This window comes from Delphinapterus leucas, chromosome 3 (genome assembly GCF_059928025.1).
Source record: "Delphinapterus leucas isolate spDelLeu-1000000601 "Yukka" chromosome 3, BTC_Dleu_Yukka2, whole genome shotgun sequence".
Taxonomy (NCBI): Eukaryota; Metazoa; Chordata; class Mammalia; order Artiodactyla; family Monodontidae; genus Delphinapterus; species Delphinapterus leucas.
This window is the reverse complement of record NC_143131.1, coordinates 153,756,539-153,900,717: the sequence shown is the minus strand read 5'-3', so window position 1 is coordinate 153,900,717 and position 144,179 is coordinate 153,756,539. Positions and strand designations below refer to the sequence as shown.

At 36.6% G+C, this 144,179-nt stretch overlaps 1 long non-coding RNA gene and 1 pseudogene across 3 annotated transcripts; both read left to right on the top strand.

Moving 5' to 3' along the window:
- The first annotated feature begins 76,710 nt into the window (after nucleotides 1–76,710).
- On the top strand, nucleotides 76,711–101,570 carry LOC149749801 (uncharacterized). Of its 3 annotated transcripts, none has more exons than XR_016392864.1 (5): nucleotides 76,711–78,980; nucleotides 80,438–80,625; nucleotides 84,459–84,869; nucleotides 85,263–85,384; nucleotides 100,719–101,570. It is a non-coding gene; the product is annotated as an uncharacterized LOC149749801 (long non-coding RNA). The 3 variants fall into 3 exon arrangements; XR_016392863.1 differs by lacking the exon at nucleotides 100,719–101,570 and adding an exon at nucleotides 90,350–94,311; XR_016392862.1 differs by lacking the exon at nucleotides 100,719–101,570 and having other exon boundaries at nucleotides 85,263–88,271.
- Nucleotides 101,571–108,345: 6,775 nt separating this feature from the next.
- LOC149749800 (calmodulin pseudogene) lies at nucleotides 108,346–117,150 on the top strand (annotated as a pseudogene).
- Nucleotides 117,151–144,179: the final 27,029 nt, after the last annotated feature.

The window sequence follows — 144,179 nt, the reverse complement described above, 5'->3', positions numbered from 1 at the left end:
TGTATGTGTCCCTAGGTCGGAAGTGGGTCTCTTGCAGACAGAATATACAGGTCTTGTTTTTGTATCCATTTAGCTAGTCTGTGTCTTTTGGTTGGAGCATTTAATCCATTCACATTTAAGGTAATTATCTATATGTATGTTCCTATTACCATTTTCTTAATTGTTTTGGGTTTGTTTTTGTAGGTCCTTTTCTTCTCTCATGTTTCCCGCTTAGAGAAGTTCCTTTAGCGTTTGTTGTAGAACTGGTTTGATGGGGCTGAATTCTCTTAGCTTCTGTTTCTCCGTAAAGGTTTTAATTTCTCCATTGAATCTGAATGAGATCCTTGCTGGTTAGTGTAATCTTGGTTGTAGGTTTTTCTCTTTTGTCATTTAAAATATATCCTGCCATCCCATCTGGCCTGCAGAGTTTCTGCTGCAAAATCAGCTGATAACCTTATGGGGATTCCTTTGTATGTTATTAATTGCTTTTCCCTTGCTGCTTTTAATGTTTTTTCTTTGCATTTAATTTTGGACAGTTTGATTAGTATGTGTCTTGGTGTGCTTCTCCTTGTCTTTACCATGTACAGGAATGTGTGCTTCTTGGACTTGGGTGGCTATTTCCTTTTCATGTTAGGGAAGTTTTTGACTATAAGCTCTTCAAATATTTTCTCAGACCCTTGCTTTTTCTCTTCTTCTGGGACCCCTATAATTCAGATGTGGGTGCATTTAATGTTATCTCAGAGGTCTCTGAGGCTGTCCTCAATTCTTTCTTTTTTTTAATTGGAGTAAAATTGCTTTACAATTTTGTGTTAGTTTCTGCTGTACAATGAAGTGAATCAGCTATATGTATACCTATATCCACTCCCTCTTGGACCACCCTTCTCCCCTACCCCCACCCATCTAGGCCATCACAGAGCACTGATCTGAGCTCCCTGTGCTCTACAGCAGGTTTCCACTAGCTATCTATTTTACACATGGCCGTGTATTTATGTCAAACCTAATCTCCCAGTTCGTCCCATCCTCTCCTTCCCCTACTGTGTCTACATGTCCATTCTCTTCCTCTACATCCCTATTCCTGCCCTACAAATAGGTTCATCTGTACCCAGCAATCCCATTACTGGGCATATACCCTGAGAAAACCATAATTCAAAAGGACACATGTACCCCAGTGTTCATTGCAGCACTATTTACAATAGCCAGGACATGGAAACAACCTAAATGTCCAATGATAGATGTCCTCAATTCTTTTCATTCTTTTTTCTTTATTCAGCTTCACAGCAGTTATTTCCACCATTCTATCTTTCAGCTCACTTATCCGTTCTTCTGCCTCAGTTAGTCTCCCATTGATTCCTTCTAGAGACTTTTTAATTTCATTTATTGTGTTGTTCAACAGTGTTTGTTTGTTCTTTAGATTTTCTAGGTCCTTGTTAAATGTCTCTTGTATTTTCTCCATTCTCTTTCCGAGATTTTGGATCATCTTTATTATCATTACTCTGGATTCTTTTTCAGGTAGACTGCCTGTCTCCTCTTCATTTGTTTGGTCTGGTGGGTTTTTACCTTGCTCTTTCATCTGCTGCATATTTCTCTGTCTTCTCATTTTGTTTAATTTACTGTGTTTGGGGTCTCCTTTCTGCAGGCTGCAGGGTCGTAGTGACTTTTACTTCTGTTGTCTGTCCCCACTGGCTTGTGTGGGCTTCCTGGTTGGGGGCACTGGTGCCTGCGTTCTGTGAGTGGAGGTAGATCTTGTTCTTCTGATGGGCAGGGCTGCTTCTAGTGGTGTGCTCTATGGTGTCTGTGAGCTTAGTATTACTTTAGGCAGGCTATCTGGTAATGGGTGGGGTTGTGTTCCTGTCTTGCTTGTCATGAGGCATCCAGCACTGGAGCTTGCTGGTCATTGGGTGGAGCCAGGTCTTTGTGTTAAGATGGAGACCGCTGGGCGAGCTCTCACCGATTCATATTCCATGGGGCTGGGAGTTCTCTGGTGGTCCAAAATCCTGAACTCAGCTCTCCCTCCTTGGAGGCTCAGGCCCGCCCCCCAGCTGGAGCACCAAGACCCTACAAGCCACACGGTGTGGAAGAAAAGGAAGAAGAAAACAAATAAATGAACAAACAAAAAACCCAAACCAACGAACACACAAAACCCCAAGACAAGTGGTAAAAGCAAAACTAAACAGACAAATTACACAAAGAAACATACACACACGCACTCACAAAAAGAAAAGAAAGAAAAAAAGCAAAAACAAAGAAGAGAGCAACCAAATCAATAAACAAACCCAAAAATGAAAACAAACACTAAAAACTACAAAACACATAAAACTAGAAACACATCAAATGCAGAAAGCAAACTAAAAAAAGGCAATGAAAGCATAAAACTAACCCACAAAAATCAAAAAAATGCAAAGATGAAAGATGAAAACAAAAGGAAAAAATATCAAACAACAAAGTAGTAAAGTAAAAATAGAAAAATGTAAAATATAGTTAAAAATAAAATGAAAACAAAGCAAAAGAAAGGAAAAAACAAACAAGGAAAAAACAGTGTAATGAAAAATTACAATAGAAATAGGAAAAAAATAGAATAAAAATATATTAAAAGTAAAGGCATAAAAAAGAAAAAGTAAAAAATTAAAAGAATATTAAAAAAAGAACAACTGAACAACAACAACAAAAAAGGTAGTGATATTTTCCTGTGGCCTTAGCTGTCAGTGTCCTTGCCCCCATAGTGAGCCACAGCCAATCCCTGCCTCCACAGGAAGTCCTGCAGTACTTGTAGGTAGGTCTCTGGACCTACTGTGGGCTCTGTGGGGCAAGCTCAGACTGATCTGACCTTACTCCCACATGTAATTGTCCCCAAAGCCCACAGCCTCAATTGTGGGAAAACTTGTTGTCTATTCAGGTATTCTACAGACGCAGGGTTTGCCAAGCCGATTGCAGGGATTTAATCCACTGCTTCTGCAGCTGCACGGGGAGATTTCCCTTTCTCTTCTTTGGTTGCACAGCCCCTGGGGTTTAGCTTTGGTTTTGGCCCCACCTCTGGGAGTGGGCCGCCCTCAGACATCTGTTCCCTGCACGGGAAAAAGGGTGCGAACGCAGCAGCTGATTAGGGCTCACTTGCTCACTCAGGCTGGGGAGAGGGAGGGATGTGGCAATCACAGTCGGGATGTGCAGGGAGTGCCTGCTGTGGCAGAGGCCAGCATGAAGCTGCAAGAGCCTGAGCCGTGCTGTGCGTTCCCCTGGGGAAGTTGGCCCCAATCGTGGCACCCTCGGCAGTGGTGGGCTCCACAGGCTGCTGGGAAGGTGTGGGCAGTGACCTACCTTGCACACAGGACTCTTGGTAGCAGCGGTGGACGGCAGCCTCTGGGGTCAGATATAACAGCCACGGCTTGTGCTTGTGCTCACATAGGTGTTGCCCTGCTGTCTGTGAGTGTGTAAAGCAGGAAGCTCCTATGGCAGGCCGCTCCTCAAGCACCCCGCAACAAAGGTCTCTTGCCTCTCTGGCAGGCCCAGGCTTTTTCCCAGACTCTCTGCCAACTAGCTCTGGTGCACTAGCCACCCACCGGCTGTCCTCATGCAGTCAACCCCAGTCCTCTCCCTGGGTTCTGACCTCTGAAGACCAAGCCTCAGCACCCAGCCCCCACCCGCCCCGGCGAGTGAGCAGACAAGCATCTCAGGCTGGTGAGTGCTGGTCTGCACCGATCCTCTGTGTGGGAATCTCTCCGCTCTGCCTCTGCACCTCTGTTGCTGCCCTCTCCTCTGAGGTTCCAGAGCTACCCCGCAGTCCCTGCCAGGGAATGGTCTTCCTAGTGTGTGGAAACTTTTCCTCCTTCACAGCTCCCTCCCAGAGGGGCAGGTCCCATCCCAATTCCTTTCCTTTTTCTTTTTTTCTTTTGCCCTACTAGTTACGTGGGGATTTTCTTGCCTTTTTGGAAGTCTGAGTTTCCCTACCAGCATTCAGTAGTTGTTCTGTAGGCGCTGTTCCACATGTAGATGTATTCTTGATGTATTTGTGGGGAGGAAGGTAGTTTCCACATCTTACTCCTCTGTCATCTTGCTGGTCCTGCAAGAGAATTTCATGAGAAGTAAGACAGCTAGCTGAAAAATGTCAGGAATTATGAGTTCAAGAGAGCTTTGACAGCATGAGGTACAAAGATGGTCAAAGAGGATCTTAAGACTATTTCTTCAGTGGCTTTTACCAGAAAGGCAGTAGCAGGTGTAGCCCTAAGGCATAAGCATAACGTTGGGTCATGGGATCTAATTGTTGGCTGTAATAACCTAGATGTTGTGGTAGCCTCCATGTTTTGAGTAAGTACTCTGAGGGTATTACCCTCTTTTTCATAAACAAAAAGGAAAAAAGGGTAGTTTATAGTTTGTATCCAAGGGCAAGAGGATTTATTAAGCTTTCCTTTAAGATTTTAAAGGCTAGATCATCTTGGTTTTTCCAGATAACAGGGTCAGGCTTAGTAGTTTTTAGTAAGATATACAAGCCTGGGCCATTAAAGAGAAGTTTGGAATCCAATTGTGACAATAACCAGCTAGCCCAAGAAAACCTGATAATTGACATTTGGTTTTAGATTTTGGGAATCTCAAGATGCCATGAAACCTATCAGCATCTAGGTGTTATCCTTGTTCTGAGATTAAATATCCTAAATATTGGATAGAGCTGTAATGGTGAAATCTGTCTTCTTGTGAGGAGGCTTGAGAGGGTGAGTAGAGAAGTAAATCATCTACATACTGTAGTATGGTAGAGCCTCCAGAAAATTTTGTATCATCGAGGTCAGCATTTAAATTTTGTGAGAAGTAAGAAGGACCTTTAGAAAAACTGTGGGCCATTTCTTTCCAGATATATTGTTGCCCTTCCAAGGTAAAAGCAAGAATATATTGGCCAGCCTCATCAACTATAATACTGAACAATGCCTTGCATAAATTGATCACAACGAAAAATTTGCTTTCAGTAGGGAATAATGCTAATAATATATGGAGATAAGGAACAACAGGATGGTGAGGAATAACAATGTTATGTATTGCATGGAGATCTTGAACAAATCTTTATTCTTGACCATTACGTTTTATTATAGGTAAAATGGGTTTTACAAGGACTACTGCAAGGGATAATAAGTTCCTGTGCTTTATAGTCATCTATGATAAGTCTTATGCCCTGTAAAGCTTCTTTGTTTATAGGGTATTGATTAATTTTGGAGAGAGGTTTTGAGGGATTGACTTGGATCTTAACATAGTGAAAAGCAATATGAATTCTGTCTATGCCTGTGGAAGATTTTGCTCATAGACTAGGAGACACTAAATTTAATAACAGAGATGTACCTGAAATTTGTTCTTCTATGGCTTGTAAAGTACATGTGAGAGAGAAAAGGTTTGGATTTTCTTGGGGCTTAGAGTCAAGGGACTTAAATTCAAGAGATTTTAACAAGATTTATTTCTCTCTTTCAAGAGAAAGAAATGGCAGCATGATATTTTTCTAGGAAATCTCATCCTAATAAATGAACAGGAGCCTAATCACTGAGGAAAAACAGGTGTTTATCTTTCAAAGGTCCCAAACAAAAGGGTATAGATTGAGAAATAAAGACACATTGTGGTTAATTTGAACTCCCCACTATTTGAAGGGACTGTTTATTTGTAGCAGGGTTGAGAACTGATAGAGTAGCTCCTGTGTCAATCGATATGTAAGGGATTTTTACCGGATCTGGAGAGTAGTTTCCCCAGTCTATTTAATGGTAGAATGGGAACAGTCTATGTGCTTCTTTGGAGTCCCATCACTGGGATGAGTTTGACCCTTGGGTCTTGGAAAGCTGTAATTGTCTAGACTTTTAAAAAAAATTTGTCTCTCTTCCAATGGCCAGGTTTTTTTTTGTTGTTGTTGTTTTTTAACCATAATGACAAAATCAGGAAGAGTCTGCTTGGGAGATTCCATCTGTTGAAGTCGGAGATGTAAAATTTTAGTTGCCCTTTTTCTGGAATCATCTTCTGGGGTGCGGGTTAACTGGTTAGCTACATTGACAAGTTCAGGGTGGACATTATTTTTCATTCTGTGTGGGTTCTCTTGACTAACAGAGATAGATCTCTGTTTTAACTAAAACATTGAATTAAAGGCCACCCTGCTAGATGCAATGTATATAGGGAGTCCATATTTTCTTTAAAAACAATTTGGATTCTGCTGTAGTAATCATGAATAGATTCAACAGGCTTTTGGGTGCATGCGTTAATTTTGTTCCCAGGTACTGGCTTATGGAAAGCCCTCAGGATGGCAAGATGTAGCCTTGGGGTATGGCAGGAGCTTGGTCATATAAAAGAGCTATTGGCTGACTGACTTGGAATTTCAAAGATTGTTTGGGGCTTTCCCAATAAGCAGTTTTCATTCAATGCTGGGCTTGACCTCCTCCAATAAGCATGTGGATTAACTGATAAAGATCGGAGAAATCAGGTTAAGTTTGAATTATAATACTGATTTGGCAAATCTATGAGGATCCCCAGTTACCTTGGGAAAATAGTTTACTATAGCTCCAAGTTCCGCTTTGGTCCGTGGAACAAAATTAATTAGTGGTTTAGCAGGATCCTCCGAAGACTTAATTCTTTTAAAGATTTATTTATTATTTATTTATTTCTATTTATTTTTGGCTGCATCAGATCTTTAGTTGCAGCACGCAGGATCTTCGTTGAGTCATGCGGAATCTTTTGTTGTAGCCTGCAGGCTTCTCTCTAGTTGCGGCATGTGGGTTTTCTCTCTCTAGTTGCGGCATGCGGGTTTTCTCGCTCTAGTTGTGGCATGCGGGTTTTCTCTCTCTAGTTGTGGCATGCAGGCTCCAGGGCACGTGGGCTCTGTAGTTGTGGTGCATGGGCTCCAGAGCACATAGGCTCTGTAGTTAGCAGCACACAGGCTCTCTAGTTGAGGTGCGAGAGCTCAGTAGTTGTGGTACACGGGCTTAGTTGTCACATGGCATGTGGGATCTTAGTTCCCTGACCGGGGATTGAACCCGCATCCCCTGCATTGTAAGGTGGATTCTTTACCACTGGACCATCAGGGAAGTCCCCAGAAGACCTAATTTTAAAAGGGAAAGTTTTAATTGTCTCAGTTGGTAAAGTTTACTCACTAGAGAAGAAGGGGAGTCTAGATAAGGAAAGGGGGTTTGAAGAAGGCAAAGGTGGATATAGAGAGGGGAGAGTAATGGGTTTAGGGGAACCTTGGCTCATGTCACCAAGGAAGAGGCCTTAGCTGCCTGTTTATCTCCTTTGTTTATTTCTTTCAGTTAACTTAGAAATAATATTTTACAAAGCGGTAATTTTAAAATCCTGAATATATTTAGAAGCCTCTAGGTACCGATTAAAATAGTTATCCCACTCAGATTGTTTAATTCTATTGCCGCAGTCTTTCTAGTCTGGAGAAAATCATGTTCGGACAGACTGAAAGTTCTTCATAACAGCCATTGGAGTTCTACGTTATCTTTAGTAAGACTGGACCATCTAGTCAAAAATGCGTGTGAGGAGAGACCATAATTTTTTAACATAAAATCAGTTAGGATCCCTGAAGAGCACTGGGATGACTGGAATCTCATATCTCAGAGGTTTTCTTGAGAGCAAAAGAAGAATTCCTAAATAGTCGAATGGGTGTGCTCAGGGTTGGGAGTTATGTTTTGTTTTACAGTGTGCCTTTCATGGGATACATACTGTCTTTCTCTTTTTTTCTCCTGGAAGACAGTGTTTGCCCTAGTTGTTCGACCTGTGACCAGTTGTCCCTTGTTACATGTAAATTGTCTTGCAGTTGGCAGATGACCTAATGTCGATCTGGCCTGACATTTGTGACCAGTGTCTGTGACCAATTTGTGCTCTCACATAAGTCTTTGCCTTAGAGACCAAAGTCTCTAAAGGGAGGTGGCAAGCACTCTAACAGCATTTACTTGCTCAACCTGTGCCCACTGATAGAATTTTTAATTTTTGCTCTCTAGCATTCCAAAGGAATTACACTGAAATTCTAGCATGTTTCCTACAAGAAAACAAACAAGGACTCACCAAAAACGATAAAACCTTTAAACAGACCCTTAACAAATTCAGAAAGCTCAACCGAATGGGGGGAGACCAGAATCTGAGAGGAGAATCACCAAGCCGAAAGTAGACAATAACTCACAGAAGCAATGAGCTCAAGGGCTTTTGTGCAGGTACTTCACACAATTCTGAGGGTCATTGTCCTTTGGGGGGTCATCTCCTTTGGATCCCACTTCCAGTGCCAAGGGATGTCTACCTAAAGAAAAAGATAAAATGAGGCAAGCTCAAAATTGTCGAAAAGCCGAGATTCATTTAGGATCAGCAGAATTGCAGTTCAGAACACATACACTGTAGCAAGCTGCAGATGAGTCGCTGAGGATTTGGGATATGCTGTATTTATGGACAGGGAGTATAAAGAAGTGAGAGTTCAGTTAGAGTCTGCTAAAATAAAAAAACAAATGGAGACCATTTCTGAAAATTTCTGAGGAGACAAAACCAGCCCAGTCCGCAAACAAAGCTCAGTTCAAGCTTAATTTATGAGACCAACTCACCCAGAGTCATTTCTTGTTCATGCCTCTGGAAACCATAAGCAAAATTTCCCAAGGTTCCCTGACCAACTTCCTATCATTTAAGAACATTCCAATACTATCAGTTTTCTGTAAATCAGACATTTACGGGAAATCAGTACTTCAGTTCTTAAGTTTTGTTTTCCTGAGGGTACGTGTAGAAGATTTTCCATTTTATATTCTCTGGTTCCATTTTAGATTGAAATTCTTTCACATGGCATATGTAGGACTTGGGGGTATTAAAAATGGAAAATAATTTTGGAAGATTATTAAAACTTCTTTTTAAGAACAATGGGGAAAAATGAGTCAAATTATAACACACATACCATAAAAATGTTTTTAAGCTCACATTTTTTTCCTGTGGTGTTGTTTTGACATTGCTTTAAAAAGGTGAAAAATATGCTCTAAAGTTTTTCAGACGGAGAGTTTTAGTCATTTATTTTAATTGCAATCACATAAAAAAAGAAAATAGACAAAATGACCTTACCATGCATTCCAGCTTTATGCTTCTTTATAGCTTCAGAACAAATATGTTTTGATTATTATCCCTTTACAAATAGCAAGTGGGAGTATGAGTATTGACATTCCATGCATAGTAATCAAGGTAATATCTATTTTATGAGGGTACAATTCTTAATTAAGGTTGGTCCAAGTGGGTCACCTTAGGAAAATAATGGAAAGCCAAAGTGCCAGTGCTCAAGGTTGTACTACCTTATAAATAGTTTCTTATTGGTTCCTGCCCTTTATATTACTAGTATAGCTATCTTTACATGATAACAAAAATTTTATTCTCATTTTCAAGTGAGGTTTTTGTTGTTGTTGTTCAACCCTTATAAAAATACCTAATTATTTAATAGATATTCAGAATAACATTGGATTCTATCAAGGAAAGAAAAGCAGTAGACAAGGCAAAAAATATGTATGATTTTCCAATATCTCCTAATTTCCACTTTTCTCTTATTAGATAATCTCAAACTGTGGACATATTCTCTTAAGAGTAGATGTATTCCTTTATGAATTATGTGTCGGGTGATAAGTTCAGTGCTTTTGCTTGGACTATGGCTTGGTTACCTTGGGACCACTTATTTTTAATGCCTATTTGTTGGAAGATAAGGAATGAAGTGAGGTGGCACACTATCACTCAACCAGTAGGCCATTCCGCCCAGTGTTAAGACTGGGGCTCAGTACTCTCCCATCATCTACTGCTTCCTAATAAATCATTGCTTTGAAGGTTAGATTTTATAGGTTTATTTGATCAGTTTCTATTTAACTATATCAGTTTATTTGATGTAGTTAAATAGAAAAGGCTATGAAAATGTTTTTTTCCAATGCCCCTCATCAGACCCTGTACCTTTAATTGGCTTAGGGTTTATCTAGTACTGAAAGCTATTAATATCTTCATTTTGTTAACAAGCGAACAACTGTTTAGGAATATTAAATAATTGCCAAATAAGTAACTAAATCAACTAGCCTAGGATTGTTTGTCTCAAAGATGTCAATGTCTACATTCAGTTAGTGAGTAAATCATGAACAGATATTAGTCAAAAATACTATTATAAGAAAGAAAGATGAGAGAGATATAAGATTAATGAACCCTCTGCAAAAGATTCAAATGCATGGATATATTAGAAGTAGTCTGGTTTCATCACTGTGTATAAGTCACTTTAGACAACCTTTATTGCTTTACCTTAAAGTGATTTAAATCTTAAAGGGTAGAAGAAAAGAAGTAGAACATTTATCTCCCTTCCCCCCATCTCTTCTTGTACCTATGGTCAGAAACTTTGACAGAAGTTTGATATGATAATATGATAGAAATAATACATAATAGTTTCACAAAACTTGCTTCACATGTCCTGTTTTGAATTCCAATTTTGATGATTATTGCAAAACAGGAAAGTTTGGATTGTGTGTTTCTACAGTAAGTCTAAAGAAAGAATGTGATGTCATTGATGTTTTATGTTTTCATCTTTATGATTTTAATTTGCTTTCAATTTTTAAGATTTTAACTTTAAAAACCTTTGCTCAAGGGGGAAATTCTATAACTGCTTTCTTGGCTCTCATGTTGTTCTACAACTTTTAGATGTGTGGAGGAAGAGCAGGGGAGTATGAGGAAACAATCAACTTGCTCACACAATCAATAGAAGGCAGATGGAAGCAGGTTATGAAGAAAGGAAATGCATTGGATATAGAGATAGTAATTGTCAGCCCAGCCATTGATGGCTAGCACTTTATGTATTTTTTGCCTGGATAGGATGAAATGTAGTTGGCATAACATTTTATATACATATCATTTATATGCATTCAGTACTTTTGCAGATAAAATTAACTTATTTGAGTCTCTTCACACACTGAATTATATATCAGTGTTTCCATTTTCTTGTTGTGGAAACAGAAGTTCAGAGAAATTTAGCTACTTAGCCTAGGAAGCATAGCTGGGAAAATATGGAGTTCACCTCATTCCAAGTATCTCTTTTTCTAATTCCTGAAGGCAACCGTTCATTCATGAACGGTACCTGAAAAGTTATTGTTTCGTAGAATAATGTTGTTGGAAAGAGGGCAAATGCTGTTGTATAATTTTATTTTATAAATACCTGGGAAGGATAGAAGAAACTATGTATCACAAATATTAAGTTCCCAAAGAAAAAGAAAGTACAATGTTTGCTTTCAAGTATAGGAATAAACACAAGAAAGACCCTATCTCCAGAAGAACCCAACTTTGTGCCAAATGTGCTTTACACTTATCAGAAACAGTTCCTCATTCACAATGTAAAAATGATGTTGTTATTTTAGTTTATATATAACAGATGACATAAGGAGTGATTTTGTGACTAATTCAGGCCTCATGGTTCTTTTTCCCACCCAAACAAATTCATATGTTAGGCCATTTAATTTCTGCAGATCTACTGTTTCAAATTTTACAGTTCATTTTCAAGTTAGAAAACATACTGTTGTGTTTCCTTTCTATTTCTTCCTGAATATATTTGTGTTAAATTTTTGTGCAATAATGAATCATTTTTTGACACATCCCAATATTTCTTTCTCACATGCCTTTCTGTTTTTCAGCTCCAAATAATGAAATCATCACTGACCCCATTGGCATTCATTTCTACTCTGATTTGTGTGAAGAACTCTTAGACTGAAGTTTTACACTGTCAACAACTAGAGGGGTTTGCTATGATCTTGTCACAGTCTATTTGTTTTGCACAGTTTCTCTTCCCTCCATACGTTCCATCAATGTAATTTCACGTGAAAATATGGTTAGTGGGATGCTTTACTTATTTTTATAGATCATCAATGGAAATATTAACTCTGACAGGAATAAATATAGGGCTCGGTACCACCCTACAAGAGACTTGCTATCTTGAGTTTATTATTTACCATCATTCATTTTCAAAATCTGCCAGTTGCTTTTATGAAGTGTGTGTGTACATTTTAGTCTAAGACCCACCCATTAAGTTTGCTATAAAAATGTAAGCTCATCTATAATTTCACACATTTATAAGAAGGGAAGAAAGTAGCTGAGTCTCTTCATAATCAGACTCAACTTCTAGGGCTGAGAAGCAGGTTTTTATTTTTACCAGGTGATACAGGTTTGGCTGGGTAATTTTAGAAAGGCACAAATAGTTGTTTCTTGTATTGAAAATGTTGTTGTATGCCTACTATAATATTCCATTTTCATGGTTAGGTATTATTGACTTTAAAGAAAACTCAAGCTTTTAAGCACTTAAAAATCTAAGATTAATATAAAACACCAGTAGATTTTTCTTTCCAAAAAGATCTTCAGAAGTCATTGTTGGCAAACTTCCAAATACATATTAAATAATGGATTTGTATGGCATTTTTATCATATTAATTATATATTTATTCTTTTGGTGCACACTGTTTTGTACATTATATGTCTGTTGCCAATGTCTGTGGATGGTATAAAGTTGCAGAAAAGTTTAAGTGCCAAGTTTTAATATGGCTCTGAAAGTTGTAGAAAATGACCATTGAGAATCATTCTCTGAATATTTACCAATTGAACAATAATAGAATGTTGGATTTGGAGATAATCATAAAGATTGAATTTAGGCCAGCGTGTTTTGTTTTTGTTTTGCGGAAGAAAGTGATCTACAACAGGGAAGTGCATAGATTAAAAAATATTTAAACACTACATCTCAGACTAGAACTCAGGTCTGTAGAACTCTGATGTGCACCATTCAACCTGTTTAATTGAAAAAGGCTTTTTATTATTTTTCTGTTGCTGTGTTACACGTGAGCACCAACTTGGTGATTTTAAACAATCTGCATTTATTATCTCTCAGTATTTGTGAGTCAGGAGTCCAAACATGGCTTCCCTGGCTACTCTGTTCAGGGTTTCAAAAGGTTACCATCAGGTTATTAGCCAGATAACATCCTCATCTGGAGGCTCAACTAGGGAAGAATCCACTTCCAAGATCATTCACGTTGTTGGCAAGAGTCATTTTCTTGTGACTGTGTAACTGAGGGCATTGGCTTTCTGCTAGTCCTAGGCTGGAGGCCACTCTTAAGTCTTAGAAGATGCTTAACATTCCTAGAGGCCATCCACAGTTCTTTGGCAAGTGGGCATCCTCTGCATGACAGCCTACTTCGTCAAGCCAGCAAGGGCAATATCTCACCTCAACGAGGTACCAGCGCTTCTTTTAAGGGTGTTCATCTGATTAATTCTAATAGAATTTATTGGCGATCTTCATTACATTGGCAAAATCTCAACTTTGTCATCATACTCTGTTAGCTAGAAGCAAGTCACAAATCCCACCCACACCTAAAAGAAATTATAAAAGGCGTGAATACTAAGGCATGGGAATCATGAGGGGCCACCCTACTATATGTCCACCACAGCTTGCATCTTGGATCCAAACCACATTAAAGCAATCTACTGAAACACTGGCACAAATATCACACACAGAAAGCATACATAAACCTTTGACTTTCCCCCAATAATTCAAGAAGCCTTCCTGTATCTATATGCATTCCCTACCTTCTCTCAAGGATCAAATCCAGGGCTTCCCTGGTGGCGCAGTGGTTGAGAGTCCACCTGCCGATGCAGGGGACACGGGTTCGTGCCCCGGTCCGGGAAGATCCCACATGCCGTGGAGCGGCTGGGCCCGTGAGCCATGGCTGCTGAGCCTGCGCGTCCGGAGCCTGTGCTCCGCAGCGGGAGAGGCCACAACAGTGAGAGGCCTGCATACCGCAAAAAAAAAAAAAAAAAAAAAAAGATCAACTCCAGTCTACCTTGTTCACAATCTCATCTTCTCTTTGTCTTGAGAATTTGAGAGAATATTTTCCTCTTCCTTTCTTCTTTCTCCTTCAACTGAGTTAGGCATTCAAATATATTATACATCAGCCCTGTCCAATAGAGATATCATGCAAGCCACATATATAACTACATTAAAAAGTAAAAACAAACATGAAAAACTAATTTTCATAATATATTTTATTTAATTCAACATATTAAAAATGTTATCACCTTGATATGCACTGAAGATATGTGTAAGAAACAATCTACTTTATTTTCTTCTTACCAAGTCTGCAAAATCTGGTATGTGTTTTACATTTATGGCACATCTCAATTTGGACTTTTTCCAGTTCTCAGGAGGCACTGTGAACAGTTTCTACCTTACTGACCAGTGTAGCTCTTTTTTATTAAAAGCATCATTATAAAAAATCTTCCTCCAGCCATGGCCATATTGATTGGCTCTCTATTACTATTCTCGAAAATGTTTTCTACAAACAACTTCTACTTCCTAATCTATCAGTTACTCTTTTACCGTTTCTCAGCTGGATTCCACCCTTACAAATCCATCATCACTACTGTTGCTAATATCTCCATGTTGATAAACCAAATGGAAAGTTTTCTAACTAGAATTCTCATCATCTTGTTGCACAGTTGATGTCTTATTTCCTTAAAATTTCTTTCTTTTTAAATAATGTGTCAGCACTCATGTCTAGTTTTATCCTGCTATCACTGATATCTTCTTAATCCTGTCCTTAGTAATACTTAAACAAGGTTCAAAATAAAACTCTTACTCTTCTCTAAAACCTGGTCCTCTTCTAATCCTAACCAACAAATGTCATAGCTATTGGCCCAGGTGTTTATATAATTTTATCATTCTCTGTCTCTCTCTTGCTATCTCTTTGTCTCTCTCTCTCTACATGTATATGTGCACTGTTTAATTCAAGAAATATTTGAGTTTGTACTTTTGTACTGTTTGTCAAACATCATTCTAAACGGTAAAAAGACAGATAAGGACTGCTAAGGATTGATTTCATGTGCATATGCTATAAAGAGCAAGAGAAAATAATTATATATGTGATATAATGATTAATATATCATAATGGTATAGACATAATATTGTAATTATATAATTTCATATAGAAAAAATAAATAAAACAAGATATCAGTATGAGAATGATTATGAATTAGAATTACAATGTATGGTTTGGTAAAATAGTCCAAATTATCTGTGTGTGTGTGTGTGTGTGTGTGTGTGTGTGTGTATACCACAGACAACATATTTGTATATAAATATTCATGTGTGAATAGACATATCTTCTCAAGTATATAAATACTCAAATGAATATTTATATTCATATATATGTGTATGTATGTACTAACTTAGTTCTCACACTAATCATACGAGAAAAAACTTCCCCACTTACAGAAAGTTAAGTAATCTCTCTCCTACAGTCATATTGTTGTAAATGATAGGGCCTGGATTTGAGTCACCCTTCTACTCAGTGGCATAATAAAGGCAAGGTAATGGGGCAAAGGTCCTATAATGGGAGTAGTACTGCTCTGGGTGCAGAAATGAAGGGAATGCATTGTCTGCATGTAAAAACAATAATAAAACCAAATAACACTAGTCTACTTTTTGTTTTCAGCACTACTGATAAATCTAAACAGAATTATTGTCAGTGATAAATTACTATCAGCTGCAAAAAGAACTTTTGGTGTCCTAATTTCTAAATGATTGTTGTCAGTAATGTTCATTTTAGTAATATACAGGCAGGTTATATTTATACATTTTACTTATTCCTTAATAAATATTATAATTTACATGAAAACTGATTTAGAGAATCCCCAGTTATAAGCCTCTCCCACACATTACCACTTTCAGCCATAGACCTTTGTTTTCAGAGCCAGTACATAATAATTTGAAACTGTTCCACTTGGTTTCAGCCAGTTGCAGTTCCTGTCCCCACACCCTATAGTCTGATATTTTAGTGTGCTTAAGCAGTAGTTTTCAAAGAAAGAATAATAGCTCAGTGTTCATAAAGATGAAGAAACAATTTGATTTGCACTAAAGCTGTCAGTATATGTGCAAATCATTCTCTGAGCTTTGTGGAGGTAATTCTTTTGGAAACACTTCTTTACATTTGTTTAAACCACATTATTAAGGTTTCATTTATATATATGAAAGCTGTTCATATTCAATGTATACAGCTTGATGCGTTTAGAGATAAATATTCATCTGTAGAACCATAACCACAATATGTGACCTAAACAAACCATTATCGCCAAAAGTTTCCTCATGATCTCTTTATTATTGCTGTCATTGTTCTGTGATAAGAACATTTAACATAAGATTTACCCTCTGAGAAATTTTGAAGTGTATAATATGTATTGTTAACTATAGGCTCTATAGTGTGCAGTGAATCTCTGTACTTATTCATATAATTGAAACTTTGTATCCTTTAACTAATGCTTCCCCATTCACCCCTACCTGTAGCGCCTGGGAACAATTATTCTACTCTCTGCTTCTGAGTTGACTATTTTAGATTCCTAATCTAAGTAGTATAAAGTAGTACTTGTCCTTCTGTTTTTGGCTTATTTCATTTAGCATAATGTCCTCCAAGATTATCCACATTGTTGTGAATGACAGGATTTCCTTCTTTGTTAAAGCTGATTAATATTCTATCATATGTACATACTCTCTTTTCTTTATACATTCATCCACATATAGGCACTTAGATTGTTTCCACATCTTGGCTATTGTGAATAATGATGAAATGATCAAGGGAGTTCATATATCTCTTCAAAATCCTGGTTTCAGTTCCTTTGGATATATAACCAAAAGTGAGATTCCTATATTAGATGGTAATTCCAATGCATGCACAGAGAATAACTTTCCATTTATTAGTGCCTACTTGAGTTTCTTTCATCAGATAGTTTGCTTTTAGTGTATAGAAATGCAATTGGATTTTCTATATTGATTTTGTATAATACAACTTTACTGAATTTGTTTATTCTAGCAGTATTTTTTGGTGGAATTCTTTAGGGTTTTCTACATATAAGATCATGCCACGTGCCAACAGAAATAATTTTACTTCTTTCCAATTTGGATATTTTTATTTCTTTTTCTCATCTAATTGCTCTGGCTAGTTATTCTAGTACTATGTTGAATAGAAGTGGTGAGAGTGGGTATAATTCTATGGTTCTAGATCTTAAAGGAAAAGGCTTCAGTTTCTCACCATTGAGTGTAATTTAGCTGTAAGCTTATTATAAATGGCCTTTATTTTGTTGAGATAAGTTCCTTCTATACCTAATTTGCTGAGAAATTTTTTTATCATAAAAGTGTGTTGAATTTTTTCAAATGTCCTTTCTGTATCTATCAAGATGATTATCTGATTTTTATCCCTCATTCTGTTAATGTGGCATATCACATGGACTGTTTTGTGTATATTGAATCATCTTTGCACCCTAGGGATAAATCCCACTTGGTTATAGTGTATGATCCTGTAGGTTTATGTGGTGTTGAATTCCGTTTGGTAGTATTCTGTTGAAAATTTTTGCCTACATGTGTATCAGAGATATTGATCTATAGTTTTGTCTTCTTGTGGTATGCATTAGTAACAGGGTGATATTGGCCTTACAGAATGAGTTTGGAAGTGTTTGCTTTTCTATATTTTGGAAGAGTTTAAGAAGAATTGGTATTAACTCTTCTTTAAATGTTTGGTAGAATTCACCTGGGAAGTCATCTTTTCCTGGGCTTTTCTTTGTTGGGAAGTTTTGATTACTAATTCCATCTCCTATGCTGCTGTTGGTCTTTTTAAACTTTTTATTTCTGCTGGATTCAGTCTTTGGTAGGTCATCCTATGCGTTGGCATATAATTATTTATAATAATTTGCCTTGATCTTTTAAAAATTTCTGTGACATCTGTTGTAATGTCTCCTCTTTCATTTCTGATTTTTTTTTTTTTTTTTTTTTGCGGTATGCAGGCTCCTCACTGCTGTGGCCTCTCCTCTTGCGGAGCACAGGCTCCGTACACAGAGGCTCAGTGGCCATGGCTCACGGGCCCAGCCGCTCCGCGGCATGTGGGATCTTCCCAGACCGGGGCACGAACCCGTGTCCCCTGCATCGGCAGGCGGACTCTCAACCACTGCACCACCAGGGAAGCCCTCATTTCTGATTTTATTTATTTGAGTCTTTTCTCTTTTTTTACGTGGTTAGTCTAGCTAAGTTTCTATTGATTATTTTTATGTTTTCAAAAGTTCAGCTCAATTTTAGCATTTTTTCTATTGCTTTTCTATTTTCTATTTCCTGTATTTCTTCTCTATTTTAAAATATTTCCTCCCTTTTGCCAACTTTGACCTTAGATTGTTCTTTTTCTAGTTTCTTTACATGTTGAGGTGCAGTTAAATTGTTTATTTGAAATTAGTCTTTTTTAAATGTATGTGTTTATTACTATAAACAATCCCTTTTAGCGCTGCTTTTGCTGTATCCCATAAGTTTTGATACATTGTATTTTCATTTGTCTCAAGGTTTATTTCTGTTTTGATTTCTTCTTTGATCCAATGGTTATTCACGAGTATACTGTTTAATTTTCATGTATTTTTGAATTTTTCTGTTTCCTCCAGTTTGATTTCTAGTTTCATTCCATTGTGGTTGGAAAAAGATATGTGAAATGTTTTCAATCTTATTCAATTTGTTAAGACTTGTTTTGTGACCTAGTATGTGATTTATCCTGGAGAATGTTTTGTGTGCTCTTGAGAAGAATGCATATTCTGCTGTTGTTGAGTGAAATATTCTGTGTACATCTATTAGGTAAATTTGGTCTATAGTATTGTTCAAGCCTGCTGTTTCCTTATTGACTTTTCTCTCTGGATGATCTATTATTGTAAGTGGGGTACTGAAGTCTACTATTGGTGTATTACTGTGTATTTCTCAATTCAGATCTTTCAATACTTGCTTTCTATATTTAGGGGCTCTGATGTTGGATGTGCAATTGACCTTTGAGCAATGTGGGGTTAAGGGCACTAACCCCCCACACAGTTGAAAATCTGCATACTGCTATCTCTGCCTCAAAAGCAAAGGTTGATAAATGGCTGACCCAAGGCCAGGAAGCTGAAGCAGTTTGGATATAATCAGGACTCAAATTCTAATTTCTTTTGATTCTGCATATTGTGATCTTTTATCAAACACAAACTATTCCCACACACTTAAAGATCTGTAAAAATAAAAATGAAGGTACTATATTTGTTGAAAAAAATCTGTGTATAAGTGAACCCACACAGTTCAAACTCATGTTGTTCAAGGGTCAACTATATATATATATATACATATATATATATGTATATGTGTTTTTTATCTTCTTGTCGATTTCACCTTTTATCATTATGTGATGACCTTCTTTGTCTCTTGGTGAGAGTTTTAAACTTAAAGTTTATTTTGTCTAATATTATTACAGTCATTGCTACTCTCTTTTGATTACCATTTACATGGAATATCTTTTTCCATCTATTTATTTTCTGCCCATTTGTGTCATTTAATCTAAATTGAGTTTCTGGTAAACAGTATACAGTTGGATCTTATTGATTTTTAGTACTTTAAGCCACTCCTTATCTTTTGTTTGAGTTTAATCCTCTTATGTTTGAAGTAATTATTGACAGATAATTGAAAGGACTTACTATTGTCATTTTGTTGTTTTCTGTCTGATTTGTAGTTCTGTTGTTCACCTCTTACTGTCTTCCTTTGTGATTCTTTTTGGTAATGATATATTTTGATTTTTTTTTTGTATCTACTGTAGGTTTTTTCTTTGTGGTTACCATGAAGTCTGAATAAAACTTCTTATAGTTATATAAATAGTTAAAATAAAGCTGGTAACAACTATAATCACATGCAAAATATCAACAATTTTACTCCTCCTCCCCCACTTTATTATTATTGTCAAAATTTACTTCTTTTTACATTGTATATTCATTAACAAATTTTTGGATTATAGGTATTCTTAATACTTTTGTCTTTTAACTGTTATACTAGGGATAAGAGGGATTTACTCACCACCATTACAATGCTAGAGTATTCTGAATTTGACTATACATTTACTTTAATAGGGAGCTTTCAAATGCTTTCTTGTTGCTGTTTAGCTTTCTTTTGTTTCAATTTGAAAAAGTCCCCTTAGCACTTCTTGTAAGTCAAGTCTAGTGACCAGTTCCCTCAGTTTTTGTTCTTTGGGCTTCATGAAGCTGGTTGCTCACCATAGATTTGGGAAAATTTCAGCCAATATTACTTTAAATAACTCTTCTGCCCCTTTCTCTTTCTCTTCTCCTGGAACTCATCTGATGAATATATTGGTTCACTTGATCATGTCCCATAAGTTCCATACACTGTCTTCCTTATTTTTTTAATTCTTTTTTCTTTTGCTTCCTCTAACTGGATAATTTTAAATGATCTGGCATCAACTTCACTGATTCTTTCTCCTGGTTGACCAAGTCTGCTCTTGAAGCCTTCTGTTGAATTTTTTATGTCAGACACTTTATTCGTCAGTTCCAGAATTTGTTTGGTTCTTTTTTTTTTATGGTTTCTATATCTTTGTTGAACTTTTCATTTGTTTATGTATTATTTTCCTGATTTCATTTAGTTTTTTATCTAATGGATGACTGAACTTCTTTAAGATGATTGTTCATTTTTTGTTTTTTTGTTTTTCAGGCAGTTCAATAACATTTCTTTGGTGCTTTATGTAATTTGCTCTTTTGGTAGAATCATGCTTTCCTAATTCTATTGATCTTTGTATCCTTTTATTGATGCTTGCACATTTGAAGAAATAGTCACCAATTCTGGTCTTTGCAGATTGGCCTTGAAAGGAAAAGCCCTTCACAGTCAGCCCAGGCCAGAGATTCTGGTGGGCCAGGTGGCAGGGACCATGGGTGGACCAGCTGCCAAGGGATCTGTGGGCAAACAGGCAGGTGTGGTGTTTCAGTCAACAGGTAATTGGTCATGATGCTGGCTTCCATGAGCATGGCTGCTGTCCTCATTTTTTTTTCTTCTTCTTTTTTCAGGAACTGCACATTTGTAACTAAAGAACGTTAATCCATTTCTTATGTTCTTTTTTATATTGAAATTATTATTTTATTATTTATTTTAAATTCTAATTTAGTACATGATTATAGATACGAAGTTTGGTAAAGAAAGTATTCACTGCCTACATTTGTTTTCTGGCCACTATCATTATTTATTTCATCCCATGATTATTACCAAAAAAATAAAGTTAAATTAAAAATGCCAAATGGAGAAAGGAGAATGTTACCAATGACCTCTAGGTGTCAAATTTATGAGACATGAGAATGGTCTGGTGGTAGACCAGTGGTCTTAGCCTTTACATTACACCCAAGCCAGATAAACAGAGACATGAAGGAAGAATGGGTCAGTCAGAAGGACAAAAGGAGCCAAGTAACTATAAACTGGCTGTATCAAGGCATAAAGAGCATGTCAGTGTGGTTAGAACGTGGTTATTGAGGGAGACTGACTCAAGGTCCAAAGAAATTAGATCATGTAGAGTTTTAAAGACCATAGTGAGCCAGTAGGTTTACTCTAATTAAAAATGAGAAGCAAGTGGTGATTGGAGATTTTTAAGAAAGAAAGTTATAGGTTCTGATTTTCATTGTCAGAAACTTTAGAATCATCCTCTAAGCCAAGTCCTGCCAGTTTTTACTTCTAAAATTCAGGTAGATGATGTGACACATTGCACAGAGATGTTTCAAAGAAGCACTGGTATTTCTGTTATCAAATGTTTACTGAACTCATGACAACAATGAAGTTTTTTTTTTTAACAAAGTTTTATTGGAACACAGCCATGCTTACTCATTTATGTGTTTTATGATGGTTTTCATGCTAAAATGGCAGATTTGAGTAGTTGCAATAAAGACTGTATGGTCAACGAAGCCCCAAACATTTCCTATCTAACCATTTACAGGAAAAGAAAAGCCAACTCTTGATATAGAAAAAAATTTTAAAGCCAAAATTTGTTTACTTGAAAGAATTGCTACAGTAACTACACCCGAGAAAGGCTGATCACAGACAAAATAGAAACACAAATTAAAAATATTAGGAATGAAAAAGTGGAGTTACCTGTAAAAATACAAATATTAGAAAATAATATGTTAATATCACTTTTTGGGAAGACAATTGACATATGGGATGAAATGAACAAATTTATCAAAAAAAAAACCTGCCAAGAAAGAAAAAATATTTCTGAATATCTATATTTCTACTTAGAAATAAGTGTTATTATTGATTACCCTGCATTAAATAAAAAGAGAACAAACAAAAAAATCAGGTCCAGATAGCTTTGGAGAATAAAAATAGAGGGTGTACTTCCAAAGTCTTTTATAAAATATAAAAATAAGATAAAAATAAAATTTTGTAGCAATTTTATTGTGTGGTAACTGAGCACAAGAACATAATGTTTGCCACATGTCTTAGTTCATCAACATCTGGGTATACTGCCTACTATTTTTCACTATCTATTTGCAAAATGCTGACTTAGGTTTTCATTAAACTGACTTGAAAAACAACCTTTCTTAAATATGATTTTAACCTCTAATCAATCTCTGTTACATTATTCAATTCTGGGCAAGGCATTGCTAACACTAGATATTCTAGAATTCTCTCCTCTGAATTAAACAAATAGTCCTTAGTTGAGAGTGGATTTATTATATGTTTATTAGCAGACTTTATTGAATGCAGCCTGCTTTTGAAAGGGGAATTATTACTTCTTAAGCTTTTCACAATATCACTTAAAGTAACTCATCCTTACTGAAAATTTATGAATCTAATGCAATATTGTCAATGGATTTAATAAATGCTCAAATTTTACATGCTTAAAAATTAACACCAAGAAACAAAGAGGATATGGTAACTCTTTTACTGTTTTGTTATTAAGAGGTTCTTGTTACTGATAGTTATACTGACCTCTCTGACAGGAATGTCATGGGAAATGTTTTATTAATGATTGAAGATCATTGTGAAAATATGAAGTGCCACATAAATACTGAATTATTCCCGACATAAGGAACTAGACTATATTAGCTGTCCTAGCAATAAATATCAGATCATGGGATTATTTCTGGAAAGTAGCTATTGCCTAATCTCTGTCCCTTTAGCCTTTTGAAGAAGCTAAGGGTACATGAGTTACTGTTAGTAAAATTGAATAAACTCTACGGGTTTTCTTTTACCTTACAGTACTTAATAGGATCACAGAAATATTAGATTAACAATCAATCAGGGAAGAAAGACCAGCAGGGTTAGAAAACAATGATGTGAAATTCCAAAAGTAGAACAAAAATGTCTGTACAATATAAACAGACCAAGGAATTCTGTTCAAAGAAATGCATACTTAATTATGAAAAGGATAAGGGGAAGATGGGCATTTTGGTTCCACATGATATGTCTCACAAGTGGATATCTCCAGAAATAAATAGGATTCTATGCAATAGGTATAATGATGAAACTTATAAACATGAGAATGTGTAAAAGGCGTACTATTCATATTTCCATTAGCAGAGAGGGCAAATAAACCTCCATAAATAACAAAAACAATCAACCAAATAAAAAATGAACATAAATCACTGCATTATAATTTAGAATGGTTTTAAGAAATTAGTTGAATGTAAGAAAAGTAAATCCACTTTTTGGAGATGCTAAAAACATTCTCTTCGAATATTCTGGAGCTACTTTTAAAATACTCATAGGGAAAGAAAGAAAACAATAGGACATGACAAAGTTACTATAAATCTGATTAAATCAGGTTTATGGTTTTCTAGTATTTTTAGGAAACTTAGAAAAGTGATAAGTATTATAATTTCAGTACAGGATATAAGTGTTAGTGTAAAGTTAAGAATGTTGCTAATTTGAGTAACATGGATGATAAGGCAAAAATGAAAGGAAATACACAAATATTGTATCATATTAAAGTTTAAAATGTTACAGGAGACATCTTCATGTCAGACAGCACTGAACCTCCACAAACTCACAAAACCTTCCTAATATACCAATTGAGTAAGTTTTAAGGACTAAATTAAAAAGGAAACAGGGGAGGAAAAATCAGGAACAATGTTCTGGAAACTGTATAGTGTGCCGAGGAGCAATCTGATTTGTGGGTTTGAACTCCCATCAGTTTCTGGAATTGGCTGTAACAAACATGTAAGTGGGGGTGGACTTGATATGAAAACAGGAAGATTGATTGACAGTATATCTAAAAGGAAATTATACCCATGTTTCACTTGCCTCATTCCATGCAGCCTGGGGATGATTCCACTTCTATATAGCAGAAACTAAGCATTATTCTCTGAAGAGGGTAATTAAAGGCCCTGGACTGACAGGTAACAGGTATGGTTGTTTAAAGGAAAGTTTACATACCAATATTATAAATGTTGGGACCCACTAATGTCTTTTCCTGCTACAATTGTACAACTTTTGAGAGCACTTAGCCAGGCATATATTCTTCCAAGCTAGAAAACCTTACTAGCTCAAAGAATGACTAAAAGTTCTGACATAGAGGATTCCCTACTGAAATGGCTCAGCTAGGTGATACCTCAGTAATGACCACAGAAAAGAAGCCCCATCTGTAAGTGCAGAATTTTCAAACAGTGTTTTTATAACTCTGCTTTTAAAGATAAGAAAACAACCAGGGATCACTAGAACTTTGCTTTAAAAAACAAACAATGAAACCAAAAAGCCTCTATTGTAATAGATTGAGACTGCAATAAACAAAAAAGGATATAATAAAAACAGTTGGTAAAGATCAGAAACTGTTCAGGAAGATAAAATGGCCAGCTTCTGGGCATTAAAAAAAAGTTACAGCATTAGTCAAGTGGATGCCATTAAAAGCAATATTCAGAGGACAAAAAATAATTTGAGACATTAAATAAAAGAACAAGAAATCTCTAATAAAATAGAAAAGATGAAATGGAAATTATTAGAAAGTAACAAAAACAAAAAAATCAAACAATCCATCTGCAAAGTATACACAGAAATAAAAGAAGTTTTAGAAGAGAGAACATTGAGAGGAGTTCACAGAGCCAAAGAAAGGAAGAGTGACAGGCCTAGAGTGCCAACAAATGAACCAATGAAGACCTACGGCAAAGCGTATCAACATAACATTTCAGAAAACTAGGAACATAATTTGATAGTTTATCACTCTCTTCATCCATACATGTCCCTCTTCTGCTTCCAAGACAGCTCACACTCCTTGAGTTTTTCTTATTCTCTGGAAACTCATTCTTAGTCTCTTTTTCTTTTTTTTAATTTTTATTTTATATTGGTGCATAGTTGATTAAAAATGTTGTATTAGTTTCAGGTGTACAGCAAAATGATTCAGTCATACATATAGTTGTATCTATTATTTTTCAAATTCTTTTCCCATTTAGGTTATTACAAAATATTGACCAGAGTTCCCTGTGCTATACATGTCCTTGTTGGTTATCTATTTTAACTATAGTAGTGTGTACATGTTAATCCCAAACTCCCAATCTTTGTACCCCTCACCCTTCTCCCCTGCTAACTATAAGTTCGTTCTCCAAGTCTGTGAGTCTGTTTCTGCTTTGTAAATAAGATCATTTGTATGTTTTTTTTTTTTTAGATTCCCCATATAAGCTATATCATGTGATATTTGCCTTTCTCTGTCTGGTTTACTTCATTTACTTTACCTGGAGTAGGATAATCCCCAGGTCCATCCATGTTGCTGCAAATGGCATTATTACATTGTTTTTAATTGCTGAGTAATATTCCATTGTATAAATGTACCACATCTTCTTTTTCCATTCCTCTGTTGATGAACATTTAGGGTGCTTCCATGTCTTGGCTATTGTAATCAGCGCTGCAATAAATATTGAGGTGCATGTATCCTTTCGAACCATGTTATTCTCTGGATATATGCCCAGGAGTGGGATTGCTGGATCATATGGTAGCTCTATTTTTAGTTTCTTAAGGAAGCTACCTACTGTTCTCCATAGTGGCTATACCAGTTTACATTACCACCAACAGTGTAGGAGGGTTCCCTTTTCTCCACACACTCTCCAGCATTTATTGTTTATAGACTTTTTGATGATGGCCATTCTGACTGGTGTGTGGTGATACCTTGTAGTTTTGATTTGCGTTTCTTTAATATTTAGCAACGTTGAGCATCTTTTCATGTGCCTCTTGGCCATCTGTATGTCTTCTTTGCAGAAATGTCTATTTAGGTCTTCTGCCCATTTTTTGCCTTGTTTGTTTGTTTTTTTGATATTGAGCAGCATGAGCTGCTTGTATATTTTGGAGATTAATCCCTTGTCGGTCACATCATTTGCAAATATTTTCTCCCATTCTGTGGGTTGTCTTTTCATTTTGTTTATGGTTTCCTTTGATGTGCAAAAGCTTTTGAGTCTAATTGGGTCCCATTTGTTTATTTTTGTTTTTATTTCTATTACTGTAGGAGACGGAAAAAGATATTGCTGCAACTTGTGTCAAGGAGCGTTCTGCCTATGTTTCTCTCTAAGGGTTTTATAATATCTGGTCTTACATTTGGATCTTTAATCCATTTTGAGTGTACTTTTGTGTATGGTGTTAAAGAATGTTCTAATTTCATTTTTTTACATGTAGCTGTCCAGTTTTCCCAGCACTATTTATTAAAGAGACTGTCTTTCCTCCATTGTATAGTCTTGCCTCCTTTGTCATAGATGAACTGACCATAGGTGCATGGGTTTATTTCTGGACTTTCTATCCTGTTCCATTGATCTATATTTCTCTTTTTGTGCCAGTACCATACTGTTTTGATGACTGTAACTTTTTAGTATTGTCTGAAGTCAGGGAGCCTGATTCCTCAAGCTCTGTTTTTCTTTCTCAAGATTGCTTTGGCTACTCAGGGTCTTTTGTGTCTCCATACAAATTTTTAATATTCTTTGTTCTAGTTCTGTGAAAAATGCCATTGGTAATTTGATAGGGATTGCACTGAATCTGTAGATTGTTTTGGGTAGGATAGTCATTTTGACACTTGGTTTTTCCAATCCAAGAACATGGTATATCTTTCCATCTGTTTGTTTCATCTTCGGTTTCTTTCATCAGCGCCTTATAGTCTTTGGAGTACAGGTCTTTTGTCTCCTTAGATAGGTTTATTCCTAGGTATTTTATTCCTTTTGATGTGATGGTAAATGGGATTGTTTCTTTAATTTCTCTTTCTGATCTTTTGTTGTCAGTGTATAGAAGTGCAACCGATTTCTGTGTGCTAATTTTGTATCCTGCAACTTTACTGAATTCACTGATGAGCTCTAGCAGTTTTCTGGTAGCATCTTTAGGATTTTCTATGTATAGTATCATGTCATCTGAAAACAGTGAGAGTTTTACTTGTTTTTTTCCAATTTGAACTCCTTTTATTTGTTTTTCTTCTCTGATTACTGTGGCTAGGACTTCCAAAAATATGTTGAATAAAAGTGGTGAGAGTGGACATCCTTGTCTTGTTCCTGATCTTAGAGGAAATGCTTTCAGCTTTTCACCATTGAGTATGATGTTAGCTGTAGGTTTGTCATCTATTGCTGATTCTTCCTTCTTTCTCCATTTTGTTTTTAATGTTGAAGTGTCCCAGGGCTTAATACTCAGAACTTTTCTTTCTATTTTCATTTCCTTGGTGTTCTCTTCCAGTCTCATGCATTTAATCTATATTCTAAGTTCCATGATTCCACTGGTAATACTGGCCTTTGTCTCAGCTTCAGCTTGCAAGTTTATCTGTCCAGCATCTCAACTCAACATGTGTAAAGATGAATTCCTAATTTTCTTTTTCACCTCAATCTGCTCCTCCTGAGGCCATGCCTCTCATTTTATGGCAACTCCATCTTTTCAAGTGTTCATCACAAAAACTGTGATGTCATGCTTGAATCCTCATTTTTTTTTTTAATGTCCAATCACGTAGAAAATCCTGTTTGCTCACATTTAAAATGCATCTAGATTCGAGCACCTCTCACCATCTCAGCTGCTATCTCTGAGTCTGTTCTACCATCATTTTTTATTTGCTGTGAGCTTATCACTGTTCTTTCCACTCCTTCAGCTGCTGCCCAGCGTTCCATTTTCAACAGAGCAGCCAGGTTGATTTTTTTTTTTTTTTAAGTATGAGCATTTACCTGCTCACAATATTGCAATGGTTTCTCATTCCCCTCATAGATAAAACCAAAGTTTGGACAATAGTTCACAAGGCCTTTCATGATCTAGCCATTTATTTTCTCCCACACCACATCCACTACTAACCTGTTAGCTAAATCCCTGGATTTAATCTAGATGTGTTCCAGCCAAAGAGGCCTTAACGCTCACCATTTTTTCTGCCTAGAATGATTTGACCAATGTATTTGCATGGGTGATCCTTTTATTTCATTCACTTCTTTGCTCAAGTGTCACTTTCACTGCGTGGCTCCCTATTTACATTGTATCCTACATTTCCTACAGGCAATTCCAGATATCCTATTTTCTGCTCCACTTTTTACTTTGGCCATAGTATTTATCACCTTCCAATACTCTCTTAAATTTACTTATTGTGTTTATTGTTTATATTCTTCTCTTTAATGTAAACTCCATAAGGTGAAGCATTTTTATTTTTACTCACCAATGTATCTTAAATGCTTAGAAGATTGTCTAGCACATAATAGGCACTTACTGAATATTGTTAAATGAAAGAATGAAGCATTGTTGGACATGTTCATGTGGTAATAACATGATAATGACTGAATAGTGATCTAACAAAATTTACAATATATCAGCTTTGAGAGGCTTGGAAGATGAAAAGTCAGAGAAATGGAAAAGGTAGAATAAACTCATGTATTTCACAGATTAATGTAATTAGTGATTAAAACATACAAAAAAGAGTAGCAAGATAAGCATGCAATTTAGAGACAGGGGAAAAAATGCCAAAAGGATCAGCTAAAATTGTTGAAAGCTATAGCTTGTAGGCAATGGAAAGTAATTTGATTCTGGGTCAGGCTGATTTTTTTTTAGAACTAAATAATTAACTCTGTGCAAAGGTAACTTAGACAGAAAAGAACATTAATTTTAAGATATTTCCATTAAACACAAGAATGGAAATTAATATTATAACTTTCAAACATATTTGAGGTCAGCAATGGAGAGATGCCAAGTGAGTTAGAATTTCCATCTTCCATAGTAGGGATCAATACTCTCTTATAAAATAAAAAAGTAGTGGTATTATACCATATAAAGGTATGGAGCTAATTCTCAAACAAACTAAAGTAGAAATTTAAAAAGAAAATATACCTTGAGAAATATGTGGAGAACTGGGTTGTCACATGTGCTATTGATTGTTATTCCTAAACTGCTCTATACTATTTGATACTAATATATTAAAAAATATGGACTCTGTTAAAATAGAAGTGTCTTTATATGTCACTTCATCATTTTTTCAGCCATTTTATATCAAGTCACCCTTCTTATATCTTAATTTTCAAGTATAAGAAAAATCTTATTTTCATTATTCATATTCAACAGAGTCATAGGAAAAGTCAAAGGACTCACCACTCCAATGATTTCCCTTTATCAGTGAATTCCAGTCTTCTGATTATATAGATTATCCAGTCTCTTCTGATTATATAGATAGGATGGGGTGAAGGAAGTGATGTTAAGGAGTTAGTGTATTTCTCAGCAAGGCTTGAGGGTGAGTGACACTGTCAGCTTCTGGGTTACTCTTTTTCAAGAGTTCCTATTGTCCTCAAATTTCAGAGTTGAGTCAAAAATCTCAGAAAAAAAAAGAAATTTCTATGACTTCTACTATACATGTGTAATACATGTAACATACATTAAGAGGGACAGAATAAAGAGATATTGTGACCCACATCCTTTACTCTGGGTTCTAATATGTATCTTTTTACCTATGCACATTTAGGGGAAAAAGGTGAGAAGTGCTAATAAAAATTGACCAGTATCATGAGTTTATATTCTAGGACACACCTTCTATACCATTTATTTCAGTTTTACAGAAGCTGCTCCCATAAAATTCCTCCTTTTATGAAAATGTATGCTTTCAAAAATTTTCCTAGCTCTGGAGATGACTTTGAAGTCCTGTCCAGTATACTCTTATGCTTTGATGGAGCAACTTGATATCTATATACTATGATTTTTTGAAGCAGACCTAGATTTCCTAATCTATATGCTTTGCTTTTTTTCATGTATTTCATAAATCTCATGATATCTATGAAAACTGTTAGAGATTTCAAATGCTTATCAAGCATTCATATTCTAAAGGGATATAGGTGTGCAGTAGGTCCAAATTATTTAACCTCTGTGGGATAATAATAGTACCTACCTAATAAAAATATTGTGATGATTAAATGAGTAAAAATATGAAGGATGTTTAGAACAGTATCTGTCATCGTTAATATTACCTGAGGATTTCTTCTTACTATTTTTTTAATGTGGCTTTATTCCTGCAAAGACATGTATTGGCTCTCTGAATCTTAGTTAATCCCGAAGTCTGAACCTTCAGAGATCTGTCCAGTGCAACTTTTACCCGGCATCTTACAGATTGAGGGAAAAAAATGTTTTCTACAATGAATCAACTAAGTGTAGTAATGGCGTTATTATGTTTTGCTTCCGGAAAAACAATCCAAGGAACTATGTAGAAGGTAAATTGGTAAGTGGAAAATTGGACAGAGAAACTCTGGATATGAAACGCTTTATTCAATATATGGGAATAGAAAGAGGTCAGATTCCAAAAACGTTTCAAGCAAAAAGTAACGAATTTCAGAGTCACATATCCTCTAAAGATCTATTTCCATTAACCTGAGAAAGTAATATAGGAAGAAATAGACATGGTGAAGGAAGGTAAAATTTACTTAAGTTTGAACTGCCTGCAGAAGTTCTTCATAGAGAAATCCAAAATAGTTGAGGCACATCAAGATACTGATTGAGGGTCAAGTTATGACAGGATCCTGGGTAACAAATTTTAAACAGATGCCAGAGTTGGGCCATGCCAGGTGCAGGTATATTTTAGCTGGTATAAAGCAGTACACTTGCTGTGATGGATAGATAACTGGGTATATGATAACCTGCTCCAGTTGTCTCTTGCTATTTGAGACAGCACAAAATGTAATGGCTTAAAGCAAAACAATGTATTATTTTCTATCATGTTTCTCTGAGTTGGCTAGGATCAGCTGGGCAGTTCTTGGTTGATGCCTTTCATTGTGAATACAGTTGAAGAGTAGTTGGGAACAGAGCCATGTTAAGTCCAACGTGGCAGGATATCCAAGATGTCTCACTCACATTGCTGAGAACCGCTCCTGGTTGTTGGTTGTGAGCTCAGCTACAGTTGCAGAATGCACTGTCCCTGCATGGATCCTAGTGTATCTTGGGCTTCCCACTGCATGATAGTTGGGTTCTAAAGATGTGTGTCGTAAGAGACAGAAAGTGAAAGCAGCCTGGGCCCAGAAGATGGAACTACATCATTTTCTCCATATTCAATGGGTGAAAGCAGTCACACAGTTTGCCCATATTCAAGGGGAGAGATCTCTTCACTGTAAGTGTGTCAAATAATTCATAATATTTTAATTCATCAGCCAACTTTAGAATTAAAATGATTACAAAACACTTAGCTTGGGCTTACCTTCTTTTCCCATGTTTTCAAAGTTTTTTTTTCATAGATTCACTGTTACCTTCTTTTTTCCTTGTGTAAATAAAGATAGCTAAGATGGCTTTGACTATTGTGGATGGAGCAGGGAGTGATCCCATGGCCTCTCTAGTAGGCACCAGAGTGAATGGCCCTGGCCAGTAAGAGATAAAGAGAGTTAGGTCACTTCTGGGAAAGGTAGAAAGTGGAATATTTGAGATGACTTATTCATTTTGAGTTTTCTTTACCTCCACTACTTGACCCCTAAATTATCAGTTTGGAGCAAATATAATGTTGTGTAAAAAGTTAAGCTTGTGGCTTATGTATGACATCCAATGGCCTGGTATTAAATCCTTATCCTCCCAATTACTAACTTGTACTGAATACTGTATTTCTTTAAGCCTCTTTTCCCATCTGTTAATAGTACCTAACTGGGCTTCCCTGGTGGCGCAGTGGTTGAGAGTCCGCCTGCCGATGCAGGGGACACGGGTTTGTGCCCCGGTCCGGGAAGATCCCACATGCCGCAGAGCGACTGGGCCCGTGAGCCATGGCCGGAGCCTGTGCTCCACAACGGGAGAGGCCACAACAGTGAGAGGCCCGCGTACCGCAAAAAAAAAAAATAGTACCTAACTATATTTGCATTTTATAGTAGGTCCTATGCTTTCTTATTTCATGTTAAATCAAAATCTCTGTAAATAAATTCTGGAAGGTAAATGTATTTCTCCCCAAAGTTTCAAAGTATGGAACATGGCCTAGTTCTGGGTCTTCTGATTCCTAGGTTGGGTCACTGCCTACACTTGCATTTATTCAGACTTTTAAAAAATTCATATTGTCACCTTTAATTTGCTAATTCACCTGCAAAAGCTGTGGCTTAAAGACATTGTCTCCAACCAAGTTCTTTTGGTGATCAGTATCAAGACTCAAGTTAAAGCCTTGGCTTTCACTAACACTCCCCTGACCGACACCACTGAAATTCATAAGTAAATGCTGTGACTTTGGCAAAAGCTCTGCATGTATTTAGATATGAGGCAGTATGTTTACTACTTCAAGGCAGTATAATCAGGTTACCATGGAGCTGGAAGAGGACAGTAGCATTAAATCACTGAAAGATTTCAAACTTACAGGCCTATAATCCTGGGTGTAGTGTATTGCCATCTTGGATAAATGGCTAAATAAAATTTTATAATCATTCTCATTTTCAACAGAAAGAGCAATTCATTGCAAATTATAAACTCTTTCCTCACGGCTTCCACAGTTTATGAAATTACTAGCAATGACACATGGCAAAAAAACAGGAAGAACAATTGTCAGATAAGTTTTAATTAAATTAACATACCAGTCTTCCAAAGGTTAATTATTTAAATTCCTAACAGCACACTATGGAGGTGACAAAACAGTGTCTGAGACCTCAAGTAAAACAGAATGGTTTAATGGCAGTTATTTTGCCTTTTAAAATGCATTCTCAGTGAATATTTAAATGGAGAATCTAATTATTTGAGGAGGTCAATAGGTGACATTTTAATAATCAATGCCTAGCCTTGTAAACTGACCTTGAGTTTATCCTAATTAAGTCAGTTTTCTCTGTTGTTTGACAGCTGCATGGAAGTACATAATGTTTATCTTTTTTTTTCAAAAGCAAAACACTTATTGACTCAGGGTTTTTTTTTCTCTTTTTTCCCTCTATTGCATTGGGCTACATTATAGCAAAGAAATCTTACAATCACAGGTAAGAGTGAGGGTCCCTTGTGTTTACTAGTATGTCCCAATTTAATAAACGTGAGTTACTTTTTTTTCTTAATTCATTTTACAAGCATGTGAGATTAGAGAATGTAGGGTCTGTATAACTGAAACAGGAAAGTAATGAGCATAAAATTATGGATTTTGTGATAGTTTTACATATACCTTGGAACTAGAAGTGCACATTCATGCTTCCTTCCGGAGGGGGATCAAAGACAAACTCAGGGAATGGAATATTAAAGTAATTGTGAATAAAGGTCAATTCAAAGAAAGGTAAGCAAGATGGCAGGGAGCTCATCACCTATTTGTGCATTTGAGAAGCCAAGAAGAGAGAACTTGCAGGTTACTCTCTGGATTAGCCTTCCTTGTGCATGTATTTTGCTATTCCTGCATCTTGACAGGAGGTCAGTAAAATTTCCTTTAACCTGACAACACTTGTGTGGGACATTGCTGGGACACGTAATCCACCACCACTGCAGCATCTTTTGTTATACAAGAATATATTGGACTAAGAAAGAGATGATTGGGAAATAATCTTTCTTTTAGTTAGCTATGATCTCCTCTTCTTCCCTAACTGCAAATGATTAAAAGGCCCAGTTTTGTTCACTTAATAAATTTACTCAGGTATTTCAAGATTACTTGGCTCTTAATAGTATAATATTCATCTACCAAATATGAAAACTATGAATCCTTAATTTTTTTAGTGGAAGAAAACTAAACTAAACCAAGTTTTTTAAATGTACATTGAGTGTTTACTTAAAGCAATAATATGACACATCTCTGTACTTGAAGAGTGCAGATCACTTAATAAATGTATGAGATATCTTTAAAAATAATTTATACTTTTCCTATCTTTGCCTTTATACATTTCCCAAGGAAAAAACAGGTGAAATAAGAAAAGTAGGGACTTCCCTTGTGGCGCAGTGATTAAGAATCTGCCTGCCAATGCAGGGGATATGGGTTCGAGCCCTGGTCCAGGAAGATCCCACCTGCTGCGGAGCAACTAAGCCCATGCACCTAGATCCCATGCTTCTCAACAAGAGAAGCCACCACAGTGAGAAGCCCATGCACCACAACGAAGAGTAGCCCCTACTCACTGCAACTAAAGAAAGCCTGCGTGCAGCAACGAAGACCCAACACAGCCAAAAATATATATATATACCTATATAAATAAATAAATAAATAATTTTTCTAAAAAAAAAATAAAAGGTAAAGAAAGTAAACAACTTTCATATTCCTCCAATAATAATTCTATCTTTAAAAGAATGTTCAAGCTGAAAGCTATTCGGGAAATTAGAAAATAAACATAATAGAAATGAACACTGACCACATTCCAGCCAGACCTGTTATGAACAGAAGACTAGTCCATGCTAGTGTTTTCTCCATGACAAACTTACTTCCTTTTCCTACCATCATTTTCAATATTACTGCCTAACTCTGGGCCTGTTTTTAATATAATCATTTCTCAGATATGCTACGAAGAAGGACACGGAATAGGCAAATACACTAACTTTTTCCTGTAAAGGCTGGTGATAGTTTATTGATACTCTTCTATTTTGATGGGCTTGGTTCTTTAGATCTCTTGTAGAAAGACAAAATTAAGGCAGACAGAAATTCATGACTGAATGTACAAGAATACAATAAGAAAACGTAATTCTTGAGAAAAAAGGCTGAAAACAGTGGTAAAAAAGAGTGTGAACAAGATAGCATTATTTCTGTTATGAACGAAAGCAAAGAAAGTTTTCTTTATGTTTTCAAATTTAGTGCCAAAATATAAGATATTATTTGAGATTATACTTTTTAAGAGTAAAACTGTAGCAAACATTAATTAAAACGGACAAACCAAAATTTACACAAATGGCAAATAAGCACTTTAGAGTATCTATATTGTCCATATGTATCAAACTTCTAATAAAAATTTTCTCTAGGTTTTTGAGTTAAACAAGACACTGATTTCCTTGATCGTCCAATATTTCTCCAATAAGCTTATAAAAGTTTGGAATTCTGAAATATTATCTTTATTTAAACATATACATTTTTAGTTTTAGTAGGATATTTACACACTACTGATTTACCAAAGAGTTTGTTTCTTCCTGTCTTCAATCTACTCACATACTGATAAAAGAATATATTCATCTCTGTGGGAAACTGTTTATTCCTCATTTTTAGCTCACTCAGTTTGGATGGACTTAACCTGTTCTCAATTTCACAAACAGGCAATTTTTTTTTTCCTAAAGGAACAAAATCATCCTATCCCCTTGACCACAGTTCATCCTGTTATCATTAGTGTAAGAGAAAGACAGACTCAGGACACCTACTTATTCTTCCTACTAGATAGGAGGTTAAAGTGACATTACACTTGACATTGCTGTAGCTACCCTAGGGCTAAGGGAAGAAGCTTGCTGAAAATAAGATCGACACAAGGAAAAGAACATAAGCTATGAGATGTAAAATTGCTTAGGAATGGAGTGGCCTCACTGTTAATGAGCTACTTGAGCATATCATGGAGTAAAATGATGTGATGAAGTACTCTAAGTAGATATCAGAAGATAATTCCAGGCAGAGGAAGCAGAACTTGTGTAGGTGGGAATGGGCTTATTGTCAAATTTGGACTAATGTCCAAAAAATAAAAGTTACTGTATATCTAAAATAGCGGGAAGGTAATAGAATCATGAGGAGGTGCAGATAACATCCATGCTTGTAGACCATCGCAAGATTTTGATTTTATTCAAAAATAGGTAGTGACTAGAAGATTTTGAGTAGTGGAATGACATGATCCCATTTACATCTTTAACTTGATAGTCAGAACCCTAAATGGAGAAGAGTTCTGGGGTGGAGTAGGGAGAGTTGCAAGACAAACATGGAAGCAGGAAATCAGTTCAGAGGTTAGTGCAGCTTTCCTATTGACAGCAAGGGTGCTGTTATTGAAATAAATAAATATTCAGAATAAGATGTGAATTGTGAAGAGTCTAGAAATGTGATGGCAATTACGAGGTCTTGTTTTATTTCCCCTGCCATCACATCCAAATATTAGCTGCATTAATGTGAAAACACAGAGGTACTGTTTAGGAACTAATGAACACTTTATGTAGTATAAGCTGTGGGGGGTGCAAGATATTTAATAAAGAAAAAATGTCCATCACTGTACTCTGATTACACTTGCAACGTTTTGATTAAATTGCTTGTATTAACTATGAGCTAGAAAATTGCTGATATAATATGAAACTTGAAAGTATGATCTAAAATGCATTTAACCTGCAGAAAACTAATGAAGCAATTGATAATAAGATGGAATAATTTGGTATTTACATAGTTGCAAGTGGGCAGCTTCCAGACACTAAATTAGGAGAATTAGAACACTACGTGCTATTTTTAAAACAGATTTTCTAACATGGGAAATCTAAGCAGTGTAAAGAAATTCAGACTGAATTATTTTTTAGAAATCACATAAGGACATGGTTATTGACACTATGTCTCTCTAAAAATAACTTGTTAAATGCATGCTTATATATTTATTAGGTTATAAGCTTTATAAATTGTATCTCTGGAATGAAATCAAAACATTGTATTTGTGTAGGTGCAATACTTAAAAATTTTTTTTTAAAAATGTTTAAGGAGATGCAGTAAAATTAATTTTCCTCTAGTGGACTCGGGGAATATTTGTTTTGAGGATTAAAAGAAAAATATTCTCCTCTAATCCATTTTAATCTCAGAGAAAGATGATTAATGGGTACTTGTGCATTTTTGAACTAGGAAATTGATCTTTTATATCTTCCCTCACTTAAGAACATCACCAGCTCCAAAGCATGTACATCAACTTTGTAAGGATATAAAGCCAATCATACCTCACATCTTGACATCTCAGAATGGCAATCATTCTCATACCTATTTAGTTAACATAGAATACAGAACACAAAGATTCTCATGGTTAAGGCCATCTTCATGATGTATGATTAAGCATTAGTGGCCATTCTGGATATGCAACCTCTCTCTCAACTTTATGGAGGGGTAAAACATATCAATTATCAGTTTTAGTTTTGTTTCATATATATGTGTATATATATGAAAATATATACAGATTGTTTCATACATACTTTATTTACATATATATAAGGTGAGATGTAATTCCCATAGCATAAAATTTACCTTTTTAAAGTGTAAAATTTAATGGTTTTTAGTACCTTCACAAAGTTGTGTAACCATCACCACTATCTAATTCTCCATTTTTCACACCCCAGAAGGAATGAGGTACCCATTAGCACCTATTCCATATACCCCTCTTCTGCCTGGCAACTGATAATTTACTTTCTATCCCTATAGATTTGCCTATTCTGGACATTTTATATAAACAGAATCCTGCAATGTCTGGCCTTTCGTGTCTAGCTTCTTTCACTTACCATGATATTTTCAAGATTCATTGTTGCTGTAGCATCTATCAATAATTCCTATATTTTTATGACTGAATAACATTATTACATGGATATACCATATTTTATTTATAGATTCATCAATTGACAGATATTTGGATTGTTTCTACCTTTTGGCTATTATGAAAAGTACTGCTGTAAAAATTTGTACACAAGTTTTCGCGTGGACCTATGTGTTCAGTGTTTTTTGGTGGACTTTCTGGGAATTGCTGGACCATTCAGTAACTTTATGGTAAACATTTTGAGGAATTTTCAAACCGATTTTCTAAACAGCTGTAACATTTTATATTCCCACAAGCAATAAATGAGGGTTCCAATGTTTCCACATCCTTGCCAAAACTTTTTAATTAAAAAAATATAGCTATCCTAGTAGGTCTGAAGTGCTATCTCATTGTGGTTTACATTTGCATTTCCCTAATAACTAATGGTGTTGAATACCATTTATGTGCTTATTGGCCATTTGTATATCTTCTTTGGATAATGTTTAACCCAAGGGCTTTGTCCCTTTTTTAATAGGATTGTGTCAAGAGTTGAGTTAAACTACTCCATGGTATTACTGCTTTGGTGTCCATTTTGTTTGGCCAAGAAACCTGCAGTGACTTTAAACTGACACTAGCCCCCTCATTCAAGCACATGCCCTAAACAGCAGCCTGCAGAGTCACAAGCAAATGTAAGTTCCTTATATGATTTCCCAGCAGCCCTTGTGATTAAACAGTCTCTTCTGCCTTCCACTGCCATTTGTTTATGCTCCCCTAGGTAAGACCTCCATATAACTTACCAAAACCCTGCTCATTTAGTTTGAATTAACCAATCCAGCCCTAGCCCAGGAACCCCAAAGCACTCTATCCATGGACTCTAATAAACGCATGTGCTCCAGGTCCTTCCTCTCTCTTTCTGTACTCTGTCTTGATCTCCCCTTCAGGTCCCTCAGATTATACCAGATACTCCCTCCAGGACTTGTGAGTAATAAACTTCTCTATTTCAGTTCCTCTTGTGGTCTTTTGTTGAATGGTGACGTACCGTCTGGCACCTTCTCCTCCCCTTGATAAAGGTTAACTTGACAAATTCATAATAGGTTGCTAGTCTTACAACTTCTGTCTGTTTTCATATCTAAAACAGAGTTTCTTATAGACAGTATATAGAGGGATCTTATTTTTTAATCTATTCCTAAATCTCTTCCTTTTAATTGAAAAATTTATTACATTTACTTTTAAAGTAATTACTGTTAAGGACTTCTTTCTGCCTTAGCTATTTGATTATTGTATGTTGTATATTTTTTTGTTTCTCAATGTCTCCATCACTGTCTTTTTGTAATGGTTAATTTTTTGTTGTGTAAAATTTTGATCCCCCTCTACTTTCCTTTTATGTATGTGTGTGTTAACAACACAGTTTGAATTCTACCAACTAAATTTCAATAGTGTACAAACATTTTGTTCCTATGCATCTCCTTCTTACCTCCTTTATATTGTTATTCTCACAGATTAATGCTATATATGTGTGAATATTAATCTAGATTTATAATTATTATTTTATGTATTTGCCTTTCAGTCATATAGGAAATAAAGAGGAGTTATAAACTAAATGTAAAATAATACTAACATTCATATTTACATATACAGTAAGTCTGCTACATGAGTTCCATTCTGAGAGCACGTTCGTAAGTCCAATTTGTTCGTTAAGTCCAAAAAAGTTAGCCTAGGTACTCAACTAACACAATGAGCTATATAGTACTGAACCATGATAGGTTTATAATACTTTTCACACAGAAGTAAAGTACACAAAAGCACAACCACTTGTAGAGGTTGCACGCATGTGACAATGTACTCCAGACGTGTGAACTAACTTACGTGATTGGACATCTGAATGCACGTTCGCATCTTTGAAAGTTCACAACTTGAAGGTTCGTATGTAGGGGACTTACTGTACAGTAACCTTTATTAAAGTCCTTTATTTCTTAATATGACTTCAGATTACTGGCTAGTATCATTCCATTTCTGTGTGAAGGGCTGCCTCTAGCATTTAATATATGAGAGGTCTACTAATAATAAAATTTCTTAGCTTTTGATTATCTGAGAATGTTTTAATTTTTCTCTCATTCTTGAAGGATGGTTTTCCAGATACAGAGTACTTGTTTGTCTTTTGTTTGTTTTTGTTTTAAACTTAAAACACTTTATGTCATCCCATTTCTTCTGGTCTCCATGATTCCTGGTGATAAATCAACTTTTAATCATACTGATGGCCCCTGGATGTATGATTCACTTTTCTCTTGCTGCTTTAAAAATTCTCCTTGTTTTTGTCTTATGGTGATTTGACTATAACATGCCTATGTATCAGACTCTTTGAGTTTTTCATGTATGGAGTTCATTGAGCTTCTTGGATGTGTGTATTCATAGATTTCATCCAAGTTGGAATGTCTCCTTCCACTATTTCGTCAAATTTTTTTCTGCCACTTTTTCTCTTCTCCTTCTGGAACTCCAGTGATCCATATATTGGTGCACTGTGTGGTACCCAACAGGTTGCGTGGTTCTGTTCATTTTTTCTTAATTTCTTTGCCTGCTCTTTGGAGTGTCTTATTATCTTCAATTTTCCTGATTCTTTATTCTGCCTGCTCAAATCTGCTGTTGAATCCCTCTAGTGAACTTTTAATTTTAATTATTTTACTTTCAGTTCCAGAATTCTATACTTTAAGGCCCAGAAATTCTATTTAGCTCTTTTTACAATTTCTCTTTGTTAACATTCTCTATCTGTACATACATCTGTTCCCTAAGTTTCTTTCTTTTCCCAATTATTTTTCCTAGCACACTGAGCATATTTAAGATAGTTGATATAGGTTCTTTGACTAGTAATGTCAATGTCAGAGCTTCCTAAGGGATGGTTTGTGTCTTTTCCTGTGAGTGATTCATATTTTCCTATTTCTTTGTACACTTTGTGATTTTTAAATGATAACTGGATGTTTTGAGTATCATTAATGTGGTAACTCTGGAAATCAGATTCACCCCCTCATCAGGGACTGCTTTTTTTCCACTTGTTGAGGGATGCAGTCACGCATTTGTATAGTGGCTTTCCAAACTAATTTTGCCTAGTCTGTATATATTGTTGTGATGGATCACTGATGTTTCTGTTCCATTATCTCTTCAGTCAGGCTGTTACCTACAAGGGATGTCCTTAAATGTCTGGAACCATAAATAAATGTATAAATAATTTAATTACAAGTGTGTTGGTTTCTTTGAATCTTACAGTAGATAGTGCCGGGGAAGCTGCTGCCAGCAGAGGAGGCCAAAACAAAAGCACGAGCCTACACTGATGCATTGAAAATGACAAATTCACCAAAACACACAACCCCAATTTTGGAGGACAAGGTTTTTACTCTCCATTCTTTTCTTTCTTTAAATTGAAGCATAGTTGATTTACAATGTTGTGTTAGTTGCATGTGTACAGCAAAGTGATTCAGTTATACATATATTCATTCTTTTTCAGATTCTTTACCCATATAGGTTATTACAGAATATTGAGTAGAGCTCCCTGTTCTATAAAGTAGGTCCTTGTTGGTTATCTATTTTATATATAGTACTGTGTGTATTTTAATCCCAAGCTCCTTATTTATTCCTCCCTACTACATTTCCCCTTTGGTAACCATAAGTCTGTTTTTGAAATCAGTGAGCCTGTTTCTGTTTTGTAAATAAGTTCATTAATATCATTTTCTAAAATTAGATTTCACATATGAGTAATATATGATATTTGTCTTCCTCTGTCTTACTTATTTCACCTAGTATGATAATCTCTAGGTCTGTTCATGTTGCTGCAAATGGCATTGTTTTGTTCCTTTTTTATGGCTGAGTAATATTCCATTGTACTATGTACCACATGTTTTTTATCCATTTATCTGTCAATGGGCATTTAGTTGTTTCCATGTCTTGGCTATTGTAAATAGTGCTGCAATGAACATTGGGGTGCATGTGTCTTTTTGAATAATGCTTTTCTGCAGATATATGCCCAGGAGTGGGATTGCTGGATCATATGGTAGCTCTATTTTTAGTTTCTTAAGGAACCTCCATACTGTTCTCCATAGTGGTTGTACCAATTTACATTCCCACCAACAGTGTAGGAGGGTTCTCTTTTCTCCACACCCTTTCCAGCATTTATTGTCTGCAGACTTTTTGATGATGGCCATTCTGACCGGTGTGAGGTGATAACCTCATTGTAGTTTTGATTTGCATTTCTCTCATAATTAGTGATGTTGACATGATCTTTTCATGCGCTTTTTGGCCATCTGTATGTCATCTTTGGAGAAATGTCTATTTAGATCTTCTGCCCATTTTTGATTGGGTGCATTTCTCTAATAATTAGTGATGTTGAGCATCTTTTCAGGTGCCTGTTGGCCATCTGTGTGTCTTCTTTGGAGAAATTTTGGTCTTGAGCCCATTTTTTATTGGTTTTCTTTCTTTTTGTTTTTGATACTGAGCTGTGTGAGCTGTTTGTATATTAGTATATTTTGGGAATTAAGCTCTTGTCGGTCAAATCATTTGCAAATATTTTCTCCCAGTCTGTAGGTTATCTTTTTACTCTCCATTCTGACACCAGCCATTCTAAGAATGTAGGCCACCATCCTTATGGCCAGAGTAAACCTGAGAAATGGTGAATGGTAGCAGGTTTGCACATTCTTCTCTCTTACCAGAGTTATGCAGTCTCTCCCTTCATCAAGCACTCCCCTGGTTGCTCTAAGTGTCTGATCAGGTTCTGGAGTTCCAAAATAGTCGATTCTTATAATTTTTACAAGTTAATTGCTGTTTTGGTGTTAAGACCGACTCCTGGAACTTCCTAATCTGCCACTGTTTGTGATGTCACACCCACATTTTAGTTTTTATTTTGCTAACGACTAAAGATGTTGAGCTTTCTTTCATGTGATTATTGATCATTTATAAATTTTCCTTGGAAGAATGTCTCTTCAAACTTTTTGCTCAATTTCAATTGAATTGTCTTTTTATTGTTGATTTGTAAGATTTCTTTATATAGTTTGAACACTGGCTTCTTATCAGACATGTAATTTTCAAATATCATCTTCTATTCTGTGGATTATGTTTTTACATCCTTGATTGTGTCTTTGAAGCACACTTTAAAAATTTATTTTTAATTTTTTTTTTTTTTCCAGTACACAGGCCTCTCACTGTTTTGGCCTCTGCCATCGTGGAGCACAGGCTCCAGATGCGCAGGCTCAGCAGCCATGGCTCACAGGCCCAGCCGCTCCACGGCATGTGGGATCTTCCCGGACTGGGGCACGAACCCGTGTCCCCTGCATCGGCAGGCAGACTCTCAACCACTGTGGCACCAGGGAAGCCCTATTTTTAATTTTTTAATTGAATTATATTTGATGTACAATATTGTAACTTTCAGGTGTACAACATAGTAATTCACAGTTTTAATGGTTATATCCCATTTATAGTTATTATAAAATATTGGCTATATTCCCTGTGTTGTACTATATATCCTTGTAGCTTATTTATTTTATACATAATAGTTTGTACTTCTTAACACCCTTCTCCCATCATGCTCTTCCCACTTCCTACTACCTACTGGTAACCACTAGTTTGTTCTCTATATCTGTGGGCCTGTTTCCTTTTTGTTATATTCACTAGTTTTATTTTTTAGATCCCACACATAAGTGATATTCTACAGGTTTTGTCTTTGACTTATTTCATTTAGCATAATACCTTCCAAGTCCATCTATGTTGTTCCAAATGGCAAAATTTTATTATTTTTTATGGCTGAGTAGTAGCCCATGGTATGTATGTATATGTGTGTGTGTGTGTGTATACACACACACACACACACACACACATACACATAACACCACATTTTCATTATCCATTCATCTGTTGATGCACACTTTGGTTACTTTCATATCTTGGCTAGTGTAAATAATACTGCAGTGAACACTGGATTGCATGTATTCTTTTGAATTAGTGTTGTCATTTTGGGGCGATATATACCCAGGAGTGGAATTACTGGGTCATATGGTAGTTCTTTTCTCAGTTGTTTGAGAAACCTCTATTCTGTTTCCCATAGTGGCTGCACCAGCTTACATTCCCACCGACAGTGTATGAGGGTTCCTTTTTCTCCACATCCTCGCCGACATTTGTTATTTGTAGTCTTTTTGATGATAGCCATTCTGTCAGGCGTGAGGTGATATCTTATTGTGGTTTTGATTTGCATTCCTCTGATGTCTAATGATGTTGAGCATCTTTTCATGTACCTGTTGGCCATCTGTTTATCTTCTTTGAAAAACTGTTTATTCAGGGCTTCTGCCCATTTTAAAATCAAGCTGTTTTTTTGATGAGTTGTGTGAATGCTTTATATATTTGGATATTAATCCCTTATCAGTCATATTTGCAAATATTTTCTCCCATTCCTTAGGTTGTCTTTTTGTTTGTTCATGGCTTCCTTTGCTGTGCAAAAGCTTGTACATTTATTTTTGCTTTATTTACTTCGCTTTAAGAGACATATTTTTAAAAAATTGATTATGTCAAAGAAGGTTCTGCCTATGTGTCCTTCTAGTCCCTTTCCAGCCTTAAATTTAGATCTTTCATCCATTTTGAGTTATTATTGTATACAGTGTTAGGAATGTTGTAATTTCATTCTTTTACATGTTGCTGTCCAGTTTTCCTAACACCAGTTATTGAACTGCCTGTCTTCTCTACATAGTATATTCTTGCCTCCTCTGTTGTAGTTAACTGACCATAAGTTTGTGGATTTATTTCTGGGTCTCAATTCTGTTTCATTGTTCTATGTGTCTGTTTTGGTGCCAGTACCATACTGTTTAGACTTCTGTAGCTTTGTAGTATAGTGTAAGTTAGGGAGCATGATTCCTCTAGTTCTGTTCTTCTTTCTCAAGATTGTTTTGACCATTTGGAGTCTCTTGTGTGTCCATACAAAATTTTAAATTATTTTTTCTATTTCTGTGCAAAATACCCCTGGTATTTTGATAGGAACTGGATTGAATCTGTAGATTGCCTTGGGTGGTATGGACATTTTAACAGTATTAATTCTTCCAATCCATGAACACAGTATATCTTTCCATCTGTTTGTGTCATCTTCAATTACTTTCACCAGTGTCTTATAGTTTCCAAATACAAGTGTTTTACCTCCTTAGGTAGGTTATTCCTAGGTATTTTATTGTTTTTGATGTTATTGTAATGGGATTGTTTCCTTAATTTCTCTTTCTGATAGTTCATTGTTAGTGTATATAAAAGGAAAATAGATTTCTGTGTATTAATTTTGTATCCTGCAACTGTACCAGATTCAGTGATGAGATCTACTAGTTTTTTGGTAGCATCTTTAGGGTTTTCTCTGTATAGTATCATGACAGCTGCGAACAGTGATAGTTTTCTTTTTCTTGTCTGATTGCTATGGCTAGGACTTCTAATATTATGTTGAATAAAAGTGGTGAGAGTGGGCTTGGGCTTGTCTTGTTCCTGATCTCAGAGGAAATGCTTTCAGATATTCACCTTTGAGTATGATGTTAGCTGTGGGCTTGAATATATGGGCTTTATTATGTTGAAATATGTTCCCTCTATGCCCACTTTCTAGAGAGTTTTTATCATAAATGGATGTTGAGTTTTATCAAAAGCTTTTTCTGTATCTATTGAGATGATCATATAGCTTTTAATCTTCAACTTGTTAATGTGGTGTATCAGATGGATTGATTTGCAGATATTAGAAAGAAATTTTTTTGATGCAGCTAAGTTTATTAATTTTTCTTTTGTTGATTGTGTTTTGATGTTGCATAAAAGAAACCATCATGTAATCCAACAACAGAAAGATTCAGGTGTATATTTTCTAAGGATTTTTATAATTTTAGTTCTTATAATTTGATTCATCTAGATGTTTATTTTGTATATTGTATACGGTAAGGATTCAACATCACCATTTGCATATATACAATATGTATATCCAGTTTCTCAGAAACATTTATTAAAAACTATTATTTCCCTATTGAATTGTCTTGATACCCTAGGAAAAATTAATTAAACATAAATGAATGACTTTATTTTTACACTGTAAATTTTATTTAATTGTTGTATGTCTAACCTTATGCTAATCCATGAAGCCTTGATTTCTGTGGCTTTGTCTTAGGTTTTAAAATCAGGAAGTGAGACTTCTAAATATTTTTGTTTGGCTTTTTAATTTGTTTTTCAAGTTTGTTCTGACTATTCTGTGTATTCTGCAATTCTATATGAATTTTATTAACAGATTAGAAATTTCTGCAAAAAATCACCTGGAGTTTTGATACAGTCTGTGTTAACTCTGTAGATTAATTAAGGGATTTGCTATCTTAACAATGCTAAGTCTTCCAATCCATGAACACAATATGCCCTTACATTCATTTTAGTTTTTAATGTCTTTTAACAGTGTTCTGTAGTTTTCCACATGAAAATCATGTACTACTTTTATTCAATTTACTTCTAAATATTTTATTTTTTGATGCTATTATAGATGAAAATGTTAACTTGGTTTTATTTTCTGACAGTTTTTGCCAGTGTATATAAGTGCAATTTAGTTGTTTATTAATCTTGTATTCTGAAGTTTTGATAAATTTCTTTATAGGTCTAATTATTTTTTGAGGATCCTTATAATTTCCCATACACAATATCATGTTATCTGTGAATAGAGATAGTTTTAGTTCTTTCTTTTCAATTTAGTTGCCTTTTATTCCTATTCTTTTTAATGGCTAGAACCTATATTACAAGACTTGATAAAATAGATGCACTGAGAGCAGACATTGTTGTCTTGTTCTTGACCTTAGGGGAAACAAATCCAATCCTATTAAGTGTGATTTTAGCAATGTGTTTTTTAGAAATGTGTTTTCTTTATTTCCTTATTTTCTCCTCTCTAATTTTTTTGGTTGGAACCTACAGAATAATTTTGAATTGAAGTAGCAAGAGAGGACATTCTTGTCTCGTTCCTGATTTTAAGAAGAAAACTTTTGTTTTTTTACTGTTAATTATCAAGTTTGCTGTGAGTTTGTCAAAATGTGTTCATTGTTTATTAAGACCATTTTCATGTCTTTTGTTCTATTTTCATGGTATTTTACATTTATATATTTTCATGTGTTGAAACAATCTTGTATTTCTTGAACAAATCCCACTTGGTCATAGTGTATAATCCTTTTAATATTGTTCTGGATTTGGCTTGTACACTTTATTGAGGATTCTTACATCTATATCATAGACATACTGTTCTATAACTTTCTGTTCTTGTCATATCTTTGGTTTTGTTATCAAGGGAATAGGGAACCCATAGAATGAGATAAGAAATGTTTCTTCCTCTTCTGTTTTTTGGAAAAGATTAAGTATCAGCATTAATTCATCTTAAATATTTTGTATAGTTTTACAGTAATCTTCTTGTCTAAGTGTTTTCTTTGTAGAATACTTTTTGATTACTAATTCAATCTCATTACTTACAGGCATATTCAGATTGTCTTTTTCTTGTTGGGTTAGTTTTTGTTGTTTGTGTTCATCTAGAAATTTCCCCATTTCATTTAGATTTTCTATTATTTTTGGAATACAATTATTCATAGTGTTCCCATATAATCCCTTTTATTTCTATAATGTCAGTAGTAGTGTCCCCTCTTTCATGTCTGATTATAAAATTAGAGTCTTCACCCTTTTTATCTTGGTTAGTTCATCTAAATATTTGTCAGTTTAGATGATCTTCTCAAAGAATTAACACTTAGTTCTGTTGAATTCATCTTTTATTTATATAACACCTATTCTGTTATCTCTGCTCTTGTTTTATATCCTTTCTTCTGTTTGCTTTGGGATTAGTTTACCCTTATTTTTCTAGTTCTTAATTGAGAACATTAGGTTATTGATTTAAGAAAGAATTTTAAAAATAACATTTATAACAATAAATTTCTCATAAACAATGCTTTATTAGCATCCAATTAGTTTTGATGTGCTGTATTTTCCTTTCCATTCCTCTCAAATTATTTTATGATTTCACTTGTGATTTCTTATTTTACCCAGTAGTTATTTTGGAAAACATTATTCAGGTTCTCATAATTTCTTCTATTATTAGAAGAACATATATGATTTTAATTTATTTTAAATTTATTGAGACATTTTATGACCTGACATATAATCTAAGAGAATATTCTGTGTGCACTTGAGATGAATGTGTATTCTCCTGATGTTGCTAGAGTGTTCTGTGGATATGTGTAAGTCTATTTGGTCTGTAGTGTAGTTCAAGTCTTCCAAACCTTTATTGATCCTTTTCCTATATAATTAATCCATTATTGACAATGAGGAAGTATACGTTCAGATGTGACTTAAATTATTTCCGTTTAAGTTTATATTTCTGGTTTATGTACTATGGAAATCTATTATTAGGTGCATATATGTTTACAAGTCTTACATAATTTAATGAAATGACCCCATTAACATTAAAACCCCATGTTTCTAGGGACCCCATTTGTCCCTAGTTACAATTTCTGTGCTAAAGTCTATTTTTTTCTGATATTAGTCACTCCAGGTTTTTTTGATTACTGTTGCATGAAATAGTTTTTCTATCATTTTATTTTCATTCTGTTTGTGTCTTTGAGTCTAAAATGTGTCTCCTGAAAGCAACATATTGTTAGATTTTGTATTTTTATTCATCCTGCAGGTCTTTTCTGTTTGACTGTAAAGTTTAATCCATTAAAATTTAACATAATTACTAATGAGGTAGGATTTATGTCCTCTATTTTGTTATTTGCTTTCTACCTGTTTTATGTCCCATTTGTCCCTCTGTCCTTCAATTACTGCTTTCTCTTGTATCTCAAGGGTGTTTTTCTAGTTTACCATTTTCACTCACCTGTTATTTAATTCACTATGTTTTTTCAGATATTTTCTTAATGGTTGTCCTAGCTCTTACAATTTACATCTTAAGTTATAACAGTCTTCTTCAATTAATACTAACATTTTCCATAGTATACAAAATGTTTTTCCTTTATATTCATTGTTTCTTTCTTATTTGTGTGGCTATTGCCATACCAATTACATCTTTATACACTACAATGCAATCAACAAAGATTTATAAATATTGCTTTTTTGTAGCTGTCATTTAATTCATATAGGAGAAAAAAGAGCTGCAAAATCTATGTATATAGTTACCTTTATTGGTAACTTTGTCTTCCAGTGGATTCTATGAATTGTCTAGTGTCATTTATTTCAGTGTGAAGGATTCCTAATATTATCAATTGATATCAATTATCAATTGATAATTATCAATTATCAATGCTAGCAAATCTGCTAGCAATGAAATTCTCAGTTTTTCTTTATCTGAGAATCCCTAAATCTCTCCTCTGATGGATAGGTGTTCTGGATATAAAATTATTGAATTACAAACTTTTGTTCCATTACATTGACTATGTCATCCCACTGCCTGCTGGCTTTTATAGTTTCTGTCATTTTTCGTCAAACTTGTGAACTTTTGGTCCATTATTTCTTCAAATATTCTTTCTATGCACTTTTCTCTCTCCTTTCTTTCTGTTCATCACAATAAGTCTATGCTGGTGCATGTCATAGTTCACCACAGATCTCAGAGACTCTTATATTTTTCTTAATTTCTTTTTCTTTCCATTTTTTGAACTAAAATAATTGAGACTATCTGAGTAACATAATCTGTTATTGATTAACTGAAATAATTGAGATGATCTCAGTTGGGCTCTCATCAAGTATGCTGTTTCTTTCCTTTGCCAAGTAAAAATTACTCTGGAGGGCTTCTAATGAATTTTACATGCTAGTTATTGTGCTTTTAACTTCTTGAATTTCTATCTGGTTCTTTTTTATGATTTCTAACGCTTTATTGATATTCTATATTTGATAAACTTAATTCTTTGCTTTAGTATTAGGTATGTTTTCTGTAAGTCCTTTGAACATGTTTAACTGATTCACTATCTTTGTCTAGTAAGTCCAACATCTGGCTTCCTAAGGAACAGTTTTTATTGATTGTTTATTTTCCTTGTATGGGCCACGGTTTGTTTTTATATTTTGTGTTTTAAAATACATTTGTTAAATAATATAATATGGCAATTCTGGAAATCAGATATTTCCCCCTCTAGCATTTGTTGTTTTTTGCTGTTTGTTTAGTGACTTTTCTGAATTATGTAAATTTTTGTAATTGCATTGCCACTTAAATTTCTGCTTGTTTACCTTATTGGGCAGCTAATGATTTTATAGAGAATCCCTTAAATGTCTGTGATTAATTAGGCTTCCATTCTTTGCTGAGGATTTCTGCACATGGACTATGTCTTGCATGCAACCCTCAGCCAAGCACTCAGAACTTCACATGTGCATAGCCTTCTAAGAATATGCCAAAGCTATTCAAAGCCCTGTATGGACATATCATTTTCCCAGCTTTTCCATTTAAGTCTTTTTGTTAGTCTATTGTTTGTCCCAGTTGTTACTGCCTCAGACATCGGTAATGTTAAACAATTGCCATTGATCGTTTTCAACAAATGCCCACCAAGAAAATTTATCTTGCAATTGGTTAACTCTGACTTAGGTCAAATAAATACAAGCCTTTTAACTGCATCTTTTAGGGAATTACCAGACAGGTCAAATATTGACGAGAATGAGGCTTTGAAAGAGCTCTATCCCATTTGCAGGTTTAATGTTGTCATGCTGCTGCTTTTCACTGTAATTTTAGGCTGTTGTTTTTTTACTCTAGAACATAGAGAGAGGGATGATAGTAGGACAAGATAAAATACACAATGCTGAATGCCCGGTGCATTCATACCTAGGTTTCTTTACCTGGAGTCCTCAGCCAACGTCTTCCTCAGGCACCTCCTTATCAGGGGAGCAGGGGGATATACCTTGAAGACACGTTTCCTGAATCTGACTCAATACTCAGTACTTTTCTACTTGTAGCCCTCTCTTTTCTTCCTACTATCTTATCTCCCCCTACCCCCAGCCTCAGGGTACATAAATCTGCAAAAACTTTTTGTTTAAGGATCCCTCCACAGTGAGAGGATTCCTTCATGTCTCTGCTGAGCCATCTGACCCTTGACTGGCAAACCATTTGTTGGGGGAAAACGAAATGGGGGTGCTTGTACTTTCTCCTGTTTAGATTCTTGCTTTTTTCATGGCAGTAAGCGATTAAAGCCTTAACTTTCATATTGGCTTTTTGTTTTTAATCAATTACTCCAATATTTGGCAGCTCAGATCTTTCTCCAGCTCAACTGTGTGCCAAACAATACAATTCTATGTATGTAGAGATCTATATATATTTCTAAATGGTATTCACATCAAGTTAAGCATGAGTTGATTAGAGTCAGAGACATCAGTATTCATTACCACATGTATCATTTTAGCATCCTTCTCTATCTGTAAATTCCTATTCCCAAAGTGAGGAAACTGATTCCTACCATTCTCCACCCATTTACTTAATTCTTGAATGCTAGTATATGTGTATTTTAGTATCAGAATTATTAACCCACACCCCACTTGATAGTCATTTCTAGTTGAAAGAAATGACTATCATCTAGATACAGTTCTTATGTGCAGTTTTCTTTACCTTTAGTCTTATGGATTACACTCATTTCCAAAGTCACTTGGATTGCTAATCTCTTGTACACTTTCCAGTGAAGTTATTTAATGCATTTCTAATACAGTTATTGATTTTAATATTCTGCATTCTATCCTGGAATCCCCTGATCTTCTATAGGACTTTAACATTTTTTCATACATTAACGTTCAATTTTTATGCTCTAAAAGTCTGAGTTTTGACAAATCTGTAGTTTCATGTAATCACCATTACTGTCTTATGCACATAGTCTCACCATAGTAAAATTCTTCTGCATTTCCCCTATTCAACCTATTCTCACATACTCATGGGGACCCCATGCAGCCACTGATCTGTTTACCATCTTTATAGTTTTACCTTTTCCAGAATATCATGTAATTAGAATAATAAATAGTTCTTACTACTCCACATGCTTATCAGCAACTGGTATTGCTAGTTTTTGGATTTTAGCAGTTGTAATGGGTATCTTTGTAATAGGTACATGTGTTATATTATTGCTGTATTTTGCAAATCCCTCACGAGAAATAATTTTGAGTATAATTTCATATGATTAGTTACCATTGAATATCTTTTTTGGAGAGGTGCCTATTAACATATTTTGCATGTTTGAATTGAAGTTTTTGGTTTCTTACTGGTGAGTTTTAAGAGTTCTTTGTATATAGGTACAAGTTCTCTATCAGATACGTTTTGCAAACATTTTCTCTCAATATGTGGCTAGTCTTTTCAACTTCTTAATAGTGCCTTTGCAAAGAGTAGATTTTAAGTTAATAAAGTTAAACTTATTAATTTTTCTTCCATGTTTTATAATTTTGGTGTTGCATCTAAGAACTTATTTAAAAGAGTCAATGTCTCACAGATTTTTCTCTTTATTTTTTTCTGGAAGTTTTATAGTTTTGCATTTAACTTTTGGGTCTATGATCCATTTTGAGGTAGTTTCTGTGAATGGTGTAAAATCTGTTCCTAGATTTATTTATTTTTTTTGCTTATGGACATCCAATTTTTCTAGAATTACTTGTTGAAAAAACTATCCCTGCTCCATTGAATTGCCTTTGCTACATTTCAAAGACTAGTTCACTGTATTTGTGTGAGTCTGTTGCCATGGGTCTATGTGTCAATTCACTCATGTTGATTACTATAGCTTTATAATCACTCTTGAAACTGGAGAACGTGAGTACTCCAAATTTGTTCTTCTTGAGCATTGTGTTGACACTTCTAAACCTTTTGCCTTTTAGTGTCAACTTTAAAATCATTCTGTCTACAATAATAATTACTGGCCTATTCAGATTATCTATTCCTCCTTTTGTGTGTGTTAGTAATATATATCTTTTAAGGAATAAGTACATTTTATCTAAGTTATCAAATAAGTTTGCATACAGTGTACATAGCGTTCTATGTCTTTCCTTTTAATACCTGTGGAATCAGCAGTGACGCCCGCATTTCATTATTTTAATTTTGATACAGGTAATCTATTCTCTATCCCTGGCTAGAGGTTATCTATTAATTTTACTGAACTTTTCAAAGAGCCAAATTTTGGTTTCCTTGATTTATTGTTTTCTGTTTTCATTAATTTCTCCTTTAATTTTTATTACTGCTTTTCTTCTTCTTGATTTAGACGTAAATTTCTGTTCTTTTCCTAGCTTCCTAAGATGGTCACTAAGATTATTGATTAGTTCTTTCTTGTTTTCTAATATATGTATTTAATGGTAAAATTTTTCCTCTTAGCACCACTTTTACTACATCCCATAATTTTGATGTTCTATTTTCATTTTAATTTAGTTCCCATTTAAAAAATTTCTTTTGAGATTTCTACTTTGTAGTGTCAAGTTTTATTTAGACATGCTTTGTTTAAATCATATATATACATATAATGTTTTAAATTCACTTGTAGTACAGATATAACAGATTATTCTCTCTCCCTTATCTCCTTTACTACATTGCTGTCATTTGTTTCACATATTTTATGATATAATCACCTAATACATGATTATTATAATTACATTAAAATTATCTTTTAGATCAATTAAGAATAAGAAAAAAATAATTAATTTTCTCTTTATTTATTTTCCTTGTCCACTATTTCTGATTAATATAGATCTGAATTTCTGCTCTAATTATTTTCAATCCTGGAGAACTTTTAAAAATATTTCTTCCATATAAGTCTGCTGGCAATGAGTTTCTTCAGTAATTTATTTACTTATGCTTTTTTTAATAAAGTCTTTATTTCTCCTTCAATTTTGTAGGATAATTTTACTGGTTATAGAATTCTAGGTTTTTCTCAGTACTTTGAATATTTCATTTCATTCTTTTCTTGATTGTATGGTTTTGGGGGGAAGCCCCATGAGTTTCTTATCCATGTTACTCTAAATGTATGTATTTGTTTTGAGTGTATTTGTTTTCTCTAATTCCTTTCAAGATTTTCTTTACATCTGGTTTCCTACATTTTGAGTATGATAATCCTACATGTACTTTATTGTTATTTAATTATTTGGATTCTCCTTTTTTTTTTTTTTTTTTTAGGTTCACTGTCTTACGGTCCTTGCTTTTGGAATATTCTCAATCAGCATTAATTCAAATAATTCTATGTTCTTTTTTCTCCTTATGGTATACCAATTATGATTATGTTCCACCTTTGTAATTGTCCCACTGTTTTGGACATTGCATCCTTTTATTTAAATTTTCTTCTATTTGCATTTCAGCTTGTGAAGTTTCTATTGACCAAGCTCACTGATTATTCCTTTAACCATGTCCATCCTACGGATGAGTCCTTCAAAGTTATGGGTATGATACACTGCTTTTTATTTCTAACATTTATTTTTGATTCTTTTTTAGAGTTTTCATGTTTCTGTTTATAGTATTCATCTCTTCTTGCATTTGATCTACTTTTTCATTAGAACCTTAAACACATTGAACATTGTCATTTTATCTAGCTGATAATTTCAACATTTATATCATGTGTAAGTCTGGTCCTTAAGCTTGTTTCTCTTTGCAGACTAATTTTTCTGGCATTTTAGAATGATTTTTAATTTTTTATTGAAAGTAGGACATATATCAGGCAATAGGAACTAAGTTACATAGGCCACTAAAGTGAGGATTTATGTTAATACAGATAGAATTTGGACCCCTTAATACTTTCTGTAACTAGAGATTCCAGAGCCTTCATTTTGTGTCCTTGTTTTTATCTTAGTTTTGGGCTTCTCTAATTACTCCTCCTCAGTGAGTCTGCCTCTTGGAATGTTTCAGCTATAATCCACTGTTACTATACTAGAGCAATGTTGGTGTGGTGGTATGGTATGAGGGAAGGAACAAGTTCTATAATCTTATAATTAAATCTCAGTGTTTCCAAAAGCCTGTGTCTCTGAGCTGTGACCTTTACAGGTGTTTCTTTATTTGAATAGTTTTTTCTTCTTCCCATTTATGTGAGACAGGAAAACTAAATGGGGCTGTTTTGGGATAAATGTTCTTCCCCAGGTGGGATAAGACTATAGTTAAGTCTTTTCTTATGGATTAGCTCATTGTTATAGAGACTATTCTGTGCATATTTCAAAATGCTTAGTGTTGTAATGGAATAATGGCCTCCCAAAGATATCAGGTCTTAATTCATGGAATCTGTAAATGTTATCTTATAAGGAAAAGGGCTTTTTGCAGACATGACTAAGTTAATATATTGACATCAAGAAGATTATCATGGATTTTCCAGATGCGTCTTAAATTCAATTATATGTGTCATTATAAGAGAGGCATATAAAAGAGGAGGCAATGTGGCCACAGAAACAGAGATTGGAATGAAGTGGTCACAATTAAGGAATGTAGCAGCTACCAGAAGCTGGAAGAGGGAAGAAATGGATTCTCCTCTCCTGTCTCCTGAAGGAGCATGGCCCAGGTAACCCTTTAATTTTAGGTCAGTGAAATTGATTTTCAGCTTCAGTATTTCAGAATTGCAAGAGAGTAAATTTCTACTGTTTTAAGCCATCACATTTGTAATGATTTGTTATAGCAGCCCTAAGGACTTAACTTTTCCCACTCCCACTCCTAACACCAGGAGGAAATTTTTCCTGACTCTTTATTGTGATAACTTGTGTGTATTTCTGTAGGTTAAAGGCCACAAAATTTTGAGATTCCCTTAAAACTGTAGCACCCGGGAGTTTCTCACTCACACTGGTTCCATACTCAGTGTTTAGCAGTTCAGCAATATTATGATTAAAGGGGCCCTACCATTTTATGGCTCCCGTAACTTTTTTCTCCAGATAAGCAGATCTTTGCTGTGACTACGTGGGTTCACCTGTGTTTCTAGACTTTGGAGTGGTGATTTGCCCTGTAAGCTCTAGTCCATGTTGAGTCCAAAAAGATACATTGGTTTTCAGGGTTTTTGTTGTTGTTGTTGTGAGTATTAAAGGTTTGATTTCAATATTCTTTATGTGTTAGGACTGAAACCAGAAGTCCTGTTAGATATATATTTTAAATTGTAATTGAAGTAAGTAATGAGGTAAAAGCAAAAATGGTAACATTCATAAAATAGAAAAAATTTTAGTAATAGATTGTCTGAATTCAATCTAAAGCAAAAGGAATGGAGCTGAGAAATGATTTATTTTGTGAAAATTATTATATCATGCTTTATAATTACATACTTATTTCATTTACAAATTTTATCAAATTTTAGTCCAGTAAATTATCTTCCTTTTGCCATTTGATAATCTATTGTTTGATTTTAAAACTCTAATAGAGTTTTACATTTCTCCTGAAATTATTTTGTAAGTTTATTGATATTATTGAGTTATCTTAGCTGATACTGTATAATTAAAATGTGGGTTTGCACTCTTTAAGCATTTTATGTGTGACTGCACTGTGTGATGCTCTTCTATAAACTGTGAAGAAAATGAGCATTTAAATATTTGCAAATTTCAAGTTTTATTTCTGCAAAGAGAATATAAAACAGTTAAAAATAATTAAGAAAATAATGGAGTGAATCTGTCTTTAATGAGCTTGTTTTTATTTTGCATATTTATCTTTCACAATCAATTAATACTGAGATGCAAATTGTTAGCCAAATAGCAAACACATTTCATTTGCAAAGTGATCTCCATTAATACTAGTCAAAATGTATTATAAATTGCAGTTAGTACAAGCCTTTTCTATTTTAATGATCAAGTTAACATTAATATTTCATATTATTTTGATATGTACTTTATATCATTGCCAATGTTATTCTTGTCACAAGTAAGGACACCAGTGGACAAAAATCATTCTACTTTCACTGATAAATTATAAAGATTTGTTTCATCAAAACTATAAAATGTTTCACTCAGCCAGACAGTGTGGTATCTTGATTACATAACCCTTTGCTGAGTTTTGACATATGAATGTACCTGTTGAAGGGTACACTTCATATGTTTACAGATTGTTGCATGGTGACTGTACCGTAACCAAATAGTTATTCTCTGTAGTTTTTTTTCTTTTTTTTAACTTTGTTCTAGTGACAGGAAATTTCCTAGGTGCTACTGTTGCAAAGAGTAATAGGATACTTGTCACCTTGAGGCACACTAGAGTAAGTAGATACACTCATTAACAGGTCTTTCATGTAATATATTCAGTGCTATGAATGACAATGCAAAGGGAAAAGTGAGAAGTACTATAGAGAGGCACTTAGCTTTGTGACTATTAGAGAAGGCTCATAGAGGATATTCAATGTCAGTTGAAACCAGAGGGATGAACAGTGCATTAGTTTCCTAGAGCTGCCATAACAGTTTGCCACAAACTAGATGACTTCAAACAACAGAAGTTTGTCCTCTCACAGTTCTGGAGGCTAAAAGGCTGAAATGAGAGTGTCAGCAGCACTATATTCTTTCTGAAGTTTCCAGGGAAGAATCCTTCCTTGCCTCTTCTTAGCTTCTGGTGGTTTGCTAACAGTCCTTGTCATTCCTTGGCTCATAGCTACATCGTTACAATTTTTGCCTCCATCTTCACATGACTGTCTTTTCTCTGTATGATTCTATTCTTTGCATTCACATATCCTTCTCCTTTATCTTACAAAGACACTAGTCATTGGATTTATGGTCCATTCTTATCAAATATGACCTCATCATAACTTGATTACATCTGCAAAGATCCTATTCCAAATAATGCCACGTGTGCACATTTAGGATGGTTTGAATTTTGGGGAGAATTATTCAACCCAGTACAGTTCTTCCATTGTTCCCTCCAAATTTTCATTATTTCTATATACAAAATATATTCATACTATTCCATCGTCACCAAGTCTTAATCCATTCCAGTATCAACTCTAAGTTCAAAATACCATCTCAATATAATTAATTCAAAAGTCTCAAATTGTGTATCTTCTAAATAATTTAAGTCAGACATGGGTGAAGCTCTGATATGGTCCATTGTGGGGAAAAATTGTTTTCTACTCATGGACCTGCCAACCTAGAAAAAAGTTATCTGCTTTCAAATTATAATGGGGGATATGTATAGGGTAGATATTCCTACCTTAAAAGGGATGAATAGGAAGGAAAAAAAAGTCAAGGGTCTCAAGGAAGCCCAAGGCTCAGTATAGCAATTTCTGTTAGGTGCCAAGACCAGAGAATAACACTCTGTGGCTCAATGCTTGGTCTCCTTACCCCACTAGGGCAGTGGGTCCACCCTCTTGACCCTATCCAGTGGTAGTCCTACTTACTCAAATATTTTCATAAAGATTAATATTTTACAGGTCAGATTTATTATAATATTGATTCCTTATTTCCATTTTATATGCTAGGAATTGGCAATAGGCAGCTCTAGGAAACTTGCAAGAAGACTATTTATCTCACATTGCTTATTTCACTTTTACTTGTTTTATTTCAGGAACAGTTAGTCTACTCATGTTTTGTAATTATTTTCTCCTTTCCTGAATTAAGGTCTGTGATGTGAAATTTTGTTACATGTATTATAAGAGAAAAACATTCTATTGTCAAATAGATGTAGAAAATGTGGAATAATAATAAACTAATCTACCTTCTCTTCCCTTGGTCTTTGTGCATGATAAACAACAAATCAGTTTTACAAGAAGTATTTTCTTTATAAAGCTACTTTAAAAATCACATACATCACTGTTTTGTGAGATGTTATTTTTAACCACTTTCTTGTTTCCAACATGATTATATCTGATTTATGCTAATATATTTATCATAAAGTGGAAAATATCAAATTACAATTGTTAAACAGTACATTTTTTCTTTTTGCAAAATTGTAGTCACTAAAAATAGTTTTATCCAAAATTGTCTTCAGTCTCCTATTTTTACTAAATATGCAATGCATACTGACTTATAGATAATTTATGTGCTAAGTATTGTTAAAATAAAAAAGAGACCAAACTTGAAAACTCCCTGAAAAGACAAAACCAATTTAGCCATACAAACAAAGCTTAATTACTAGCTTGACCTCACTCATTTCTTGTTTCTGCTTCTGCAAATCATAAGCAAGACTTAAACTGCTTCTCAAGCTTGATAAGAGGTAACAACTAACCAATTCCCTATCACTTAAATTCTAATATTATAACCAATCACTGAAGAATAAGCAGTCACTGTCTTCTCACTAAACTGCTTTATAACAATTGCCTATGAGCCTCTATGTTTTGCTTTGAGTGTGCTTGGTTTGCAAACTATCTTTTTGGTGTGTGCACAACAAACTTTTACTAATTACTACTTCAGTGATTCATTGGTTTTACTTCTGTTATCTCTGAGCTTTTGACAGTATACTTATGAATTATTTTAATTCTCATAGGATCCTCTTGATAAGTCATACAAGGGAGTGTGGCGTTGTTACTCCATAACCAGCTTGTTATTGTTACTTTTAATTTTTAAGGTAAGACCTATTAACAATAATACTAAATCAGGGGTTTGGCATAGAGATATTAAAAAGGTCTACACTGGATAATATTCCTAAACTATATCTCCTTTATAAAGAAACAAAATCTCTTTTATAAAGTAAGAATAAAATAAATTATTGATTAATATGTTAAAATAGTGACTGGTTTCCTTAAATTCTCTTTCTGATCTTTTGTTGTTAGGAATGCAAGAGATTTCTGTGTATGGTTTTTATATCCTGCAACTTTACCAAATTCATTAATGAGCTCTAGTAATTTTCTGGTAGCACCTTCAGGATATTCTATGGATAGTATTATGTCATCTGCAAAGAGTGACAGTTTTACTACTTCTTTTCCAATTTGGATCATTTTATTTCTTTTTCTTCTCTGATTGCTGTGACTAAAACTTCCAAAACTATGTTGAATAATACTGGCAAGAATGGACATCCTTGTCTTCTTGTTCCTGATCTTAGAGGAAATGCTTTCAGCTTTTCACCACAGAGATTGATGTTTGCTCTGGGCTTGTTGACTATGGCTTTATTATGCTATGGTAGGTTCCCTCTATGCCCACTTTCTGGAGAACTTTTATCATAAATGGGTTTTGAATTCTGTCAAAAGCTTTTTCTGCATCTATTGAGATGATCATGTGATTTTTATTCTTCAAATTATTGATGTGATGTATCACACTCATTGATTTGTGGATAATGAAAAATCATTTCATCCCTGGGCTAAATCCCACCTGATCATAGTGTATGATCCCTTTAATGTGTTGCTGGATTCTGTTTGCTAGTATTTTGTTGAGGATTTTTGTGTCTATGTGCATCAGTGATATTGGCCTGTAATTTTCTTTTTTGTGCTATCTATCTTTGTCTGGTTTTGGTATCAGGGTGATGGTGGCCTCATAGAATGAGCTTGGGAGTCTTCCTTCCTCTGCAACTTTTTGAAAGAGTTTGAGAAGAAAAGGTTTCCTGTAATTGATTTCTAATCTCATAGCATTGTGGTCAGAAAAGATGCTTGATATGATTTCAATTTTCTTAAATTCATCAAAAGAAATTAAGAAAATAATACCATTTACCATGACATCAAAAAGAATAAAATACCTAGGAATAACCCTACCTAAGGAGGCAAAAGACCTGCACAGAGAAAACTATAAGATACTGAGATACAGATGTAGAGAACAGACTTGTAGACACAGGGGGAGGGAAGGGGAGGGTGGGATGAACTGAGAGAGTAACACTGAAATATATACACTGCCATGTGTAAAAGAGATAGATAGTAGGAAGCTGCTGTATAGCACAGAGAGCTCAGCTCGGTGCTCTGTGATGAACTAGAGGGGTGGGGTGGGGATATATGTATAAATATAGCTGATTCACTTTGTTCTAGAGCAGAAACTAACCCAATATTGTAAAACAATTATACTCCAGCAAAAAGAAAAAATATACTGATGAAAAAAAATCACAGATGACACAAACAGATGGAGAGATATACCATGTTCTTGGACTGGAAGAATCAATATTGTCCAAATGACTATACTGCCCAAAGCAATCTACAGATTCAATTCAATCCCTATCAAATTACCAGTAGCATTTTTCACAGAATTAGAACAAAATTTTTTAAAATTTGTACAGAAACACAGAAGACCCCAAATAGATAAAGCAATCTTGAGAAACAAAAAAGGAGCTGGAGGAATCAGGCTCCCTGACTTCAAACTATAGCACAAAGCTACAGTCATCAAAACAGTATGGTACTGGCACAAAAAGAGAAATATAGATCAATGGAACAGGATAGCAAGTCCAGAGATATATCCAAGCACGTATGGTTCCCTAATCTACTACAAAGGAGGCAAGAATATGCAATGGAGAAAAGACATCCTCTTTAATAAGTGGTGCTGGGAAAACAGGACAGCTACATGTAAAAGAATGAAATGAGAACACTCCCTAACACCATACACAAAATAAACTCAAAATGGATTAAAGACTTAAATGTAAGGCCGGATACTATAAAACTCTTAGAGGAAAACATAGGCAGAACACTTTCTCACATAAATTGCAGCAAGATCTTTTTTGACCCACTTCTTAGAGTAATGAAAATAAAAACAAAAATAAACAAATGGGACCTAATTAAAAGATTTTGCACGGGGACTTCGCCGATGGTCCAGCGGTTAAGACTGCACTTCCACTGCAAGAGGCACGAGTTCGATCCATGGTCAGGGAACTAAATTCCTGTATGCTGTGCAGCACAGCCAAAAATCCCAAAACCAAAACAAAAAAACTTTTGCACAGCAATGGAAACCATAAACAAAACGAAAAGACACCAAACTGGAGAAAATATTTGCAAATGAAGTGACAAAGGACTAATCTCCAAATATACAAACAAACAGCTCATGCAGCTCAATATATATTAAAAAAAAAACCCAATCAAAAAATGGGTGGAAACTCTAAATAGACATTTCTCCAAAGAACACAAACAGATGGACAAAAAGCAAATGAAAAGATACTTAACAACACTAATTATTAGAGAAATACAAATCAAAACTACAATGAGGTATCACCTCACACTGGTCAGAATGGCCATCATCAAAATATCTACAAAAAATAAATGCTAGGGAGGGTGTGGAGAAAAGGGAACCCTCCTCCACTGTTGGTGGGAATGTAAATTGGTACAGCCACTATGGAGGACAGTATGGAGTTTGCTTAAGAAACTAAAAATAGAGATACCATATGATCCAGCAATCCCACTCCTGGGCATATATCCAGAGAAAACCATAATTCAAAAAGATACATTGCACCCCAATGTTCACTGCAGCCATAAAAGTAGTATGAAATAATATCATTTGCAGTGACATGAATGGGCCTAGAAATTGTCATACTGAGTGAAGACAGAGAAAGACAAATATCATAAGATATCATGTACCTGTGGAAGCTAAAAAAATGGTATAAATGAACTTATTTACAAAACAGAGATAGAGTCACAGATGCAGAAAACAAACTCATGGTTACTGGGGTCGGGGGGGATAAATTGGGAGACTGACATATACACACTACTATATATATATATATATATAATAGATAACTAATAAGGACTTACTCTATAGCACAGGGAACTCGTCTTAATACTCTCGAATGACCTGTACAGGAAAAGATTCTAAATAGGAGTGGATATATGTATATGTACAACTGATTCACTCTGCTATACAGCAAAAACTAATACAACATTTTAAATCAACTACACTGCAATAGAAATTTTTTAAAAATCACAAGTATGATAATGGCAAAGTGTTATACTTTTAATAAATGATTAGGAACCATAAAAAATACATTATGGAACACAGTTTGAGGTCAATTTCAGTTAAAATAAACAGGGACAACACACATATTCTACTTGCAGAAAAAGATAGTGAATGGTTACATGAAGTCAAAGCAATGATATTTCCTAATTAATGCAGCTGCAGTTAAGAAATCTCCCAAACCTTCAATTCATTAATTTATTTATTTTTCCAAATAAATTTACTATTTAAAGTTTTACTCCATTTGAGTAAGAAAGGGAGGGAGTGGGGGAGAGAGGGAGAGAGACAGAAAGTTCCATTAGCTTTCAAGTCTACCAAATATTGCTTAAAAGAATCATAAAAAGTAGTACTAAAGTATCCTATTAATGCATCCCTCTGTTTTCACAACCTTGCAACTTTAGTCTAATCAAATTTTAGTGATAAGGTATAAGATATAGCCTGATCTAAGTTCTGCCTTACTTTCCTTGTTTTATTTAGTCCTGGATGAAAATTATTCTCATTTTAAAAATGTTTCTTAGTATTCTGTTTTGAAGATATTTAACCACTTTTCTTCTCATGATGGACTGACAGGTAGATTAATGCATACACTTGGTGCCCAGGGGTCTTGATTTTATATCAATTAAAGGAATTTGGGATAGAGAATCGAAAAGATAGAGGAGACACAAATCAATGGTGAAGATAAAACAGGCTAGTTGGAGGCACAAGGACGTGAGATTTCAGATGTTTCATGTTAAAGTAATAGTACTCCTCATATCTTAAGCCAAGTTGTTGTAATTTAAAATGTGTCCTCCCCCCCACAAATGTTGGAGTCCTAATCCCCAGTGCTTCAGAGTGTGACCTTATTTGGAGACAGTTTTTACAGAGGTAATTAAGTTAAAATGTGGTGGATAGGGTAAGCCCTAATCTAATATGGGTGGTATCCTTATGAAAAGGAAAAAAGTTTGGACAGAGAGACAAGTACAGAGAGAAAATAATGTGAAAAGACACAGAGAGACAATGGCTGTCTTTAATGTAAGGAGAGAGGCCCTTAGAAGTTACTAACCCTGTTGACACCTTTATCTTGAACTTCCAGGCTCCAGAACTTTGAGACAATAAACTTCAGTTGTTCAAGCCACCCATTCCTGATATTTTGTTACGGCAGCTCTAGCAAACTATTACACAAGTGATCCATCTTTCAGACAGACAAGAAAGAGAATTTCCTTTTGAGGCTACTTTACTTTTTTTCCTTTTTATAGGGACACAGGGCAAACAAAGCACACTTAGCCTCTAAGGTCAGCTGATTAGTGACTTACAAGCTCTGTTGTCATTAGAGTCCTTTACAAATTATGTCATAACATCCAACACAGAATTAATTAAACAAAGATAACAGCCAAAGTCATGGTATGAAAAAAGTTGAAGCCAAGGAGGATAAGTTTTTATTACCGAATTTCTTCTAATTATTTTTATTGTGAGAACTAAAATGAGTTAATTCATGTAATATGATTAGAATAAGTGGCCAAAACATGGTAAGTGCAATGTAGGCATTTGCTATTATTACCTAATTGGGATCCTGAATTTTCTTATGCTAATATATTGGTCAGAGCGATCGAACTAAAATTTGAAATTATTGTGGAGATGAAGATGGTAGAGTAGGAAGATGCAAAACTCACCTCCTCCTACAAAAACATCAAAAATATATCTACATGTGGAATGATTCTCACTGAAAACTAACTGTAGACTGGCAGAAAGACTCCTGCACAGCCAAGGCTGTAAGAAGGATCCACACAGGATTAGGTAAGGAAGGGAAGAGAACTGATCAGATTTGGACCTGTGCACCTGGGAGGGGACTCAGAAGAGGAGGGAGGTTACACAAGTGGAGATCTCCCATAGAGAGTGATTGGCTCAAGTCACATACTGGGTGCCCCAGGGCTGGGGTCTGACACCTGGAAAACAAGTCCCCTTGGCTGGTTGGAGGACTGGTGGGACTAACAGGAGAGCTGTGGGAAGCCTGGACTCTGCTCATGAGAGTGCACACATGCTTGCTTACTTCTGAAACAGGGTGGAGAGTGGATTGAAACTGCACAGGATACAGGCTGGTTTCCTAAGACTGCCCTGGCGTGCACCCCATCCTGAGATGAGTGCCCACTCATGCCCCACCTGCTCATGACGTAGGTTCACATTGGGGCAAGGGCTGCCACTGCTGCAGGGAAAACTCAGCTGTGAGGGACAAAGGCAGCTCCGACCAGGAGCTGCATCTGAGCAGGGTAAGGGCAACAATTACTGGTGCTTACTCAGGCAGTGCATCATAAGTGATCCAGGTCTCTGACTGTGTCTGGGACTGTCCTCAGCCTTCTCAACAATCCATGCTAAGCACCTGCACCAGCCCCACCTACTCCACAGCACAGCTCCACACTAGGGTGAGGGATACAGTGGCCAAGAGGAGAGCTCAGCTGTTAGGGACAAAGGCAGCACAGACCCAGAGAAGAGAGAAAAAAGGGGGTAGAAGATGTATTTGATAAAATTATTGCTGGAAACTTCCCAAACGTGAAGAAGGAAACATATCCAGGTATGGGAAGCACAGAAGATCCCAAACAAGATGAACCCAAACAGATCCTCACCAAGAAATACCATAATTAAAATGGCAAAAGTTAAAGAGAGAATTTTAAAGGCAGCAAGAGAAAAACTGTTATATACAAGGGAGTCCCCCAAAGGTTATCAGCTGATTTCTCTGCAGAAACTTCTCAGGCCAGAATGGAGTGGCTTGATATAGTCAAAGAGCTTAAAGGAAAAAACCTGCAACCTAGGATACTACACCCAGCAAGATTATCATTTAGAATTGAGGGAGAGAGAAAGAAATTCTGAGACAAGCAAAAGCTAAAAGAGTTCATGTATACTAAACCTACCCTAAAAGAAATGTTACAGGGTTTTCTCTGACTGGAAATGAAAAGGCTATAATAAGAAGTAAGTATATATAGGAAATGAAAAATCCCACTAGCAAAGGTAGATATATAGTAAAGGCTGAGGATCAGCCAGTTAAATTGCGCAAAGAATAAAATGCAAAAATTTGTAAAATCATCTACAATAATCAGTAAAGAGATGAAGACGTGACATTAAAAACACAAAATGTAGAGGATGGGAGTTAAAAATGTAAATCTTTTAGAATGTGTTTGAACTGAAATGATTACCTGCTTAAAACATATAGTTATAGATCAACATATATGAATCCCATGGTAACCACAAATCAATAACCTACAATAGATACACAAAAACTAGAGAGTAAGGAACACAAATATACTACTTAAAATTATCAAACCAAAAGGAAGAAACTAGAAAAAGAATTAAAAAACAGAACTACAAAAAAGAACCAGAAAACAAGTTTTTAAAAAAATGACAATAAATACACACCTATCAATAATCACTTTAAATATCAGTGGGCTAAATTTTTTTCAATGAACAAAAGGTGGTTATTGGAAAAAAAAATAAGACCCATCTATAATGCTGCTTACAAGAGACTTACTTCAGAGCTAAAGATACACACAGACTGAAAGTTGAGGGGATGGAAAAAGATATTTCATGTAAGTGGAAACAACAAAAAGCATGGTAGCAGTGCTCATATCAGACAAAGTAGACTTTAAAACAGAGGCTATAACAAAAGACAGAGAAGGATATTACATAATGATAAAAGGATCAATAAAAGAAGAGGGTATAACACTCGTTATATATGAACCTAATACAGGAACACCTAACTAAACGCAAATATTAACAGACATAAAGGGAGAAATTGACAATAATATTAGCAGGAGACTTCAGTACACCACATACATCAATGGACAGATCATCCAGATAGAAAATCAATAAGGAAAGAGTGGTCTTAAATGACACGTTAGACCAGTTGGATTTAATACATACCTATAGGAAATTCCATACAAAAACAGCAGAATAAACATTCTTTTCAAGCATGCATGGAATGTTCTCCATGATAGACAACATGTTGGCCAAAAACCAAGTCTTAACAAATTTAAGTGGATAGAAATTATATCAAAGCATCCTTTCTGACCAAAATGATATAAAAATGGAAATCAGTTACAGGAAGAAAAATGGGAAAAGAACATACACATGGAGACTAAACAGTATGCTACTAAAAAACCAGTGGGTCAATGAAGAATTCATTGAGGAAATCAGAAAATACCTTGAGACAAATGAGAATGGAAATACAACTTTCCAAAATTCATGTGATGCAGCAAAAGCAGTTCTAAGATGGAAGTTTATAGTGACACAGGCCTACCTCAAGAAACAAGAAAACACGTCATAAAAACAGGATGAAGTACCATCTAAATGAATCAGAAAAAGAAGAACAAAGTCCAAAGTCAGTAGAGAAAAGGAAATAATAAAGATCAGAAGGGAAATGAATAAAATAGAGACAAAAAAAGAGAAATGATCAGTAAAACAAAGAGCTGATTTTTTTTAAAATAAACAAAATTGAGAAAAATTTAGCCAGACTCATCAGGAAAAAAGAGGATTCACATAAACAAAATAAGAAATGAAAGAGGAGAAGTAACAACCAATATCACAGAGATACAAAATAAAATCATGAGAGAATACTATGAACAGCTATATGCCAACAAATTGGACAAACTAGAAGAAATGGACAAATTTCTAGAAAGATACAATCTTCCAAGACTGTATCAGGAAGAAATAGACAATGTAAACAGACCGATCACTAGTAGTGAAATTGAATTTGTAATAAAAAAACAAAAACAAAACTTCCCAGTAAACAGAAGTCCAGGACTGGACGTCTTCACAGGGGACTTCTACCAAATATATAAAGAAAAGCTAATACCTATCTGTCTCAAACTATTCTAAAAAATTTAAAAAGGATGGAATACTCCCAAATTCATTCTACAAGGTCACCATCACTCTGATATCAAAACCAAAGAAAGACACTACAAAAAAGAAAATTATAGGCAAATATATCTGATGAATATAAATGCAGAAATTCTCAACACAATATTAGAAAAACAAATTCAATAATATATAAAAAGGATATATATGCCATGATGAAGTGGAGTTTATTCTAGGGTCACAAAGATGGTTCAACACTTGCAAATCAATTAATGTGATATACCACATTAACAAGAGGAAGGAGAATATTCACATGATCATCTCAATAGACAAAGGAAAAGCATGTGAGAAAATTCAACATCCATTCATGATAAAAACTCTCATCATAATTGGTATAGAGGAAACATGTCTGAACATAATAGAGACTATTTACAACAAACTCACGACTAACATATTTGATGGTGAAAAGCTGAAAACTTTTCCCCTAAAATCAGGAACAAGACAAGGATGCCCACTCTTGCCACTTCTATTTAACATACATAGTACTGGTAGTCCTAGCCATAGCAATCAGACAATAAAAAGAAATAAAAGGCATCCAAACTGGAAAGAAAGAAGTAAAATCCTATTTGCAGGTGGCATTATACCATATGTGGAAAACCCTAAAGTCTCTATCCAAAAACTATTAGAACTAATAAAGGAATTCAGTAAAGTTGCAGAATACAAAATTAATATACAGAAATCTGTTGCTTTTTTATACACTTATAATGAACTATCAAAAAGAGAAAGCAGAACAAAATCATGTTTAAAATTGGATCAGAAAGAATAAAATACCTAGGAATAAACTTAACCAAGGAGGAGAAAAACCTAAACTCTGAAAATTATGAAACACTGATGAAGGAAATTGAAGATGATACAAAGAAATGGAAAGATATCCTGTGTTCTTATATTGGAAGAATTAATAGTTAAATGTGTCCATACTACACAAAGCAATCTACACATTTGATGGAATCCCTGACAAAATAACCATGACACTTTTCACCAAATTAGACCAAATAATCCTAAAATTTATATGGAACTAACCACAAAAGACCTCAAGTTGCCACAGCAATCTTGAGAAAAAAAGTAGATAGCTCAAATTATCATGCTCCCTGATTTCAGACTGTACTACAAGTCTACAGTAATCAAAACAGCATGGCACTGGCACAAAAACAGACACACAGATCAATGGAAGAGAACTGAGACCCAGAAATAAACCCACACATCTATGGTCAATTAATCTACAAAAGGAGCCAAGAATATACGGCAGGAAAAGAAAGTCTCTTCAATAAATAGTGCTGGGAAAACTGCTCAGTTACATGAAAAAGAATGAAATCAGAACATTTTCTCACACCACATACAAAAATAAAATGGATTAAAGACCTACCTAAATATAAGACCACAAACTATAAAACTCCTAGGAGAGAACAAAGGCAGAACACTCTTTGACATAGATCCAAAAAATATATACTGCAACGATTTATCTCCTAAGGCAAAAGAAACAAGAGCAAAAATAAACAAATGGGGACTAATTAAACTTAAAAGTTTTTGCACAACAAAGGAAGACATTGACAAAATATCTGAATGGAAGAAAATATCTGCATATGATATGACCAATAAGGGATTAATATCTAAAATATATAAACAACTCATACAACTCCTTATCAAAAAAACAACCAGAGGGCTCCAATCAAGACGGAAGAATAGAAGGATGTGGAGCTCACCTCTTCCCACAAATACTTCAAAAATACATCTACATGCAGAACAATTCTCACAGAATACCTACTGAATCCTGGCAGCTCTCAGACACACAAAAGTGAAAGAAAGATCTCCATGTATCCAGGTGGGATGAAAGAAAATAAAAGGAAGCAGGACAGGACCTGAACCCCTGGAAGGGAGCTGTGAAACAGGAAAGATTCCTGCAACCTGGGAAGCCCCCTCACTGGCAGCAAGATCAGCTGGGACAGAAAGAGAACTTCAGAAGCTCAGAGGAAAGTACAGCAACCAGTTTCGGCAGGCAGAACAGAGAGAGACCTGCACAGATGGTCCGTGCCACCACCCTGCACTCCCTAGGCTGATAAGTGCCTCCACTGGTGTGGGTGGGGGCTGGGTGCTGAAACTCGGATATTAGAGGACAGACCTGGGGACAGGACTGGGATTGGCTGCACAGAGACAGCCTGAAGGGGCTGGAGTTTGGTACAGGCTGCAATCACGGGTGTATGCAGAAGAAGCCTGGCCCTGCCATAGAAGTGAAATACCATTTTTAAGCGGCCTGTGAAGGGAGGGGCAGGGCCTGCCATAACAGCCTCTTTCTCAGTGAGCTCTCAGCCAGCTTGGTCCCACCTCTACAAGCTCTGGGAGCACACAGGTGCAAGTGCCAGCATGTTGCCCACAGGCAGAGGTGAAGCTGAAATCAGAGCTGATCTCCAGGGGCCATTCAACTTAGGAAGCAGGGCTGAAATCTGAGCCCTTTCCCCATGGCTATGCAATCCACAGATTTAAACTGCCACCACCAGCTTTGTAAAATCTGCACCTGCAGGACATTCAAGTGGACAATGGGTACTCCCACAGCTGGGACAGGTCTGGCCTTAGAATCTGTGGGCTTATAAGGTGTGCATATGTGGAAGCATGGCCAGGGTCTGGGCTGTTTCCATAGCTCCCATGGTGGGTCCAAGTGTGCAACAACTGTGGCCCTGTTACCTGATTTCAGTGGATCTGTGCCTATGGATCTGCACTGATGGTTTTGTGAAAGCAACACCTGAGGGACACCAGGGCCGATTTCTGGCATTCTCACAGTTGAGACAGGTCTGAGGGAAGTGCCAACAACAGTGTACTTTGTGAGGCAGGTGATAGGTGACACCACAGAGCACACTCTCCAGTGGACAGCTCCAGCAGAGGAATACTTAGTGGCTTCTCTCTCAGTGGGAGTGCTCCAATCCTGCCTGCCTCAAACCACAGCTCACAAACAGATATGGGGGCTTCTAGTCCAACAACTAGGGAGCAGATCCTGCCCCCAACAGGGCTGTGACAACCATAGAGCAAAGAAGAGGCCCCATTCAACATTCAGTGCAAGCTCTAGCTAGACACCACAACAGTCACATCCCCGAATGAGGGGATAACAGCCAGCACACACTGAGAAAAGAGGTCACAGGCATCCATACTAAAAACAGTCCTCACACCAAAAAACATTAAACCCATGCAGGCTACACAGGGATGTTCCCATGCAAAAATAGCCCTCCAAGACCACAATAGATAGCTGTTTCTCCTAAACTCATAGAGTAAGAGAAATAAAAGTAAAGTGAAGAAGATGAGGAACCACTCCCAATGAAAAGATCAAGAGAATTCCCCTGAAAGAACAAACAAACAGACCTCTTCAGTCTAATAGAAACTGAGTTCAAAAAGGAGATAATGAAAATATTGAAGGAATTAAGAGAAGCTATCGACAGAAATGTGGATTACTATAAAAAGGAACTAGAAACTATAAGGAGGAGCCAAGAAAAATTAGAAAATTCATTTGCAGAGATGAAATCTGAACTAAAGGCAATGAATAGCAGAATGAATAATGCAGAAGAAGGAATAAGTGATCTGGAAGATAGAATAATGGAAATCAGCCAATCAGAGCAGCAGACAGAAAGCCAAATTTAAAAAAAAATGAAAGCAATATAAGAGACCTATGGGATAATATAAAGCATGCCAGTCTATGCATAATAGGGATTCCAGAAGGAGAAGAAAGGTGAAAGGGGATCAAAAATGTAGTTGAAGAAATTATGGCTGAAAACTTCCCAAACCTAAAGAAGGAAACAGATATCCAGGTACAGGAAGCACAGAGGGACCCATACAAGATAAACCCAAACAGACCTACACCAAGACATATTATAATTAAAATGGCAAAAGTTAAAGAGAGGATTCAAAAAACAGCAAGAGAAAAACAAAGAGTTTATTACAAGGAAACCCCCACAAGGCTATCAGCCGATTTCTCTACAGAAATGTTGCATGCCAGAAGGGAGGGGGAAAATATAACCAAAGTCTTGAAAGGGAAAATTCTGCAATCTAAAATACTCTACCCAGGAAGATTAACATTTAGAATAGAAGGAGAGATAAAGAATTTCTCAAACAAAAGCTAAAGGAATACAGCAATACTAAACCCGTCCTTAAAAGAAATATTGAAATGTCTTTTCTAAATAGAAAAGAAGCAAGAACCTATAGGAATGAGAAAATCACAATTGGAAAGTATATCACTTAAATTAAGCTAGTATACAGATTAAAAAAAGAAAAAATCAAAAAAAAATTTTGTGAAAGCAGTGGTAACCACAATGAACAGCAAGATGACAAACATGAAGATTTAAAAGAGGACATCAAAATCATAAAATGTTGGGGAGGAGAGTAAGAAAATGTAGGGGTTTTTTTCAGAATGTGTTGGAGCCTATATGACTATCAGTCTAAAGCAAGTAGATATAGCAAGGGGTTAATATTTTGAAAAACAGTGTAGCCACAAATCAAAAACATGCAATAGGTTCACAGAAACCAAAAAAGAACACAAACATAATACAAAAGGAAGGCATCAAAGTACAAAAGAAAAAACAAAAAGAAACAAAGAAATACAGAATCAACTGGAAAGCAAGGTTTAAAATGGCAATAAATACGTATCTATCAATAATCACCTTAGATGTCAATGGACTAAGCACTCCAATCAAAAGACATAGAGTAACAGATTGCATTAAAAAATATAAGAGCCTACAATAGTCTCCCTACAAGAGATCCACTTTAGGTCAAAGATCACACATAGATTGAAAGTGAGGGGATGGAAAAAGATACTTCATGCAAATGGAAACGATAAATTGGGGGTTGAAATACTCATATGATACAAAATAAACTTCGAAACAAAGGCCATTAAGAAAGAAAAAGAAGGACACTATATAGTGATAAAAGGATCAGTACAAGAAGAGGATATTACACTTGTCAACATATATATATATATGCACCCAATATAGGAGCACCCAAATACATAAAACAAATACTAACTGATATAAAGGGAGAAATTGATGGAAATACAATAATAGTAGGAGACTTTAACACCCCACTCACATCAGTGGCAGAACTTCTAGACAGAAAATCAATATGGCAACAGAGATCCTAAATGATGCAATAGAACAATTAGACTTAACTGATATTTTTGGAACATTACATCCAAAAAAAAGCAGAATACACATTGTTTTCAAGTGCACATGGAACATTTTCTAGGACTGACCACATACTAGGGCACAGAAAAAACCTCAGCCAACTTAAGAGTATAGAAATTATTTCAAGCATTTTTTTTTACCACAGTGACATGAAGCTAGAAATCAACCACAGAAAAGTAAATGAGAAAACAAAACAAAATGATTACATGGAAACTAAACAACATGCTACTAAAAGACCAAAGGGCCAACGATGAAACCAAAGAATAAATTTAACAATACCTTGAGATAAATGACAGTGAATACACAACCATACAAAAATTTACGGAATGCAGCAAACGCAGTTCTTAGATGGATGTTCATAGTGATACAGGTCTTCCTCAGAAAACAAGCAAAATCTCAAATAAACAACCTAACCTACCTCCTAAAATAATTAGAAAAAGAAGAACAAACAAAACTTAAATTTAGCAGAAAGAAGGAAATAATAAAAATCAGAGGAAATAAAAGATATTTAAAAAACGATAGAAAAAGAAATCAATAAAATCAATAGCTGTTTCTTTGAAAGGGTAAACAAAATTGACCAACTTCTGGGTAGGCTCACCAAGAAGAAAAGATAAATAATCCAAATAAACAAAATGAAAAATGAAAAAGGAGAAACAATAACCAATACCACAGAACTACATAAACCATAAGAAAATACTATGAACAATTGTATGCCAACAATTGGACAGCCTTGAAGAAATGGACAAAATTCTAAACATTTACAGTCCACCAAAACTGAATCAGGAAGAAATAGATTATTTGAACAGACTGATCACTCACATATATACACACATATATGTATATATGTGTCTCTATATAAACACACAGAGTATATATGTAAGTAATTGTATATATATATATGCACATAATATTTTCAGCTATTTTAGGGTGAGTTACACATGTATAATACTTTGACCCTTTATCGCTAAATATGTCAGTGTGTGTTTCCTAAGAATAGGGTTATCCTCTTACATTTTCACATCATAGTACAGTTATCAACTTTAAAAATTTACATGAATATAATCCTTTAATCTACAGTGCATCTTTCAATTTTGTCAGTTTCTTAATAATGTCTTTATAGAATAACCCCGACCAACTCCTCCAGGAGGCAGTCAACTGGGTCTGTGACTAAGCTCCAGTTAAAACTCTAGAAACCAAAGCTTAGGTGAGCTTTCCTGAATGCAAATTCTTCATGTCTATTAGCACACGTCATTGATGAGAGGAGTTAACACTGTCCATGACTTCACTAGGAAAGGACAGCTGGATGATCCGTGTTTGGAGACCTTCTAAAGTCTACCAATTGCATTTTTTCCTTTGTCTGATTTTAATTGGTATTCTTTCATTGTATTTTCACTATCTGGAGTCCTGGCTCTCTATAATACATGATGTTCTCCACTTATAAATTTCAAAGGTTCAGCCCCTGACGTTGAATGCAAAATACTACAATCAGATTTTGATCTGATTTTTAGAGGAAATCTATGATTAGAAAAAAGTTAAAGATTCCTTCTGTAAATCATCTTCTGGCACATTGCTTTAAATTTTTAACATTATTCTATACAAGTCTGTATGGATGTTCAGAGTGGACAGCTCATCTGTGCAATAGGATGTTTTATTCTAGATCAAAGAACAATTACCACTCTTAGTATGTGAGATATTTTAATGGTTATATTTAAACAGTTTCTTTTCTTTAAAGTTTTTGTTGTCTATTCAAAATCATCAGTGAACTCAAATGCCAATCAACAGAGGCTTGGTTGAATCAATAATGCTGTATCTGCAAAGTAGAATACTATGTAACTATTAAAAGAGATAAATCTACCTGTCTTAACATAGAAAAATCCCCAAGATGGATTGTCAAATAAGAAGGCAAGCTATGAGGGATTTTAGAGTAGATACACAATTTAGTTGAGAAAATAAGTATGTGTTTACATATGTACATGTGTATGTACAGACAAAGTTTGGAAGGATATACCCTATTTTATTAAAACAGTTACCTCTTAGAAATAAATGTAAATAGATTTTTTAAAATTTATACATTTAATTACTGATTGAATTTTCATTAGGAGCTTGTATCACTTTTATATGCAGCATTGAAAGAAAAAAATGACATATACCATGAGCGTTTGTAACTATATAAGCAAGTCTAAAGTTAATATTCAAAGCTCCTCATAATTTAGCCTCTGCTGATATTTCCACCATTACTGTTCACTTTGTTAGGATCAGTTGCAGTTTTCTTCTGGTTTACTAACTCTGTTTTGGCCAAAGCAATCTCCCTTTTCTTGAATATGCCTCATGTGAGTGTATAGTAATGTCTCTGAACACCTCCATTCACAGGGAGGAATCCTGGCCTCCTTTACATGCTAGCATGTGTTCTTCCATCATGTTTTCACATACCTAACACTCCTGCCTACCGATACCAAGAGCAGAATTGTCTGAACGACAGGGATTGTGTACCACTGCCATTGTTTTCTCCAAATCCCTGTGCAACCTGTAATTTACATAATTTATTTAGATTGCCCCATATTTTCTTTTTTTTCACATGTTTATTGGAGTATAAATGCTTTAAAACGTTGTGTTAGTTTCTGCTGTACAACAAAGTGAATCAGCTATATGTATACCTATATCCCCATATCCCCTCCGTCTTGAGCCTCCCTCCCACCCTCCCTATCCCACCCCTCTAGGTCGTCACAAAGCACCAAGCTGACCTCCTTGTGCTATGCAGCAGCTTCCTACTAGCCATCCGTTTTACGTTTGGTAGTGTATATATGTCAGTGCTACTCTTTCACTTCATCCCAGCATCGCCTGCCCCCTCCCCTGTGCCCTCAAATCCATTCTCTACGTCTACATCTTTATTCCTGCCCTGCCACTAGGTTCATCAGTACGGCTTTTTAAAATTCCATATACATGTGTTAGCGTACGGTATTTGTTTTTCTCTTTCTGACCTGCTTCACTCTGCATGATGGATTCTAGGTCCATCCACCTCACTACAAATAACTCAATTTCATTCCTTTTTATGGTGGAGTAATAGTCCATGTATATATATATGCGCCACATCTTCTTTATCCATTCTTCTGTTGATGGACACTTAGGTTGCTTCCATATCCTCACTATTGTAAATAGAGCTGCAATGAACATTTTGGTACATGACTCTTTTTGAATTATGGTTTTCTCAGGGTATATACCCAGTAGTGGGATTGCTGGGTTGTATGGTAGTTCTATTTTTAGTTTTTTAAGGAACCTCCATACTGTTCTCCACAGTGGCTGTATCAATTTACATTCCCACCAACAGTACAAGAGGATTCCCTTTTCTGCACACCCTCTCCAGCATTTATTGTTTGTAGATTTTTTGATGATGGCCATTCTGACCAGTGTGATGTGATACCTCCTTGTGGTTTTGATTTGCATTTCTCTAATGATTAGTGATGTTGAGCATCCTTTCATGTGTTTGTTGTCAATCTGTATATCTTCTTAGGAGAAATGTCTATTTAGGTCTTCTGCCTATTTTTGATTGGGTTGCTTGTTTTTTTGATATTGAGCCGCATGAGTTGTTTGTATGATTTGGAGATTAATCCTTTGTCAGTTGCTTCATTTGCAAATATTTTCTCCCATTCTGAGGGTTGTCTTTTCGTCTTGCTTATGTTTTCCTTTGCTGTGCAAAAGCTTTGAAGTTTCATTAGGTTCCATTGGTTTATTTTTGTTTTTATTTCCATTTCTCTAGGAGGTGGGTCAAAAGGGATCTTGCTGTGATTTATGTCATAGAGTGTTCTGCCTATGTTTTCCTCTAAGAGTTTGATGGTGTCTGGCCTTACACTTAGGTCTTTAATCCATTTTGAGTTTATTTTTGTGTGTGGTTTTAGGGAGTGTTCTAATTTCATTCATTTACATGTAGGTTGTTTATTTGAGATGTTTCTTGTTTTTTAAGGTAGGATTGTATTGATAGAAACTTCGCTCTTAGAACTGATTTTGCTGCATCCCATAGGTTTTTGTGTCATCATGTTTTCATTGTCATTTGTTTCAAGGTATTTTTTTATTTCCTCTTTGATTTCTTCAGTGATATCTTGGTTATTTAGTAGTGTATTGTTTAGTGTCCATGTGTCTGTATTTTTTGCACATTTTTCCTGCAATTGATATTTAGTCTCATAGCGTTGTAGTTGGAAAAGATACTTGATACAATTTGAATGTTCTTAAATTTACCAAGGCTCGATTTGTGACCCAAGATATGATCTATCCTAGAGAATGTTCCATGAGCACTTGAGAAGAATGTTTATTCTCTTGTTTTTGAATGGAATGTCCTATAAATATCAATTAAGTCCATCTTGTTTAATGTATCATTTAAAGCTTGTGTTTCGTTATTTATTTTCATTTTGGATGACCTGTCCATTGGTGAAAGTGGAGTGTTAAAGTCCCCTCCTATGATTGTGTTACTGTCGATTTCCCCTTTTATGGCTGTTAGTATTTGCTTTATGTATTGAGGTGCTCCTTTGTTGGGTGCATAAATATTTACAATTGTTATATATTTTACTTGGGTTGATCCCTTGATCATCATGTAGTGTCCTTCTTTGTCTCTTGTCTTTGTTTTAAAGTCTCTTTTGTCTGATATGAGAATTGCTACTCCAGCTTTCTTTTGATTTCCATTTGCATGGAATATCTTTTTCCATTCCCTCACTTTCAGTCAGTATGTGTCCCTAGGTCTGAAGTGGGTCTCTTGTAGACAGCATAAATATGGGTCTTGTTTTGGTATCCATTCAGCCAGTCTGTGTCTTTTTGTTGGAGCATTTAATCCATTTACATTTATGGTAATTATTGATATGTATGTTCCTATTACCATTTTCTTAATTGTTTTGGGTTTATTATTGTAGGTCTTTTCCTTCTCTTGTGTTTCCTGCCTAGAGAAGTTCCTTTATCATTTGTTGTAAAGCTGGTTTGATGGTGCTAAATTCTCTTAGCTTTTGCATGTCTGTAAAGGTTTTAATTTCTCTGTCAAATCTGAATGAGATCCTTGCTGAGTAGAGTCATGTTGGTTGTAGGTTTTTCCCTTTCATCACTTTAAATATGTCCTGCCATTCGCTTCTGGCTTGCAGAGTTTCTGTTGAAAGATCAGCTGTTAACCTTATGGGGATTCCCTTGTGTGATATTTGTTGCTTTTCCATTACTGCTTTTAATATTTTTCTTTGTATTTAATTTTTGATAGTTTGATTAATATGTGTCTTGGTGTGTTTCTCTTTGGGTTTTTCCTGTATGGAACTCTCTGCACTTCCTGGACTTGATTGACTATTTCCTTTCCCTTGTTAGGGAAGTTTTTGACTCTAATCTCTTCAAATATTTTCTCAGACCCTTTCTTTTTCTCTTTTTCTTCTGGGACCACTATAATTCGAATGTTGGTGTGTTTAATGTTGTCCCAGAAGTCTCTGAGACTGTTCTCAGTTCTTTTCATTTTTTTTTCTTTATTCTGCTCCCTGGCAGTTGTTTTCACCATTTTATCTTCCAGCTCATTCATCCATTCTTCTGCCTCAGTTATTCTGCTATTGATTCCTTCTATAGTATTTTTAATATCAGTTATTACATTGTTCATCACTGTTTGTTTGCTCTTCAGTTCCTTTAGATCCTTGTTAAATGTTTGTGTTTTTCTCCATTCTGTTTCTGAGATTTTGGATCATCTTTACTGTCCTTACTCTGAATTCCTTTTCAGGTAGGTTGCATATTTTGTCTTCATTTATTTGGTCTTGTAGGATTTTACCTTGCTCCTTCATCTGTAACATAATTTTTGTTGTTTCATTTTTTTTTTGATGGGAGGGGCTGTATTCCTGTCTTACTGGTTGTTTGGCCTGAGGCTTCCTTCAATGGAGTTTGCAGGAAGTTAGGTAGAGCCGGACCTTGGTGCCGAGATGAGGACCTCCAGGAGGCCTCACCTCAATTAATATTTCCTGGCATCTGAGGTTCTTTGTTAGTCCAGCAGCTTGGACTTGGTGCTCCCACCACAGGAGCTCGGGCCTGACCTCTGGCCTGGGAACCAAGAGCCTGCAAGCTGCATAGCATCATTAAAAAAAAAGGATAAAAAAGAATAAAAGGAGCAGTACAATAACAAAGAATAAATATAAAATTAGAACAATAAAAAATGTATTAGGAAAAATAAAAATATAATTGAAACAACTGCAACTGCAACAAGGGAAAACAAAACCACACCAGAAACAAGAAAAAAAAGTGGTGGGGGGGAACAACCCAAAAGGAGCAGAACAATAACAAAGTATAGAGAATAAAATAAAATTAGAAAAATAAAATGTTTATTAGAAAAAAATAATTATATTAATGAATTATCAAGAAGAAGGTAAAACAGCACCCTGACCTAAAAGAAGAGAAAAGGAAAAAAAAAAAAAAAGGCCTTGGCTCTTGGGGGTGGAGTTTAGGTGGGGGGGTGGAACTTAGGCAGGGGCAGGGTTTAGGGTTGGGCAGGGCCTAGCCAGGGTGGTGACGTTTGAGTGTGGGGCGGGGCCTAGACTCAGGACCCACACAGCCAGAAAAGGCCTTGGGTGTGGGGACTAGGCTGGGCAACATTCAAGTGTGTGGTGGGGCCTCTGCCTAGGACCTACACGGAATGGGAGAGGCAGCACATCCAAAGGGGTTCTCTGGAGTGTGGATTTCGGGAGTTTGGAGGTAGGGCCATGGGTGAGGGTGTGTGTGTGGGGTTTAGGCCCAGGGTGTTTGGAGGGGGTCTCAGAAGGGGTCTCCGAGTGTAGAGGTGGGGCCCTGGGTGGGGGTGTAGGGGCAGGGCTTGGGCTCTACCTGGTAGGAGGGAGGCTCCCAGGGCAGAGAATTAGGCCTGGGAGCCCAACAGGCTCCCCGGTGCCTAAGTGGGCAGCGAAAGCGCTGGCCATGTTCCTTTCTGTTCCTCCACGCCCTCCCCCATGGTCTCCCCCAGGGTCTCCACAGTCGCCGCTGGACCCCTAACTGTGGGCTGGTCCCACTGAGTGTAGGATCTCCTACCCCCGCCCATTTTCCCCTTAGGGGTGCAGGTCCCAGAGGTCTGGCCTTTACTTTTGCTCCCCCTTTCCTCCCTCCCACTCCCTCAGGACCCACGCAGCTGGAGGGGTTTAGGTGGGCAGAGGATCAGGTCTGGGATTTCATCAGGCTTCTGGGGCCCAAGAGGGTAGGGGAAACCTAGCCACCCTCTGTTTTGATCCTCTGCCCTCCCAGTGGTCCCCCAATTTCCCCCTCCAGGTGTGGAATCTCTTCCTCTCCCCCAGCTGCCCCTCAGGGGTGCCAGTCCAGTCCCACCTCCACTTCTCCTCCCCACTCACTCTCCCCATGCCCCGTGTCGTACTTGGTTGCTGGGGGTTCCTCCCGTCCCCTTAGGCGTCCGTGGTCCCCTACCGGTGCCTGGTAGGTGCCCTAGTTGTGCCAAGATGCGAATTTCATGCCCTCCTAGTCTGCCATCTTGACTCCCCCATATTTTCTTTAGTGCTTTATAAGGGTAACTGGGTAATTAAGTATGAAAAGTGAAACCACTGATATAAGTCAGTTCTATATTCACTTTAATAACTGTTAGAACAAAATAGCTGTTAAAATATCTTACACACTGAAAGTGGTGATTGTTTTTTGATCTATGATTATGTATCTTTTGGCACAGAGAAGCTGTCCACTCTGGCCATTCATGTAGCCCTGTTTGGAATAACTTTAAAATGCTTATCTTAGATTTCTAAGTGCTTAAGGCCAATGTCCCGTTTAAAAAACATTCTTCCATACAGGTCCAGTGACCCCTTTCCAGCACCTTACTTATCTTTCTATGCCTTAGTTCTTCATTTGGTGATAACAGTAGTTCCTACCTGATAGAGTTGTTATGTGATTATATGAGGTAATGATCTTTCGAATGTGCTTAAAATAGTTGTTTGGCATGTATTAGTGATGTTTCATTTAATCCTCACTTGGGACTTATCTTGAGAGCTTAGTAAAACACCATTCAAATATAGCACTTAAAACAGTGCCTGGCACACAGTAAGTATTCAGAATAATTTATGGAAATAATTCTTCTTAATTTTTTTCTCCTCGTCTGAATCCTCCCCAGCCACATTTCACAAAAGTATCTTAGCACCTTTTATGCTCTTTTGTCTCAGGGCAGGCTTGTATTTCAGTGCTAACTTGCAGAAATTTCCTGGAAGATATATTCCTCTCCTGGGTTTTGATCTTTAAAGGCTGAGCATCCTGGAAAGATGATACTAAGTGCCTATGTTTAGGATTGGAATTTTGGAGGATGCACATTGATGGTGACAGGATTTTGGAAGGAATGGGAAGCAGTTTGAAGGTGAGATTCTAGAGGCTCCTAGTCTCAGCGTACATCCCCAGGTACATACATGGCGTAAAATCAAATAGCTTTTAGATTATAGACTTGCATATTGAGGATTTCTGCTGTGGCCACAGAAGACTGCAAGATGAAGCTCTTTCTCTAGAATGTCCTAAATTATGGGTGAACCCTGAAGGTGATACACCCAGCAATGGCAGAGATCAGAATTTCCTAGCAGCCCATTAGGCTTTTGAGGCTGAATATAATTTGATTAAATGAAAATAAAATCATTGATCATTCTTGCATACCCTATAAAATGAGATTCACAGCCCTTAACCAGAGAAATTGGGTCCTTTTATAGGCTAACTTTGTCTCTGTCAAACTGGGATATGCACCTCCTGATGATCCAGAAGGACAGTTGAATATTTAATAATCTGAGCTCCAGGATCCATTACCCATCTAATAGCTGTTCTTTGGAGGAAACGCAAATGACTTTTTCCTAATCTTTATTCAAGGATGAGTCTTAAGAAGCTCTGGAAACATAAACAGCATGAGCTCCATCGAGAATAGTGCAGAACAAGCACACATTAAATAGTAAACTAGAAGGAATCTGAAAGAGTGAATGGTGGTCATTTTGAAGTAAAAATTCTAAACCCAGTGGTGGATGGTAGGACAGATAATGACACATCTAGTCACCACAGACTCCCTAATAAAGCATAAACCTTAGCTTTGTTGCAAGGATGAAAGTAATGGTGCTGCTTAATGGGAGCAGCAGACCAGAGGTGTTTAATCACCTAAAATCACTGATGGTAAAATCACCTCATCGTGCTTATGGAGGCAAGGATCATTTACACACACTTCAAGTCACCCTTGACAAACAGGCTCTTTGTTGATTTCATTAAGTGCCAAACTTTTCTCACCCACCTCGCCTCAGGATGCACACATTTCATTTCCATGCGTGTTCTGGGAGGACAGTCCATGTCATTTGCCAGCATTTCGGCCAACATATACATAATCAAATGCAGCCACCATGGAACATGGGCTGAGAAACAATCCATCCAGTGTTTAATGAGTAACATTAGCATGCTCTTAAAAGCACTAATAGCAAGTTTCATTACTGTTCATTTTAGTGTGAATGGCAGCTATCCAAAACCTAACTATGTACTAAATTCATTTTAGTAAAAGCAGAAAATAATAAATAAAATAAATGATTGTAATTACAAGTTACTTCTAGAAGTTAGACTTATATTAACATGACATTAACTCAGAAAAGAAACACTTTCTTCTTTTTTTTTTCCAGATTACAATTTTCTTTTAGGAAACCCTTTCTCTCCTACAGTGACTTTCAATCTAATATTGTCTTCAAATTAATTTTCATTATTTTATTATAAAAGTGATGTTATTATACTTTTTGGGATTTTGATCCTGAGGATCAGAAATTGTTCAGAAGGCATTTGGAGTTTTCTATAAATTTGTTTATATTGACTTTTGCAGTATCCACTCCCACTGCTTTCTTGTGTGCCTTCCTATACTTCTTCCCTTTCCAGTCTCTTCAGGATGTTCCCCAGCTCCTTTACAGCTATGGTTCTGGATGTGATTTAGTTCTGCAAGTCACACATTCTCACGGCGACATGGATTTGGAATTTTCTGGTGCAGATGGTGGCAGAGGTTCTCAGTTGCTGGAGTCATCAGCTTCAGCGGTGTTTCCTCATTTGAGAATCTGCTTCCTCACCATTGCAGAGGCAGTAGCTGTTGTGGCAGCCTGGTGTGGCCAGAACCTCAGTCTAGGGTCTGTTGCTTCCCTTCTCTCTAATTATAAGCTTTTCTACTTCAGGTATCTAGGAAAGATTCTATGCTCTACAGCTGAACCCTGAGTAAGACTGCCTTGGTGCCTACTTCATAGATTGCAAACATTTTGGTGATTAAATGGCATACTTGCATACAGTTTCCTTAGCCAAATGCCTGGCACAGAGTGGATAATAAATATTAGCTTCTATTTTCCCCTCATAATGCCTAGGGTGGTTCAATGTGAACCTACCTGATAGAAAAATTAAATCCTCAGTATACTTTTTAGTTACATGGTGACTACATATGACACAGTAGAGAAAGACATAGAGACAGTGTGTTATAATGGTAGGGCCAGAGAGTGGTGAACAATATTTAGAGTAAAATGATCTAGGTTCAACTCTCAGACCTACTTATTGTTTGGCCTTGAGCAAAGTTTTCTGGGGTTTATTTGTTCCAGCTACAGTGGGAGATGAACTGCGTTTTCTTTAATGTTTCTCAAGTTTTTAAAATTCTGAGACTTATATTCTAGCTTCATTTGCTTCTAATTTTCAGTAATGATTTGAAATAACAAGAATGTTCACTTCTTTAGATGACTCATTGTTTAAGGCGTATGATAGCAAACGATGAAGTTGTTTTGTTTTTTTTTTAAGACTTGCCTGATGCTTGCCATCATAAAAGGTGAATTAAGCAATGCAAGGAAGAAAAAAAATAGAGGTGAGGATAGTACATTCAACGCATTTGGGAGGGTAAAGAAAAAAGTCCTCTTAGTTTAGTTTGTCTTATCAGTGACAAACTGAAACTGGTTTTTCATAGTAACACCTGGTCATTGTTCTAAAAATATGAAACTTGAGGCCTGTTTGTTGTTGTTGTGTTTTTGTTTTTTTACAGTTAGAAACCTTGATTACAGTGCTACATTTAGAAAATTTATACAAGGCACTCTGAGGAACTGAAAATTGTAGAAGAAAATAGAATCTCTTAAGGGTGTAGGAAGTAGATACAATCTCTGGCAGAGAAAAGCAGTTTTCACAAAAATATAATAGAGAAAGATAACTGAACTTATTATAAAGGCACCTAACTAAAAGGGAAAAATCAGTAGAGGAAAGGAAGTTATCTCCTAGTCTTAAGCTGTTTAAGGTCTTGGGATGCCAGGAAAGATGCAAAATGCCATTTATTCTTTTTCTTTCTCTCTCAAAACTGCTTTAAAAATCCACGAAAAAGGGCTTCCCTGGTGGCGCAGTGGTTGGGAGTCTGCCTCCCGATGCAGGGGACACGGGTTCGTGCCCCGGTCCGGGAGGATCCCACATGCCGCGGAGCGGCTGGGCTCGTGAGCTGTGGCCACTGAGCCTGCGCGTCCGGAGCCTGTGCTCTGCAACGGGAGAGGCCACAGCAGTGAGAGGCCCGCGTACTACAAAAAAAAAAAAAAAAAAAAATCTACGAAAAAATCAAGCCTGCCTTTTAGCTGTTAAAATTGAATTTTTAAAAAATGACATGGGTTCAGATTTGGATTGACATTATTGACTAGTTACTCTTCTTTTCATACAAATGATAGCAGTATCAGTGTTTGAATCTGGCTCATTTGGTTACGAGGAAGAATTCAGTCAGATTATTGCAGTGGACAAATGGTTGTTATAATTACATATGGACTCTGACTGGACCTGGAAGCTGAGGCGTAGAGAGAAATATTTTGCTCCCTCTCTGAGTCTTTGGTGCTCTGTGTCCATCTGCTGTATTCCCCATTCCAACCTCTGGAACTTATCTGCTGACGCTGGTTTTCTACATCTTCATTGTCCAGCTTGCCTATTTGCGTAGGTTACTTCTCCTAGATTATCTTTGTCCCCTTTCTACAGCACACATTTTTTTCTCTAACTTGTATTTTAATCTCATGTATAACATAGGAAGCCTTGCCTCTGTTGGGGTAAGGAAAGCATTTTCCTCTTTTCTCCTCAGAGCAACTCCTTCATTTGGGAATATGTAACTAATATGATTGAGGGAATTGGGACCTGGGCTGCCAAGAATTTACCACTCGTTCTTATTCTCATTCTCTTGTTCTTTCTGTTTCTCACTAGTTTCACTTCAGAGGGAAAGAAAGAAATCCTTTTTTTTTTTTTTTTTGGCCGCACCACGCAGCATGGGGAATCTTAGTTCCCCAACCAGGGATTGAACCCGCAGTGGAAGTGTATAGTCTTAACTGCTGGACCACCAGGAAAGTCCTGAAAGAAGTCTTGATTTTAAATTCCAAGCTGTATTCTGGCTTTACCAGAATGACAGCTGTTAAATTTCCCCTTTTGATTTCTATGTATATTGATCTACTGGTTCAAGATCCATAAGGCAGTGATTCTCAACTGGAAGTGATTTTGATAGGGGACATTTGACAATGTCAGAAAACATTTGTGATTGTCAGGACTGAAGAAGGAGATTCTACTGGCTTCTGGTCATTAGAGTTCAAGGATGCTGCCAAACATCATTCAATGCACCAGGTAACAACCCGCGTTAAAAATAACAATAATAATACTGCTATATTTAAAATAGATAACCAACAAGGAGCTACTGTATAGCACCAGGAACTCTGCTCAATACTCTGTAATAACTTATATGGGAAAAAAAATTCGATAAAGAGTAGATACATGTATACGTACAACTGAGTCACTTTGCTGTACACCTGAAGCTAACACAGCATTGTTAATCAACTATACTCCAATATAAAGTAAAAATTAAAAAAATTTTTTCTAGCCCCAAATGTCAGTAGTGCCAAAGTTGAAAAATTCTGCCATATGAGAAGTAAAGGGTTTGAGATTAATTATTGCCTTTTTATTCAAAAACTATTTTATTACCGTTTCTAACTATCTAATCTCTCAATTACACCCTTCCAGATTCCCAGGGAAAGATATGAATGGTGAAGCCTATTTTTGAACTAGGCTCCACAAAGCACAGCCTTCTGCCAGTCCAAGGGTTCAAGTTCCTTAGTCCAACCCGAACAACTATGACTCACAAGGTATCAGCTATGATTATAAAATAAAACATGGACATGTTAGCTCTTGTCTCTAAAAAAGGTAGATAATTTTTTTAGAAGGAGATGTGATTAGGTAGGAATCATAAAACATGTTCAGACCAAAAAAATAAAATATAATTTCCTTAATACTTAATAACTTTTAATTGATGACAAAAATCAAGTGAGTCTTCTATCATGTACATTTTAAGCCAATATGATTCAGTAATATTGTTTTGGATATTCAGTTACTATATTTGTGAGAACACTTAATTTTTATTATCTCTGAGAAAAAGGAAAAAACTAATTACATATTGGATTAATTTGTGAGTTTCCTATCCTTAGGTACCCTGGGGGTCTATAATTCTTACTTCCAGGAACTCTTTGTAAGCCTTTTTTCCAGAAAAGAGTTTCAGACCAGGAATGCAGAGGCAAAGCAGAACACATTGTAGATGCTAATATTCACTAGAAGAGGAGCAAGGGAGCTGTTTTCGAAGGAGTGTTGTGCACAGATTCTGTTATGACTTTAATGGAAACAGTGCATGTCATTCCCACACAGCTTGCTGAGTACTTGCCCCTGAGAATATAGTGATTAGAATGAATGATGTGCTGGGATTAAAACACTTTACTGTTTAGTTCTATTTGTTGGGAAACATTTACTGATTCTAGCCCTGGTTTCCCTTATGATATGATTAGGCAGAGAGGAGTCACTTTCCTGAGGAAACTGAGGTCACAGCGTTCTCTCACGATATAAAGCTCGTGAGGCATGTGGAAGAGCTGAGATCATGGATTTGGAAAGGATCGCCATAGAGTTGTTAAAATAAAATTTTCTACAGATAACTTACTGATCTAGTTGACTTCTATTCAGTGATTCATGACTTGGGTACTGTTTAATCTAACAGGTAGAAAGGAGCTCTGAAGAGCAGTACAAGGTGAGAGCTTTTTATAGACCAAAGTGAGCAGGGTCAAGGACGATGTACTGGTCATTTGCTAATGGGTTAATGAGAGTTCCTTTCCTTATATGGAACAAGGAGCTGGATAAGGGTTTGGTAAGCAGGCAAGCATGATTGGTTGGTTGACCTGGGCCTTCCTTTGCTTGGAGAGCCCAGGTAGGGAAACTTAGATAAATTTTGGTTTGCTGATGTGGGGCTTAGCATGAGTGATTCCATCTTGGACCTAATCTGGTTACTTTGACAGAGTCCTTGGCCTATCACATAGTCTTTACTATGCAAATAGGGCCAGTCACTTCAGAATTTTGAGAATTGATCTCAGTATCTTTCTACTGAAGACAATAACTGCTTTCCAGCATTGTGGCAAGACATTTAAGAGCTTCCATCACAGCTCCAGCGCAACTTAACCACGTAACCAGTTCTGTGAATGCTGTCATGTTCTGGAATATTATCGTGCCTCACTTTTCTGTTTTGTAAATTTGGGAAGATTGTATCTGCTTCACAGGGTTTTTTGAGAAAGAAATGAGTTACTAATAATGACTGCAAAGCACTTGTGACAGTGTCTGTCTCAAATGTTATTATCATTGTTAATGCACGTTGAGCTTTTAGCTCAGTGCTTGAAAACCTGGCAATCATTCAGTCAATGGTAGCTAGTTTTTACACAGTGCCCGGTATTATTATTGCTAGAAACAAAGAAAAATAACAATTTACGTCAAGGGAGAATCCAGTAAATGATCTATGAAGGTCTGTTATTGCCTAAACCAACATATGCTTTGTGATAGTGATTAGGCTGGGTGGGAGCCATCAGTCAAGCCAGAAGGATGAGGCAAATGAGGAAACCTTTTCAGAAGACATGTGGATGATTCTAGGGAACTGGATGACGTTTTGGTTGGGGGCATAACTTCACAGTAATTGAACACTCCCCAAATATCATTTTTAAAGTAAACTTACCTTATTACTGTTAGTTGGAGGCATAAATTTCCACTCTGTGAATGCCCTGTGCATTTGTGGATCCGATTGCAGGGTTAAACAAAATCAACAGAGTCCTTCCATCCCATTCATTTCTAATGCAACCTGTATTGCTACCATCAGCAGCAAAATAAAATCTTTTCCATTTACCTCTGACTCAAAAAGCAGAGGGAGAGGCATTTTGAGATAGTTTAAATAGGGAAATGGAGATTTAGAGGTTAAGTGATGGGTTTAATGACAGTGGTGCTTCATGTTAGTACTGTATTTCATTTTTCAAAGTATATCCTCATAAATAATCTCCTTGGATCTATACAACTAAATAGAATAGAAACAAGAATATAAGACTGTTATCTCCGTATAACAAATCAGAAAGCTGATGTTTCTCTATCAGATGTATACTCAGGCTAAACTGGAGACATTGATTCCAGCTCTCACTGTTACGTAGGGGAGCTTCTCTTGCTATCATTGTAAAGCCTACAGCATTTCCCCAGCATTGACTTTATTCTGATTTCTTTAAAAATAAACTCCTGGGCTTCCCTGGTGGCTCAGTGGTTGAGAGTCTGCCTGCTGATGCGGGGAACATGGGTTCGTGCCCAGGTCCGGGAAGATCCCACATGCCGCGGAGCAGCTGGGTCCGTGAGCCACGGCCGCTGAGCCTGCGCGTCCGGAGCCTGTGCTCTGCAACAGGAGAGGCCACAACAGTGAGAGGCCCGCGTATCACAAAAAATAAATAAATAAATAAACTCCTGCTAGTCTTTCTTGAATTAGATGCTGATAGACCTAAGAAAATGAGTCTAATTCCTCTTCCCCATTAGCCCTAAAGCTAACATACCTGCAGATCTTCTAAGTTACTCTTTTCTCTAAATCAGACTTCCCTCAGTAGTCTGAACTTATCTATCACAAATTCTAGGACTTTCATCATACGTCAGAAAAATGTACTTTATCCACTTCCCTGAAGAAAGAAAACAAGTATAATTCACTCAGCTAATATTCACTGATAGCCAACAGTATTAGAATCTTATTGTGTGTTTATGTACAGTCATGAACAAAAAAGATACAGTCCTTGAAATTAGGTAATTTGCTTATTAGGGCAGGGACATAGGTGATATTCATGAAATAATTTAAAATTTTATTCAGCAGTAAGTTGCCATGAAAAAAATAAAATAAAAAACAGTGTTCTTGAGCATTATATTATATTGAATGGAGCAAGAAGTTATCCCTGAGGAAATTGCCTTTGAAAGACAAAAAAGGAGCCAGGCATTCAAAAATCTGGGACAAGAGAGAGCCAAATAAAGGAAAATGTTAGTGCAAAGATGGGAGCCAGGCTGGTGTGATCAAAGGATCAAGAGTATTCCAATAAATAAGGACTAAGTTGAATAAGCGGGCAAATGAGAAGAATTGAAGTTAGGGACATAGGCAGGGACAGATATTCTGGGGCCTTAGGATGCCCCATAAAAGGGATTTGGATTTTATTCTAAATCCTAGTGCTATCTATTGGTTTTGAGTGTGGAGAGACTTGATCTGATCTCATTTTTAAAAGAATACGCTGGCTGTTTTAAGAAAAATGAATTGTGGGGAGGCAAGAGTAGAGTCTGGGGACTAGTGAGAGGCTTCCAGTAAACCAAAAGAGATTATCATGTTCAAACAAGGACTTGATGATGCATTGTCTTGCCTTAGAGTTGGGGCGGATGGTGATTGAAAGGGAAGAATTGGACACTTCCTAGCTGGGGATTTGAGTAGCTGGGTGGACAACGCTGTCCTCACTTGAAGTAGGAAAGACTTAGGGTGAGAGAAAAGGTCTTGGGGCTGGGGACAAATGGGTAGTTCTGGTTTTAAAAAAATTATGTCTGGAATTTATATTTTGTTTTAGATGTGTTCTCACTTATATGCAGTACAGGGTAACAGTAGTTTCCCTTGAATTTGAGCCGTTATTTCTATTATATCAGCCTCAGGTTGTAGTTGTTTATTAAGCAGTCATGTGTAGAAAAAAATGTATTCAGTGAAAAACTATGCATCCTTTCTCTCTCTCTCTCTCTCTCTCTCTCTCTCTCTCTCTCTCTATATATATATATATATATATATATATATATATACACACACACACACACACACGTACTTTTTTTTAATGCAGCCTTCTTAGATTTCCCTTCTTGGTTATCAGATTCTAGCTCTGTTTCTTGTCTCTGAGCTATTTTGCAACTCTTTGTAAGTTGCAGGTAACTAATAGATATATAAACTCTTCTCTGTGCAGTAGTGATTTTAATTGAGTACCTTTTTTCTGTGGAAAACTGGTTTTGTCCACATTTGCAATTAATTTCAACATTCCTTTACTCCATATGAATTTTTCTTCCTTTTCCCTTCATTCAGTTACAACATCTGCTTGATTTCCTCATCTAAGTAAAGTAAAATCTTTAATGTGCATTCCTTTTTATATCTGTATGAGAATCATAGCTTTACTTTTTCCTAAAAATGATCTTTTAGCACAGTTCTCACCAATGGCTCATATTGCTCTCCTGGGCAGATGAACACCCATATGTTTTCACACAAACTACTGTAAAGTTGTGCTCCCGAATTCTGTATTTAATAATGTGACATTAACACATTTCATTTCATATGATGCCAATTTCCCAGAAAAATCCTGGACTCTCATGTGAAATACCCAGAATCAATTTTGCCAGTACAATTATGAATTCAAATGTCAAATGATTCATTTTATACCTCAGCCCCAAGAACATTGCATCCTCCTAGTGGAAGGGAGAATTTCTAATGATCAGTCTTTGAGCTTCCACAAGCCATTTAGTAAAATTTTAGACACTTTGTGTACAACAGAATTAGTTTGTCAATAATGAAAGATATCATTGAGTGTTTCTAAGCAAATTCATACATTGCCTCTATTCTCAGAAGTGTATACTTCAGTGACTAAGGTTCTGAGAGATTGTAATTCATTAATTCTTAGAGGAAACTTACTTGAAGTTATATTCTAAAACTGTCTTTTAAAAAAGATTAGCTCATGACTCATAAATTGGAGTGGTTCATTTTTTGTCTTGTCAAGGAAGAAGAAAACGTACTTCACTGACAAGGAAAAAGAAACATTGCATCTTTGGCAAAGGTGCAGTTTAAATATTTAGAAAATTGTGATTCATAAGTCAAAAAAGGTAACGATATAATATCATTTCCAGAGCTGTATCTGTGCAAGCACTTTTTGTACTCATATAACATTAATTGATTTTAAGGTATCATTTGTATAAGTTATTAACATTGAAAATATAAATCATGAAGATTAAATGACACAATTAATTTACAAAAAATAAGTTCATCTAACGTTTATTTTGTAAGACTTTTTAAAAAATATTATGCCAGGCCTGGCAAACTTTAACAAATATTTTAATTTCTTATAAATCATTTTTTGAATGTGACTATTTTAGAGGAATTATAGATGAAAACAGAGTTTTGGTTGACAAATTGAAAACTTCACAAAGAAAGAAGCATAGATTTATTGATTGATATAGCTAATATGTTTATGGCATCTGTGAGAGCCACGTATACAGGTAGATTGTGAGATGGGTTGATGATTACCAATTTTGTTCTGACGTTATGAAAATAAAAACTCAAATGTTGCACAAAACTTATTCTTTGAGTTGGGGTGGATGGTTATTGAAAAAGAATAATTAGATGCTTTCTATTTTGGGGATTTCAGTAGCTGGGTGGACACTGTTGTCCTGACCTGAAATAGGAAAGACTTATGGTGAGGGGGAAGGTCTTGGGGCTGGGGTAAGAATGGATAGTTCTGTTTGTAACAAACTTACTTCTAGAATTCACATTTTATTGTAGATGTGTTTTTACTTGCATGCAGTAGAGGGTGACTGTAGTCTTCCTGGGACTTGAGCCTTTATTTCTGTTATATCAGTCTCAGGTTCAGTTGTTTGTTTAGCAGTCATGTGTGGAAAAGAAAGATGTATTGCATGGAAAACTATGCATCTTCCTTAGATTACCATCTGTAAAATGCTTACTTTAAAAACCTTAGTTGAACTTACTTTTATCCATACTGGGTTGACATTTTTGGTATATTTTTAACAGTTCTAAGACAAAATATTTCACTTGTCATTGAGAGATTATACACTAGACTTGGGGAAACGTGGGGGCTATCCTGATGAGGCCTCTCATTTACATTTCCTCATTTGTGAAAGAGAAAGTATTTAGTTTCTGGAAACTTGGGGTTGCCTCCCCCCTCTTTATGTTAGACTACATTTTGAATTGGCCTTAGAGTTCCTTCAAATAAAGCAACAAGCAATAAATGGATATTTTCATACTTCTATAAGCTCTCTTCTTGAAGGAGAGATCCCTTGTAGTATTCACCATTTTAGCTCCAGAACCTACATTGTTGATGGTTGAGGGTAGATCTCATAGAGGTGTCTTTGCCTTACTGGGGAGTCTTTGTATGGCTTATAGGGTACAATTCTAAGGTCAAAAGGAAAGTGATTGACTCTATCCCTAACATTTCTCAAGGACCCGTGATGATAGAGAATCACAACTCTCTTCCCACATTTGGTACCCTAAGAGGTAGATTTCTGTTTATTCTGTATAAGAAATATTTTTATTTATTACTTTATTTTATTTTATTTTATTTTTTGCGGTACACGGCCTCTCACTGTTGTGGCCTCTCCCGTTGCGGAGCACAGGCTCTGGACGCGCAGGCCCAGTGGCCATGGCTCACGGGCCCAGCTGCTCCGCGGCGTATGGGATCCTCCTGGACCGGAGCACGAACCCGTGTCTCCTGCATCGGCAGGCGGACTCTCATCCACTGCAGCACCAGGGAAGCCCAAGAAATATTTTGAAAAGAAGCAAACATCATTTCTAATCAAAGAGATGTTTTTCAAAGGAGTTCTTCAAAATGTACATGTTCTTTTCCTTTGGGATAGTACATAAGATCTACCTTCTGGAAAGGTACACACATATCAAATCATGTGCTTCTTCCTTAAAAGGAAAAATTCATGTTTGGTCAATCCTCTTTACTTCCCATAAGGAAAAATTAACTCATTTCTTAGAGTGTCCAGAGAGTCTCAAGCTCATAATGAGTATTTTATGGAAATTTTCTCATAATTGAAGATTAATGTTTAGTTTATGATTTTATTTCAATAATCTCTACCATATTTATTTTTAACCCATTGCACAAATAGGGGTAACATAAGTTGACTAAAGCAGTATAACAAAGATTTTATGTTTGATGGACTTGGGAAGAGGGAGGAATAAGAAGTTTTTACACCCTTTTTCTCACTTGTTCCCAGCAGTGATCTCAAGTTTCAGGACAGTCTGGATGGCAAATAGGCGAATAGAGAAAAGTATGCTTTGTTTCTGTGGCAGTCTCAGAGCCAATGACTTCTCTGGGAGAGAGGTAGCTTATCCAGCCTAAAATTTTGAGACTGAAAACTTAGAGGCAAGCTGGTGCAAGATTTCTGCAGGATAAAACCCTTGGTGCTACTGCCAGAATAGAATAGATGTCTGGTTTGTGATATTAGTTATCTGTTACATTCTTGGAAAGGCTAAATATCAGCTTCCCTGGTACCCAGCAAATGGCGATAGGTCAATTACTGCTGCTCTAAATGAATATTTTTAAGCAACTTTTTCCCCTTGGCATTATTTAAAGCATAAGTGGTTAGATTTATTTATTTATTTTTCACCAGCGTATACATGTCAATCCCAGTCGCCCAATTCATCACACCACCACCCCCACACCCCCACTGCTTTCCCCCCTTGATGTCCATACGTTTGTTCTCTACATCTTTGTCTCAGCTTCTGCCCTGCAAACCAGTTCAAGTCTACCATTTTTCTAGGTTCCACATATATGCATTAATATACGATATTTGTTTTTCTCTTTCTGACTTACGTCACTCTGTATGACACTCTCTAGATCATCCATGTCTCAAGAAATGACCCAATTACGTTCCATTTTATGGCTGAGTAATATATATGTGCCACATCTTCTTTATCCATTCGTCTGTCGATGGGCATTTAGGTTGCTTCCATGACCTGCCTATTGTAAATAGAGCTGCAATGAACATTGGGGTACATGTGTCTTTTTGAATAATGGTTTTCTCTGGGTATATGCCCGGTAGTGGGATTGCTGCATCATACGGTAATTCTATTTTTAGTTTTTTAAGGAACCTCCATACTGTCCTCCATAGTGGCTGTATCAATTTACATTCCCACCAAAAGTGCAAGAGGGTTCCCTTTTCTCCACACCCTCTCCAGCATTTGTCGTTTGTAGATTTTCTGATGCTGCCCATTCTAACTGGTGTGAGGTGATACCTCATTGTAGTTTTAATTTGCATTTCTCTAATAATTAGTGATGTTGAGAAGCTTTTCATGTGCTTCTTAGCCATGTGTATGTCTTCTTTAGAGAAATGTCTATTTAGGTCTTCTGCCCATTTTTGGATTGGGTTGTTTGTTTTTTTAATATTGAGCTGCATGAGCTGTTTATATATTTTGGAGATTAATCCTTTGTCCGTTGATTTGTTTGCAAATATTTTCTCCCGTTCTGACGGTTGTCTTTTCGTCTTGTTTATGGTTTCCTTTGCTGGGCAAAAGCATTTAAGTTTCATTAGGTCCCATTTGTTTATTTATTTTTTTAATTTCCATTACTCTAGGAGGTGGATCAAAAAAGATCTTGCTGTCAAAGAGTGTTCTTCCTATGTTTTCCTCTAAGAGTTTTATAGTGTGTAGTCTTACATTTAGGTCTCTAATCCATTTTGAGTTTTTTTGTGTGTATGGTGTTAGGGAGTGTTCTAATTTCATTCTTTTACATGTAGCGGTCCAGTTTCCCCAGCACCGCTTATTGAAGAGACTGTCTTTTCTCCATTGTATATCCTTGTCTCCTTTGTCATAGATTAGTTTACCAATCTAGGAACGTGGGTTTATCTCTGGGCTTTCTATCCTGTTCCGTTGATCTATATTTCTGTTTTTGTGCCAGTACCATATTGTCTTGATTACTGTAGGTTTGTAGTATTGTCTGAAGTCAGGGAGCCTGTTTCTTCCAGCTCCGTTTTTTTCCCTCAAGACTGCTTTGGCTATTCGGGGTTCTTTGTGTCTCCATACAAATTTTAAGATTTTTTGTTCTAGTTCTGTAAAAAATGCCATTGGTAATTTGATAGGGATTGCATTGAATCTGTAGATTGCTTTGGGTAGATAGTCATTTTCACAATATTGATTCTTCCAATCCAAGTACAGGGTATATCTCTCCATCTGTTGTTATCATCTTTAATTTCTTTCATCAATGTCTTATAGTTTTCTGCATACAGGTCTTTCCTCTCCCTAAGTAGGTTTATTCCTAGATATTTTATTCTTTTTGTTGCAATGGTAAATGGGAGTGTTTCCTTAATTTCTCTTTCAGATTTTTCATCATTAGTATATAGGAATGCAAGAGATTTCTGTGCATTAATTTTGTATCCTGCAACTTTACCAAATTCATTGATTACCTCTAGTAGTTTTCTGGTGGCATCTTTAGGATTCTCTATGTATAGTATCATGTCGTCTGTAAACAGTGACAGTGTTACTTCTTCTTTTCCAATTTGTATTCCTTTTATTTCTTTTTCTTCTCTGATTGCTGTGGCTAAAACTTCCAAAACTATGTTGAATAATAGTGGTGAGAGTGGACACCGTTGGCTTGTTCCTGATCTTACTGGAAATGCTTTCAGTTTTTCACCATTGAGAATGATGTTTGCTGTGGGTTTGTCATATACGGCCTTTATTATGGTGAGGTAGGTTCCCTCTGTGCCCACTTTCTGGAGAGTTTTTATCATAAATGGGTGTTGAATTTTGTCAAAAGATTTTTCTGCATCTATTGAGATGATCATATGGTTTTTCTTCTCAGTGTGTTAATATGGTGTATCACATTGATTTATTTGCGTATATTGAAGTATCCTTGCATCCCTGAGATAAATCCCACTTGGTCATGGTGTATGATCCTTTTAATGTGTTGTTGGATTCTGTTTGCTAGTATTTTGTTGAGGATTTTTGCATCTATATTCATCAGTGATATTGGTCTGTAATTTTCTTTGTTTGTAGTATCTTTGTCCGGTTTTGGTATCAGGGTGATGGTGGCCTCATAGAATGAGTTTGGGAGTATTCCTTCCTCCACAATTTTTTGCAAGAGTTTGAGAAGGACGGGTGTTAGCTCTTCTCTAAATGTTTGATAGAATTCACCTGTGAAGCCATCTGGTCCTGGACTTTTGTTTTTTGGAAGATTTTTAATCACAGTTTCAATTTCATTACTTGTGATTGGTCTGTTCATATTTTCTATATGGTTCAGTCTTGGAAGCTTATACCTTTCTAAGAATTTGTCCATTTCTTCCAGGTTGCCCATTTTATTGGCATAGAGTTGCTTGTAGTAGTCTCTTAGGATGCTTTGTATTTCTGCAGTGTCTGTTGTAACTTCTCCTTTTTCATTTCTAATTTTATTGATCTGAGTCCTCTCCCTCTTTTTCTTGATGAGTCTGGCTAATGGTTTATCAATTTTGTTTATCTTCTCAAAGAACCAGCTTTTAGTTTTATTGATCTTTGCTATTGTTTTGTCTCTATTTCATTTATTTCTGCTCTGATCTTTATGATTTCTTTCCTTCTGCTAACTTTGGGTTTTGTTTGTTCTTCTTTCTGTAGTTCCTTTAGGTGTAAGGTTAGATTGTTTATTTGAGATTTTTCTTGTTACTTGAGGTAGGCTTGTATAGATATAAACTTCACTTTTAGAACTGCTTTTGCTGCATCCGATAGGTTTTGGATCATCTCGTTTTCGTTGTCATTTGTGTCTAGGTATTTTTTGATTTCCTCTTTGATTTCTTCAGTGATCTCTTATTTAGTAACGTATTGTTTAACCTCCATGTGTCTGTTTTTCCCTGGAATTCATTTCTAATCTCATAGCATTGTGGTTAGAAAAGATGCTTGATATGATTTCAATTTTCTTCACTTTACTGAGACTTGATATGTGACCCAAGATGTGATCTATCCTGGAGAAGGTTCCATGTGCACTTGAGAAGAAAGTGTAATCTGCTGTTTTTGGATGGAACATCCTATAAATATCAATTAAATCTATCTTGTCTATTGTGTCATTTAAAGCTTCTGTTTCCTTATTTATTTTCATTTTGGATGATCTGTCCATTGGTGTAAGTGAGGTGTTAAAGCCCCCCACTAGTGTGTTACTGTTGATTTCCTCTTTTATGGCTGTTAGCAGTTGCCTTATGTATTGCGGTGCTCCTTTGTTGGGTGCATATATATTTATAATTGTTGTATCTTCCTCTTGGATTGATCCCTTGATCATTAGGTAGTGTCCTTCCTTGTCTCTTGTAACATTCTCTATTTTAAAGTCTATTTTATCTGATATGAGTATTGCTACTCCAGCTTTCTTTTGATTTCCATTTGCATGGAATATCTTTTCCATCCCCTCACTTTCAGTCTGTATGTGTCCCTATGTTTGAGTGGGTCTCTTGTAGACAACATATGTATGGGTCTTGTTTTTGTATCCATTCAGCAAGCCTGTGTGTTTCAGTTGGAGCATTTAATCCATTCACGTTTAAGGTAATTATCAATATGTATGTTCCTATGACCATTTTCTTAATTGTTTTAGGTTTGTTTTTGTAGGTCCTTTTCTTCTCTTGTGTTTCCCACTTAGAGAAGTTCCTGTAGCATTTGTTGGAGAGCTGGTTTTGTGGTGCTGAATTCTCTTGGCTTTTGCTTGTCTGTAAAGCTTTTGATTTCTCCATTGAATCTGAATTAGATCCTTGCTGGGTAGAGTAATCTTGGTTGTAGGTTCTTCCCTTTCATCACTTTAAGTATATCATGTCATTCCCTTGTGGCTTGTAGAGTTTCTGATGAGAAATCAGATGTTCACCTTATGGGAGTTCCCTTGTATGTTATTTGTTGTTTTTCCCTTGCTGCTTTCAGTAAGTTTTCTATGTCTTTAATTTTTGCCAATTTGATTACTATGTGTCTCAGCGTGTTTCTCCTTGGGTTTATCCTGTATGGGACTCTCTGCTCTTCCTGGACTTGGGTGGCTATTTCCTTTCCTATGTTAGGGAAGTGTTCGACTATAATCTCTTCAAATATTTTCTCGGGTCCTTTCTGTCTCTCTTCTCCTTCTGGGACCCCTATAATGCGAGTGTTGTTGCGTTTAATGTTGTCCCAGAGGTATCTTAGGCTGTCTTCATTTCTTTTCATTCTTTTTTCTTTATTCTGTTCCGCAGCAGTGAATTCCACCATTCGGTCTTCCAGGTCACTTATCCATTCTTCTGCCTCGGTTATTCTGCTATTGATTCCTTCTAGTGTAGTTTGCATTTCAGTTATTGTATTGTTCATCTCTGTTTGTTTGTTCTTTAATTCTTTTAGGTTTTTGTTAAACATTTCTTGCATCTTCTCAATCTTTGCCTCCATTTCCTTTCCAAGGTCCTGGATCATCTTCACTATCATTATTCTGAATTCTTTTTGCGGAAGGTTGCCTATCTCTACTTCATTTAGTTTTTTTTTCTGGGGTTTTAACTTGTTCCTTCATCTGTTACATAGCCCTCTGCCTTTTCATCTTGTCTCTCTTTCTGTGAATGTGGTTTTTTTCCCATAGGCTGCAGGATTGTAGTTCTTGCTTCTGCTGTGTGCCCTCTGGTGGGTGAGGCTATCTGAGTGGCTTGTGCTAGTTTCCTGATGGGAGGGACTGGTGGTGGGTAGAGCTGGCTGTTGCTCTGGTGGGCAGAGCTCAGTAAAACTTTAATCTGCTTTTCTGCTGATGGGTGTGGCTGGGTTCCCTCCCTGTTGGTTGTTTGGCCTGAGGCAACCCAACACTGGAGCCCACCTGGACTCTTTGGTGGGGCTAATGGCGGACTCTGGGAGGGCTCACGCCAAGGAGTACTTCTGCTGCCAGTGTCCTTCTCCTCACGGTGAGCCGCAGCCACCCCATGCCTCTGCAGGAGAGCCCCCAACACTAGCAGGTAGGTCTGGTTCAGTCTCCTCTGGGGTCACTGCTCCTTCCCCTGGGTCCCGATGTACACACTACTTTGTGTGTGCCCTCCAAGAGTGGAGTCTCTGTTTCCCCCAGTCCTGTCGAAGTCCTCTAATCAAATCCCGCTAGCCTTCAAAATCTGATTCTCTAGGAATTTCTCCTCCCATTGCTGGACCCCCAGGTTGGGAAGCCTGACATGGGGCTCAGAACCTTCACTCCATTGGGTGGACTTTTGTGGTATAGTTCTCCAGTTTGTGAGTCATCCACCCATCAGTTATGGGATTTGATTTTATTGTGATTGCACCCCTCCTACCATCTCATTGTGGTTTCTCCTTTATCTGTGGTAGTGGCGTATCCTTTTTGGTCAGTTCCAGTATCTTCCTGTTGACGATTGTTCAGCAATTAGTTGTGATTCTGGTGTTCTGGCAAGAGGGAGTCCTGATGCCTTACTTGAAACACCTATCTTTCCAAAGATTATGACAAGAAGAAGGTTCAAATAAATAATAACGTTTCTTCACTTTAATGATAACTTAGAAACTCCACTTCCTTTTGCACCACCCTGGTCTCACAGCTCCCGCCCCTGCTCCTCGGACCAGGTCCCCTATTTATTTTTTTAATACTCAAAACTTATAAAAGTAGTAGAATCTAATATTTATTGTTATCTTTTACTGTTTGTGCTTTTTAAGTGTGGTCTTTGGTGACCACATAGTATTCCTTAACGAGAATGCACCATATGTGTTTAACAGCGTCCCCATTTTGGGACAGTAGGAAAGTTTCCATTTTTAGCCACGTACGTGTAATACGGCCTTGGGGGTGGAGCTTTGCCTGTATGTTTGGAATCACTGCCATACTGTTGGCTCTGAGGGATGGAAGGCTCTCCTGTAGATACTCCAAAACTCTGCACCTGTGTGCCTTGCCGCAGCAGTGTGTCGGTCCCTCTTCACCAGCAACTCTCTGACCATCCATTACAGTTGAGAGTAGCCATCTTTCAAGAGAATGGAAACTGTCTCATCCCCCTTCATACACTACTTGGACCTTCTTCTTGTGCTCATGAGGCACTTTTGAGAACTTGACTCTCTCTTGATCCCTTCAAGGGGATCCAGTATGTGTGGTGGCATTTCTGACCTCTGAGAGGGAAACAGCTGTATTTGAAAATATGAAGTTAGTAGATGAGCAAGATGCTCTTTGGGAAAGAAGAAGAACGAATGTTTTCTTTGAGAAGTTGAGCAGTCACTGTAACGTACAGTAGACGATTCATGTCTCTGTGTAAATTGAATTGTGATTATCTTTCCCATACACTCAAAGCCTTATTTATTTTGAGTACATTATATAGATGCTGCTATCCACAGGATGCAGAGAGGATCCTATGTAATGTGTCAGCCTCGACACTGCAATAGAAAGAACTCATTTGCTTACCATGTTATACGTACTGGTCTGCATTTCCCCAGGCTGTGAATTACTCCCTTCCAGGGAATTTCTGCCTTGGAAGGATCATTAACTCTTTGAGGGTACCAGCAAACCAGGTAGCAGATTCACCTTTTGTGAACTAAAATTCTAAATCCAGAAAAGACGATGAGAGTTCTGAAGTCCATCTCCCTATCTTTGTAAGAGGATCATCTCAGTAAGGAATGATTAAGGTTGTGATTTTTAAGGAGGCATTCCTAGATTCAATTCCTTCCTCCATAAGGCTTAAAATTCCTCTATGCCTCAGTTTTCTCATAGGTAAATAATATCTACCATATAGTTTATTATGAGGATTAAATGATAAATAGAACTTAGATACTAATAAGAACTCAATAGGGAATTCCCTGGCAGTCCAGTGGTTAGGACTCTGTGCTTCTACTGCAAGGGCCACAGGTTCAATCCCTGGTCTGGGAACTAAGATCCCGCATGCTGTGTGGTGTGGCCAAAAAAAAAAAAAAAAAAACAAAAAAACCCCGCAAACTCAATAAAAGCTAGCTATCATATTATTAGTCTTATTATTATTGTCATTATTAATTTGATGAGCTTCAGAAAAATTTGTGCACCTTTCTTCATGCCGTTGAGACCTGGCTGTCCCTTTAAGACCTGCTACTCTGAAATAATAACCAACCCCAAGTAAACCTAGTCAGTGGAGAAGAATTACGGCCATTTTCTTTCCTTTTTTTTTTAACTTTAAAAAAAGAGCATTACAGATAACCCCAGTTATACAGATTTTTTCTTGTGTCATTCCATTTAAGCTCTTAGGAGCACAAAGTTTTAGGTCTCTAGTCTCTTAAAGTAGTAAATTGTTTAAGCAAGAAAATACTGCATTGATAGGATCCTGATTAGCTTATTGGCATTTGGCTTTGTGGATGCAAATGCTGAGCGAAGATCTAGGATGCAAAGATTTAGGAAAGCGGTGTTTAAGACCAGCTCTGCCTCTTAGCGTTGCGACTGTGGACTACTCAGTGCCTCTCCTTTGCAGATTCTTATCCAAGTTATGGGACTTGGTAATCTCTGAGATACCTAGAAGAGCTAATATCCTGTGATTGATTCAGAAAGGAATCATGCTTTAAAGAATGGGGAATGAATTCTGCTCCCAGTTCCTCAGGTAAACTATTACTATGGTATAATAAATTGTTGGGAAAATTATTCTAATTTTCCTTGCCATTGGATAGATACAGCCATTGAAGCATTTCAGGTGAGAATAGCTTGTCTCGACAGCACCACAAAACCACTGCTGGGCTGGATTAAGTTCCTGACATAACAAGCTGATATAAAAGGTTATCAGAAGTGAGTTAGCCACACAGAGAATTGGCAGGTGTAGCCACTATCAGCAAAGCTTTGTTTGTCAACAGTGTTCCTAAAGGAATCACCTTCTCAGCAATGCCACTGTCCCTGCAAAGTCATTCTCTCTGTAGCTTTGAGAAACTCACTTCTTGGTACAGCCAAACCCTTTTCTATTCAATGTGTTTGCCATCTTTTGAGAAGAGCTTCCACCATAACGTGTCATGTTCATTTCTGTGACTTCATAGTATTTGGCACTTTCTGGGTCTTGAAACAAACACAGTGTCAGCAAACTCATTTCTTCATCCAGGAGGAAAGGGCCAAGTTGTTGTTGCCCAGTTGTTGCTGGTGGACAGAGGCTCTGTTTCCAGGTTTTCAGGGTCCTGGTATACCTGTGTTTACCTTGGAAACTAAGACATGCTGGGGTTTTCTGTTTTTATTTTTGTTTTTAATCAGGGGTATAGTTGCTTTACAATGTTGTGCTAGCTCCTGCGGCACAGTGAAGTGAACCCGCCATATGTATACACATATTCCCCTCCCTTTTGGATTTCCCTCCATCCAGGTCACCACAGAGCACCAAGTAGAGTTCCCCTTGCTATACAGCACATCCTCACTAGTTTTCTATTTCATGCTGGCTTTATCTCAGAAATCACTCTTATCCCTGCACCTCTTGGTTCACCTGTGAGTGAAGACTAGAAACTTCTCTTTTTATCTGACCTCTTGTTTAAAGAAGAAGAGTATTTTGATGTTCTGTTGACACACTGATTACGGTGGAGTAGTGTCTGCCTCAGCAATTAGGGTTTAGTCAGCACTTAGGGCAGAAACCATGTATAGTAAAAAAATGCCTTTAGAAATCCGTTAAGTTTGACATAAAGTGCAGCGTAAGTAGATTTGTGTACAATTCTATGAAGTAAAATACGTATATGAAAAATGCATATCTTCAAACTAGAACCACACTGCACACACTGCAAGCTGATTACTCTGAGAGAGGTTCCAGGGACCGACATACCTTGTAGGCACAGTTAATTTGTGTCTCCCTGTTCACTACCCTCCTGGTTATATTTAGTGCATGGAAGGGCAGGCAGACTCACTCAGGCTACTTAAATTCTTGTTTCTCTCCTTCTCTCTTTATCTCCCTAGATGTGTACAATTAGAATATTATAAGCTAAATACCCAAATGATGAGGCTCCTCTATAGCTAGGGTTAGCTCTGTATTCATAGAGGGGAAAGATGATTTAAAAGATGTTTCAGTAATAGGCTGCTGCAGAGAATCAGTTTAAATTACTTTTTTTTTTTTTTGCGGTACTAGGGCCTCTCACTGTTGTGGCCTGTCCCGTTGTGGAGCACAGGCTCCGGATGCGCAAGCTCAGCGGCCACGGCTCACGGGCCCAGCCGCTCCGCGGCATGTGGGATCTTCCCTGACCAGGGCACGAACCCGTGTCCCCTGCATCAGCAGGCGGACTCTCAACCACTGAGCCACCAGGGAAGCCCTAAATTACTTTTTGATGCATCAAAGAGCACTTATTGAGCACCTATGTTACGGACTCAGTGTTTTGTGTGCTCCCTCGAAATGCATATATTGAAACCCTAACCCCCAGTGTGATTGTTGGAGGGCCTTTGGGATGTAGTTAGGTTTAGGGTGATGCCCTCATGATGAGATTCGTGTCCTCATAAGAAGAAGAGACAGGAGAGTCAATTCCCTCCCCACAAGCACACATGGAGGAAAGGCTATGTACGCACAAGCTGGAAGGAGGCCCTCTGTAGCCAGGAATCAGCTCTCACCAGACACTGAATCTGCTGGCACTTTGATCTTGGACTTCCCAGCCTTCAGAATTGTGAGAAATAAATGTCTGTTGTTTAAGACACCTGGCCTGTGGCATTTTGTTATGGCAGGCTGTGTTGACTAAAACAACTTACTGTCCTCTTGATCTAGATTTTTTAAACCAGGGAAAGAATGCTGTTGCCTGCATGTGAATGTAAACGTGATACATAATAGAGATGACATTACAGATCACTGAAGAAAAAAATGGACTGGTAAATAACTAACCTGGAAGTACTATGTTATCCATATAGAAAAGAAAAATCTATACCATTCAAATATAAAAAAAATCTGTTGCATTTAGGTTAAATACCTAATTATGTAAATAAAATATTAAAATTTTAAAAATAAAATGTAAGATGATTTCTTATAAACTTAAAATAAGAATGAGGTTGTTTAATGAAATATAAAATTCAAACCTTGAATAAAAGAGTTGACACATTGATCCACATAAAAATATCCTGTTCAATAAAAATCACTATAAACAGCCAAGTCACAAACTGGGAGTAGATGTTTGCAACACATGTAAACAATGTAGGATCAATATTTCATATTTATAAAGAATTTCTATAAATTAGCAGGACAGTAACTAATAGGAAAATGGACAAATGAGGATCGAAGCAGGCAATTTCTAGAAGGGACCATACTGGACTGATGGATAAAGAATTGATAAGATGTTCAACTTCACTAGAAATTGGTGAAATATATGAGAAACAAGGAGATCCAGGAAATCGGTAAAATATTTTAAATTCTTACAATACCAAATGTTGGTAAGGGTGTTTAGAAAGCGACATTTTTAGACCCTGTTGTCTTTTGCATAGCTTGATAAGCCTAATTTGCAGAACAATTGTGTAGTAGCTAGTAAGTAAAATTGTACCCATTTTTAACCTAGCAGTTCTGTTACTAGCTGTGATTTTAGAAAAACTCCCTAGTATGTGAGCAGGGAAACATATACAGGCTTAATTATGGAGTCATTTGCATTAAAACATTAAATACAGTACATAATGTTTATTACAAGGTCTTTCTTTTACTTGTTTTCTCATGTATTTATTTATTCAGTTTACATGGTCTATACATAAAATCACTTTAAAACCTCTAAATTATCTCATGTCCATTAAATGGAAACAGTAATGCTAGGCCTGTTTAAATTACAAGAAAAAATCACTCTATACCAACAAAGTGTTTTAAAAAACCAAGGTCAAAGGAAGTAGTCTTGGGGGAGAGGCATTCCTGAGCTGGTGGCTGGATCCCAGGAGCTGCTGGGTGAAAGAAAGAAAAAGATGCTTTCAGACAGGAGTGGTTTGATTAGAGCCCAGTGACACAGCTAAAGGGAATTAATCATAATTACATGTCTCAACATAGTAAATCTCAAATGCAGTGTCAAGAGACAAAAAAAAAAGCATATGCCATGGCAAAAAGACAAAAAGACTAACAGCATTTATCGGGTGTTATTCTATGTTGAGCATATTGTAAATACAGTTTATATAAAGTTTAAAGTAACGGAAAATATTGCAAATATTGTTTAGGGAGAAATATTTTGTAAAAGAATAATATGGACAGTAATGATAATCACCAAAGTCATTCGAGGGAGTGCCTGGGAAAGGGCTGGTGGGGGAGGATGTGGGAGATTGAGCAGCAGTTCACAGAAAGCTTTAGCTATATCTCTATATCTGTGAAGACCTAGTCCATTAAAAACAAAAAGTTTTGAGACAAATTTGGCAAACTGAATCTGTGGTGTGGTGAATATATGAATATACATTACTTTTTCCCCTAGGTAAGTTTTAGTCTATTTGAAATATTCTAAATGTTTAGAAATTTTAAAATTGCCCTTGCAGTTATTTTTGCAATGTGTTTAACTTAGCAGCTTTGTGAAATGTATGGCGACACAGGGTAAATTGCCCTATACTTAATATCTCCAGTGGTAACAAGGCATGATTTAGAAATTTCACCCAGAATTCACCTCTGTAAACTCTGCAGTAACGAAGTAGTTAAGTTCAGGACTTCTATATTGATCAGGATTGCTTTGAATATAATTCAAAGATTAGTGCTAGAGGAATACACACCTGTGGGAAGGCAGAGTGAACTAAGAGGACTCAGATCATCTATGGATTCACTGCATATTTACATTTTTATATGTTTACAGTGGAAAAAAGTTAAGTTGCACAATGAAAGCATTAAGAAATATGCTTAAAACTTCCTGCTCAACAAAAAATGCTATAAACAAATTTAGTCAACTCACACACTGATTTTAAAATCATTAAATCTGAAGACATTGCCTCCATTTTCTTGAGTTTAGTTAGGACACTTCTGGCTGCTTAATATGAATTTTCAGATTTAAATTGGAGTAAAGAGAATGAATGAAGAATATGTATAAAAATTTATAGGTATCTTTAAAATTTTTTCTATTAGTTTTCTTTGGTTACATTTAGATATCATGCCAAAAAAAAAGCAAGTACTAAGAATGGAAAACAAAGATTTTTCAGCTGAGAGGATTTATGACTTTATTATCAAATATGTAGTCAGTCATTCAAGCAACAGTTAGTTATTGAGTATCTGCTCTGTGCCAGGTACAGTTCGAAGTGCTGAGGAAGGAGCAGAGAACAAAGTAAGTGAGAAACCCCTGCCCTCATTTTATTTATGCTCGAAGGAGGAAGGGGTAGAACTTACTTTCTCATCGTCTAGTGCCCATATACAAGGAAACCTACTAAATGGTAATTGAGAATCTTTGTGGTTTTGGGAAGGAAAGGGGTGGGGGAAGTGCAGTGAATGGGATTTCTTGGATAACCGTAATTACAGAAGGAAAACACGCACTGGCTTCTCCTATTATATAAATGAGAACGTTTATAGTAATTTTCTGAGAATGGCATTCTCAAATGTTTTAAGTGCAGAAGAAGAATAAATGGTCGAGTCTGCTTTTCAGCTGTGCTATGACTGCCTGTTTTACTCTTTTTCCTTCCCAACTCTACTGAGCTTATTACTTAATTGATGGGTTTTTCGTTTTCTTTTTTTTTTCCTGAAGAGTAAATCATTGTCTTTATTCAGTAAGGAGTTCAAGTGAAATGTAAAGTCCTCTTTTATTCAACTAACTCTTTACTTTCTTGTTAAGACCTCCTGTGTGTGTCAGGCACGGTCCCAGGCTCTGTGTGTTCAGAAATGCACAGCTCCTCCTCCAGGGGGTCTGTGGTCTAACAGGCCAAATGCCAGTGCCAGTTGTCGTGCAGCATGGCAGGTGATCTTAAGGAGGGATAGACATAGTTCTGAGTGAGCAGTCCTGCCTGAGGTTCAGAAGCTGTGTAGCTGGAAGATTTTTTTCATTGTTGGGGCTTCAAAAATGAGTGATGGTTTGCCAGATGTGAAGTGTGAGGTGGACTTCCCAGCAACTTCACAACCCCATGACTCCCGTCAGTCACTCAGTGCATTCATTGCCTCAACGTGCCATAGCTTCTGTATGTCATTCATTCAGTCATTCATTTATCCGTTGATTTATGCCATCAAATTTAGTATATGTATTATACTCCTTTTGTGGGCCATTTGCTAAGCAGTAGTGAAATGTGTAAGAAAGATGCTGCATTTACCTTCATTTTATATGTCAACACCAATGGCTAGAGTTATTGGCACGTAGGCATTCTAATCCAAAGATTTTTCAATTCAAACTATTGGGTTGGCCCGAAAGTTCCTTTGGGTTTTTTGTAACATCCACGGAAAAACCCGAAGGAACTTTTGGCCAACCCAGTGTGTGAGTTATTATAGTCAGATGGGTAACATGACTTGGTTTTGAATAGAAGTACTTAGTTATATTCTACAGTGGACAAGAGCATTTAGAGGTTATATAATGCATCTGATCATAGTATCGAACCTGATCAGAAAAACAAAGAAAACAGAATTCTTCTGGAGCTTGCTTTATATACTTGTTTCCACACAATCCAAATAATTCCCATTCACTACAATTCTGGGAGAACATAAGAGCACACAGCAATTTTAGGTAGGTTATCTTGTCGGTTCTGACAGCGTCCCTATGGATCATGAATATAGACTCCATGACTTTTCCAGAAACATAGGAATAGTATGTGGTAGAACTCTAACTTGATTGTAGTGTTCACTTCACCATGCCCATGAGAGAACTCTGAAATTCCTAGATGCCTCTCATACTTCTTTTTCTTCTGATATATCTTTTTATAGTTTTAAAGTAACGTTTTTTTCCTTACATAGCTTTCCTTTAACAAGAAGGCAAATATGTTCTTTTTTTTTTTTAAGTAAAATAAGTAAAACAGTGGGGTAATGTAGCTACCAATATAAAAATGTTTACATTTCTAAAATATGGTAGATTTAGGGAACTGTGAACATAGCCATTTGTGTGTGTGTGTGTGTGTGTGTGTGTATAGAAATATAGCTTCAATAAATTAGATTTCGTCACAAATACAAAATTATATTTTTTAACATATTGATATTTCACTTCATCATATGATATAACCACGTGCTGAAAATGAAGATGAATTTGGAATTTCAAAGACACACGCAAAAGTATAATCCATCAATGGTCCTCATTCTTCTTGGTGAATCCTTCCCTTTTAGGATATTTCCTTTCACTGAAATGACTGGACATAAGGCATGTCAATGCAAAACATAAGTGAAGAATTTAGAGAAGCTAAATTTTACCAGGGGAATAGATGGGAAGTAGAGATTAAGGAAGCAGGGAGCCATTGAAAAATGTTGGGTGGATTTGAGAGGGGCTTAATGTAGCTTAAGGGAGATGGGCTTTCAAGAGAGCTCCGAAGTCGGACGAGTGGAAACAAGAAAGTGATAGAGAGCTATAAGGAAGGGTCAGCAACTGTTTAGTAACTGTGCGCCTCTGCAAGACCCCAGTGCCTGGTGTTGTGGACTCAGTGGAGTTCTCAAGATTCTTGAGGTCTGGAAAAACATGTTCTCGTCAGATGAGAAGAAAAGATCTAAAAATGATAAAGCAAGTCTGAGAGGTGGAGTAGAAATTGAAATTTAGGACTATTGTTGTCAGTGGCACACTATGAGCAACTTTTAAAAGCCTTGTGAGGGTAAAAATGCACTTTTTGGCTTTATAAGAAAGCATACTATGAAGAAAGAAATAATTGATCATATACTCAGAGCTAAGCATAACTATTGGCTTGCCGTCCCTCCCATAACAACCAAAAATTGAGGGGAAGGGAGAGCAAAGATGCTGATCTTGTGAGCTTCAGATTGCCACAGCAGCCAGCAAACAACGACTGGACCGTAGATCAGTATTTCAAGCAAACAGTCTTGACTGTTTTACCAGCATAATCCCAGGATCTTCACTTTAAGCCAATGTTCTTTGCCCTAAGAGAGCGTCACGCAAAGCATTTGTTTCTTTGTGAGTGAAGAACAATTAATTTAGTTCAACTCACTTCGTTGAGCATGTACTATGTGAAAAAACCATACCTAGTCCATAAATCGTAGTTCTCCATGACCATAACCACTGGAGGCTGCTGTTTCAGCATACCAACAGAGGCAGTGAATATCTAGAAGCAAAACAATCTAGGCCAAAACAAATTAGTAAAGGATGTCTGAGGGTAAGTGGTTTTTTTTAATTGATATAAAATTTATATCCAGTGAAATGCACAGTTGAGTACTCTCTTCTACATGATTTTTTTTCCACCTTGAATTCTGTGAAACCAGTTTGCCCTGGTCTTTCTCCTACACCTTTGGCTATTCCACCCCTCTCTCATCATAGTTACCTATCGCTTCACTAAATGTTGATATTCCAATGTCTGACTTCTTCTCTTCTCAGGTTACATATTCTCTTTATACTGTGTTGCTTTCAATAACCTCATCAGCATCACATCTACAAATCTAGACCCTATTTCCCATCTGCTCCATTCGTATATATCCAGCAAGCAATGGGACCTCTTTGCTTAGTGGTCCCATAAGAACTTTAAATTTGTCATGTGCAAGAATGAACTTATTGCCTCTCACTACAAACATGCTTTTAATTATGTTTTCATTATTAGCACTAATGAAAACATACTATTCAAAACAATTCAAGCAATCGAGCACTTTTGTGTGATAAGGGATGTGTCAAACATTATAAATCAGGTAACCCTCTTTTGGGAGAACTGATAGTTTAGCCATTTATTCACGCCAAACCTGGCCATCATTCTGGAACTTTCCTCCTTCCTCATTGCACCCACCCAGAATCCCCCCAAAATTTCACCTCCCCCTCATCATCGTGGTCCTTGCTTCTTTCTCTGGAATCTCTCAAATCTGTTTCTTTGTCCTTGTCAAAAATCTTTCTACTTTCTTTCCAGACTTCCACACAGGGAGTATTGTTACAACAGATTCAGACTCTGTTCCTTAGGCATAGAGGTAACGGAGGGATGAATTCTGATTGGAGATTTACTCATCAACCATGTGTTGAGTTTCTGTTAGGCATAAAATAAGTCTATTAAAGTAGCAGAACAGAATTAGTCCGAGTGGAGCAAGCGAGCTGAGTGCTTGAGTAGTCGAGTCCCGGAGACCGGTAGCGCTTGCAGCATGGCTGACCAGCTGACTGAAGAGCAGATTGCAGAATTCAAAGAAGCTTTCTCACTATTTGACAAGGATGGTGATGGAACTATAACAACAAAGGAGTTGGGAACTGTAATGAGGTCTGTTGGGCAGAATCCCACAGAAGCAGTTACAGGACATGATTAATGAGGCGGATGCTGATGGTAACGGCACAATTGACTTCCCGGAATTTCTGACAATGATGGCAAGAAAAATGAAGGACACAGACAGTGAAGAAGAACTTAGAGAAGCATTCCTTGTGTTTGATGAGGATGGTAATGGCTATATTAGTGCAGCAGAGCTCCGCCATGTGATGACAAACCTTGGAGAGAAGTTAACAGATGAAGAGGTTGATGAAATGTCAGGGAAGCAGATATTGACGGTGATGGCCAAGTAAACTAAGAAGAGTTTGTACAGATGACAGCAAAGTGAACACATTGTACAGAACGTGTTAAATTTCTTGTACAAAATCGTTTATTTGACTTTTCTTTGTTTGTAACTTATCTGTAAAAGGTTTCCCCCTATTGTCAAAAAATATGCGTGTATAGTAATTAGGACTTCATTCCTCCATGTTTTCTTCCCTTATCTTACTGTCATTGTCCTGAAACCTTATTTTAGAAAAATTGATCAAGTAACATGCTGCATGTGGCTTACTCTGGATATATCTAATAAGCCCTTCTGCACATCTAAACTTAGATGGAGTTGGTCAAATGAGGGAACATCTGGGTTATGCCTTTTTTTTTAAGTAGTTTTCTTTAGGAACTGTCAACATGTTGTTGTTGAAGAGTGGAGTTGTAACTCTGCATGGACTGTGGACAGTCAACAATATGTACTTAAAAGTTGCACTATTGCAAAACGGGTGTTTTATCCAGGTACTCGTACACTATTTTTTTGTACTGCTGGTCCTGTACCGGAAACATTTTCTTTTATTGTTACTTGCTTTTTAAACTTTGTTTTAGCCACTTAAAGAAAATCTGCTTCTGGCACAATTTGCCTCAAATCCATTCCAAGTTGTATATTGCTTTATTATCTTCACGGTGCTATGTCCCTCTCTAAATCATCTAGTTTATTATCTGGTTTCCTACTTTATAGTCTTTCTCCACTCTCGTATGTAAGCTTGCTAAGGACAGGGGTGTGTTCTAACTTGTTCATTACTCCATCCTTATTGTGTAGATACAGTGGTAAACACACAGTAGGTGCTCAGGAAATATTTGTTGCATGTTAACAAGTAATCTTCCCTCCAGCCTTAAATGAGAGTTTTTGACTGGCGCAGTGATTCATATTCACCTCTGCGGATTTGTATAATACCATTATGAAATGTTGCTGGGTGTGTTATCTGCCTCATAGGGATATAAGGATGTTATAAGGATTAAATGAGATAATGTATATGAAAGTTACTTTGTTAGAGAAACAAAAACTTATAATAGTATTTATGATCACTCTCCTGATTTCACAGATGAGCAGATGAGAAACCTGGAGCCCCAGTGGGTACATAATCACCCAAGGGCATAGATATCAGCTCTTACATCTTCTGCCAACCATCACAAAGATGCTTTTACATATTTTTTCCCCTTTATGCTGAATGTCCCTCACTGAAAGGTCATAAGGATGACAAAGATGTTTCTGAAAATTAGAAAGGGAGGAGTAAAGCCACTTTTTGTTGAGAAAGAGCGTGCAGATCAGTAAAAACAGCCACAGGGAACATAGGAATGAAAAATTCAGGGTAGAATTTGGCCTACTGGCCCAGATGGGAATAAACTAGTTGCGATGTTTAATGTGAAGCTATAGAAAAGTTAATAGGTTTGTGAACAAATGTTCCAAACTCTCAGCTCAGGGTATGATTTCCCAATTCAAGAAACTTTTCTACCCTGAGGGTAACAAGTTTTACTCAGCTTTTGTGCAAAGAAACTGCCACTATTTCATATTTTCTTTTCTTTTTCTGTTTCCTTAATAAAAGTATTCAGTATTACTTGGTGGAGTTCTGCCCTATTGTTTGATATCATGACACTTTCTTCCAGGCAGTGCGGTGTCCTGTCATTGGGAGCCATTGGTGCTAACCAGAATGGTGTACAGTACCAGGGAGTATGCTAGTATATTGAGTTATATCCCATATTCTTATGTAATTCACAAACCAGCCCTTGAAAAGAACTCAATTTCGGACCTGTGTGATGTCATTTGTGGTATACTTAAGCCACACTTTATTTTTAATTTGATATATGCTCATTAAAAAACATTATCTTACTTGCTTTAGGGTCACACAACTAGTAAGTGAAGGAACCAGTCTTCCAAACTCCATTATTTGCATTTTTAAAAATTGTTTAGCATTTATATGAAGGCAAAAATTAACCTTCCAGCTCTGTTATCAATTTCTGTATCCCAGTGGATATACCAATGTCCTCTGAAGTTGCATAGCTCTGATTTGTCATGAGGTGGCAATGTGACAACACCTTGAATTGGATCTATGATGAATTCCCCCACCTTGGTGAATTTCTGAGGGAGCTGTCCAGAGCTGAGTTTGCTATGGAATGGCCACTGAGTGAGGAGGCATGAGAACAGACTTCTAGGGCTTGAATATTTGATTTTATGCACATCCAGTCTTAGCTTCTAGCTGAAGAATCCTAATGTGGAACCCTAGGAGAATTTGCTTTCTGGATTTCAAATACAAAAGTTCAAAGCGGTCAGGTTCTATTTAAAAAGCCCACATGCAAAAGTAAGTGAAGTACCTTGAAATTGCCAGTGAAGAGGTCATCCTGAAATCTACAGAGTAAAAAAATGAGTTTTAGAGGAGGAAAATATGTTTTCAAATAAGGGAATGTATATTATAGCTTTTCAAATTCCACTCATTCAGAGAAAGTGAATAAACAGGGATAAGAGACCTTGAACAAGACTCTTTTTCATGTCTATTTAAATAAGAACTTTATTCAATTTGTGGTACTATTAAATAGGAATACAATATTAAATAGCTTAAAACTTATAGTGGTATTTCTTATATCCAAATATGTGAAAAGAATTTTATATAATTTATTATGGCTCATTCTGAGGTGGCTCTGAAATTATGAATTGTGAACACTGTCTAATACTTTTCCCTAAAATATTAACAAATTTATACTTATATATTCTTAAAAATTCAAATATTATATTAAAATAATGTTCATATTATCATTTAAAGATCTAGAATGTAATTTCCCAGTCTTGATTTTAATTCGATTATATGAAAGCTGAAAATATAAGATTGTAACACTTTTTTTTAGATTGTAGTTATTTTTTAAAAAGTCATTCACCTGTTGAATCATTCAGTAGATATATAGTGGCACATTCCAAGCTGTGGTCACGTGGTTCCAGCCTCCATTAGACTTATAGTCTAGTGCAGGAAAGGTTAAGTAAACTGAAGCTTAAAATGCACGATAATAAGTGCTATGATGGGGTTGGTACAGCGTATTATAATCACACACTGCAGGATCCTCTTATTTGAATTTGGTGGGGGGGCTGGTCAGAGAGAGTTCCCAGGGAAAGTGATATGGAAGGTGATACCTGAAGTATTAGTAGAATTCAGCCAAGCAAAGAGATGGAGAAGAATCTTTCAGTCACAGTGAGCATAATATGTGAAAGTATGGAGACAAAAGAGGATGTGGTGTTCTTCGAAGAGAAGTTAAATTTAACTAAAAGTTAGAATTCTTAAAAGATAAAACAGGGACTGGGGATAATAAATAAGACTGAGGCAGTAAGCTGAGGTTGTACCATGGAAGCATGAACATCCTTCTAAGAGCATTGGGATTCTGTAGTAAGGTTTTAAATAAGGAAGCTGCCTGGTCAGGTTCACATTTTAGAAAAGTCATTTCAGTGTAAAGAAAAGATCACGGTTAGGTGAGAGCCTAAGTCTAGAGGCTGAGGGACTCTTTTGGAATCTGCTACAGTGGTTCCAGATGATACATGATGCTGGCCTCAACTAGAATAGCACTAAGTGTTGATGGAGAGAAGTAGCTGGAATCATCATTTTTTAGAAGATTAAATTGAGAGAGCTTCACAGCTGTTTGGAAGTAGAGGAGGGTGAGAATATGAGGTCAGGGAAGCTAATTAGATTTCTGGAATCTGCAGCAGTGGTGGCTGGTTCCACTTCCAAAGATAGAAAACACAGAAGTTTGCAAGTGAAGGTAGTGAGATCATTTGGGGGCATAGAAAGTTTTATGTTTCTGTAGGACTCTAAATGAAATGGCTAGCAGAAATTTGGGCCTGTGGATTTTGAAGCTCAGGAATGAGATGTGACCTAGAGATATAAAGTTTAGAACTTTTATCAGGTGGATGGTAATTGAGCATTTAGGAATGGATGATATTACCCAAGGAAGATGTTGAAGAGATTCTCAAACTTTGGGGTCAGATGAATTACCCAGGAGGTGTGATAAAATTCAGAATCCTGGGCACCAACTCCAGAGTCTTACTGAGTAGTTATAGGATGTAGCTCACAAATCTACACGCTTGACAAATAGAGTTCCATGATTTTGATGCAGATGATCCTCTGACCCCACTTTCAAGTAAAAGGAAAAGTGGATCTTGCATAGGAGCCTAAGTAGTATCAGCACATAAAAGATGGACAGAGGAGGAGGAACCCGGAAAGAAGGCTGGTGAAGAAGTAACCATAGGTGTGGAAGGAAAATTAAAAGTATAAAATATCACTAATTACATGGAAAGAGAATCAGTATAAGAGAAGGAATCATCGACAGGGCCAGAAGTGTTGAGACAGGAAGTAAAGATAAAGGCTGGAATACACCTACTACATGTAACAAAAAGGAGGTCATAACAAAGTTGGCAAGAATAGTTTCAGTAGAATAATGTGGGCTGAAGCCAGATTGCAGTGGGTTGAGGGTTGAATATGATATGAGGATGAAGAGACATGAAGCAGAGACAAAATCTTTTACAAGTAGTTAGAAGGGATGGAGGAGGTTGCTACAGCAGGATATGGGTAGGGGTGAATGTTTTAGGAAGGAAACAGCGTGAGTCAAAGTCTTATCTCACCCTTGGCCTGCTCTTATCTCTAATTTTTTTGGAGCTTTTCGTCTTATCAACTTATGAATGGATATATTATACAATTCAGCAATAAAAAGAATGGGTTGTGTGTTAAGTTTATGTCGAAATTTCTAAGAAACTACCAAATACTTTTCCACAGAGCTGTTCTGTTTTACATTTGGATATTGGGGAGCAAATTAAGGTGCTGCTTTGTGTTTTGTGCATTATGGTTATGCCCAAAAATACTGAAATATGCCTGAATATTAGCCTGACCCCTAGTGGTGGTCCACATCCATGGGGCTAAACGTGGAACTGAGTTTTTTCTACGCTTTCCATCACATGAGCTGCCACTCCACCTCCATCGTTTCTTGCAAACACATAACAGTAGAGAGATGGTGTAAATATGCCCAAACAAATTTAGATGGTGTACTGCGGGGTCCAGTGGGGCAGAAGGAGGGAAGTCCTTACACCCTGCTACCTGCTTGAGATCAATACCTGCTGTCCTAGCTTCAGCATCACCACCATCCGGGGGACTTTGAGAAAAATACTGAACTTCATTTAAGCTCAATTTCCTCATATTTACAACGACGATTATAGTAATACCTACCTTAGAGTGATTAAGTGAGGTTAAATGAGATTGTGTATGTAAAGCGCCTAACACAGTTCAGCCCAGAGTTGACATTCACGAAAGAGCAGGTGTTCATATTTCATAATGATAAAAACAATCAATAATGTAGTCAAATCCTACAATGAAATTTTATTCATGATATTTTTTTTTCTGGTTCTCATTTGCTTGCATTCCATGTTAATGTTCTCTATTTCAATTGGAACCTCTTTAAATTTAGGACCGGGTTTTATTTGATAAAGATAAAAGCCACAACCATACCAACAATAACATCCTCTATTATTTTAGAGTAACTATATATCAAGACATTGCTAAAATATTTCTTATGTAAAATTTAATGCTGAAACAGTTTTATGAGGTAGGCAAAGATCTCAGATGGTCTATGTTAAAGATTTTCATCTGTATCTTTTTCACCCAGACCCCACATCTTGACTCCTTGATGTGCTGGCCCTGCCAGTGGCAATGATAATATCAGTTACAGATGGTTGATACAAGAAATACAAAGATTATGTACAAAGTATTGATATTGATACTGATATTGATAAAGCTAGCTTTCTTCTCTTTGAGCTTTTCCATTCTAGAAAGCTAGCTCTCACCGAGAAAAAAAGCTACCTCTTATTTAACCCTTGAGAAACAAAAACAGAATGAACAAAAATCTATTTGCTTCTTTTATTACCCCAACGATACTAGGGCTGACTGTTGTTATTTTTAATTATTATGTTTCCAGGTATTTTTCCCCCGCACTCAACCGACTGATTAATAACCACATAATTTCTCTTTAACAATGACTTCTTCAGCTTATGTCAGAACAAATAATGAACATCCAGAACTATAAAGGACAAACCAGAACATTAATCCTTATGTCCCTTATTCATTGGCCAACAAACTTACTAGGCCTCTTACTGAACTCATTTGTGCCCCTACGCAACTTTCAATAACCTTAGACACAGTGGTCCCTTTATGAGAAGGCACTGTGATCACTGGCTTCTGCCATAAAGCAAAAGCATCTGTAGGCCGCTTTCTATCATCCGGGGCACCAATCCCTCTTATCCCTATGCTAGTAATTATTGAAACTATTAGCTTATTTATCCAACCAATAGCCCTAGCCCTATGACTAACAGACAGTATCACAGACGGTCACCTGTTAATTCACCTAATCAGAGGAGCATCCCTTTCCCTATTAAGCATGAATCCTCCCACAGCCCTCATTATATTTATTAGTCTTGTTCTTCTCACTTTTCTCGAATATGCAGTAGCCCTTATTCAAGCTTACGTGCTCACCCTGTGAATGAGCCTCTACCTACACAATGACACCTAATGACTCACCAAACCCATGCATATCATATAGTAAATCCTCGTCCCTGACCTCTTACAGGAGCCCTCTTAGCCCTTCTCTTAGCATCCCATCTAGTCATATGATTCCATTTTAACTCAACTTTCTTATTATCCTCGGGCTGATTAACTAGTATGTTAACAATATGTCAATGATGATGAGACATCACCAGGGAAAGCACTTTTCAAGGCCATCACACACCAGTTTCATTCAAAAAGGATGTTGATATGGCATAATTCTGTTTATTATTTCAGAGGTTCTCTTTTTTATAGGCTTCTTCTGAGGTTTTCATCACTCAAGTCTTGCCCTTACACTTGAACTAGGTGGTTGCTAACCACCAACAGGCATTCACCCCCTAAATCCATTAGAAGTACCACTTTTCAACACCTGTCTTACTGGCCTCTGGAGTACCTATTACCCAAGCTCACGACAGCTTGATAGAAGGAAATTGTAAGCATATTCCTCAAGCTCTTTTGATTACAATCTCCCTAGTTTACTTTACACTACTGCAAGCCTCAGAATATTATGAAACAGCTTTTACAATCTCAGATGGAGTACACAGGTCAACAGTCTTCATAACCAAAGGTTTCCATGGCCTACACATGATCATTGGCTCTACTTTTCCTCATTGTCTGCTGCCTGTGCCAACTACAGTTTCAAATCATTTCAGATTTGAAGCCACTGCCTGATACACTTTGTAGACATAGTATGGCTGTTTCTATACATCCCCATTTATTGATGAGGGTCTATTCTGTTTTTTCTTTTATTGGGGTAGAGTTGTTTTACAATGTTGTGTTAGTTTCTACTGTACAGTGAAATGGAGTTGAGGGTGTGTTCTTTTAGTATCAATTAGTTGTCTTCCAGTCAATTAGTACAATCTGAAAAGAATAATAAACCTTATAGCATTAACCACAAACATAGTACTAGCTTCACTACTTGTACTTAGCGAATTCTGACTTCCCCTACTAAAGACAGATACAGAAGAATCAAGTCCTTACAAATGCGGATTTGACCCCATAGGATTTTCCATAAAGATTTTCCTGGTAGCCGTTACATTTCTCCCCTTGATCGAGAGAAATTGCCCCCCTTCGGCCCCTGCCCTGAGCAGTCCAAACTAGCAACCTAAAAACAATACTCATCATAGCACTAATCCTGATCTCACTACTAGCAGTAAGTATAGCCTGTGAGTGAACTCAAAAGGGATCAGAATGACACAAATATGATAATTAGTTTAAATGAAAACAAATGATTTTGTCTCGTTAAACTATGATTAAACTCATAATTACTGAGTATCTTTTGTCTACATAAATATTATTCCAGCATTCACAGTTTCCCTTATAGGGCTATTAATTTATTGATCTCACTTAATATCTTCTCTGCTATGTCAGGAAGAAATAATATTATCATTATTCATTATAGCAACCCTAATAATTCTAAATGTCCATTTCACTCTAGCTAGCATAATACTCGTCATCTGACTAATATTCATAACCTGAAAAGCTGCGCTAGGTTATCCCTGCTAGGAATATTATCAAACACCTATGGCACTGATTGCATCGAAATACAAACCTTCTCCAGTGTTAAAATTACTGTTCTAACTATTATATTCATGCCACTAACACGTTTATCGAAAAGCAATATAATTTGAATTCACACCACAACCTACAGCATACTAATTAGTTTTGTTAGTCTTTACCTTTCTAACAGCAGCCTTAACTTTAATCTTCTCTGACCCTCTGTCAGCACCTTTACCAACTCGAACGGCATGACCCTTACCACTAACACTCAGAGCTAGGCAATTCCAGCTACCTAAAGAATCACTGGCTTGGGAAAAAAGCAAACAAACTGTCTATTACTATATTAATCATACTACATATATTCTTAATCTTAACATTCAAGGCCATGGAAATGATTCCATTCTACAGCTGATTTGAAGCAACACAAGTCCCAACATTAGTTATTATTACTTGATGAGGAAACCAAACAGAACGGCTTAATGCAGGACTCTACTTTTTTATTTTACTCACTAGTGGCATCCCTTCCACTTCTAGTTGCACTAATGTCTATCCAAAATACTACAGGCTCGCTAAACTTTTTAACAATGCAGTACTGAGCCCAAACAATATCTAACTTTTGATCCCATATTTTCACACGATTAGTGTGTAAAGTGGCTTTTATAGTAAAAATACCCCTTTATGGGTTACACCTATGATGTCAAAAATGCACGTAGAAGCCCTTATCGCCTGATCTATGATTCTTGCAGCCCTACAACGCAAACATGGTGGCTACGAATCACAATAATCCTGAAACCCATAGCAAAGTATGTAGGGTACCCATTCCTTATATTGTCCTTCTAAGGAGTAATTATAATGAGCTCAATCTGCTTGCACAAAACAGACTTAAACCAGCTCATCACATGCGCCTCCGTTAAGCACGTGTCACTTGTCATAGTAGCTCTTCTTACCCAAACACCTTCAAGTTCCATAGGAACTAGGGCCCTAATAATCACCCACAGCCTCACATCGTCTATATTATTTTGCCTGGCAAATTCAAATTATCAGCGTGTTCATAGCTGAAACATAATTTTAGTCCGTGGTCTACAAACATTTCTTCCACTAATGGCAACATGATGACTACTAGTAAATCTTACAGACCTAGCCCTGCCCCCAACAATCAACTTAATCAGAGAACTATTTGTAGTAATATCTTTCTTCTAGTCCAATATCACCATTATCCTCACAGGGGCTAAGACACTATTACCGCCCTATACACTCTCTCTGTATTAATCATAACACAACGAGGTAAATATATGTATCATACCAACAATATCAAACCACCATTTACATGAGAAAACACCCTCATAACTCTTGACCTATTACCCCTTCTGCTCCTATAACTCAACCCAAAATTATTTGGGGACCTACGTACTGTAATAGACTTTAACAAAAACATTAGGCTGTGAAGTAAAAGAAGCTTAAATCTCCTTTTTACTGAAAAGCTTAGCCTTTTCTCGGGTGAGCCTCCTCACTCTGGAAAGCTAGCTCTTACCCAAAGCCAGCTACCGCTTATTTACCCCTGAGAAACAAAAACAGAATGAGCGAAAATCTGTTTGCCTCTTTCATTTCCGCAAAGATAATAGGGTGCCTGTTGTTATTTTATTTTATTTTTTAAAATTAATTAATTTAGCTATTTATCTTTGGCTGTGTTGGGTCTGAGTTGCTGCACGCAGGCTTTCTCTAGTTGTGGCGAGCCAGGGTTACTCTTCGTTGCGGTGCGTGGGCTTCTCATTGCGGTGGCTTCTCTTGTTGTGGAGCACGGGCTTCAGGCTTGTGGGCTTCAGTAGTTGTGGCTCGCGGGCTCTAGAGCGCAGGCTCAGTAGTTGTGGTGTACGGGCTTAGTTGCTCTGCGACATGTGGGATCTTCCCGGACCAGGGCTCGAACCCCTGTCCCCTGCATTGGCAGGTGGATTCTTAACCACTGCACCACCAGGGAAGTCTTGTTATTGTTTTAATTATTCTGTTTCTGAGCATTTTATTCACATCCAACCAACTCAGCTACCTCCTCAATGAGGAGAAATGTGGGCATCTGTGACCTCCTCAGACTCAGTATCTCACGAGCGTTTGTTACTCTGGAGAAGAGAAGACACAACACCAGGAATGGCCAGTACCTGATGATTATTCCAATCAGCCATTTGGCAATTTAAGATAGTTGCATTCTTTTTCCCACCCCACCCTAAGCACATTTATTTCCTTTTTTTTTCACTGTAATAGCTGAGTTTCACCCTAAAATAGTCAAAGGATTCTATTCACATTTTGTCCTTGTAGATTAATGATAGTGTTAAGACACACAGTTCCTTCATGGAAAGTAAGAAAGCGTCTTCTTGTCCACGTGTGATTAGCACCATCCAGACTTCTGCCTCACATGCCTGGTGAGGCGTGCATTCTCTTCAGTATCCAGTTGTTTTTCAAGAGAGATGTGTAAATTAAAGTAGTGACAACGATGTTAACATATGTGTTAGGCAACAAAATAGATGGCGCTGATGCAGATGGTGTTACAAGTTGTATTTTCAACTTGGGTCTGCATTTGGAAAATATTTCTACTATTTCCTTCCTTCAATGTCATCAATTTTAATGGCTTCTATTCCATCTAATTTTTAAGCTGTAAATATATTCTAGTATTTGAAAAGGAAATCAAAACGATCCTTTGTAACAGAGGCTGAACCTAGTTTGTTTTCTCAGCAAAATTAGTCTTCAGTTTATATGTATCTAAATGCTGGATTATGAGTTCCCAAATCCGTAATTTACCCTAGAATTCTTCAGTTAATAAAAACCGATGTGAGAATAAGTTTGTCTCATATGATTATTAAAAAACCTCTGAGCAAGCATTTAAATATTAGGAGATTTCATATAAAAAATCTTCCTTTGGGCTTCTCTGACAAATCAATGGTTTTGAAATGCTTTCAGAGACCTGAGTAGGGCCTGGACAAGTCATACGCACTAACACTCTCCTATCAGCCTGAGAGCCCCTGGACAGTTTTGACTTTTGCTTAATATCAGTGGATATTTAGTCTACTGAAATATTTTAATCCATCTTTCCCTGTAGAAATTTGAACCTAAATTTAAAGGGGCTTTTCTAATGCAGTTCAAGCCAACAGGTATAATTCATTTTAAAGGTAATTTTTAGGACTAGCTTCAAAGTGTCTAGGCAAACATTTATTTAATTTCCTATGTTTCTGTAGAAATGATAATACCTAACAAATATTACTTACTCTTTGTCACATGCTGTGGTTTACATATCTCATATTTTAATTCTTACAACAAGCCGTAAGGTAGGTGCTAAATGCTATTATTAGTTTAACAAGGACAACCTGAACCTTCAAGAGGTATGTACATTGCCCAAGGTCGCAAAGCTTGCAAGAGGTTGAGCTGGGAAAATCTTTTCTCTAAAATTCATGTTCTTAACCACTCACTGTCTTACTCTGACATATATGTTCTAAACTAGTTTCAAATGTATCTTTAAAAATAATTTAAATATGGATACTTTAAAACACATAAATATATAAATAGGGATATTTATATAAAGAAACATTTATCCTCGTTCTGAAGTAAAGGCTCCAGATACTCTCTGCTCCCTATGCCCCCTTTTAGGTCACAAAGGGACCTCTTTTTATGCATTGTCCACCAAAGGGGTCAGGGTTTGAATTCTCCCCTAGTCTTTTCCTTTTTTCCCTGTTGTAAATGAATTACGTATATGCCCTGAAGTAATTAGCAAAGACGCTGTTGTTCAGGTGAATTTTAAAATAATTAATCTGACCTAATACCTGTCAAGAATAATTAGGAGAAAATATGTCCTCCCTGAGCAGCTCTTTCAAGCTAAGATGCTAAAGCACGATGTCTCCTGTGTGTGCACTGCATGTGCACTGCGTGTGCACTGTGCTAAAAGTGAGAGGGCTAAAAGTGAGAGTAAATCTTAATGGTTTTAGAGGAAATGCTAAAATGATACCTCTTCAATTGCCACCTGGGCATCAGCTCTTCAGTTTCTATATCTGAATAAAAACAAGAAGCTGAACTAACGACAGGGATTCTGACATGAGTGATATCAGTGACTCCTTAAGACATTGTGGTTTGCAATTAAAACTTAAAAACTAATCCCTCCTCTTCCAAAAGGCTTTTGAATGAAGTCACATGCCCCATTTCACAGCCTGTTAATTTTCTTATCATAAGAGCTATTCAACTGTCTTCTAACCCTCTCTCCCATCCCCTACCTGTCCTTTTTTAAATGTTTAGCATCCTTAGTAATCTAATTAACTGGTGAAATTTCTCATGTAATAACCAAGTCCTAAGCAGTATGTTTCGAGAAAGATATTTTAGGAAAAATCAATAAGCAAGCTTTACCCACAGATGCAGTTTGTCAAGAAGGGGAGATAATCTCTGGCTGCAATGACGGCAGGTTTGAATATGATGACATTTGCTGTCCATGATTGTCTGGAGCCCTAAGCACTGCTCTGTCATTGTATAGCAACCTCTCTGCATGCCCTCTAACCTTGCCTTCTAATATATTAAGGGGCTTGTGGAAGAGGAGAACACTGGAGAACTTATATCTCACATCGCCACGCAGTTCAGAGTTAATAATTTCCTTATTAAACCTATGAACCCTTCACGTTTTGTAGTCCTGCCTGCCCAACCCCCTTCTAAGTTAGTTTCTAGGCAAACCAATAAACATGGAATTACATTAAGCTCCTTATTTCAAGGCTGCAGTTCAGGATTTTGCTGCATATTTGTTGGCTCATTTATGGAGACTGCAGCATAATATTCATTAATTCTGTTTAATCTCCAGTACTTCAGTGATTTGATTCTCAACCACATTACCTATGCCAGTTTGTCCATGTTTAAACCACCCCAGTGCTGTGATGCTGTTCTATATGTTGATTACCCAAAGGTTCTGTGAGCTCTAGTCTGGAATCACAGAGGCAGATTATCCACCATTTCCAGTTCTTGGTGATCACTCAGCACTTGAAGGTAACCTATTAGAAAATTTAAAATTTCAGCATCTGTCTTGAATGGCCAACATATCTGTAGCTGACTTTTAATAAGAAAGAATGTGCAGTTTAGGAATAGTCTGAAAAGGTAATAAGCATTTGCAAAAAGAAGGACATTGTTTGCTTTGACAAATTAAGGTTTTGATGTGAAAAAGAGCTTCTTGGAAATATCCCTTTATTGATATGAATCAAGGAATTGAGGTTTTAATTTCAAACTTACCCAGCACTATGTGAGAATGAATATTAATCTTCCAGCAGAACTGTTCTCTGTTTTGAATGTTGAATGTTTTGAGACATTCTCTAAAACACTCTTGCAAGTACTCTCTCGCTCTCTCTTTCTCTTTCTCTTCGTGTGTGTGTATGTGTGTGTGTGTACATCTACGTCTTCACAACCAAACAAAAACATAAATTAAATGTTTACTCTCTAGTTTCATAACATAAAGTAATCACTGATATTGGTCACACTGAAGGGTGGCTTGGAAAGGAGAGAAGTGAAGTCCTTTCAAATGCCGATTCAATATCTTTCCTTCACCTGCTTTCTGGTGGGGAAGGGTGTATAAGGCTGGGTGAAAAAAGTCAATTGAGTAGTTTTTGCAGGCTCAACCAAACTGTAATAGTTAATAATAGTTTTACTGGCAGGGTCTGGAACGGTGGTGCTCCTGTGTGTCGCTGGTGATGGAGGCTCTGCCAGGATTTCTCATTGTGCCCCCATCACTAGTGACACAGGAGCACCACTGTTTCAGACCCTGCCAGTAAAGCTACTATCCGTCACTGAGAATTTGCGTGCATCTGTTCTTTTTTTTTTTTTTTTTGCGTGCATCTGTTCTAACAGCTAGTATTACTTTTCACTTCTAAAAGTACCGTGAGCCCTGTGATAGGATAACTTGAATCAGTAGAACCACAGAACACTCTTCACTGCCCGCTGTGTGCCACATAGTACTGCAGATTCCAAGGATTCTACAGTCATTAAAACAAGAAAGGGCCCTACCTCCATTCAGTTGTTAAAGTAGCAGGGAAAACAGACATAAACTATTGCAATGAGTCTATTAGTTATGCACATGTAAAGAAAGGCAAAATAGAAATTCAATGGCTATGGAACACACAGTAAGATCTAAATTACTCTAGCAATGATGAATTATATTTTTTAATTTATTAATGCTTATTTCCAAATGTTAGTTTGTACAAACATAAATCTGGATTTCATGTTACACCGAGGGAACTGTGTACAGAGTAGACTAGTAGACTCAGTAGTTTAAACTGTTTCTTTCTTTTATATATATATAAATATATATATATGTATATTTATGTATTTATGTATGTATGTGTGGCTGCGTTGGGTCTTCCTTGCTACGCGCAGGCTTTCTCAAGTTGCAGCGAGCAGGGGCTACTCTTCATTGCGGTGTGCGTGCTTCTCATTGCGGTGGCTTCTCTTGTTGTGCAGCACGGGCTCTAGGTGCACGGGCTTCAGTAGTTGTGGCTCACGGGCTCTAGGGCGCAGGCTCGGTAGTTGTGGTGCATGGGCTTAGTTGCTCCGCGGCATGTGGGATCTTCCTGGACCAGGGATGGAACCCATGTCCCCTGCATTAGCAGGCAGATTCTTAACTGCTATGCCACCAGGGAAGTCCCTAAACTGTTTCTTAAAATAGGTGTGTTTTTTTTTTTTTCCTTTGAGCTATCAGGGTATTTAGAAAACATTTCACCTAATCCTTCTCCAGGTAAGGAGAAATGTCTTATCCAAACTAATAATACCATCATTTTAAATGAATGGAATATTTAGTGTATACTAGGAACTATGTTATTCTCTACTTTTAACCAATTTTTATTGTGAAATTTAGTATCCTTAAGGATGAGTCTATAATGAAAGATATGTAGGTCACTGATTTATCAAAAAAAAAAAGAAAAAAGAAAAAAGAAAAAAGACACGTATGTAATGCCACTCAGGTCAAGAAATGGATAATTGCTTGCTTCCCAGATTTGCTGAGCAGCCCAGCCTACTTCTGACTCCATTCCTTCCCCCCTCCCTACTGCCCTTCTTCTGAGGGTCATGATTATAATTTAGCTTTTCTTTATAGTTTTACACATTCACATGCATTCAAAAATGATGTATTTTAGGGCTTCCCTGGTGGCGCAGTGGTTGGGGGTCCGTCTGCTGATGCGGGGGGCGCAGGTTCGTGCCCCGGTCCGGCGGGATCCCGCGTGCCGCAGAGCGGCTGGGCCCGTGAGCCATGGCCGCCGAGCCTGCGCGTCCAGAGCCTGTGCTCCGTGGCGGGAGAGGCCGCGGCGGTGAGAGGCCCGCGTACCGCAAAAACAAACAAACAAAAATGATGTTTTTAAATGTACTTTTAACTTCAGATAAACTGATTTGTAGTAGTGTGTATGCCTTGATGTCTATCTTCTTTCACACAACTCAACATTTGTGATAGTAATTCATGTTCTTTTTTGTAGCATTACCTTGGTCATTTTCATTCTATTGTATGAATGTATCACAATTTATTCTACTGTAAGTATTCTAAAATTAATCCATTTTAGAATAAATGGCATTTGTTCGTCTGACTGATATGAATAGCATAACTCTAAATAGTCTTGTGCTTGTTTCTTGGAACACATGTGCATATATTTCTATCTCCTAATTCTCAAAATTTGGTGTTATGCTATATCCCACACTCATGTTTCTGTAGAATTCAAAGATATATTCTTATGAAAGAAAGTTGGAAAGGAAGGACAGGCTGAGGTAACATAATAGAACCAGATGTACTGAATTGGTTGCCTGATTGCAGTCTCACAGATTTTTGGTTCAGTATCTAATGGGTTAAGCTGGGTTCCTTCACGTGTCACTGAAACAAATGAATAGAAGAAGTAAATGATCAGTGTCATCTTTATGGTTACTAATTCTTTGTTTAACCTTTGGTAATATGGGTGAGATGCAATGCCTTCCTGCTCTTATGCTTGGTTCAACTATTTTTATTGCATTATTTCTGTTCTTTTGTCTAGCTAAGTTTTTCCCATCACAGAATATGCTGTTCCCTTTGCCTGAAATATGTTCTTATTGTAAAACTTTGGTCGCATGACTAACTCCTTTTGTTATTGAGGTAAAGCTGACGTACAGTGTTAGTTGCAAGTGTATGACCTAATAGTTCAGTATTTGTATACACCGCTAAGTGATCACTATAATAAGTCTAGTTACCCTCTGTCACCTTACACAGTTACAAACAATTTTTTTTTCTTGTGATAAGAACTTCTAAGATTTACTATCTTAGCTTCTTTCAAATATGGAATTCCTCCCTTCCTTCTCAGGATCATTTCATCTGAACTCGGAAATCTTCTTTGATAGTGCTACTGCCCCCAGTCACTCTCTATTACATTTACCCCTTATAATTGCTGTTAGTTAATTCATCTCTTTAATGGTTATCTTGTTTATAGTTTATTCTTTTTTCTGGTCCCTCCTTTCCCTGCCTTCCAGAAATATAAGCACCAGGAATCTCATTTCTTTTGTAGAACAAGTTAGCTACAGTATGTGGAACAATACCAGTTCATAATAGGTGCTCAATAAATGTCTAATGAATAAATGGAAGAAAGGAAGGTAGAGGTTTGGAAGGAGGCCAAGCAGTAAAGAGACTATTTGCATGTTTCAAAAATGCTGTAATTCTTCATGACAGGTGTAAAAGAGGAGATTTGTGGATTCAGGTCTTATAAGGAGACTAAGCAATCAAAGATACCAAACCATTGAAGGTTAGAAAGGAGCAGGGAGCTCAGTGTTTCCACACAGTGAGGCAGACTGAAAGCAATAAGGGAAACCAAAAGCCCAGGACGGTGTGTGACTGTCATTCCAATATTCTATATATCTCTTTGCCAAGCTATACATACATGAATTCCTAACAGTCTGACTAATGTTCATCTCAGAGAAAGAATCTGAGTCAAAGTGACCTCAGGGTTACTAGCCATGGAAACAGAGGAGGGAGAGTGTGGTCATTAGATGCTGTTGTCAAAGAACAAAGGAGAGACAAAAAATAGAAGTTTGGTGCTCTCCCACATTGATTTGGAGGAAATTGGCCAACATCCAATGTGAGCAAGGCAGTTGGGTAACCCTGGGAGAATGAGTCGTCTTGGCAGGCTCTGCAGAAGTGCCTGCTTGTGTCGATCATCACTGTAATGACAGATACCAAGGGTCAATATTTACAAGGGTCCACTAGGATGAATAGTAAGATGAGTCTAGGAGTGGTCCCCAGGAAATCACAGAGCAGTGAGGCTCATAGAAGAGATATAAATTCCAGGAGTTGACCAAACTGTTAGCTATAAAGGAAATGTATATTTAACACATGAAGAAAAGAGAGCCAAGTACTACTGTAGGCAGATCCAATAGGAATGTAATATAATACTTGTGGTTACAGACAGGGAAAATGTTTAAATATCTGTAGTGTCAAACTGCCATATATTAACGCTTTAGTCAAACACGGTTTCTACCCATTTAGGCTATCTTCCTTCCCTGCCAAAGATGGCAACTTTCATTTTACCATGTTAGTGAGTAAGGGAAATGACTCATTTTACAGACAACTTGGCAAGACTATAAGTAAGAAAAGGAGGGCATGAACTGTGTCCTGTAGGTAACAAAATGCTTTTCTAAAGTCATTGCTGGGGAAATAGTAAAACATTACAACCCAGGAAGTCCAGGTAAATTATATGAGAGAGTAGTCAGTAGATGTCACAGGGGAAAAATACAAGCATTTCTGAGAGGAAAAGTAAAAGGCTTTGATGTGATGTCTCTGACACCTAAGTGGAGCAGAGAATCTGAGGCAGAGATCCATGCCTCTCATTTGTGAGAGCTCGAATAGGGAGGGTTGTGCTGAGTAATTTTGCTTGGCAATGAACTTAATACCTCCCTCCTCTTCCCCTCCCCCCAAAAAAAGCAAAATTAAACTAGGTAGCAGAGGTAGATCATCTCCCTCCTAAAGCCGACTCAGCATTCCACAGCATTTATACATCAAATTCCAAGAACTAGGCTATAAAATGTGGAGTTCATTTTGCCACCTTGCAAAAGGAGCTTCAGCTTCTCATTTCTCTTACCTTGTGATGAGGAGGCCTTGAATGGGTCGTTCCTGAGGACCAAAGAGACCCAAAGAGTGATAATGGCATCCCAACCTTGATCTCTGTCTCCCCTAAGAACTGCCAAGCCCTGTGGGCCTTGAGGAATTTTCTGTTTCTCCCCCAATCTCTAGGAACAAAGATGTGACTGACTCTTTCAACTGAGTGACTCTCAAGGATCTGTAGAGAATGAACTCTTTCATTAAAGTAGCACATTAAATCCCAATGCTAAGAGGAGAAGCCAGTCTCAGTACAACCCTATGAAACATCTTATTCTCTAGTCTAGGGGTAAGGCAATGAAAATTCTCAGTTCCTGCCTCACTTAGAGGTAGTACAGGTCAGGACTTCCCTGGTGGTGCAGTGGTTAAGAATCCGCCTACCCATGCAGGGGACATGGATTCGATCCCTGGTCCGGGAAGATCCCACATGTCGCAGAGCAACTAAGCCCGTGCACCACAACTATGGAGCCTGTGCTCTAGAGCCCGTGAGCCACAACTACTGAGCCCACGTGCCACAACTGCTGAAGCCCACATACCTACAGCCCATGCTTCTCAACAAGAGAAGCCACTGCAATGAGGAGCCCATGCACTGCAAGGCAGAGTAACTCCCACTCGCCCCAACTAGGGAAAGCCCGCCCGCAGCAACGAAGACCCAACACAGCCAAAAATAAATAAAATAAATTTCAAAAAATGTTAAGGGTGAAGGGTTTTTTCTTTTTTTAAAAAAAAAGGTAGTAGAGGTCAGAGAATAATTGAATTTCAGAGCTGAAACGGATATTTCTGACTACCTACTGTAATCACCTCACCTTCCTGTTAAGGATATTACCAGGAAGGAGAAGTGACTTATACAGTTCATCCCATCATGGGTTTATGTAATGTCTATTTACATAGCACCAAACATACTTTTACCAGGCACTTCATTATTGGTTATACAGATAAAATATGACTAAGACTTGATTCTTGCCCTCAGGAACTTGCTATCAATTGGGCAGTTAAGATGAGTAAACCGAGAAAGGCATTGCCGTAGTACAAAAGAGGACAGTGTACACAGCGGTTAAGAGTACAGGCTGTGGGTTGAAGCTATCTGAGTTCAAACACAATACCACTGCTCACACGTTGGGTGGCCTTGGGCAACTGAGTTCACTTTACTATGCTTCAATTTCCTTTTCCATGAAACGTTGATAACATTAGCATTTATCTTATAGGGTTACTTGCTGATTAAGTGAGAAAATGTATACTCAATGCTTAGTAAAATATTTAGTAGTAGTAATCGATCAATAAATGTATTATTATCAGTAGTAGGTGCAATAGAGTAGGAACATCATCATTATCATTAGATTCCAGGTGTGGTAGTTTAAAAAGAAAGCTTCCCAGCAGTGGGATTAATAGTCCATGATTATATTAAGGTTTAGGAAGAGTGTTCTGGCAAAAGGGGTTAAATTATTTTCTGGTTTCCTGGACTTTGACTTTGTGGAGCCTTCTGAATGTCAAGGTTTTGGCTAGAGCTGTAACTGAATTGCAAACATAACTCTCATGCTCGTGATGATCCTGGGTTTATATGCCATGTGTTCCAGAAAATGACAGTGAAGTTTATGAGAGGAAGAAACAGCTCTTTCTCTTTCACACAAAGGTGAAGTTTCAGTTGGAAGTGTGGCTTCCTAGGGTGTTTGTTCTTACCCACTGACCCAAACAGAGTGAACTATATGACAACAGGGTGTATATCACAGTATGTCATAGAGATGTAAGTTGGTAACATTTTGTATCTTCCACTGTAGGCTGTAAGTATTCTGAGGTCTGGGATGTAGCAGTTATCTATTGCTGAGTAACAAACCACTCCAAAACTTAGTGACTGTTTTTAGTGACTGAAACAACAGTAGTTATGGAATTTGCATTTCGGGCAGGGCTCTGTGGGGATGACTTGTTCTGCTCTATGCTTGACTTGAGGCTGAGATCCACTTTCTAGATGGCTCACTCATGTGGCTGGCAAGGTGGTGATGGCTTTTGGTAGTGAACTCAGTCAAAACTGGAGTACTCATTTCTTGCTGGCTGCTTATTTGGGTTTCCTTACGGCATGGCTACCACCTCAGAGCAGTCAGACTACTTACATAGTAACTTATTGCCACTCGTGAGTGTCACAGAAGTACCAGGCAGAGATGTGTGGCTTTGTAAATCTAGCTTCAGGAGTCAAATAACGTTACTTCTGCCATAGTTGCAAGTGCATCCACATTCAGGGGGAAAGAACATAGGCCCTCATCCCTCTATGGTGGAAATGTCAAAGTTACATGATGAGAGGGACATGTGGGTATGACTCTGTTGAGAAACACAATCTGCCAAAAATGCCACTTCGGTTTTGCCCACCAAAGTGTCCAGAACAGTGGTGATACAACACGGGTACTTAATAAATATAGCTCTGAATGAATTATAGCACTGAATACATTGAGTGAATGAAAATAAATGAATAGATTACTATTGCTACCCCAGTTCCTGACCCTTTCTGAATGACACGGATATTAGTATCAAGCTTGGCTCCTGGCTTGAAATTTTGCTCTTTAATCTGGGCACTTACTTATGTATGTCTGTAGTTGATGTTGGAGTCTTAAACTCCTTTGGGGAATAAGGAAATGATTACAAAGACAGAGCGGTAGTGCCTTTGAAGAAAAGTAATTTGAATAAGTGAGGCAGAATTTGGTTGTAAAGATTTATCAAGTCATCAAAGAGAGGAAAATAGTTCTGAAGGAGGAAAATAATTGATGATGAACCAGCGTGGTTGCGATGAAGGAAACAATATGATGACAAGAGATCGGGCAGCTTCTAGGGGAACAGCAGCCAAAAGAATCATCAGCAAAACTCTGTTTAATTAATGAACGGCAGCAGAAGAGGGTGCTCTAAAAAGATTAGAGATGGCACTTGAGGCTGTGCCTCCTGGGAAATATTGGATGACTGAAGTACTTCTGTGTGTGATGTGATTAAAATAATCAACTAGATTATTTGAACATTGAATCATGAATTTAAAAGATTTTGTCTGCCTGTGTAAAGCAAACATAAGACAGTCATTTTTGATTAATATTGGGGAATAGGGAAGACCACCAATATAATGGTTGTTTCCAGAAGCCATAGTGGAAATGTCTTATTCTTTGTCCATAGCAACCTGATATATTATTGTCCATCAAGATTTTAACTCTGTGCCCTTATTATAAAATATATTTGGAGCTGACAGTTGCAACTTGAACTGTGTAACTTAGGATAAAAGGTACAGATTGTAAATTTCTCCTCTGTATCATCCATGATTATTTTTATTTTTTTAATGAAAACGAAAGAGTGTGTAATCTTGTTAGTAAGTGCAACTCCTCAAACTTCAGAACAGAAAAAAAAATAGAATTATGTCACTCTTGATCATTTTGCCATTGTCAAGTGTTTCTTGGATTCTTCCAGAATGTTGACATTTACCCAACTTTGATTGAAGTTAAGGGAAAACTGTATTCCCTTTTTATTTGCTTTTTATCATCCTTTTCTAAAATTTTGTTATAGGAAAAGAGGCACACAGGGATTTAGCTATAAGGCTTCTGAGTGTTATGAATTAACAAGAGAGCAGTATTATTCCCATATCTCTGATTCCTACTGTCGTGGTGGGAATGACCAATAATTACGTTTTTTTTCTTATTTCACTGTACTACAATAAATGCATGTTGCAACTGAACGGGTTTGACAGAAAACATACTTCAAGTATGTGACTACATTTACAGTTATTTACATATTAATGGTATAGGATTTGGACATAATAGTGTTATCACTGGCTTTAAAAAACACTTAGAATATTCTTTTAATTAAGTTTAGATTTGCTATGAGAGTTTGAAAATATAATTTTTGCCGAATTCTAAAGCTGAGTAGTCAAAGACATTATTTAAAAGTTCTCATAAACTTTAAATTATGCTTCAGTTGATGTTTCTTGCTAAGCAGAACATTAATTTGGTTTTGCTGTATATAAATATATCAAAATTAAGAAGTAAATATTTTCATCGGCTCTTTAGACACTCGGATTAAGGTATCTGAAGCAGGCTGGTCAGGAACCTTTGACCTAGTAGTGGAGTTTACAGATATGGCAAACCCCTACGGCAGATTAAAACATTGCATACAAAGACACCAGCTATGTCTTCAAAACACACCAAACGTCACTGCATAGTTTGTTAAGGTGATCATATAAGAGGGCGAAAAAATTCAGGTGGGGCTTTGGCTACAGAGTGAGACACTGCCGCCCCAAGCTACAGTACTTCCACTTCTTTGTTCTCACTAGCTCCTCACTTCCCACCAGCACCTTTCAGTAGAGTCCTAATCGCCACCTATAATTAGATTTTTATTTGTGCCTTAACATGCTTAACGTCCGCCTCCCTCAGACAGGGGATACCCTTGATGGAAAGACTATGGGTAATTTGTGTTTCCCTCTGAATTCCTGATACTTAGTATAGGACATCACATATAGTAGGCACTTCAGTTAATTTTTATTAAATGTTAAAAGATGCCATTTTGGGAAAGAGATTTCTCATTTAACCTTAATCAGAGCAGCACCAGGATTGGTCCCAGGCATAGACTTTAGAGCCTCAGTTTACATTCATATATATGTGAAATCATCAGCACTGCCTTCTCTCAGGCAACAGAGTCACATGCGTTTAATTCAGGATCTGTTTTCTTTTTTTTAACATCTTTATTGGAGCATAATTGCTTTACAATGGTGTGTTAGTTTCCGCTTTACAACAAAATGAATCAGTTATATATATACATATGTTCCCATAACTCTTCCCTCTTGCGTCTCCCTCCCTCCCACCCTCCCTGTCCCACCACTCCAGGCGGTCACAAAGCACCGAGCTGATCTCCCTGTGCTATGCGGCTGCTTCCCACTAGCTATCTACCTTACGTTTGGTAGTGTATATATGTCCATGCCCCTCTCTCAGTTTGTCACAGCTTACCCTTCCCCCTCCCCATATCCTCAAGTCCATTCTCTAGTAGGTCTGTGTCTTTATTCCTGTCTTACCCCTAGGTTCTTCATGACATTTTTTTTTTCTTAAATTCCATATATATGTGTTAGCATACAGTATTTGTCTCTCTCTTTCTGACTGACTTCACTCTGTATGACAGACTCTAGGTCTATCCACCTCATTACAAATAGCTCAATTTTGTTTCTTTTTATGGCTGAGTAATATTCCATTGTATATATGTGCCACATCTTCTTTATCCATTCATCCGATGATGGACACTTAGGTTGTTTCCATCTCCGGGCTATTGTAAATAGAGCTGCAATGAACATTTTGGTATGTGACTCTTTTTGAATTATGGTTTTCTCAGGGTATATGCCCAGTAGTGGGATTGCTGGGTCATATGGTAGTTCTATTTGTAGTTTTTTAAGGAACCTCCATACTGTTCTCCACAGTGGCTGTATCAATTTACATTCCCACTAACAGTGCAAGAGGGTTCCCTTTTCTCCACACCCTCTCCAGCATTTATTGTTTCTAGATTTTTTGATGATGGCCATTCTGACCGGTGTGAGATGATATCTCATTGTAGTTTTGATTTGCATTTCTCTAATGATTAGTGATGTTGAGCATTCTTTCATGTGTTTGTTGGCAGTCTGTATATCTTCTTTGGAGAAATGTCTATTTAGGTCTTCTGCCCATTTTTGGATTGGGTTGTTTGTTTTTTTGTTATTGAGCTGCATGAGCTGCTTATAAATTTTGGAGATGAATTCTTTGTCAGTTGCTTCATTTGCAAATGTTTTCTCCCATTCTGAGGGTTGTCTTTTGGTCTTGTTTATGGTTTCCTTTGCTGTGCAAAAGCTTTTAAGTTTCATTAGGTCCCATTTGGTTGTTTTTATTTCCATTTCTCTAGGAGGTGGGTCAAAAAGGATCTTGCTGTGATTTATGTCATGGAGTGTTCTGCCTATATTTTCCTCTAAGAGTTTTATAGTGTCTGGTCTTACATTTAGGTCTTTAATCCATTTTGAGTTTATTTTTGTGTATGGTGTTAAGGAGTGCTCTAATTTCATTCTTTTACGTGTAGCTGTTCAGTTTTCCCAGCAGCACTTATTGAAGAGGCTGTCTTTTCTCCATTGTATATTCTCACCTCCTTTATCAAAGATAAGGTGACCATATGTGGGTGGGTTTATCTCTGGGCTTTCTGTCCTGTTCCATTGATCTATATTCCTGTTTTTGTGCCAGTACCATACTGTCTTGATTACTGTAGCTTTGTAGTATAGTCTGAAGGAAAAGATTTTTGTTGTTTTTCTCTTAGTGATTATGAGCCCTCTTAACTCAAATACACTTGAATTTATACTTTTTGATCGAAATTATCATTACTTTTGGATCACCCCAGGTAGAAGTTCCAATGATATTGTCCAAGTTAATTTATCTTATAGAAAATTTAGGATGGCTGCCCATTTCTGGTGTAGTGAATTTTCCAGTTCCTAACAGAATATCACCCACAGAGACTTGGCTGCTCCTTTCAACAAATGAAAGGGAACACACTAATTTCTTAGCTCATCCCAGGATACAAGACAGCACCATGAATCAAAGATCAGAGTTTTGCTTGATTCAGCCACCAAATGCCACTTTCTTCTCAGTGTCATCTAGCGATGACACTTGGATCTCTGCTCATCCTGACTCTAGCCAAGAGATAATTGCTTGGACTGAAGCCTAGGCATGCAGTACACATTGGCTTCCTGTTGGGAACCACACTCAGAGAGAGAGAGTGTGTGTCAACCTTCGGTTCTTACGTAGCTTTTTCAAAGAATTCTTGACATCGATGATTCCTCCTTGCAATTTTTGGAATACTAAGACTATATAACAATTTATTAGGAGCCTCTTTAGCGACACCTAAAGACTGTGGGAAAGATGAAAAGAATGCACACAAAGGACAGGTGGACTTGCTGGGGCTCAGCGTGCTGTTTGCTCTGTTTGTATGTCATTTACTGCTGCTGGCAATTTTAAGAATATATTCTTCATTGGATATCTGAAATAAAATACGTTTGTCTCAACTTACCCTAATTCAGCCTTTGAAAAAGTTTATCTTACTTTGGAAAAATAGTTTAAGCAAAGCACTTGAGGGAAAACGGGTTAGAGAAAATGTCTCCAAAAACTCAATGTCTTCATTAGTAGAAGTTACAGCTACCCCACTCATCTTTTAGATACTGAAATCTGACCTAACAAAATGAAAAATAAATAATCTAATTAAATATCAGGGAACTCCAGTGGTTATTAAGTATAAATACAATTAATGAATACAAAAGGACTTTCATAGTACATTATATTTTACAATTATTTATAATAGAAATAAAATAAAGATAATAAAAACCTTGGAAACTTTATTAATTGTAAGAGTTTATAGTGCTTGCAGTTACTGTGTTTTGTTTTGTTTTATTTTCCTCAGAAAACAGGTTGAAACCTCTAATTTATTTTATGAACTGCCAAATTTTGCAAAAGAGTCTAGGAGCTCATCATGATTTGCCCCCTTCCAGAAATTCGTGTATTCCTCAGAAATCAATTCTACTTAAAACTTTCTGATTAATTCAATCATTTCTGAGTGTTCTGGGAAATAATTTATTTAATAATCTCTGCTTTGGAAAAGATATTTGGAAAAATGAAAAAAGAAAGAATCATTAATAGAGTATGAAATAGGTTTGTTAGTTGACTCCAAGGAGGGTGGGGATTAGACTGTGGACGCAGAGTTTATAAGAGAAGAGGAAGAAATATGGAAGCAGTCATTATAAATACAGGAGGAAATCACATCTGTTAGAACTCATGGCCTGTGGCTATTCTGGACCACAGTTAGGAAAATGGTAAAGTAGATCTAGGTGGTAGACCAGGCGTATGACCCAAAGTAAATCCGTTGAACTGTGTGTGCCTAGACTCTTGAGCCTCAAAACATTCTCGTTCCTATTGGAAAAAAAAAAACACTATTATTTTCTGAAACCACACACACACACACACTCTACAGTGCTCGTACACTGGGCATCTTTGCATTATTAGGAATTGATGGTAGGAAGAGCATCATAGCTCGACAGAGTGGAGAAGTGTTTGTGAGAAGTGTTTGTGATAGAAAGGATTTTCGTACTTTAGAAGGCAAGTGTGATCACAGAATTCTTAAATCATGGCAAAGAACTCATTTCTTTTTGCCCTGTCAGACATTTGGTATTTCAAAAATGAACAGCTCTTACATTTTTGCAGTTACAGCAAGGCCTTCTCATGACTGCCATGTCCTGGCTGCTGACCTTTGCTCCAGTGTCATCTGGTGTCACTTTCCACCTTGCTCGTCTCACTGCAGCTACTCTGTTCTTATTTTAGTTCTGTGCTCCGATCTCTTTTCCAACACCTAGCCTCACACTTTTCCCCAGAGGAAGAATCTTTCTCTTTCTTTCTTTCCCTTTCTTTCCTTCCTTTCCTTTCTTTAACCTGAATGCCTTCCTATCAGCCTTTCTGTCTTCCTTTCTCTTTTCTTTTTCTTTATTCTATCTCTCAGCTCCTTTTGTAATTAGTCCCTTCTCATGTTTCTGTCCTGTCTGACATGTTTCTTACTTGGAGATACTTTTCCTGTGCACCTCATCTAAGATGGGTTCCCCCGTCTTACCCTCAGCTGTTAACTGCCTCAATATCCCATTTTCACTTAAGAAGTAAGAATTTTTTATTCTGCACTTCTTTGATATTGATATTTACATCTATCAGAATAATTTAACTCTGGGACATGAATTCTTATGACTGTCTGAAAACATTCTGAGGGTGTATACCAAAGAGTTTCTGTTTTTCAAAACTGTTCATAAATCATTTTCATAAGTAAAACGAAGACTCTTAGAGCTACACATTTTCATTCATTCCAATTTCCATAGAATCAATCGAACAAATATTTTTTTCTCTGCAGAGAGATCAAGATGGTTTTCCTCCCAGATACTTTAGTTTTCTATTCTTAGATTTGTATGTATATATCTTTGAGTGTGTATGTGTGTGTGTATATATATATACATATATATATATATGTAAAAACTGTATTTGCTCCCACTCAAATGTGGAAAGAATAAAATATGATGCTTTATTCCTCCATAAGTGTACTTCAGAAAAACTTAAACTTCCTAAGGGAATGTAATTCATTATGAGGTGAATACTCAGTGAAGTCATAGTTCACACTTACTATCAAGGTTATTCATCCCATCTCAAAGGGTGTTCCATCGTTTCCTTCCCAATGCAGGCCCGCTCTAGGTGCACGGGGATACCTACCTGTGCCCAGAGATTTGACAAAGGGGCCTATGGTCTGCATGTTCTTCTCTTCCTGACTTATAATAAATTCTAGATTACCATAAGTGATCTTAACTAGACTCTGAGTCATGGTTTCACATCTTGCTCTACCTGCTGCTGAAGTAGCTTAAAGCTGGTATAACTCATGGTCTTTTCAGAGTACAGTGGTTCCCTTTCTGCAGTAACTTGGCTCCATCTTGATTTTCTTTGCTTCAGATGCTCTGAGAGCATCTGAAATGCCTGCTTTCCAGGTCCTGGCATAGACTCTTCATGTCAAGGCATCCATCCCATGGCTACCTATTCCCTCACCATGGTGGTCTCAGCCTCCCCAGGAAGTTTAGCTCTCAATCCTCAGCAATTCCACTGGGGGTGTACCAGGCCTTCTAGATCCCTCTCCAATCCTGTGCAGACCTGACAGTATCTCATGTCTACTCTCTTCTTAAACATATCAAGCCACTCTCTTTCCTTAGCTATAAACAACAGCTAGCAAATCCTTTTCAGAGGGAAGAACTTTCAGGGTACTTAGCAAGTGAAGAGGCATCACCATGCAATTTAAAAAGCAGACCTTCAAAGCAAAATAATTTTCTAGGTACCTCTCTTGCAAGAAGAGGTTTTTTTAAAAGTTATATATAAATGACTGTGAGACCACTAACTAAAATACACATCTAATTAATATATATTTTTTAATCCAACACTGCCTTCTACCTTGTTAGCTACAAGATCCCTTGGAATTTTGAGATTCTGATATTGTTGTTGACATAGGGTATTAGATAAGTTTTTTCTAATAGGAAAAAAAATAAGTCAGCATTGAGACTTGAAGCTGAATCGTGACTGTGTTATTCTGTGCTGAACTTGCTCTATTTTTACCTGAGGTAACAAACTTCATGGCCAAGCCTTCATGGTAGAATGGGCACAAAGAAAGAAATTGGCTTACCAGTAAGAAGAGGTACTAGGAAAGTGTTTTAAATTTTGACATCTGGTATCATATATTATGTTTAGTTTGGACAGAGTAGTCTTTTTTTATTCACTATGACTGGCCTCACTGGTCAATTAATGACAGAAATAATTTAAAGAGGGGAGTCATTTAAAAATGTTTGATATAGATGTACTATTTTAACTGTCATTCACTTTATAATAATTTGAAGCAGGGCTACATTTACTGTTATTTGGTTTTTGTTTTTGTTTTATTTTGTATCTTAACATGAATTTACTTATCTTGTATAAACTGTATTTATAATGCATTGTCTTTTATTTCCATGTTGTTTGTCTTTTTTAAGTGAAATGAGAACGTAAATGTATTTGTAAAATGATCCAAGACTATAATCCTCATAGATTTTATATTCCTCTGCCTAATTTTTTAAATTTATGTTTTTCTATACATAATTCAAGACTTTGTTTGTAACCTGCTTAAGTATTTTGAAACCATTAAGCACAGACTTCAAAAGAACTGCTCTTTCCATGCTCATATTGCATTAGGTTATATAAATAACAAAGAAGTAATAAAAAGGACACCTGGGGGAAACAAATTGAGAAAAAGCACAAATTATTCTTGATAAACATGCAGCTTATGTGGTGGTGGCAGAAATGGGAGAGTATTAGACCATAATTTAGTATCCTGGTGCAGTCCTTGGTTGATGAACATAAGTTTTAAGTCTTGCAAAGAAAATTGGTATTCTTAGTTAACCCAATAGGTTAGTTAAATTGAGACCAGTTAAAAGGGCTTCTCCCATGTTTACACACATTTTATATAATCATATCAATCATGCATGTATTTTGTATTTCTTTTCTTTTGTCTTTTAGCTTGGTCGAATTCAGTAGCCTTCTGGAGCCCCTTCTCCTGGACACCTACTCAACTATGTGTTGGGAAGACCAAGGCGAATAAGGACTGGACTCTGAATGCAGTGAGGGTCTAAAAGGGAGATAACAAACACTCATCCATGCTTTATGTAGTAAATCCCACCAAGCACAAAAACTAAAAGTACATCGTTTCACATATTAAAAATAGGCCCCTATGTCACTTATTCTTATGCCAGTTTTTCTTCAGTATTTTATGTAAAATTTTACTTGATAATTTAGATCAAGTTTTAAAGATGTAAAAATATCTGGATAAAAGTATGTGCCCTTATCACTAATTGTCAGTCTACATCAGCTACTATTTATTTTAAAGTACTTCATTCCAGTGTGAGGAGGGTTACATTTAAATATTTCTCAGTCTCCTGAGATTTCTGATTCATATATGTAGCTCTGAAATACTGTGAGCAGGGTGCCATTCAATGCTTTTATGGAGTTTTTTTTTTTTTTTTTTTTTTGCTGCTCGTGAACTGCTATGTGCCAGATGCCCCATTCATAACATCTCTTAACTCTGATAATGAGTAGATGTCATTATTTTGCCTTCCAGCACTTCTGATCAATATCAGGCTAATATTATTTTCTCTCTGATTTTCCTTTATATTTTCAAAATTTATAGCAAACACAAAATGAAGTAATTATTTAATGTTTAACACAGTACAGTTTTTTTTTGACTGCCCTCTAAGCCCTTGCAACTAGGATCAACTTTATTACAAGTTTAAAAAATTATGAAAATATTTTAGCATAAATATTTATTTAGTGGTACCCTTAACAGTGAATTTATGAGTTTTTTAGGCCACTTTTCAAACTCATTTTAGTTTCAATTAAGATTTGGTGGAATATTTTTTAAACTCATATAAGAAAATATAAGACCTAAAAAGGAAATGTAAGTCACATTCTTTAGAATTATCTTTCTGTTTATACCCAGTATTTCTTAGTTATCGGAATAAAATTGTGAGCCCAGTGCCTGACACATATTTGGCACTCAGAAAAGTGTATTAAATGAATGCATTCAAACTGAAATAACGTAACTGCTTAGTTAAGGCTTCTCTTGTTTTAGGTGTTTTTTTACAAGATTCTTTTCATTTTAAAAGAGATAATAGAGACTTTAGAAACTGAAAGGTAATGTTAATAGGAATCATAGCAATTATCTCGTCTATCTTCTCCAATTTTCAGATGGAGCTGACAAAGAAATTAAGTGATTTAACCAATGGCAAGTTAAATAGACTTCAAACTTTCAGATGTATTATTAAGCCATGTAGTTAATTTGGTTCAAAGTTTTGATTTAACCAACATGTATTAAGTATGTGTAATGATGAAGGCACTCTAATGAGCGCCAAGCTTAAAAAAAAAAAAGAAACACGAAATTCCTACCCAAAGTTTGTAAACTACGGACTAGTATTTGGGAACCACTGAAATTTGATTCTTAGGCTCAGGACTGGAGTCTGGGCGGGCGATACTGATTTGAGAGTCATTAGTATACACTTGTAATTGAACGGATGCAGTGATTGAGATCACACAAGAAGAGGAAATAAAACGAAAGAAAGAGTAGAACTAGTGGATTCCTGGTGAAGACGTATTTATAAGATGATACAAAGAGAATCAAGGGGGAAAAGAGACATATAAAAGGAGTGAGAATCAGATGATAAATAGTTCCTTGAAAATCAAGGGACAAAGAGAACCAGGTAGTAAATGATGGGAGGTTTCTTGTACCTTGCAGAAAACTCAATTATGATGAAGACTTAAAAGACACTATTAAAATCAGACATTCAGCATCACTGGGGATTCTTGCAAAAGTGCTTTGCTACAAAGGGAGTAACATATGAGCCACAATGAAGATTGCAAATTCTTGGAAAGAAGGAAAGAGGAGGAAAGAAATAATACAAATAAAAGACCAGCATTTTCCAGAATGAGTTCTGCTATCTTCACAGGGTTTAGTAGCTATTACTTGAAAAATATAAAGGAGAGCGTTGGGGTAGAGAGTTCACTTGTGAGATATCTTGAGGAAACAATTTAAAAAGTTAATTTTGCTGCAGGACTTCAGAAAATTTATTTGGCAAATGGGAATGGAGAATATCCAAAAGAGGGTATATTTGGTCATCTATTTTCTTTAAAAAAAAAAAAACAGTTTTTGGGATTACTATTCTATATTAGTCACTTGGGAAATTTTGCTTTGGAATAAAAAGAAAAAGCCAAGATATTTAACACTAATAGAAAAAGAAAGAAGAGAAAGAAACAACAGGAATTCAAAAAAAATTCTCCAGCTTTATTAAGATATAATTGACATATAACATTGTGTAAGTTTAAGGTATACAATATGTTGATATGATACATTTATATATTGCAAAATGATCACTACCATAGTACTAGCTGACACCTCCATCATGTCACGTAACTACCATTTCTTTTTTGTGGTGAGAACATTTAAGGTCTACTCTTAGCAACTTTCAAGTATATTAAACAGTTTTATTAGCTAAAATCACCGTAACGTAATTAGACCCAGAGAACTTATTCATCTTAAAACTGGAAGTTTGTACTCTTTGGCTGACATCTCCTGATTACCCCCAACCCCCTGCCTCTAGTAACCACCATTCTAGTCTCTGTTTCTATGAATTTGACTTCTTAAAAATTCCACATATAAGTGATATCCTACAGTATTTGTCTTTCTCCAACTTACTTCAGTTAGCATCGCGCCCTCAAAGTCCACCCATGTGATAGGTTGAAAGAAACCTTGTTTGTGTTGAGGTGTGAATCCCTTCTACTCCAGGATAAGTTTGATTAGATTTGAAAGCCCAAATATTGGAATTTCAATATGTTTAAAGGTTCAGTGCAAATAAAGACCTTCTGAAGTCAAGTGTACACTCAGATAGTGACAGAGCCATGCAACAGAATTTCTATTCATTTGTGTTTTCTTCACAAAGACATCCAGGAAAGATGCATCAAAGGGGAAACCTAGCAGAAAATCTTAAACCAAAATAATTGGTAAGGTTGATTAAGAGAGGAGAAAGCATGAAGCAAAGAAACTTAGTAAGTACTTTTTTCCAGCTTTATTTCAATATAAATGATATATAACATTGGGTATATTTAAGGTGTACAACATGTTGACTTGATACACGTATATATTGCAAAGTAATTACTACCATAACATTAGCTAATACCTGAATCATGTAGCATAATTTCCATTTATATTTTGTGGTGAGAATATTTAAGATATACTCTCTTAGCAACTTTCAAGTGTATAATACAGTATTATTAACGTAAATTACTATACTGTACATTAGATTCCCCAGAACTTATTTATCTTATAACTAGAAGTTTATAACCTTTGACCAACATATCACTTCTCTGCCACCTCCCAGCTCCTGGTAACCACCCTTTTTTTCTCTGTTTCTACAAGTTTTATGAATTTTGGGTTTTGTTTGTTTGGTTTTTTTAGATTCCATATGTAAATGAGATCATACAATATTTGTCTTTCAGTGTCAGGCTTATTTCATTTAGCATAGAGCCCTCAAGCTCTATCCATGTTGTCACAAATGGCAAGGTGTCTTTCTCATGGCTGAATAATATGTACATATGTATATACACCCCCCACCTCATCTTTATTCATTCATCTGCTGAGGAACACTTAGGTTGTTTCCATATCTTGGTTATTGTGAATAATGCTGCAATGAACATGAGAGTGCAGATATCTCTCCCAAGATCCTGTTCTCATTTCCTTTGTATATATACCCAGAAATGGGATTGCTGGATCATGTAGTAGTTTTATTTTTAATGTTTTGAGGAACCCTCTTAGTTTTCCATAGTGGCTGCACCAAGTTACACCCTCACCAATGGTGCAGGAGAGTTCCTTTTCTCTACATCTTCGCCAACACTTGTTGTTTCTCGTCCTTCTGATAATAGTCATTTTGACAGGTATGAGATGGTATCTCATTGTGGTTTTGCATTTTTCCGGTGATTACTGATGTTGAGGACTTTTTCATGTACCTGTTTGACTGTCTTCTTTGAAAAAAATAAAGAAGATTGAAATCATATCAAAAGCCTTTTCGTACCACAGTTGCATAAAACTAAAAGTTTTCCTAGTTTCCTAGTTTCTCCTAGTTTACCAGGAGAAAACTGAAAAATTAACCAATATGTGGAGATTAAACAGCATGCTACTGAACAACCAGTGGGTCAAGGAAGAAATCAAAAGAGAAATCAAAACCATTTCTTGAGACAAATAAAAATGAAAATACAATATACCAAAACTTATGGAATGCATCTAAAGCAGTTCTAAGAGGGAAGTTTTTAGTGATAAATACCTACATGAAGAAAAAAGAAAGATCTCAAATAAACAACCTAATTTTACAACTCAAAGAACTAGAAAAAGAAGAACAAACTATGACCAAAGTTAGTGGGAGGAAAGAAATAAAGATCAGTGCAGAAATGAATGAATGAGAGACTAAAAAGAGAATAGAAAAGATCCCTGAAACTTGAGTTTTTTTGAAAAGATAAACAAAACACACAGACCTTTAGCTAGACTTATCAAGAAAATAAAAGAGGATTCAAATAAACAAAATTATAAATGAAAGAGGGTACATTACACCTAGATACCACACAAATGGAAAGGAATATGGGAAACTACTATGAACAATTATGCACCAACAAATGGACAAACTAGAAGAGATGAACACATTCTTAGTAAGTACTTCTACTGGTCTTACATTCCTGCTCATTTTCTGGCATTCCAAAATCTTATTTGAAATTTTGGACATAAACATTCTTAGAAGAATCCACTGGTTAACAAAGAACATTTTGTTTCATACTTAAAATTTTCTTTTCAATTCATAACTGGTTTTCTGTATGTGAGACATATTGTTTTCTTATACCAAGTGAATGCTGTCGGGAGTGATCTTCCATCACTTGTTCCTGTTTCTGGAACACGGCTTGCTCTGTGGCTTGGCATTTTGGAGCTGTCCCTTTTAGACAAGTCTTGAATAAACCATCTTCTCACATAATTTGGCAGAAGCAAAATGGCATCCTCATGTAAAATGTCACCTGCTCTAGACTGGCATTATTCTTGAGATTATAAGTATTCGAATAATGCTCTAAGATTCCTCTCTGTTTATCTCAGAAAT